Source organism: Onychomys torridus, chromosome 4, assembly GCF_903995425.1.
Source record: "Onychomys torridus chromosome 4, mOncTor1.1, whole genome shotgun sequence".
In the NCBI taxonomy this organism is placed as follows: Eukaryota; Metazoa; Chordata; class Mammalia; order Rodentia; family Cricetidae; genus Onychomys; species Onychomys torridus.
Genome location: NC_050446.1, coordinates 131446579 through 131588870, shown reverse-complemented (window position 1 = coordinate 131588870; position 142292 = coordinate 131446579). Strand labels below are relative to the sequence as shown.

General features: G+C 50.1%; 2 protein-coding genes across 4 annotated transcripts; one reads left to right on the top strand and one right to left on the bottom strand.

Annotated features, from left to right (window-relative positions):
* Window positions 1–269: 269 nt before the first annotated feature.
* Window positions 270–15439, bottom strand: Spo11 (SPO11 initiator of meiotic double stranded breaks). Of its 3 annotated transcripts, XM_036186461.1 has the most exons (13): window positions 15309–15439; window positions 12707–12820; window positions 10840–10928; window positions 10397–10463; window positions 9850–9958; window positions 8917–9003; window positions 8052–8088; window positions 7656–7765; window positions 5331–5430; window positions 4914–4951; window positions 4244–4320; window positions 1278–1389; window positions 270–473 (listed from the first exon to the last, which is right to left on the bottom strand). In XM_036186461.1, the coding sequence occupies exons 1-13, from the start codon at window positions 15437–15439 to the stop codon at window positions 354–356; spliced, it is 1191 nt and encodes a 396-aa protein (XP_036042354.1). In that variant the 3' UTR covers window positions 270–353. The 3 variants fall into 3 exon arrangements, with proteins under 3 accessions (XP_036042354.1, XP_036042355.1, XP_036042356.1); XM_036186462.1 differs by lacking the exon at window positions 12707–12820; XM_036186463.1 differs by lacking the exon at window positions 12707–12820 and having other exon boundaries at window positions 7656–7753.
* Window positions 15440–53334: 37895 nt separating this feature from the next.
* On the top strand, window positions 53335–130197 carry Bmp7 (bone morphogenetic protein 7). Its single transcript, XM_036184670.1, has 7 exons — window positions 53335–54264; window positions 80789–80981; window positions 104175–104323; window positions 119677–119874; window positions 123945–124021; window positions 125580–125690; window positions 128228–130197. Exons 1-7 carry the CDS (start codon window positions 53850–53852, stop codon window positions 128375–128377), a joined length of 1293 nt encoding a protein of 430 aa, XP_036040563.1. The 5' UTR covers window positions 53335–53849; the 3' UTR covers window positions 128378–130197.
* The last annotated feature ends 12095 nt before the right edge of the window (window positions 130198–142292 follow it).

Below are 142292 nucleotides of genomic sequence, written 5' to 3'. Positions count from 1 at the left end.
GGATAGCCTTGAACTCGGAGATCCACCTGCCTTTGCCTCCTGAGTGCTGGGATTAAAGGCGCACACAACCACCACCCAGCAGAAGTAGGTATTTTTATAGACATTCATATGCAACAGTTTTTCTAATAAAATTTAAAAATTAAATAAATTATTTTATAATCGCTCTAGAATAAGAATCTGTCTTTACAGAAGATCAAACAGTCTAAAGGGCATTATGGAGTTTGCTTTGACAAACATATTAACATAAAATTATTTTTACTGTTGCAGAATTAAGACTAGGTACTCCTTCACCCAGTGTTTGCAGTTCAAACAAGCTGATGGAAAGCTGAAGTACACACCACCCGACTCTGATCTTATATCCATCCTCCAAACCTCAGCTTGTTGGGTAGGTACACTCTGGAAAGATAGTCTGATGACAGGGAAGTCAAGGCTTGGATCTCTGCCTTCATCTTAGAGTCTGCCATCATTTCCATCTGCAGGAAGGTTACCAGCATCTGTCAGGAACCGCAGGCTAGACAGTCTTCAGGCCTGCTAGAGCATCTAGAGTGGTTACCGGTCAAGACCGTAAGGTCAGGCCTCACCACTAGAGTGCTTTTGTTTTGGGGCTTTTACAAGTTCTTTCTCCTTTTTACCCCATAAGCTGTGCTGCCATCACTGCTAAAATGACATAACCATGGAGGGAAGGCAGATGTCTTCCCCCTGCTGACCTCCTCTATTGGCACTGTCTGTGATGCAGTTTCAACAGACCATATTGACAAACTACACTGGCATCATCAGTTGTTGGTTACATAGACTTGACTCAGAAGGACAAAGTGCATGCTTTCTTCCATGGACAGAATCTAGACTTAAATATGCACTGGTAGAACATGAGTGTAGGAGCGGGACTGTGGGGGGGAGGGGACCAAGAACAGGCAATGGAGGAGCAAGAGACAAAACGCTGGATGTCTTCTCTTACATGTGGACTCTGGGTAAACATGTAGGGATGTGTGAAAGCAGAAGGAAGACCATGTTGGGTTTGGAATGGGACCTGCATCAGGGATGACCTGTGGGGGTAGGGGAAAATATGAACAAAGTACCATGATATATATGCATGAAATGCCATAATAAAACCCATGATCTTGTACACTAACTGAAAACACTAATTAAAAATCAGTAACAGTGATACAAAAAATTAAACAGATGTTCAAGGATGTGTCGAAAGTACTGTTTAAGCAGCTACCACTACAGTGAGAAGGAAAGCACACAGCATTTGCGTTTTATATGAACACACCATCTACCTCTTTTCTCCAGAAGGGCTGGTAGGTAATATAAGGCCTCCTCAGGAGACTGTCCAGTTTCACCTGGTCATGCTTTGTCAGTGGAATCAAACTATCCTTAGGTATATTTAACCTGGAAAAAATTTGATTGGAGTGATCAGTAAAAACAGAATGTTCCTGTATTTATGCCTGTACTTATGTTGTTATGTCAACAAACTAAGAAACACAAGTGAGAAAATCAGTCCCATGCTCCTCCCCAACCACAGCATCTGGGGCTCTGTGATATAGGCCAGGGAGTTTTCTAAGTTCAAAGCAGAAGTTTGTGTTGTCATAGAAACAGGTTCTGTCCTTCCTCCCCCTCCTCACCTTTTCGAGATGACAACAGATGACAGAAACTTCTGTTAAACAAAGCACTGGCGTCAGGTACACTGAGCAGAGCTAGTATGGACAAGCCACAGCTTTCTGCTCCTGCAGCTGTGAGCCCCAGCAGCTGTGGCCAGTGGCTGACACTGAGAAATCAGGACACAGCTGCCTACTAAGCACTGAGGATGCGGATCTATTGCTTTCTTATGTGACACAAACACTTATCTAGTTTGAAGTCTGAAAACAGTAGAGAGATCTGGTTTAGGTATAATCTGCTCTTGAAGTCACAGGTCCAAGGTTTCCAGGTGAACTCTAATTTCAGCTTTCTACGGTACCACTGTAATTTTGGGCATTTGCCAGGGGCAGTTCCTGGCTGGCTGACTGAAGGGAGTCTAGTGCTGCTTCTTGCAGCCTCTTTCCTTTGATCCTGTGTCTGTCTGTGTCTGTCTGGCTCTGAGGACACTGGAGGGGGTTTATGAGCCACAGCTGGAGTTCCACCAAGACCTCTGCCTGAAAAGCCTTCAGATTCCTTGTCCCAAATCTGTGTTTGTGCAAAGAGGTCACTCAAAGGGATTGTGGCCATGACAAATAACTGCAATGGTATAAACTCTGCTTTCTTCTATGAAAGCATTAAAAACTCCAGGGGTAGGTCTCCTTCCTACTCAGTCCATAGCTTCATGGTCCCCCATATTGAAAAATGAGCATCTATACCCAAGACAGCCCATTGCCTCAGGAAAACACACACACACACACAAGTTCCTCTCACAGGAAAAGGAGAACAGCAAGAGGATATTTGAGGGCTGGAAGTACTGGGGGATGTCCTTCTGTACGCTGTGAATATGTGTTGCTCTGATTGGTTGGTAAATAAAGCTGCATTGGCCTATGGCAGGGCAGGATGGAGCCAGGGGGAAAATCCAAGAGAGAGAGTGGGAGGAGAAAGGAGAGGAAGCAGACACTGCCAGCCGCCTCCAGGAGAAGCAAGATATAAAGATACCAGTAAGCCACAAGCCACGTGGCAAGGTATACATTTATAGAAATGGGTTAGTTTAAGATGTTAAACTAATATTAACTAATATCTGATATTAAAGAGCTAGCTAGCAAGAAGCTTGCCATGGCCATAGTTTGATAAGAATATAAGCTTCTGTATGTTTATTTGGGTTTGACTGGCTGCAGGGCCAGGCAGGACACAGAAAAACTTTCAACTACACTGGAAGGATGGCTCTGTGGTTAAGAGTGTATACTGCTCTTTCATAGGACCCAAGTTTGATTACAGCATCCTTGCTGAACAGCTCACAACTGCCTGTAACTCCAGCTCAGGGGTTCCAAGGTTTCGGTCCTCTGTGAGTACGTGGGCTCATGTTCATACCCTCCAGTATTCGTATAATTAGATATTTTTACAAGTATTTGAAAAGCAGTGGTCCCCCATGCTGAGGGCCAGGTGGCTCACTCTCCACAGAGAACACATCAAGAACCTTATTGAAGGCAGGGAAAGCCTCAAACACATACATGCTTTGACCCACCAAGTCTCTGGGAATGAGACTATGTAAGATTCAGGGAAAGGTTTAATTATCAGAGGACCCTTTGATCTGCTTGTTACCAACAATCTTGGCAGAACAGCTGTGAGGGATTGCCTGAAATTAAAATTCAGGGGAAGGATCTGTTACCATGAGGTCACAGGAGAGAAATGTATTTATTGGTAACAACAACAAGAAAGTGATCACTTTGTGTTGTATGCAAAAACCATTGACAAAGGGACAGTGGAGGACCTTGAGGTTTCTCTGGAAAGGTCACAGCTGTGGGCAGAAAATCACCAGCCACCTAGGACTGCCCTGACTCAAATGACCCTTAACTTTAAGAACTAGCAGTTCCCCAACTCTGATATGAAGACGTGGTCATTCTATGGAGTTAGAATGTTCAAGATCAGGACTGACATTTAATTCCATCCCAGGTCTCACACTTATTGTCTGTGTCTGTGAGGCAGAGCCTCACCCTGGAGCTCAGTCCCCTGAGCATAGGATTACAAGTATGTCGCCATGCCTCTCTATGCATTATTCTTTTAAATACAAAAAACTTATACAAGGGTTTAACCATAATTGTAAAAAAAATAATAAAATAATTGTGGTAGCTGAAAGTGAAATTAACTAAGTTCACTGAGGGCTTTTTTTTTTTTTTTTTTTTTTTTTTTTGGTTTTTTGAGACAGGGTTTCTCTGTGTAGCTTTGCGCCTTTCCTAGAACTCACTTGGTAGCCCAGGCTGGCCTCTAACTCACAGAGATCCGCCTGGCTCTGCCTCCCGAGTGCTGGGATTAAAGGCGTGCGCCACCACCACCAGGCAAGTTCATTGAGTTTTTGTTTTGTTTTTTTGTTTTTTGAGACAGGGTCTCTTTATGTAGTAGTGCCGACTGTCCTGGTACTCACTATATAGACAAGGCTGATCTTGAACCCACAGTCCTGCCTGCCTCTGTCTCCCAAGTGCTGATATTAAAGGTGTGTACCATCATGCTTAGCCTTCATTAACTATATAAATAACAGAAACCCCAAGAAATTTTACTGTCTAAATACAGACAGCAAGTGCTTTTCTAGTGACGTCAGGCATGTCATACACACTGCAGTAAGACTTCTTACCTTTTAATATCAGAAGGGAGGAGACCAAGCCATCTGATAGTTGGGACGGTGAGACTGTGGGCTTCGAAAGACATGGACTGAGATAAAGAGCAGAGCTGTGTCAGATGAGCTGGACCAGGTCCTGGCTTTCTATTCTGGCAGCAGGGTGAGGTGCTCTGGACCACTGCTTTGTTAATCTCTGGCTTGAACTTACTACCTCCCTCCGTGCCCTGCCACCCCTCTGCTATGAACTTGGCTGGGCTTCTGGCTCATCTGGAGATGCAGGCCCAGCAAGTCTGGGGGCAACCAGGACTTGTAGCTCTACAGGTTTTTGGGTACCACAGGCTCTAGTGTGGACCTGATGTTTTCCCTTCTCTCACTGTGGGAGTCACAGTGGCAAAATCAAAACTGGAAGCTGCATGTGACACTTATGGTCTAGCTGATGCTCTTTAGGAGCAGATTAGACAGGATGGCTGTGCCACTTGCACATAGCTCGACCCTCCATTACCCATGGGTAGTTGTTCATGCTGGGGGCTGGGCTCACGACACTGAAGCACACACTGGCTCTCGAAGAGATCACCTTTGCCCCTGGGACATTCTGGAGAGCCTTGCCTTACTAGGGTATAAGTAAACCCCAGTGAATGGAACACAGATGTGGTGGAGAAGGGCAGCTGCACTTTTCTGTACTCACCATGGAACCGTACTTATAGATGCACATTATCTCGATGCCTGTTGAGAGTGAGCTTTAAGATTAGACTCAGGTCACAGCTAGGGAATATGCACTCTCAATTCCACCTAACATCTAAAACCTTTAATTCTGTGGACATTACCAATGAAAAATTACATTCTCAGTTTCATATGTTAAACATTGCCTTAATTGATTACAGTCTTTAACTTGACTATATTAATAGTACCTTCAATTTATTTCTTTATTGATTACCATGCTGGAGATTGAACCTAGGACATCATGCATGCTAGGCAAGTACCATACCGCTGAGCTATCCCCTGACCCATATAATACACTGTACAATGTTCTAAGAGCAGAAAAACATAATCACAAATATGACTTAGTCACGATTGTTGTCCCAAATAGTCCAGGAGAGATTACCATGGGGATCAGCATCTACCAAAGTGAAAACAGGAATGTGAAATGTGTCCCACAGCTTCTTCACCAGGAGCCTTGTGTTCAGATCGGGAACACCCTTTCCCTGAAAGCAGACAGAGTCAGGCATTGAGGTTGTAGAGGATCTGGCTACATTCTGCCTGTATTTCATCAACACTGACAAGTGAGACCACACCCTGACTTCCAGGTGGGGAGGCTAGTGCTGACAGTAAGGGAAATGGACAGTGTGCAACAAGAAGAGCCGGGGTTGGGGATTTAGCTCAGTGGTAGAGTGCTTGCCTAGCAAGCGCCAAGTCCTGGGTTCGGTCCTCAGCCCTGAAAAAAAAAAAAAAAAAAAAAAAAAGAAGAGCCATATATGTTCACACCTCTGCTTCCAGGATGCCTGTTTGAAGACCCCACATCCAGGGAACATTTCATTAGGAACAGAACTAATAAAGGCGCTCACCACAGTGTTATTTTCAAAGGGCATAGGGAGGCACAGTGAGATGGCTTCATATATAAAGCCCGATGACCTGAGCTCAATCACTGGGACCCATATAATGCATGGAAAGATCAACCAGGCATCTACAAATTGTCCTTCATCTTCTATATCACCTCTTGGCTCTTTCATCCAAGCAGATGCCACTAGAATTTCCTGCCATCACCCCAAGAGTCCATGCCAAAAATCACACTTGGAACTTCTCTGATAAAGAGATGAGTGCTTGTGTCTGTCTTATAGCTCTTAGTGGTGATGTTGCACTAAGGTGCCACGGGTCAGAGCTACAATCAGGAGTCACCTAGTCCTTCTGAAGTGTCCTTTTTTCTGTCTCTGCCCTCCACCATCCTCACACTGAGATAAGCCCAAACCTCCCAAGAAGCCATCTGACCCACAGGCTGCCACATAAACCCTAATATGCAAAGCCTCCTGTGAGCCTATCTTTTTGCTCCAAGTCAGGATGCTATGAGACTGATCAGGCCTACAAGGCTCCCCCAGCTGCCTGACACCCCCTCATCAGACTCTCTTCTGGCTATGCTAAGGCTGCACTTCCAGTCATTCTAACAAACCACAGCACTGTAAACAGCTTTCTTCTTCAAGGAGTGGATTTTCTACAGCTATGTAAAGGCAGGCTGTGGAGAGATCCCAGAAGAGGGGCTCCTGATCCATCCTCTTACTCTGCAGCCCCCATCTGTGTGCACCCCAAGCTTTCTTCCCTCCTGCAGCCAGTTCTTGTGATTTCTCAAAACATGACCATACCAGAGGATCCTAACTGCCCACAATGGACCAATACTTCTGTCCCTCATAAATTCATGTGAAGGCTCAGGAGGTAAGGCTTTGGGATCAAGAACAGAAGGACAGACTCCCCTGAATGGAATGAGTATGTAAGGGATCCCAGAAAGGCTTTCTCCTGTCTCTGTCTTGCTCTTTCCTTCCATGTGAACACTCAATGAGAAGACAGCTTCTTAGCAACCAAGAAATGGTCTGCTCTTAGCAGACAGAGAATCAGCTAACACACTAGTCTTGGCCCCAGGCTGCAGAACTTTGAGGAAGACACATGTTGCCTCAGTCACCCTGCCTGTTGCATTTCCGGGCTAGCTGTTGCTGGCTGAGCAAACCATCCTTTTGCGGAGCCATCCTGTAGTTCACTGCTGTCACCACACTGCCTGTGTTCCTCATTGTTCCTGCATATGTGTCTGAAAAGGGCAAGCGCCTTTAGCCTGAACCAGTGAATTACCTGGATACAAACTCTCGGGAAGAACAGCAAGCACCATCAGCTGCCCACAGCCCTGGAGAAACTCGGCAGCAGGAAAGGGTGAGGAAGACACAGAGCAGCAAGAAAACAAAGCCTGTTTAGGGCAACTGCTGTTTAAGAATAGAGACCCCTCAGGGTTGGGGATTTAGCGCAGGGCCCGGGATTCGAACCTCAGCTCAAAAAAAAAAAAAAAAAAAGAAAAAGAAAAAAAGAAAAAAAAGAATAGAGACCCTCATCTGAACCTGGGATGGGTTAAGAATGTTGAAATAGGGCTGGAGAGATGGCTGTTCTTCCAGAGGACCCAGGTTCAATTCCCAGCACCCATATGGCAGCTCACAACTGTCTGTAACTCCAGTTCCAGGGGATCTGACACCCTCACACCCATGCACATAAAGTAAAGTTAAAAAAATTATTTTAAAAAAGACTTATTTAAAAAAAGAATGTTGAAATAAACACCGTGCACACTTCTGCTCTGGGATACTAGATGATGCATTATATTGGACAGGGACATGGTGCACAGATTTTGCTGATGCTCTATTTCCATGCACCACAGTGAAGTGAAGCGAGACAGATATCCTACCGTGACCATGATGCATGGGGACATTCTGCTGCAGAAGTTGTCATCCAGGAGCCGTTGAAATGTTGCATCCTTCTCTACTATTAACAGAAACTTTGCATCTGTGATCAGATCTGTGGCGCTAAGGCTGAGAAACTACAGTCACAGCATCCAAGCTCAGTCACCCACTGCACTGCAGCACCACATACCATGACTCAAAGGCAGCTACAGGGGAACTGTTTTCATTTACCTCCCCATAGCTATATTCACCCAGGTACACAGGTGCCTGTCTCTACTTCACAGGGAGAAGCCTAGCAAGGGGACTGTAGCAACTTGTCTCTATGGCCTCTATCCATGTTTTTTACACAATAGGAAGACAAAGAGCATTCCAGTTTAAACACTTATACTAACGAAGGATACTCCGGATCCCTTGGATGTTAGATGGCACAGCCGTAGCCTAAGTTAGGAAGAAAAAAACAAACCAAGCAGTTTGTAAGTTAACTAAAAAGTATGTGTAACTGCACTTTATAATTCACAATGGTGAGCTTTCAAAGCTTTCTTTGATGGGTAGTCTAGAGACTGCCACTCAGTGAGGAAAGCAGACACAGGACCCACTTGGCTTCCCCAGCAGGGAAGGTTGTGGAAACTCTGCACAGCTGTGGCTTACGCAGACACGAGGAAGGCAAGGGTCCTGATGCAGGGCCTCAGCAGCATTACTGTGCACTGTCCTGATGGGAGCATCAGACCACCTGCCCCGCTGCTCTAGTGCAGCATCAGCAGGGGGTTTGGGGTGAAATGTGTTCATTTCAGAGCCACACAGATTATGTAAATAGCCATGCCAAAAAGGCCATGCCAAAGCCATTTGGAAATATCAGTACATTTTAAAAGAGAATGTGTGTCTGTTTATTTCAATATGGACAATTAGCATATTTGGAAACTGTGTACTAAAGCATACAAGTTTTATTTTAAAATCTCTGGGGCCAGCAAGATGAATCAGTAGGTAAGAGTTCTTGCCACACAGGCTGGATAACTTGTTTGATCCCATGAACCTATAGTGGAAGGAGGGAGCAATTTTTAAAAGTGGTCATCTGACCTCCACACTTGTGCCGTGGCACACATGCACTTGTTAGCGCCCCCCCCCCCACACACACACCATACTCACATTCACACAATTATAAATAACTTTTACCTTGTCTCTGAATTACACACTAAAGCAAGGAATGAAATCCAGTTCCAAATGGGAAGGGTTGTGCCCACTGAGCAGGTGAGATGGAAGGATGCTCACCGTGGCATTGCAGGTGCACTGCACTCGGGTACCATCCTCCTCCACATATCTCAGGTTGCCAGCAATCAATCCCTTGGATGTAGATAACTGGAAAAAATAAGGTATCTGAAACCATCCCCATTAATATACTTGTTGCTACAAGCTTCTCCTCATGCTCGCCTCTATAGTGATATTTTATTTGTACTGAAATGTGATTTTATTTGTATATTAATAAAGTTGCCTTGGGGTCAGAGCAAGCCATAGCAGAAGCTGGGCAGTGGTGGCACACGCCTTTAATCCCAGCACTTGGGAGGCAGAGCTAGGCAGGATCTCTGTGTGTTCAAGGATACAGCCAGCATGGCAACACACGCCTTTAATCTCAATACCAACCATAGAAGTCTGTACAGACAGGCAGTGACAAGGAGGTCATGTGGCTGGGTTTACAACCAATGAGAAAGCAGAACAGAAAGTCTATATAAAAGACAGGACACTGGAAGTAGGTCTCTTACGGAGAGGAAAGAGCAGCAGTGAAGGGTAAGGTTTTCAGCTCTCAGCTATTGCTCTGACCTCTTGGCTTTTAACTGCAATTGTCTCTGTGATTCTTATTTAACAAGGCGGTTACACTACATGCCTCTTAAGACATTTATATTTTATCTTAGATGAGAATCTAGGTAGAGATGGAGGAGAAAGCATGTAAGGGTATTTAGGAATTAAAAATATCTGTAAAGGTCTCTGTTTTGGTCCATTCGACCAAAGGAACACACTGGAAACAGATTAAGGTTATGTTGAGAAAATATCCTATTAAATGACATAAAAGGGGGGCAGAGTACACTTTCCCCAGACAAGGTCTCGCTGTGAGGCTCTGGCTTATCTGCCTGCCTTTGCCTCTGCTCTGGGACCAAGGGCAGCTACCATTTTGTTTTGTGGCAGTATTTTGTTCTTAGAGTGGCTTACCACATGCAGGCTCCTCCTGGGCACTTTCAGCATACAGGAAATGTCATCTATAATGTTGTCCACTACAGCTTGGTTCCCAAAGAGCTGGCTGTCAGTGTAGTAGATGTCTCTATGAAAACGTCAGGTCAACATTTGAATGAGCCACACGTTCTGGGGCTGTGACAAGCATAGAGTACTATGTGGGGGACATTTACTGCAAGAAACACAGCACACAAGGAGAGCCGCTTATTACCTTAAAGCATATTTTAAAAGTTAATGGGGGCTGGAGAGATGGCTCAGCAGTTCAGAGTCATCCCTGGCTGCTCTTCCAGAGGACCTGGGTTCAATTCCCAGTACCCTCGAGGCTGCTCACAAATAAATATCTATAACTTCAGCTTCATGGGAGCTGACACCATCTTCTGGCTTCTTCAGACACCAGGTGTGTGGTGCATAGACACACATGCAGGCAAAACACCCATACACATTACATTTAAAATTAAAACAGTTAATTTAACTCAGTCTCACACAGCACTTTTTGAAGATGAATTTGCCATAACAATATATTTACCTCTTGGTTGCATAAGTGTTGCTCTGTACTAATTTATAAATCATGGACAATATTTTCAGAATTAGAGCTGGAAAATAAGACAAAAACAATTTACTTCTCTCTCTTACCAATTTGAAAAATACTGCTATCATAAATTTTAATTGTACCCATTGTTTGTCTATAATGCTTTAAACTTAATCTTTCCAAAAGAGGAGGTTAGGTAAAGAATGATTGTAAAATCATGTGCTTTCCGGGTGGCAAGTCAGAGTAATTCCTCTGAACATGAACCTCGAACACGCTGACTTTGACTGTCAGTGTGCTTCCAATGTTACTGACCATGAAAAGTCTAGCAATGTATTTTAAGGACAAGATCACATGAAGACACCCAACTACGAACTGCTAAGCTCTAGAAATAACTAACTCATTTACTAGTGACTACTCAATGCCACGGAAGATTAACTTACCAAATTTTTTAACTGATTTTGGTGAATCGCTTTTGATTTTTCTTGTGGTACACTGAGGTATCATCTGAAGGCCGACAGAATCTTCAAACCTGTTGTTTTATTCAAAACACAGGAACAAAATGAGAAAGACTTAATTCCTGAACACACACTTGCTGTGACCTGCTTATCATGTGCACATGTACAGAGGCCAGAGGTCGACCTTGAGAAGTGTTCTGCAGGGACCACCCATCTGGTTTTGTGAGACAATCCTGAAGCTCACCAGTCACCACAGACTGGCTAGTCTGTGAGCCTCAGGGATTCACCTGTCTCTACCTCCCAGCCCTGGGATTACAGGCATATGCCAGAGTTTGCTTTTATGAGGGTTCTGGGTAGCCTCACACAGATGATTCTGCTATACAGCAAGCCTTTCAGCCAACTCAGCCATCTCCCACATTTCTTCTCTGTGTGGGCACTAGAGCTTAGGAACACCCAAAGGTTCAAATTACTGCAGGAAGTTAGCAGGTGACTAGCTCAGGTTTATGCTAAACACCTTTCAGTATGGAGCACATATGTAGTTTTCTTTTGGGAAGACAGTGTATATGGAATACTTACACATATTTTACTATTATGTATTTTACTCATTTTACCATTATTCATTCTCAGTTAATAATTTGGTTCAATTTAATAATAATTTTTGAAATATTTTGTTTTAATTCACCCACAAAGTGAAACTGTACCTCTCAGACTCTAAGGAGAGCCTCCACATGGCAATTGCTTTGAAGCTATGTGAAATCCATCTTTCAAAACACATTGCCCAAGTATACATCTTATGCTAATTTTATTGATTTTAAAATCTCTCCTAGTCCCATTCCTCTGTAACTTTCACAAACTCTGAGAACCATTTGTGGTTTGGTAGAAAAGGCTGTACAGGCAGGCTAGAAAGGTTAAACTTTTTCACGAGGCTGGAGAATTTGGATAAAGACGCCAGACCAAGCAGTGGTCGGCAGGGACCTTATCCCTGCGCTGTGTTCAGGATGTTCGCACCATGGTCTGCACCTCAGCACTGACTGCAGCTGTCTGAGCAATGGCTTGCTTTTGCAGAGTGAAAGACAATCTCTCCAGGGTGTTTCCCCAGTGCTGAGGAGTGTGGCTCTATGCTTGCTGTTTTGAGCAAGGGCAGACAGACTTGGAACCACCCCTCCCTCATGCATTCTGGCTGCTAGTCCTTTCTTGGCCCCATCTTTCACACTGACTTCAGTTCACACAGCCCTTCTGTGGAGCATGCATTTCGTAAACCTGATAATTTTTATGGGACAGGGTAAAAAGAATGACATGACTATAACTCTGAAACAAATTGAAGTAACAACATAGATACTGCATTTTAAAATAAAACTGCAGGGACCAGGCATGGTGGCACATATCTTTAATACCAGCACTAGGGAGGCAGGCAGATCTCTGAATTTGACATTAGCCTGGTCTACATTGTGAGTTCCAGGCCAGCTGGGCATTATAGTAAGATCCTCTCTCAAACAAAAAAACACACGAATGAATGAATGAATAAATAAATAAATAGATAGATAGATAGATAAATGGATAAATGAAACAATAAAACAAAACTTCAGGGGCTGGAGAGATGGCTGGGTGGTTAGGAGTGCTTCCTGCTCTTACAGAGGACTGGAGTTCAGTTCTCAGCACCCATACTAGGTGGCTTACACATGTCTGTAACTCCAGCTCCAGGGGATCTGACACCCTCTTCTGGCTTCCATGGGCACCCACATGCACATGTACATTCAGGTACATACACACACATACACGCATGCACACTCACACACACATGCAAGCACACACATCTTTTTAAAACTTAGAAATAAAATTGCAAAATGCCCACATTATGTTTTCCCAGCTTGATCTGCTGTCTATTGTGAAGGCGGGCACTTCATTTCTTGCCAAGCTTTTGATTATGTCTTGAATAATATTTTCTATAGCTGTAAGAACCTCAGAACTGAAACAATAAACACACCATGATTTAATTTTATATAGCATGTAATATTTCCCAGATCAATACAAAGACAACTTCTTTTCCTTCCCTAGAGACAAGGTTTCTCTGTGCACCCCTGGCTGTCCTAGAACTCACTCTGTAGACCAGGCTGGCCTCGAACTCACAGAGATCCGCCTGCCTCTGCCACCTGAGTGCTGGGATTAAAGGCATGCACTACCAAACCACTGAGCACAACTTCATTTCATTAGATTTCTGTTGTTTTGTCTTGCTTTTGGAGACAAGGTCTCATAATTAGCTGAGGCTAGCCTGGAACTCACCATGAAGTCCAGGATGGCCTCAAACCCATAACCCTGCCTTGGTCTCATGAGTGCTGGGATTACAGGTGTTGGCCACCATACCTCCCTTTTGTTTGTTCTTTTTTTTTTTTTTAAGCCTTGGAAATATATGTCAACAACCATCTCTTACTAAATTCTGACTCAGCAGGCATTCAAACAACTGCTCTTACAGGGGTTACTTACAGAGACATTAGATTTGCCCACAAACTCATCTCTTAAATAACCCTTTTGCATTAACAATGAGCTAATATAACTCACAAATACACTTTTATTTGCTCACAATTAACTTCAATGTCACTGAACTTCAATACAGACTTGGCTTGAAATACTATTGTTAAATGTTTTAACTGAGGATGATGTGAGACGGGCTTTGACATGCACGCATGCATGCATGCACGTACATGAACAGAGCTGCTTGTAGCATACTGCCCTATTGATCTCATGCCTTAAAAATTAACCATTTTTAAATTTTAGTGATTCAAAGGGAAAAAATTAATCACTATCAGGAAAGGGATAAATTTTGAATTCTGTACTAAATGGTTGACTTGGCCACTTAAATCATGCCACTTTACAAAATATCAAGACTGAACTCAGTTTTCTGTCAGCTGGCTGTTAATTTCACAAACTATCAGCTTCAAAAAATGTCGCTCTAAGAAACACTGGCACATGATCTAGGAAGGGAAGCCAAGTTAAACATAGGAGATGGGCAAACTGTTGAGCTTTAATGTCCACACCGTCTTCAATGTTTTCACTGAAAAAAAATCAGAAAATATATGTTAAAACATTTAGTGTGTTCTAATACAGTAAAGACTAATGGTCTGTTATTTTTTCAAAGCTTAGAACAGTTTGAGAATAATACTGAAAACAAATTTAAGATATAATGAGACCAATCTTTGTTCTTAACAGGGACTCCCACCATCTCCTTTCTCTCTTAAATTCTCCCACAAACTAAATCCTTTTGCAAAATTTGTTTGCTTGTGAGGTTTGGGGTAGCTGGTTTGGGCTTAAAAATAAAAGTAATGTGTTTAAGATGCAAACTGGTGATAAACAAGAAAAATAAGAAAGGAAATCCGAATCATTTAAATGCATTTTCTGTAGTTGGTTTTTAAATAAGTCACTTAACATAGGTACATGTGTTCCCTTCAGGTCAAGAAAAATGTCTTATTATAAATCACTTATAATACTGATATCCTTGCTATATCTGAGAAACCCCCTAGTTTAGACTCGTTTAGAGCACAAATGCTTTACACTTTCCTCTTTCCATTTCTTATCAACCTCACCCAAAACCCCAAAACATAATTTCATTTTTTTGTTTGTTTTGTTTCATTGTTTCGAGACAGAGATCCCCCTGGCTCTGCCTCCCGAGTGCTGGGATTAAAGGCGTGCGCCACCATGCCTGGCTTTCATGAAAAATTGTTTTAAAGCTAAAACATAAAGCCAGGTAAAATCGCAGACTCTCTGACTAGAAAGGATATCGAGAAACTAGAGGGATGCTCCTGGAACGTTCTAGAAAACAGCTGGTGTGTCTAGGGAAGTGGTCACCAGTCCAAAAAACTTCAACCTAGGAGTTAGAGGCAGGGAGCACTGTGGGAGGACGAGAGGCAGGGAGCACTGTGGGAGGACGAGAGGCAGGGAGCACTGTGGGAGGACGCGAGGCAGGGAGCACTGTGGGAGGACGAGAGGCAGGGAGCACTGTGGGAGGACGAGAGGCAGGGAGCACTGTGGGAGGACGAGAGGCAGGGAGCACTGTGGGAGGACGAGAGGCAGGGAGCACTCTGGGAGGACGAGAGGCAGGGAGCACTGTGGGAGGACGAGAGGCAGGGAGCACTGTGGGAGGACGAGAGGCAGGGAGCACTGTGGGAGGACGAGAGGCAGGGAGCACTGTGGGAGGACGAGAGGCAGGGAGCACTGTGGGAGGACGCGAGGCAGGGAGCACTGTGGGAGGACGAGAGGCAGGGAGCACTCTGGGAGGACGAGAGGCAGGGAGCACTGTGGGAGGACGAGAGGCAGGGAGCACTCTGGGAGGACGAGAGGCAGGGAGCACTCTGGGAGGACCGCTCTCCGGGCTGAGGCGTGGGCCTGGCGTTCTCCTCACAGGGCCGCCTCGGCGCCGTGAAGAACCTTGGCGGCCCAACATCGCCCTGCGCCTGCTGTACCTAGAGGCCGCGTGGGTGGCCCCGGCAGGGCTCTCCCCCGCACGTCTCTTCACCACGGCCAACAGGGAAGCCCTGTGCCGATCCAGGGCGTCGAAGAACGAGGCCTCAGGCCCCACGGGCGCGAACGCCATGACGGCACACCGCCAGCCTTCCGCGCTCTGGCCGTGCGCATGCGCGCTGCACCACGGCGCCCGCCGAGCAGCCGGCTGAGCGGAGTGCGCAGGCGCATGGGCCTTTGAGGCGGCTGGGACCCGCCTGGAGGAATGCAGCTCCTGGTGCAGCTCTAGCTAGCATCAAGGACCAGGGCAGCCGCGGGGGCCTTGGCCTGATAACTTCCGGGAAGTAACATTTGCGAACCGCTTGGGGGCAGTCATTTGGGGGAAATGATACTTGTTGCAACTTTTCACCAGACGGTCGTGGACCTGGCTGGGGATACGGGTGAGTGCGAGCGCCATTGCCTGCTTTCCCGCCTCGGCACCACGTCCACCTGCCTCCACCTCCTGAGAGCTGGGATTAAAGGTTTTACTGTCGTCCAAACAGTGTTTGGGACTTGCTTTTATTTTAAAAGTTGTTGAGGGACTGGAGAGAAAGCTCAGCACTTAAGAACCTTAATGCAGCTGGAGAGATGGCTCAGAGGTTAAGAGCACGGACTGCTCTTCCAGAGGTCCTGAGTTCAAGTCCCACCACCCACATGGTGGCTCACAACCATCTGTAATAAGGCCTGGTGCCTCTTCTGGTTGGTCATACATGCTGTATACATAATAAAGAACCTCAATGTACCTGCAGAAAGCCTAGCGTCAGTTCTTAGAACCACACCACGTGACTCAACTATAGTTCCAGTTCTGTGGGACTTAATGCCCTCTGGCATCTAGATGTGTGTACCTGCATGCATGTGGTACACACACGTAAAGAAATAAAATCATTCTTAAAAAGAAATGAATCCTTTAAAATATAAAATGTTTATCTGAAAATGGGGTTTCTTTCCTAAGGAATTAGAGTGAATATGGCTTCCTCTCCTTGCAGACCAGGTTAGCCATTTCTTGCTCTGTTCTCCCTGAGCCTTCTAGAGCAGAAGGCAGATTTCTGAGGCCCTGGGAAAGACCCTTGACTCTCAGGACCAAACAGGAGACACGAAACACTGGAACAAGGGGGCTTGAATCATGGTGCATGAACGGGACCCCAGAGCCATCTGACTACAGGCCCCACTGGCCAGGTTTTTTAAATTCAGATTGGTTTCTGAGCAGAAATATAGACTCTTCTGGTCCACACTGACAATTGCCTGTGTGCATGTGTCTCTGGACACAAGTCTGTGTTAAAGGTCTTTCTTCGTTGTGATCGCAACGACTGCTTCCTGTTGCCTCCTCTGTGCTAAGCAGTACTGCTTACTGAGGAATCCCAGAGAAGCTAGGTCTCTGTCCTCAGGAAGCTCACAGTCCATGGAGAGGCAGGGACCGAGTGTAAAAGGCGAACCCTCAGTTAAATTGACTGGGAGAAAGAGAAAGGTACACTTAAGAATCCGTCCAAAAGCCTAGAAGGGGAAAACTCTTCCTCATTTTCAGACTGGAGGGACTGGGGCTCCGGGAGTTTGAGTGGTATGTGCAAGGCTGGGCAGCCAGTAGGTAGGTTCTCAAACCAAGAGGGAGGTCTTGATGCCAGGTTCCTATCAAATCCTTAGGAACTGAGGTGTCTTTAGGGGTCTGGCTCAGAGTGAATCCACATTTTATAGGGTACTTCCCGGCAGAATTAGCCCTTTGACCTGGGTGGTGATTTTTTTGTTTTAGTTTTCCTTCCAGATGAGAGCCCCATAGCAAGCAAGCTTCTATCTATCATCCCCAGAGAGGAGGCAGCCAGCAGAAAGGCCTTGAAGAGGGAAGGCAGGGTGACATCATGCAGACCGGTCTCTCCTTTGCAGACAGGTCTCTCCTGGGCCACACTTAGTCCTGCTCCGGGGTTTTGGCCACTGGAGAGAGGCGAGCATCTCCTGGTTGGCTACAGACTCCGTCAGAGGCAGCAGCCTCTCTCTTTGGGATGTGTAGGGGGAGGTCCTGAGGTGGGTGGAGGTGGGTGGAGGTGTAGGGAGGAGACGACAGCCAGCAGATGAACAAAGCCATCCAGACTTGCCATTCCTTCGGAAGAGACTCAAGGTTCACGCAGCCTGGCAGGTTCCCACCTCCACAGACAGAGGTGAGGGCGGGCTGCTGGCCTCCGCCCTGAAGGCATCCTGCCTCCTTCTGGGGAGAGTAGCCCAGTGCTGTGTGTCTGCAGCAGCTGCTCACAACACCTGCACATCAAAGGCCGTTTCCCGGCCCCATGCCGGGAGACAGAACCAGAAAAACACATTCGGCTCCAAGCAAGCTGCAGCCGGCTTGTCTGGCAAAGGCTAGCGGCAGCTCTTCCTGGGCTGAGCACTTTTCATCCTGTGGTCCTCGGAGCATTTCCCCAGACTCTGCTAGGAAGGTGTCTTGGTTTCTTTTCTGTTGCTATAATAAAATGACCCCACAGAAGCAACTTAAGGGAGAAGAGGCTTATTTCATCAGGTAGTTCAAGTCAGCCACAGAGAACTCCAGACAACAGGAGCTTGAAGAAGCTGGTCACGTGGCACCCACAATCAGGAAACAGTGTGTGCGGACTTGGCTTGGTTAGCTTATTTTATAGAATGCAGGATCCGCTGCCCAGAGAATGGCCTTACCCGGTTGAAATGGGTCTTCCCACACCAATTAACTTAATCAAAACAATTGTCCACTGGGGCTGGAGAGATGGCTCAGCAGTTAAGAGCACTGGCTGCTCTTCCAGAGGACTGGGCTTGATTCCCAGCACCCACATGGCAGCTCACAACTGTAACTCCAGTTCTGGGAGATCCAGTGCCCTCTTCCGGCCCTGTGAGCACAGGCACCGAAGTGGTACACAGACATACATGTAGTCAAAGCACATAAAAATAAATAAATACATATTTTAAAAAGGTAATTAATTCCCCATAGACGTGCTCAGAGGTATGTCTCCCTGATGATACTTGATCTTGTCAAGTTGACACTGTAGCAGGCCCCCAGAACTTAGTAGTGATATGAATTCACAACATGCCCCACGGTTGGGTATGCCTGGCGGACCTAGACACTTCTGCCTAGTTATTTCTGTTCAAAATAGCCATTTCCAGGTCAAAACATCTGGCGTGACTAGGACTCTGTGGCTTTGCGTGGTTGCATAAAGTGTGCACGCAGCCATGTGATCTACGTGCATGCATGGAGTAGGAACATGAGTTCCTGTACGCATGCGCGGCCCACCCTTTATAAGCTGGCACCATTTTGCACCGGTTTCACCCTCTCTGTTGACCATGTGTGTCTCCCACAGGCCTGTTCATGTCTGTCTTTTTCTCTCCTATCTTAATAAAAACTCTTCTGTGGATTTGTCGTGTTTCGGACGTTTCCTCGTAGGGTAAGAGCGCCGCCAAATAACTAACAAGTAGGCCCTGAGATCTTAGCACAACTGACTCCTTGGTGGAAGTACCATTCAGGCTCTTAAAGTCAGCACATAGACAGCACCACCTGTCAAATCTAAAACAAAGGCCCAATCCATCAGAATCCGTAGTTAGGGAAAGTCTCTAAATGGACTCACCTTGCTCTTTGGCTTCTGTAGTTCTGCTTCTGACTAATTGTTCTTGTTAACTGAAGTATGTCAACCCCAGGACATGTTTTTTGTGCTTAAAAGCTGATCCTGAAAAAAGCTGGGGGCTCCACTGGGATCCCTTATACCCAGTGTAGTCGCTAGCTGGCTAATAAAGACTTTCTTTTGCCTCAAACCCATGCCAACCATATTAACTGTCACAGGGTTGCCTTTTACAACTTCATTCTAAACCTCTGAAACCCTAGGTTGTGGGCAGAGCATCATGAATGTGTAGGACCCCAAATTCCAGGGATCCAAAGTGACTAAAGTGACTGTCCACTTCATCAAATCCAGGATCATGAAGGCAGTTGAAGGTCACTTTTGACAAAAAAAAAAAAAAAAAAAAAAAGAAAGATTTTTATGATCGCATTTATGGGAGTGGACCTAGAAAAAATGTGAGCAGTGTCAGGTCCATTTAATGCTCTCCTGGAATGCCATGTCCTGGCCCTGGCTTGACCCATGTTGCCCATTCTTGGGGGCAACCTCCCTTGTGAGGCCTTCTTTGTTCTTCTGCCTTCCCTGGCTTTTCCTGCCTCTCAGACCTGCAGCTCTGCAGTATGGCACTCATGGGGCTTTTCACAATGCCCCAGCTGGGTGATGTTAGGATTCTGCCACTCCTCCAGCTGCATGACTACACATGTGCAGTTCAGTAGCTAAGCAAGGGGTCTTACTTCTTCATCCGTGCGCTGAGTGATTATGTAACGAATGAGGCGTGGTTATGCAATCTGTGTGGCGTAGCTCTGTAAGCCCACATGTGCATGTGCAGGAGGATCCTTAAAAAGCCAGTCACAGACTCCTCCCCTCTCTTCTGCTCTCCCCCGCCCCCAAAGTATCTTCCACTGGCCTGGTCACCTCTTCTGTCCCTTCCCCCAATAAAGCTCTGATACTGGGTTTTGTCGTGCCTTGTGACATGGTAACAGCGCTGCTTATTATTTAAACCAACAGATATTCCTTCCCTTTCCTGCCAGCAGACTCTCAGGCCATTGGGCCTCCAAGGTCTGTCCCCTCCAGTGTGGTCTGGTGAGACATCTAAGAAAATACTGACCAGAACTTCACAGAGAGGCTCTCAAAGCACCATGAAGGCATGCAAGGAGACCAGAGGCCGTGGAGAAAGATGCCACCTGCAGGTCTGTGGAGCCAGCATTACCAATTTGAAAACATGTGCAAGGAACTGGGGTCCGATTACATGGGAGTAATCGGTTTTGGATTTTGCATTTTTATTTATTTATTTATTTATTTATTTTACTTTTTATTTTTATTTTTTGTGGGCTTGGTTTTGTTTCTTTTTGAGACAGTCTTACTATGCAGTCCAGGCTAATCTGGAACTCCCTGCTTTGTAGCTCAGGCTGGCTCAAACTGACAACCATTTGTCAGCCTCCCAAGTCATGGGATTACAGGCGTGTGTTACCACGGCAAATGGAGATTACATTGCAAATGGAAGTTGTCAAATTATTTCTACCAGTCTTTCGCAAGACAAAGTATGAGGAACAGCCTAGATGACATAGAAGAACATGTTGGGAAGGCTTCTCTCTACAGTCAAGAGGCCTTTGCCACACACTAGTTACCATGAGGCTAATAATGACACCACCACAGAGACATGGATAAATAACAGAGAGAGGGAGCTTCCCCCAGGTGACCTTAAGGATGAGAGCAAAGGATGAGAACAAAGCACAGCATGGAACAACTATTCTGATCAAAATAATTCCACTGGGGGCTGGTAGGATGGCTCAGTAGGTGAAAGGACCTGCTGCCAAGCCTCAGGCCCTGAGTTGGGTCTCTAGGACCCACATTGTAGAAGAGAACTGACTCCCCAAAGTTGCCTCTGACTTGCATACGAGCACTGTGGCATGTGTGTGGAGGACTGCACATGTGGTGATATATTGTGTACCCTAATAAACTTTGCCTGAAGATCAGAGGACAGAACAAACCACTAGATTCACAGAGGCTAGACAGTGGTGGCACATACTTTTAATCCTAGCACTCGGGAGGCAGAGATCCATCTGCATCTCTGTGAGTTCAAAGTCACCCTGGACTACATGAGATTGACTCAGTCTAGGAGAGAAACAGCCAGGCAGTGGTAGCACACACCTTTAATCCCAGTACTGGGAAGCACACACGCCTTTAATCCCAGAAAGTGATGTCTGGGCGGAGAAAAGTATATAAGGCCTGAGGAGCCAGAAACTAAGGCTCTTTGGAAGAGGCGCCCCTATCAGCTAGAGGCTTTTTCAGGCTGAGGAGTCCTAGAGGTGAGAGGTGGCTGTGGCTGGCTCCTTTGTCTCTCTGATCTTTCCGCATCTACCCCAATGTCTGGTACCGGGTATTTTATTAAAAGATTGTTAAGAATTCAGATTACACAGCACTGTCTTTTTCTTTCTTCCTCTCCGCTTTCCCCTGTTCTGCTCCTTCACTCCCTTCTCCCTCCCTCTTCCTCCTTCTCCTAATGATTTTTTTGCTTTTAGTTTTTGTTTGAGACAGTGTCTCACTATGCAGCCTTGGTTGGGCTAGAATTCAATGTGTAGACCAGGCTGCCCTCAGCTCACAGAGATCCTCCTGCCTCTGCCTGGGGAGTACTGGGGTCAGAGATGTGAATCACCATGCTTGATCTTTTAACCTGTTTTCATTAGTATATATTATATGATCATTATGATATTTCCACACATACACATAGTATACTTCTATCACAGCCTCATCCATGCCCATTCCCCACTGTGTCTCACTTCCGGCTCCCTCTGATTCCTTCCTGCTCCCAACTAGAGACCCCTCTACCTCTGTGTCTTCTCTTTCTGTGACTCTGAGTTTCCTTTGAGTTGCTTGCAGTAACATGATCACCTCCCCTTCAACCCAACCAACAGTTAGCTGCGCAGAAAGCCTCAGGGAAGCCTGGGCCCCAGGAGCCCCTCTCCTTTCTTTCCTCGGACCTCGTTATATTCTGACCAGCTGTGGGAAGGTGCCGTCCACTATGGAGGCAAGTCTTTCCTCCTCAGACCTTTCTGGAAATGTCCTCACAGACACTCTCAGAGCGTCTCCTAGGTGAATGTAGATCTCGTCAAGTTGACAATCAACATTCCTTTTGGCCAAGGGCAGGTGTATCTCATAAGAGTCAAGGAGGCTGCTGCCGCCTAGAGCAGCCATCCATGCAACCCAGCTGCAGGGGCAACATTTCTCTGTGACGGAGGATAACCAGGCTGCACCATGGGGCAAGAATGTGGGAAGAGCCTGAGGACTACACTGTCTAGCTCCAGTTGGACTGCCCACACCAGTATCCTTTCTGGAAGATACCATGACCTCATCCTTCAATTCACCTGTTCCTGGCTGACCTGTGACCCCACGACCACCCTTCTGCTACCTGGATTCTGACTGATGCAGTGAGGAGACTCCTGGGTTGTAGGTTTGCTATGAGAACCCAAGGTAATGGTGTTTCAGACCCCTTTGCATAATTCTCTCCCCACTGTGTCTGAGGATGTTGACAGATACCAGCCAGGGGGTTGCTAGGACACAGATGCTCTGCAGCATGGTGGCTGCTCCCAAACTGTGGTCACCTGGAGTCCCTCACAGGACACCTGCCCCATGTCAGCTCCACTAGCCCCAGCTCATCAGTGAGTCCTTGGAGGACATCTGAGATCTCTTTCCATCACCTTCATTTCACCCACGAGGAAACTGAGGCTCAGAGAGGTTAAGTAAGAGTCTGTAGCAAGAAAGGAGGGGAGCTGAGACCGGAATAAGCTTCTCCGTCCTCTAGGAAGACAGGCATGCACGCACATGACGTACACACACACACACACACACACACACACAGAGAGAGAGGTGGGAGCTGAGCTGCACAGGCAACATTTTACCTGGGAACAAACTTTTGTGTTGGAACCACAGCACCCCCCTTCCTCCTTTGGACCTTCATTGGCCACATTGTTGTGCTAGTAGCAGCTATGTTGCCAGGGAGACAGGAAGAGCCAGGCCCTGGCTCAGAGGTCTCACTAATAGAATTGAGATGCTCTTTCCGGTTGGGAAGGGTTGCTCTAGGAACCGGCCAAACAAGACTCTCAGCTGCTGGAGGCAAGAGACAGACCTGTTTTTGGCAGCTGAGGTGTCTTGGGTCTCAGGGCATGGTAAATGGAGAGGGGTCTGTGAGTGGGGTGCCAGGTCATTGTAGTTGGAAGAGTTCACATCAACTCCCTGGACTTCTTATGTTTCTGTCCTGTGTCCCCTGCTTCTGAGCCATGCTCCGTGGCACCTCATGAGACCTCAGTCCTGAGGGCCACAAACCGTGGGCCCATCACATCCTTTTGGGGAATCTTTTCGTCTGATCAGCCAATGAAGGGGACCCCAAGGTAATGGACTCTGAGGAGGATTCCCTGGTGGTATCCTTTGACCTGTCACATGACCTGCATAGATGAAACATTGGCTCTGTTTGCTTCTCTATTCCTTCCCAGCTCTCTCTATAGGTGTTCTTGGCTAACTTCAACTGGGACATTGCACAGTGGACTCTCTCTGGAGCAAAGAGCCAGTTGCTAATGAAGTCACCACCAGGCTCCCTGGAGGCTTCTGGAGGCAGTAGTCAAGACTGGCAGTCTGATCCAGCAGCCTGCATCTGCAGTCTCCCGAGGGCTCCTGAGTCTTGTGACTCAGGGCAGGAGATGAGGGCACCCAGATTTGTTTTCTTTCTCTTCTTATCCACAGATCTACAACTCTGCACCCTCCTGCATCATGTGTGGATGGTGCCTGTCAGGGTGAGCCTCCTGCTCTGTGTCCAGCCAAGGGTCCCCAGCATCTGCATCCTGACTCATGGAAGGTCTACCCCAGGGGGAAGGTTCTCACACTCTGCTCACAGGTAAGTGACACCATGTCTGAAGCCATGCTGATCTTTTTGACTGTGGCTTAATGCTATGCAAAACCCAGGATGCTGTGAGGAGCATGTGGCCAGTGTCTGTTGTAGAACATTATTTTAAGGTGTGTTACTTTTTTTTTTTTTATGTTGCATTTGTTTAACTCTGTGAAGCTGTGTTACTTTGCCTGTCTAAAACACTTGATGGTCTAATAAGGCACTGAACGGCCAATGGCAAGGCAGGAGAAAGGATGGGTGGGGCTGGCAGGCAGAGAAAATATATAGAGGGAGAAATCTGGGAGGAGGAAACAAAGAAGTAGCCAGAGAAGGAGGAGGACATCAGAGGTCAACCACCCAGCAACACAACAAGCCACAGATAAGAGTAAGATTTACAGAAGTAAGGGAACAGGAAAAGCCCAGAGGCAAAAGGTAGACAGGATAATTTAAGTTAAGGAAAGCTGGCAAGAAAGAAGTGAAGGCAGGGCATTCATAATTAAGAATAAGCCTCTGAAGATCTCTGAGTTCGAGGCCAGCCTGGACTACAGAGTGAATTCCAGGAAAGGCACCAAAGCTTCACAGAGAAACCCTGACTCGAAAAACCAAAAAAAAAAAAAAAAAAAAAAAAAAAAAAAAAAAAAGCCTCTGTGTGTGAATTATTTGGGAGCTGGGTGACTGACCCCCAAAGAGCAAAAACAAACAGTGTCTGCTGGATGCCGGTCTGAGTTCTCAGCCTGTGCTGCCTTGAGAGGAGGGGACTCCCAGCCCTGGGCCCCCAAGGTGGCTCTCTCTCTTTCCAGTGCTGGTTCCAGATCCCCTACCTTTGCTGCAGTATAGTGGCGCCAGAGTGTGACGAGTCACACATGTACTCCATTTGAGGCTTTGCCCATTGCTCCTCCCTCTCAGGAAAAGAACATGTTTCAAGGAAACTAGAAAGCATACCCTCTCAACTCCTGGCCTGTCTCTCCCTCCCTTTGATTGCTCTATTATCTATCTGTGTATCATCTATCTGTCTGTTTATCTATCTGTCTGTCTGTCATCAATCATCTATTTCTAGTATCTATCTGCCATCTGTCTGTCATATCATCTTTTGATTATTTCTATTATCTATTGATCATCTATTTCTATTATCTATGTATCACCTTTGTCTTCTATCATCTATATCACCAATTCTCAATTTTCTATCTATTCCATCCATCTTATCATCTATTTATTATATCATATCATATCTATCTATCTATCTATCTATCTATCTAATCTATCATTTATCTATTATCTATCTACCTTAATACCTAGATGGCCATCTCTCTATGGTCAGGGTCTTGCCATGCAGCCCAGACTGGCTTCAAACTTAGCCATCCTCCTTCCTAAGTTTCCTTAGTGTCACCACAAAGCCTGGCTTGGTCTATGTTGGTTTTCTTCCCATCCACATCTGGCATGGCTTGTATCAGGCATGGATCTCAGCTTCTTTGGTAGGAACATTGGAAGCACAGAGTTGCGATTCTTTTTGCTGCTTCATGGACAGTGTCTAGAAGCAAGAGTGCCCTATGTGTTGTGGGAGCTCAGTCAGTGATTGGTAGAAACTGTGCACATCTGTCCACTCAATGTTAATGACTGGGCGTGGTGGTGACACCTTGAGTGCTGTGGAGGACACCAACAGTGGTCATGTGACAACAGCTTATGGCAGCTGGTCTGCACATCTGTGGAGTTTGACTGGGGAGCAGCGGGTCCAAGAGGGCTCTCCCTCCCTGCCACCAGAGCCAGTTGGTCCCGAAGTCCTGTGTCAGTTCCCATGACTGTAAAGTAAGGTAAGTGAGAGCATCCCGCTACTGGGGATGTGGCTGAGACCCTGTGAGGTAATGCAGCAGAGCAATAAAGGCACCTGCAAGGGGACAGGGGCTCAGCAGCAGGCTGCAATCCAACCAGGAAGGAGTCACAGGGATCCCCCAGGGGCAGGTTAGCAGACTTAGGAACCTGCAGAGCCAGGAAGCATTCCGGCTTGAGCTGCACCTGCTCTCCCGGCTTTTCAGTTTAGTGTGAGAGAGGAGCCCACCTCATGGGTGACCAAGCTGTGTAGCACAAGTGCCCACTGCCAGTGACACTCCCACATCATAGCTGGGGTTCCGGAGTCTCTCAGGTACATGGGCTGGAGTGGCATCCCGTGTCTTGTGCTGTGGATAATTTTATAGAAATAGTAGGGTGAATGAAGAGTCTAGTAAATAGGAAAATCCCCACAACTCAGACCCCACACAGTGGCGTACTGGTGATGAGCTGCGGTGGACATGCTGGTCTCATTCATAAGTGCAGTTGGGGGCCTAAGTAATGACCTTTAGCCTCAGCCTCTTAGACTCTGGGTCATGACCTCATTTAGGGGATTTCTGTAACCAAACAGTGTGAAAGATTTGGTGCCAGTAAAAGACTTTTGAAATCACAACAAGAAAAAGTGAATTCTGAGGTGTGGTTAATTAACTTCGATGTGTGGTGTTTTTTATTTTAAAGTTAAAGAAAATAAAATTAAATTTTTTTTTAGATTTATTTATTATTTATTTTATTTTATATGTATGAGTGTTTTGCCTGTGTGCCTTGTTCTCTTGGAGGTCAGAAGAGGACATCAGATCTCTTGGAATTGAAGTTACAGATGGCTGTGAGTCACCATGTAGGTTTTAGGATCCTTCCTCTGCACTAGTAACAAGAGCCCTTAGCCATCTCCCCAGCCTGTTTTTGCAAATTTTTATAATAAAGTTTAAAAAAATTAAATTGCTCCTTGAGTTGCTAACTTGAATTTTACTTAACAAACAAAACAAAACAAGCAAAAAAGAAAAAAAAAAGGAAAGAAAGAAAAGAAGGAAGAAAGAGAGAAGAAATGAGTCTTGATTTGGGAACTGCCAATAATTTCTGAATGGTCTGAAAAAGCCTCTGTCATTTTATGCTATGTGTTTATTTATTTTGATTATAAATAAAAACATTGACCAGCTCTGAGAAACATTGAAGATGTTCTGCATCTTCCACTATTAAATATTTGGCCACAGTTTAATTTCTCAGGTAAAAATAAATAAGGCCATCAACATGTAAATTACTTTAGTCTTTAATGAATAGTAAAATTACATATATCTCAAGGATTTTTAAAAATTAAGTGATTTATTTATTTATTTGTTTGTTTCTGTTTTGTTTTTTTCGAGACAGGGTTTCTCTGCGTGGTTTTGGTTCCTGTCCTGGATCTCGCTCTGTAGACCAGGCTGGCCTTGAACTCACAGAGATCCACCTGGCTCTGCCTCCTGATCACTGAGATTAAAGGTGTAAATCATCACCACTGTCCAGCTTAATTATTTTTTTTTAAGATTTATATTCGTTATTTTCAATTGTGTGTGTATCTTCAAGGAAGCCAGAGGCATTGATCCCCCTGGAGATATAGACACAGGAGGCTGAGAGCCACCTGGAAAGGACACTAGGGACTGAACTCAGGTCCTCTGGAAGGGCCATACATCAGGAACTGCTGAGCCATCTCTGAAGTCCCCAAATAAATTTATTTATGATTTATTATCACAAGCATTTGACTTGTGTACATTTTATATACCTGAGGTCACATAGAAAAAATTCTTGGGTAACATGGGGTGACGAGTGGGAGGGTTCAGGTGTAAGAAGCCTGGCACGGGACAAGGCTTCATTTCTGTTTTAAGTCCCCAGTGCTGGGAATTGAACCTAGGACCTCCTGCATGCTAGGCAAGCATACTCTACCCTCGTCCCTTGGTTTTGTTTTAAAAGCATGGAGTCCAGGGCTCCAGAAGCTGATCAGTAAGGACACATACTGCTTATTCCCAAAGCCAAGATGGACTGTACCTTGCAGGCCACGCTGTTTGTGACAGCACCTTCCCACCCCCCACCCCCATTCCAAGCACTTCCTTCTCTGCACAACAAGCTGTAACCTGCTGAACATAGGGCAATCATTACTGGGCTTGCCTTTGAACTTCCCAGATGTGGTGCTCTGGTCTTAGAGGCAGGCTGAGCAGGTGCTGGGGTGGGCCTCCTGGAGTGGCTACATCATCAGTTAAGAGTCTGCATGTAACTTCTCAGAGGAGATGGCCAGGGCTGGTGCCAAGTGGTGTTCTCCAAGTCACCGTGAGAGTGTGGGCAGTGGACTTGGACTAAGTCTTTGAGAGAGAAGGTTCTGTTTAATAGAAGGACTTGGTTCCCATGGGCCAGGTCAGTGTGTGCCGTATTTAGTAGGAATCAGTACCTCTGTGTTGATGAAAAGGAAGCTCAGTCTCAGAGAGGGTCATATAGCTGTGATGTTGACAGTGTGCACATGGGCTGGGAGGCCTGACTCCAAGTTCCACACCCCAAGCCTATGCTAGCTAGTTCATGATTCCCCCTCTCAGGGAAACAGGAGACAAGTTTATACTCAGAGAAAGAGAAGATGAATAGAGAGAGAAGGATCCAGGGGCAAGAGCCAAACATGTGTTGGGAAGTGGGCTGAGGTGGCTTCCATGGCTTGCTAAGGCTTTCCCTGGGACCCTGGGCTATTGGCCAACAGCTCCTCAGAACACTGAGAGATAAGCAGGGAGGCATGAGCAAGGCAAAGCAAACTGAGTCCTGCAGCCTTTCTGCCGGTGGGCTCCTGTGTGATAGAATGGTCTCCTGCAGCTTTGTTGTGTGAGAGGCCACACCAGGTGTGGAAAGTGCCTTGTTTGATACTCACACAGGATGTTGCCTGAGGACGTGTTTCTCAGAGTGTGCCTATCACTAAGTCTGACAGTGACTGTTAAATGTTTTGCCTTTGGGTTCCAGTAAGCTATAAAGGACAGACAACCCATCAGAACAGATCAACAGGAAAAGCAAATATTGGTACATGTGACTTAACTCCCAGGTAGCAGCTGCAGATGTTCAACTGTCTCCAGATGTTCAACTGTCCTCTCCTTTCTCAGGGGCCAAAAGATGGCGGTCAGACAGACACTCATGCTCAACCCTCCAGTGGGGAAAAGAATATCCCAAAGATGACAAAAGAAGCCCCAGGGCTGTGTTATGCCCACTCCCCTCCCCTTCAGCCAGTGCAGGTGTCTGATGCAATTGCCATGGCAGGGGAAGAAGCTTATGGAATGTGACTGACTTCTCCAACTGGGCATCCCTCCTCACTTCCACTGCTACCCAGTAGAGCTATCAAATCCAGAGCTGTCAGTAGTGAATTCATGTAAGAGCCCCGAGCCCTCCTGCCCCAAACACTTTGCAGCAAACAGCTTGTCACCTGGCAACTGGGCCTTGACAGTGAATACCGGCTGTCAACTTGGCAGGATCTTGAATGTCCTAGGAGATGCCTCTGCGCATGCTTGTAAAGGGTAATCTTGGTAACCGAGGTGGGAAACCTATCCTGAGTGTGGGCATCACCACTCCATGCACTGGGGTCCTGATGCATAAAAGGGAGAAAGTGAGCTGAGCCCCAGCGTTCATCACTCTCTGCTTCCCGACTGCACGGAATGTGACCAGCTGCCTCACCTCCTCTTGCCATGATTTCTCCACCATGGGGGACTATACACTTAAACTGTGAGCCAAAATAAACCCAAGGTTTTTGTTTATAGCAACAAGAAAAATAACTAATAAACCTAGCTTTGATACAGGAGTCTCCCACGAATCTACCAAGCACTTAACAGTGTTGGTAGCTGACCACATTCCTATAATCTCATCTACATAGTTGAGCTTGCCGATAGCTTTGCAGAAGACAGCTTTGTAGCAGCCTTCCTTAGGTCATGGCCCCCACTGCCCCATCCCTGCAGTGTCTGAGGCTGGTTCCCTGTAATGCGGGCCAGCTTGTGTCCCTGTGTCTGCTAGCCACAGACAGACGCCTTGACCATGGTCTCTGGGTCTTTGAGGCACATTTCTTGTTTTGCCCCCAAGGCTTCTTCTTATGCTTTGGCCTCTTAGTGAGCATTTATGGAGAGCTTTTATGGTGCTGGGGACATGGAGGCCGGGTCTGCTCTCCTGGAGTCCCCTGTCTTGCTTGGTGGGTAGGTGACGATCAATTACACAGAGCATCCATCATGGCTGAGTTGTATCACTGCAGTTCAGAAGGTGGTCCCTCCAAAGAGTTCCTCTGGGAAATCAGGAAGGACTCTAGAGGGAAGGGACACCAGAGCTGAAGTGTACCTGGAGACACACTAGGCTGGAGAGAGAGACAGGTGCTTCAGGCAAAACCTGCAGTCCAAATTGGGTCAGTGGTCTCCAAGAGGAGACTTCCACCTTTGAGAAATGAGAGGTCTCATATGCAGCAAGGAAGGAGTCCCCAGTAGGTGTTCCAGAACATTCTCAGATGCCCTGCTGCTCCAGGACTCCGGCTCCTCTACCCACTGCTGAGTCCCGGACCCCCCGTTGGAGGCACCGCAGATCTTGCTCACTTTTGAGGGTAGCTAGGCCTCAGGCTGCTGTGTGGTTTTCTTTTTCCATTTCCTATGTCCTTTATAGTCATAGCCAATGAACAGGTAGAAGTTGGCATGTGTCGGGGCACGACCACATCTTGACAAGCATTTTTCTTTTGATCATGAAAAGTTCCAGGATATAAAAACTGTGTGCCTCCATCCCATCCAGTCACGGAGCATCTATGACACTTCACTGCATTCCCTTCCATTGATTGCTCCTGTGTGACATGCCCGTCTCTCCTCACCTATCACCACCTACTTTATTTTCCAGAGCTGCTTCAGTTTGCAAAGTTTGCAAAAGTGTCAGGTGACCCTAAAATTTACCCGATTGAAGTTTTTTCTTCTATATAGACCATGCTGGCCTTGAATTCACAGAGATTCTCCTGCCTCTGCCTCCTGTATGCTGGGATTAAAAGTGTGAGCCACCACCTCCCAGCAACTTTTTTTTCCTCTAAGTGTTTTGCCATTGTCTCTAGGGTAAGCAGGTCCTCTTTCCCACCTCATCAAGAGCACACCCCTAGGTTTCTACCTCAGAAGTGTAGGGTAGATTTTCAGCATTGGGAGTGCGTGAACAGAGCAAGGCAGATGGCTTACTGGGCACAGTGCTTGCCTTTCAAACATGAAGCCCTCAGTTCCAATCTCAGGACTCAGGCAAAAAACAAAAGCATGGTGATATGTGCTAGAAGGGTTACTGGTGAACCCCAGGGGTTCAGTGGCCAGCCAGCCTAGCCTAGTCAGCAAACTCCAGGCTAGTGAGGGGTTTGATCTCAAAGAGAAGATACATGGCCTGAGGAACAGCCTTTAAGGATGTTCTCTGACCTCCACACATGGGTATGCACACCTGTATACATACTCACACATGCATATACACATGTTCTCTCTCTCTCTTTCACACACAGACACACACACACACACACACACACACACACACACACACACACACGCAAAGTACATGTACAAGGTAGGCATAGTGATGCATGCTGGTAATTGCAGCACTTAGGAGCATTGAGGATAGAGAATTGAATTGAAGCTTGAGCTACATAGTGAGTTCCAGGTAGCCTCAGCTACATGGTAAGATGTGGCTTCAAAAAAAATTTAAAAAAGGGGCTGGAGAGATGGCTCAGAGGTTAAGAGCACTGGGTGCTCTTCCAGAGGTCCTGAGTTCAATTCCTAGCACCCACATGGTGGCTCACAACCATCTGTAATGAGATCTGGCACCTTCTTCTGTATGCATAATAAATAAATAAATAAATCTTTAAAAAATACTGGACAGAAATTTAAATAAATAAATAAAATAAAAACAAACGAACAAAAACCCACAACCAAACAACCAAACAACAATAAAAATCAAGAATAAAAAGAAGTATACACCAAGTTCTTATTCCCATTCATCTGTCCATCTATCCATTCATTCTAAAATAAGAGTTCAAATCCGAAGTCCTGGGAGGGGCTAGATGTTGCCCAGTCCTTGAAGCTACTTGGGACCTAAATAGTTGAGCAGGGCACGGTGTTTAGAAGCTACCCAGTAAAAATGTGTTGTGTGTTGCACAATAAAATGAATCTCTGCATTAGTTCTTTTTCTGTTGCTGTGATAAAACACCATTATCAAAAGCAACTTAAAAAAAGGGGAGGTTGGTATATGGTTTATGGGCTAGAGTCCATTAATGAGAGGGAAGACATAGAATGACCGAAGGAGCAGGAAGCTGGCCAGTCACATTTTCATCCAGAGAGAGAGAGAGAACGGGAAGTGAGGTGAAACTATAGATTCTCAAAGCCCACCCCCAGGGATACACTTCCTCCAGCATGGCTCTGCCTCCTAAAGGTTCCATAGCCTCCAACAAGGGACCAGTGTCACCAACTTGGGAGCAAGTGTTCAAACTCAGGAGCCTCTTGGGGACATTTTTTCACCCGAATCATCACAATCTGTGACTAGCTTCTCCAGCAAAGACATTCTCCTGTGATGGTTGATTTACTCATGGCTTGGCTTTGTGATTATTTCCATTTTCTTATGAGTTGAAGTGCAACTTACGGTTTGTGAAAATGGAAAACACTCTAGAAATGTCCAAATGTGTAAAATCTCCCATTTCTGACTTGTGTTATTTGGGTTAAATTGTTTAAATGTTTTCAAGATTTTTATTTAATTTTATTTTTATGTGGCTAGGAATCCAGCTTAGGCAGGGCTTTATTCATATGATTGCCACCCCACAAATTTTGGTTTCTGTGCCCCAAATTTCAGGAAATTCTTTTTGGCTTATTTGTTTAGGTCAGTGAACTTTTTTGAATTAGTAAATATGGTGTGAAAACAGACCCTGGGGGTTGTTGTGGTTGTTGTTGTTAGGGGTGCTGGGGGTGGAACCCAGTGTCTCACACAGATTAGGCAAGGGTTCTACCACTGACCCATACCCCAAGCCCTGGCAGAGTGTGTTTCCTTCTTCCTTCCTCCTTCCCTTCCTCCTTCCCTCCCTCCCTCTCCCTCCCCCCACTTTTCTTTTGAGACAGGGTCTAAACGTGTAGCCCTGACCTGGAAGTTCTGGTTTTCGGGCCTTCCCCTGTAGAATTCCAGATTGCACCACCACCTTCACTAGGATGTTGTTAGCTGCAGGAAGCAAGCAGTAACACCCCCGTCTTGTTGCGGGAGTTGGGGGCAGTGCAGTGCAGGGAGCCTTAGGAGGTGCACAATTCACAGTGCCTGACCCCTGCTGTGGATTATGCCATCTCCAATTATGTGCTCGACCAAGACAGCTCAATCATCTGAAGAAAAATGCTGGAGGGGACTAGGCTGCTCCAGAGGTCTGGGGCCATCTTGGCCTTCCACCCCTCCATCTTTTCATCTCCTACCTTGATGCAGTGCACTCCAGTCCCTGGTCCCAGAAGTGTATGGTCTCTGTGGTAGCTCAGGAGGGCTGGCAGAGCATCAGAGGTCCCTCTCATTTACTGCCTACACCTCTGACTCAGAAGACATTGCTCCAATCCAGCCCTCGGGTCACCCACAGAAAGCCACACAGACCTCCAAGATTCCTTCTGAAAATCGTGGGACAGCTTCTTCCAGGTCACTGCAGTGGAATGTGACCTCCGAGCCCCACAGTCAGGATCCCACCGTTCACCCTGCCCCCTCCTCAGACACAGTGCCGGCTGGTTTCCCACAGGCAGATTCTGCTTATACTATTTCTTGATCGTGAAGGTCATACAGATACTGAAACATAAATAAATAAATAAATGCTGAAACCTGAATGGAAGAAGAAGTGAACTCCTTCCTCAAAAGCATGAGTAGTTTGGGAATATTTCATATACATTCCCTTGTCTTCCCTGATTGATGATGATGATGATGACGACGGTGGTGTGTGTGTGTGTGTGTGTGTGTGTGTGTGTGTGTGTGTGTGTGTGTGTGTGTGTATGCATGTTCCTGTGGAGGCCAGAGTCATTCTCAGGTGCTCTTCCTCAGATGACAAACACAAAAACCATCAGTGGCTCCTGGGGCTCACCAATGAGGCTAGGCTGGCTGTCCAGTGAACCTCAGAGATCTCTTGTCTCTACCTCCTCAGTGCTGGCATTATAGGTATGCACCTCCATGCCCAGTTTGTTGATTTTTTTTTTTAATGTAGGTTCTGGGATTTGAACTTATATCCTCTCCCCTGTGTTACAAGCATTTTACCAGCTGAGCAGTCTCCCCAGACAGGGGCTTTTAAAGGAGAACTGAACAGAACACACACACTGTTTAGTCACCTCCCTTCTGTGGGAAACTCCCAACTTCCCAGACATCATTGCAGCCACCGGACATCACTCGAACTGAGTTCTTCTTCTGTACTAGCTGCAGAGACTCCCATGGTGAGGCCCCCCTCAGTGCGTAGGAGGTCGGCAGGCCTTTACTGAGCGAACATGCTTGACTGGTAACATTAAAAACTAGAATTCCGTTCGGAAAGGCAGACTCACCAATCAAATGATACACTAGGAGCCAAGTCCTCGGCACGTTTAAAGTACTTTCCTAATTACTAATGAGCCTGTCTCTGTCTATGACCCATTTTACAGGTGTGGAATCTGAGGCACAGAGAAGAAACTGAGGCACAGTGAGATCACATCACTCGTTAGAGGCTCATAGGCCAATACAGACTTTTGGGAATATCATTTATTTATCTGTTTTGTGTCTGTGTGTGGTGCTGGGCTTTGAACTCATGGCCTCACACGTGTCAAGCAAATTCAATGAGCAACACCCCAGTTCAACTTCCGAATGTATTCCCGTCAACAGAGCCTGCCTCCCTGGTCCAATGATGGCAGGAGGAAGCTCACTTACCTAGAGCTTCCTAATGTTCTATGGCAGTGACAGCCAGCCATTAGCAAGGGGCCAGCATCACCCCACTTTAAAGGAGATTCACCCAAGCACAGAAGTCAACATTTTAAGATGCTGGAGGTAGTACAAAGAGCTTGGGGCATGTGGCTCCTGTCTGATTTCCAAATTGAATGTAATTTGTGTGCAAGTAATTTTAAAAAGTTCCTGGCCAGCCAGGGGTTTCCTGAGCCACACTGGTGCCCCACCCCACCACTCCTGGGTGTCACTGGTGATTTGATGTCATCACAGGTGGTAGTGGTGACCACACTCATGAGGTTTGTAAAGGCAGCTGGGTGACAGCGTCTGACCTTCTGAGATGAAACGATCCTGTGGAAAGCAAAACTCTCCCTTCCTGCCTTGTCCTGAGGCAGGACAAGAATCCCACAGGTGTAGGAGCAACTGGGTCCCTGAGTGGAGGAGTCTGTCAGGGCATCCCTGTCCACTCCCTGCACATGGTCTGGCTGTGCTCATCTGCCTCCACCTTCAGGCACCGTATCAGTCTCCCCTCTCCCCTCAGTAGCAATTACTTTATTAGCAGAATCAACTCAGTGCTACCCCATCTCACTGCTCCCAACTCAGAGCCTGGAGGTCCAGTTGGGGACCTGAGTCAGGACTTACCAAGAAGGAAAAAGACACATTACACATAGGCCTGTGGGGGTGACCAGCTGATAATGTGGGGACAAAGCTTCCCTAGAAACCTGCTTGAGAACCATAAGACCCCAAGCCAAGAAGGAGAAGGCGATCCAAGTAAGTCAGCCCAGCACAGGACCTGAGAGAACGGAGTCCCTGGGCACAGCTCAGAGGAGAGGTGGGAAGGCCAAAGCCCGTGAAGATGGTGGGGACCACTTTCTTTGTGTAAGAAGCCTGGCCTTTCCTCTGAGAGCCATTGCTGACATGGGAGCCCGTGCAAATGGAAGGAAATTCATGCTGGTTTCACTTCCTTTGACCACAGTGTGGAGGGTGGCCTGGCCTGGCACAGGGGTTGAAGGAGCTCTCACTGCTGTCTGGGGCCAAGGGACTGAGCCTGCAGAGACAGTTGTCTCTCCTGTATCCTATATATACATGGGGACTCCATATGGGGCTCTGTAGAGACCCAGCTGGACGTCGAAAGCCACAGATGTTACCAAAGCATTTCCATGCTATGTCCTTTTCTGTATATCTGTATCTATAATAAACTCTCACCTTTTTAATGTAAGAAGGTGCTTTGTTTTGATTTTTGAGACAAGGTTTCAGTATACAGTCCAAGCTAGCCTTAATCTCAAGGAGTCCCACTGTCTCGTCCTCCCAAGCACTGGGATTGCAAACATGTACCACCCTAGACAGTCTAAAGGAAACACTTCATGGCTGCTCCCAACACAGCAGAGTGTCTGGTGCCACCACTTTTAAACTTGACATCCCTTGGGAAATAAAATACACATCACTTGATCTTCTTGCCTCTGCCTCCCCAGCAGCTGGGGTGATAGGACAGGTACATACCAACAGGCCTGGCCCCACCCCTACCCACGCATGCGCATGCTCGAGTGTGTGTGTGTGTGTGTGTGTGTGTGTGTGTGTGTGTGCGCATGTTCATATGTTCATGGGGGTGAAGTGCACATGTGAGGCCAGAGATTGACATCAAATGCCTTTTTCAATATTCTCCAACTTATTTTTCCTTCTTTCCTTCTTTCCTTCTTTCCTTCCTTCCTTCCTTCCTTCCTTCCTTCCTTCCTTCCTTCCTTCTTCCCTCCCTCCCTCCCTCCCTCCCTCCCTCTCCTTTCTTCTTTCCTTTTTTTCCAAGACAGACAGGATTTCTCTGTGTAGCCCTGGCTGTCCTGGAACTTACTGTCCTCAAACTCACAGAGATCCACCTGCCTCTGCCTCACAGAGTTCTGGGATTACAGTTTCGAGCCACCACACCCAGCCTTCAACTTAACGTTTTGAGGCGGGTTCTCTCGCTGAACCAGAGTAGGATAATTCAACTAGCCTCACTGTTTTCTCTCCAGCAAGCCCCAGGGACCCTCCTGCATCCACCCCCCCCACACACACACACACACTAGCTCTGAGATCACAGTCATGAGCCACTGGCCTTTTCCTTTTCCTTTTCTTCACAGGTGCTGGCAACCAAACTCAGGTCCTCATGCTTGCTTGTAAGCCCTTCACTGAATGAGCCATCTTCCAAGCACCCTTATTTTTTTCTCTGTCTTTAAACATAGATGACATTTGAACACCCTCCTCCTCCATAAATTCCCATGGCAGCCCCTGAGGCTTGCACCGCCATCAGCTGGGATTTCCCAGCCAGGAGGACAGAGTTTCGAAAGAGTTTAGGGACTCATTCAAGGTCACGTGGCCAGCCAGTGGTGCATGTCCAACATGAACCCTAATCTGTCAGAATCTTGGCCTTCAGTGTTTCCAAATGTGTCTTGCCAGCTGGGAGAGGCAGGAAGCCCACAGAAAGTTCTCAGGGAATCACAACCAAAATGTCCCTGTCCTTTATCTGGCTGGTCACCCCAGCAGCGACTCAGAGCTGAGATTTTTGTCTGGCTTCTTAGCAGCTTGCTCCTGGCATGTCAGTCCTTCAGTGCATGGAGTGGCCATGGGGAGTGGGCTTTGGGGGCAAGCCCCTCTTTGAGTTCCACAGTTCTTTGGAGCTGTGTGACCCAGGGGAGTTTGACCTCTCTGTGCTATGGCCTCCTTCTCAGTATCACCTCTTCCAGGGGATCTGAATTCTGTTTCTGTGGTGGACTCTGCTGAGTGCCTGCCCCTGGCCAAGGCTGGGTCTTGTTTCTGGGCTGTAGGCTGGACTCTCTGCCATCACTCAGCGGGTCACAGGGATCTAGAGAGTTCTCAACACCGGAAACGGACAACCAACCACAACTCCTGAACCTATACCTCCATTTCCTTTTCTCTATTTGTTTGTTTGAGACAGGGTTTCTCTGTGTAGCCCTGGCTGTCCTGGAACCCGCTCTGTAGACCAGGCTGGACAGATCTGCCTGACTCTGATCCTGAGTGCTGGGATTAAAGATGTGCACCGCCACCACCCAGCCCTTTTTCTTTATGTGAAAATTCATGTTTATCTTGTCTATGGTAGGTATGACTGTAAGAAAAAGGAGGAGGAGATGGGGAGGAAGTGGAGGGAAGAAGGAAAAGAAAGAAGAAATGAAGAAAAGGGGGTAAGAACACTTGTTCTAGCCGAGGACTCGGGTTCAATTCCCGGCACCCACAAGGCAGCTCAGAACTGTCTGTAACTGCATTTCCAGGGGACCTGACGCCCTCTTCTGGCCTCTGTGGACACATGTCATGTGCATACATACAGGCAAACACTCATACACAAAAACTAAACTAAATAACTATTTTTTAAAGTAAAGAGGGGAATAAATAAATAAGAAAATGAGTCTGTATATAAACTTCAACCTTTGACACTCTGGCTATTAAGAGCTGTGTTGAAAGCCAAGTATGGTGGTGCACACCTTTAATCCCAGGACTCAGGAAATAGATCTCTGTGAGTTCAAGGCCAGACTGATCTACAAAATGAGATCCAGGACAGCCAGGACTGTTACATAGAGAAACCTTGTCTTGAAACCAAAAAGCAACAATCCCAAAAAAATCTCCAAAACAACACCGCCATCCCCACCCCTCAAAAAGAGCTGCATCCCTCAGAGTTGACCGCAAGGAGAAAGGAAAGTGGTTCTGAACAAGAGCCCTTACCAGCCAGAGGGAAAATATGAGAAGCATTTGGTGGACCATTCATTTGCCCCAGACCCACTCCAAGGGCTTAAGTAGAGTACTGCCCTGCATCGCCATGGGGGCTGGCAGGACTCACTAATCCAGGTTGCCAGGGGACTGCACGCATGTGGCTGGCCACCGCAAAGGGATCCCATCCGCAGAGAGGGAGAAAACCGGAAGGGAGGGAGAAAGGGAAATGTGGCCCACTGGGGATGTCTCTTCTTACTCCAGAAGACATCGAGGGCCCACTGGGTTGGGAAGTGGCCCTCCCTGGCTGTGCCTTAGAACAGCGGCCTTTACCACTTCTTGTGACCTGGCATGATGGGCCCCAACTTTATCTAAAGACACCAATGGTCCAGAGAGAGCTCAGAGCAGGAGGTGGCTGAGAGGCAGCTGGCCTCAGCATCTCACTCATGTGGCCTTGGGACTTGTCTTGGGCACTTGACAACGAACTTATTCATCTGCAAGACCAGTGAGTCACGCTTGTGCCCAACACCTGTGTAGAATGAGCCCTGCACAGTCATGCCTGCAGTCAGGGGCTGGGGTGCCAGCAATGCTGACCATGCCTGCAGTCAGGGGCTGGGGTGCCAGCAATGCTATAGGTTATCCCGGAATTACCAGGGTAGGCTGCTTGTGAGCACGTCCCGCACATGGCCACTGAGATCCAGTGCCTAGCTGAGCTGAGCCACACTGGGGACACCACTGAGTCCTAGAGATGCTTCAGACATACAGGGCCAGTTCCTGGACTAGGAAACAGGGACTGTGTGGCCCAAGCTTTCATCTCAGGGTATTTGATTAGGAGCACCCAAGGTTGCATTGTGGGAGTACTTCACAGCCTGTCCCCTTGACTGTGAGTGAACAAATCAGTTCTCAGTTATTAAACCAGTATTTAAATTTATCTATCTGCTTCCTCTCTTCTGGATTCTGCTTGAACCCAAGGGTGCAGTGGCCTCCAGAATAAAGGTAAAGGTTCTGAACTGGGGCCCCATCAGTGTCTTGGCAATGTTGAGTAGGTGCTACACCCTGCCCTGTTAGTGGGTTCACTACTGAGCCTCTGGAAACCGGTGTCCCTCCTGGAAGACATCCCATGTCATGTAGCAGTACACAGGCAGATGATAGTGCCTGTGCCTGTGCCTGTGAGAGAACTCCTGACACTTGGAAGGCACTAATTACGGGAACTGTGGGTCAGTCCTGCCTGCCTGACGCCCTCCTTCCCCGTTTTCATCTCAGACAACAAATAAAAGAACCAGCCTCCCTTGCGGCCAGACCACCAAGGCGGAGCAAAGGCCTAGCCCTCCCCAGTGCCTTGGCTCTGCCTGACTGGGCACTTCCAAGGCCGTTCAATGGCTGCCTTGTTGAGACTTCCACAGGGCTGGCCTGGAAAGAACCATTAAAAAACAGTTTAGTCAGAACAAAAGCTTGTCTGTTGTTATTGTCTCCCTGGCTGCAGTTTGGTCTCTGAAGCTGAAAGTGGATCTGATGGGCCCCAGATTTGGAACCAGCCAGCTGTGAGTTTCCCATCTTTGGCTTCAAAGTCTGATCCTCAGTGGAAAATGCATAGCCTAAACCAAACCCAGGCAGAGACCTTGGGAGGATGCTAATGCTAATGGCCTTAGAATCCCCTGGAGCTCCCTGGAAACTGGGGTGCTTATTGCCCTCATGCTGACTGTCCAGTGTCATTTGGGGCACACAGACCCTGGTGTGTATGCAGCCCCTGGCTCTAGGCTGGCTGTCCAGGAGCCAGGCAGGACACATGGCCCAGAGAGCTCTACTGTAGCTGTTTCCCCATGTTAAAGTGTCCAGTGAGCATGCATCTCAGAACCCCAACGTGGGACTGTCCTGTCCTGTGTTGTTGAGGATGGAAGCCTCTGCTTTATAGCTTAATTTTATTTATTTTTTGTTTTATTTTATGTGTATGAGCAGTTTGCCTACATGTATATACAGCACCACATGTGTGCAGTGTCCTCAGAGACCAGAAGAGGGTGCTGGATCCCCTGGAACTGGAGTTACAGAGAGAATGTGACATCTAAAGGAGGTCAATGTGACTTCCAGCAGCAAGACCCATAGGGCAAGAGTTAGGGTTAGGCTTAGGGAAGAGTTAGACCCTACAAAATGTGACTCCTCAAGAAAGGTCAGTATGACTCCCAGCAGTGAGACCCACAGGGCAACCCTCTTTCTAGTTTGTATTTTGAGACAGTCTTATTAAGTTGCCCAGGCTAGCCTTGAACTCTCTCAGTAACTCAGGATAGCCCCAGTCCTGTGATTGCCCTGCCTCAGCCTCCTGTGTAGCATGCACTAATGAGCCTGGTTTCTCCCCCGGGAGGGTTCAGAAGCTCCTTCCTTAGGGCACCCTGTCTGTGAGGCTATAATGGAGACCCATCCTATATGATACAGCATTCCATGTATCATCATCAGTCTCCATGTGTTACTTCAAAGTGAGCCTGCATATTATACAAAGAATGGGGTAAATTGGGATGGTCTGATAAAGCCACTCAAGTCACATGGCAAGTCTCTGCTGCTGGTCCATCAATACACTCCAGTCAGCAGGAACTTGTCAAGGGTGAGAACTCTCTCTAGAGGGTCAGGCTGTACATATGTTTAGATTCTGTGGACCGTGGGGGTCTCCATCACATCATTTGCTGCCATAGCAAACCAGATCACAGATAATATGTAAGCAGCACTGTATTTCAGTGACATGTCTTACTTAAATTAAAATGGGCACCTTATCTGGCTCTCAGACCACAGCTTATGGGGTCCAGATCTAGTGATATATGCTCCCTCTACCTCCTGAGGATACTGGAGGATGGGCTGGTCTAAGCCTGGAATGGTGGATGCAGCCGCCTGTTTCTTGTTCTCTCTTTCCTTTCCACTAGACTCTCTTGCAGCTATGTGGATCCTGTGCTAGCTGAGGAAGTGTGAGGATGAGATATGATGGCATAAGGAAAGATATTACTTTCCTAAAAATTCAGGACAGACTCAGCTAGCAGAAGCTTCTTGCCTTTCCTTCTTCTATTCATTCTGCCTGGAAGGTCAATGTGGTGCCTGGAACTGGAGCAGCTCTACCACAAAACCACAGGCCAGGAACAGTAGAGCAGGATGCTTGTGAAGAGGGGGCATGTTGTTTGAGAACCTGCATTGGACTTCCTTCCTATAGGATTCCTGTATCGTGAGAAAAAAACACAAACAAAAGCAAACCCCAGCTCAAACTATCATGTACTTGTTTGGTCAGTCACCATGGAGAGGTCTCTGCCACAACCAAATGCAACCTTGGTTCAAATGCTGAACCCAGTGATGGACTAACAGCCAGCCAGAGACCATCTCTCAAGATTGTGAATGCCAGAAGAGACATCTTTTACTCATCCAGACACCGTGAATGATGGGTAGGGAGGTAAGGTGCTGTTTTGGCATGGAATTTATTTTGTTTTATTACTAATTATTACTAATCGTGTGTGTGTGTGTGCGTGTGTGTGTGTGTGTGTGTGTGTGTGTGTGTGTTCATATGTACGAGTGTGGTTACACACGTATGTAGATCAGAAGAAAGCCTTAGATGTCAATTTTTGCCTTCCAGCTCATTTGAAACAGGATTTCCCATTCACTGCTTTACTGTGTGTGCTGGGACAGCTAGCTGCAGAGCCTCTGGGAATTATGCTGTCTCCAGGATACTGTTAGACTACTCCTAGTGTTGCAGAAGTGCTGGGATGCAGACCCTACGCTACTACACACACTACTGCATACGCTTTCATATGGGTTCTGGAGGAATTCAAACTTAGCATTTCATGCTTGCATGGGAAGCACGTTATCCACTGAGCCATCTCTTGAGCCCTGGGATAGATTTTAGCACCTGATTTTCCCCGCTTCTACTTAGTGAGCAGCTGGGAAACCAGACAAGAAGCTGGAAAAGGCCGTCCAGGTCTCCATGTGTACTGGCCTTTTTCTGGTCTTTTTTTTTTTTTTTCTTTTGTCAACTTGACACAATCTGAAGTCATTTGGGAAGAGGGATTCTTAATTGAGAAAATGCCTTTGTAGGACTGGCCTATGAGCAAGTCTGTGTAGTATCATTTTGATTAGAGACTGATGTGGGAGGGCCCAGCTCACTATGGGTGGTGCTGCCCCATAGGCAGATGGTCCTGGATGGTACAAGAAAGCAGGCTGAGTAAGCCATGAAGAGCAAGCCAGTAAGCAGTACCTCTTCATGGTCTCTGCATCAGCTCCTGCCTCCAGGTTCCTGCCCTGTGTGAGTTTCTGCCCAGACTTGCTTCGATGATGAACAGTGATCAGGAAGCATAAGCAAAATAAACCTTTCCTCCACAAGGTGCTTCTGGTCATGGTGTTCTTGCTGTGTTTTTGTCCTTTCTTTTCTGTGTGTTCCCTCCCTCTGTGCACATGTCACCTGCTACAGGCTTGTGTGGGTTTAGGATAGAACTTTCTGTGTTAGTAGAGTGGGCTTCTCAAGACAGCAACTGAACTACCCACGAAGCTTCACTTCCTTGAATCCTTGTGTGACCTGCTTGGACAGATGGAAGGCAAAGGGAAGTCCTTAGCACATCTGAGAGAGAATTCATTCCAAATGAGAGAGAGGGGTAGTCTAGCCCCCCTCCTTACCTCAATGCCTACAGCTCTGGCTTCTTCTTATGACCTCAAGGTGATGGTTAGAGTGTGAACAGGGAAACTGAGGAGGATGCTTTGGGAAGGTGGCTTCAGCAGATTCCTGATGGCTGCCAGGGAACTCCTGAGACCACGCTGGTGCCACAGCCTCCCTCCCCACGGCTCTCTGAGGGCACCCGGGTCTGGTGGTGAAGACACTGCTACCTGGGCGTCCCACAGCCAAATACACCAACCTTTCAGGCCTAAACCTGGTGAATGTGATGTTGTTGGTTTGAGACTGGTTCTCACTCTACATCTCAGGCTACTTTGGAGCTTGCTATGTAGCAAACTTGTGGGCCATCTTGTTGCCTCGACCTCCCAAAGTGCTGAGATTACAGACTTGAGCCATCATGCCTGGCTTTGGTGAGCATGCCTCTTGATGATGTCCCAGCATATTCCTAGGCCATCCCTCTTCTGTATCCCCTACTTTAGTAACATGGTGCTACCCTCCACCCACCCCACTGCTCAAGCTGCAAACCATAACACTTCCCTGCCTTCCTCCCTTCGCATGTGATCCATCTGATAACCATTGAGCTCCACCCTCAGGAATCACAGCTGCCTTTGACATCAAGTCTATGGTAATGCCATCTCCACTCAGATGCTCCTGTGGCGTTCACAGATCCAGGCTTTCCACAGTCCAGTTTCCACAGTTTTCTTGTGGTTCTTGGGTAACCTTGAGCCCCTGCCCTACTATTTTCTCTCCTGGGTCTTCCACATGTTTTTAGAGTCCTCACTTGTATCTATAGCTCTGCAGGAAAAGTGTCACAGACCCAGTGGGGTCTGAGGTGGGCTTTGGTATGGTCCACGGCTCTTCGGCTCTTCTGTAGCATTGTCAGGGCACAGCCAGGGCTAGATCCTTACCAGGGCTTCATTTAGGGAAGATGGCTGCCCAGGCTCACTGTCCCTTGATGACTGTGGGCCAGAGACTATCTTGAGCTCCTGGTCATCTGGGTCACCAGCATGGCCACATAAGGTGGCCGACTTCATCAGAGCAGAAGAAAGCTACAGCATGGTGTAATCACAGAAAGGCCACTAGGCCATTGGCTACAAGTGAGGCACAGGTCCCTCCCATAGTTGAATATGAGGGAGGTCACAGGAATGCCAGGAGGTGGGACTGGTCAGAACCTGCCTAAGAATCTGGGGGCTCCACAGCCTGCAACTCCTCCATGGTGTATCCCTGGAGTCAGGCTCTTAATTCCCCATCTTGGTGTCTATTCACTATAACCCTCTGGTTGCTGTGTAAACACAGGTGTCTGTTCTGTCCCAGGACCTTTGAACATGTCATTTCCTTGATCTAGACCACACTTCTGCCCAATAGTATGATTTTCTCCATTGCTTTCGGGGTCTCTGCTCAGAGTTCTTTCCTCCAGCAGCATCTCCTGACTGCTGTTGCTGAAGTGGCCCTGTCCCTCTGAACCTTCACTCAATGTCACTGGGTAAGAGTTCTCCGTGCTAGGAAATGTGTTCCCCTTCATACCCTCCCAGACTCTTGGAAAGGGCCTGTCACACAGTGGTACTCAATAAATGCTTGTTCTATGAGGATGAATGGAGTCTAAGAAAAGAAATTCAAGCACACAGAGAGGCTGGAGAGATGGCTCAGTGGTTAAGAGCATGTGCTGATCTTTTGGAGGACCAGAGTTTGGTTCCTAGTGTCAGGCAGTACACATCTGCCTGCAACTCCAGCTCCAGGGAATCTGCTGCCCTCTTCTGGCCTGCTTGGGCTCCTGCATTCATGTGCCCATACCCATACCCAGACACACACACAATTAGAGATGAAACTAAGCATGGGGGCATTGGGAGGGGCAGAGGGAGAAACCAGTTCAAGACCCAAGAGAGGTACAAAGACACAGCCAAGTAAGCCCACACAGCTGAACTTCTGGAGAATGCCACTGTCCTCCTCAGTGTTGCAGTGCCCTGGTGTATGCCAGCACGGGTACATGAGACAGTGGGACCTGCCACAGGCATGATCTGGGAGTTCTGATGAGGGAGGTGAGAAGCAAGCAGGTCCTCCTCAGGGATGTGTACTCATTAGGAAGTGTCTGCTGTGGGAATACACAGGAGCTTTGGCTTTAGAGTATTTATTGAGCACTGACTGTGTGCAGAATCAATGCCCGGCACAAACGGTGATACAGCATGGGGGCATGCAGATCATATATGACTCAGGATCCAGAGTTGCCAACTTACTGAAGGTCATGGTCCCCCAGGGACAGAAGTCTGGATCCTGTCACCAGAGCTTCCAGGAAGGCCTCCTTGTTAGGACATCACCCTGGCCTGGGCTTTGTCAGAGGACCTGCCTAGAACACCCTCTCTGAGCCCAGCATGTTTGAAGGCCTGGGTTCTGTTCCTACACCTCTACCCTCAGGCCATTTCAGAAACACAATACCCCTTTTCCCACAATTGAAGACAGAGAGTCTTCAAGCCCGCTGACCTTTCTGGACACCATCACCTCCTAACCTTACTGGATAGACAGCTGTCTCCTCTTGATGGTGGTCATCATGGTGAAGGAATGTATAACACAAAACTCATCGAGATGGCCGAGACAGGAGGATTGTCAGGAGCTGAACACTAGCTAGGCTAGTGAGTGAGACCTTGTCTCAAACAAACAAAGAACCCAAACCCAGAGGCTTCCAGGTGGCAAAAGACACTTCTGAATTCCTGGCCCTCTCTTGCTGTGTGCACCTTGCTCCTGAGCAGGGACTTGGGCGTCCGCACACACAGGGCCTTTTTGCAGCATGTCTTCTGAGTCTTGTCCTGTTGTTTTATCTATAAAAACGCTGCCTGGGAGCCAGGCCCGCTCCTCCACCACAGGCCAGTTTTATCTGCTAGGCTTGTTTACTACTTCATTCCAAGACAAGGGTGTCTGAGGCCCAGATGCCTCCAACATGCACCGTGCCTGGGGCGCAGGACGGCTGCCCTCTGTTGATCTCCTGCCTTCTTCAAAGATGAGAATAAAAGAACCAAATGTCTGGAAATTAAATTTTCTGGTTATAACAAGGCTTTTGAAGCCCCGAAAATCAGTCTTTTGTTTCTCTGCACACACACTCCCCCCGCCCTGCTCTCCCCAGAAAATTCCCACATGGCATTTCGGAATCAAAGGATTTTACCCCATCTAAACAAAATCAAGGCCACAGTGTCAGAGACACTGAGGGCCACAGGGAGCCACCGACTTGCACCACTTCCACGGGGTCAGGTAGTAGGGCTCAAGCCTGAGACAGGCAGCTAATCCCTGTCCTTCCTTGGTGTTTGACAACTCAGCAGTCGTAGCTGGAAAGTGTGGTGTGACAAACGCTTTGGTGTCTGGCACCATGCCAGCTTCTGGCTCTGGGTGCTTGTGGATGGACAAGCAGACAGCCTCCTGGGAGCATGCTGGGGCAGAGCAGCCTGGGGTGGGGTCTAGCTTCCTCTTTGGTGTAGCAGGTGAGAAGTGTACAGTCCCATAGTGTACTGTGTGGACTCTGTCCTGGGGAGGGAGCTGGCAGGGATCTGTGCTGAATTCTGCTGGCAGCAGGAAGTTGCTCCTGACACTGACTCCTGCCACCCCAGTGATCAAGGTAGGAGAATGCAGATAGATGGCAGGGGCTGGCACAGGGCTGGTGATCCACTGGGTTTGAAGGTGAGTCTGGCTCTGTTAGTCCATTAGCTCTTGATGCTCATGTTGCACCTACTGTTCCCTGTACCAACAATACCCTTCCCTGTTCATCTTCTCACGCCTGGCTTCTCAGAAGTCCTTCCTCTAAAAGCGCCCCCCCCCCCCCCCCCGCCTGCTTTGTCCTCAATCCCTTGCTTGCCTCTAACCTGTCAGGTGTTTTTAGAGGGAGTGGGGGCTGAGACCTGGTCTCACTGTATAGCTCTGGCTGTCATGAGACCAGGCTGTGTAGACCAGGCGGGACTTGACCTCACAGAGATCCGCCTGCCTCTGCCTACCGAGTCCTGGGTTTAAAGACGTGTGCCACCCTACTGGGTCTTGTCACTCACTCCTGTTCCTCCTTTCTCTCCCCCAGCTAAAACAGAAAGGCCATTGGATGTCTCTCCACTGCTGCTGCTGAGATTAACAAATACACATAAATGAATCAGTGAATGATTAGGAATGCTGAGACCGTTGTGTACTGTTGCTCTGTGTAAGTCTGGAGGTCATCATTCTCAGAGGTGACTGTGGTGATACTGAAGTGTGTTGTATAGGGTGTGACACCAGCTGGCTCCTCATTAATCACGGCCATGCTAGCTCTGCCTCCTACAGCTTACCTAACCAGGATCCCACAGTCTGAGAAGTATGCATAGTTTTCATGCTTAGAGCGGACTCATTTGCCACTCTGGCCAAGTTGGATGGTACTTGCATGTGACATACTCTGGCCTGGTTGTCTCTGGTTGAAGAGGCCTAGGTGGTGGAGGGGTCCGTTTATAGCCACCCTGCCCCCATAGCATTTCACACATCCATCCCCAGTAGGTGGCGCTATCACAAAACCGGATGCTATGAAACAGCTGGGGCTTCAGTTAGGCCAGCAGGGTTCACAGTGGCTCTCTGCTTTCTCTGTGTGTAGGCCCCGAGGTTAGCTTCTTTGGGCCTCAGTGTCCTCCTCGTGGGTGGAGAATACAGATGGTGTCTGTTTGGAAAAGTGAGGGGGAGCGCAGAGGTGACGAGAGTCCATGCCAGGAGCTCATTGCTGACAGCTGCTGAGTCTGCTGTGTTGCCCGCTTCTGCTTTCGCAGCACCGCAACCTGTCTGCAGAAATGCTGGGGCGAGCAGCCTTACACTCACAGTCAGGACAGCCAGGGCTGTGTCCCTGGGCACAGCTGTGGGACACGAGCTGGGCAGGAAGAATGGAGGGAGGCACTGCTGCTGGGGGGGGAGGGGCTCCATCGAGAATCTCTCACCCGGTAGTTCAATGATGAGGACTTGTCAGCTGAGCCCTGCAGAAGGAGGGGGACCAGAGGCGTGTCTATCATCACTTGGCAGGTGACTGAGTGTTGGCTCCAGATTCTGAGTCAGGTGCCATTCCAGCCACGCCATAGTTATCTCTGAAAGCTTGCTCGTTAATCAATTCATCACTGAGCACCAGCCGCATTTCAGACACCATTCTGGTTCTCAGATATGTGAGTGGGTCAGAACAGAACTGATGCCCACATCTTAACATACTTTATTTTTAAATGTGTGTGTGTATGTGTGTGTGTGTGTGTCTGTCTGTTTGTCTCGTGCATGCACCTATGTGGATGTGTACTTAAGTGCAGTCCCCTTGGTGGCCAGGAGAGGGAGTCAGAGCTCCTGGAGTTGGAGTTAATGGTGGTTCCGATCCACTCCACTCCACGGGGGTGCTCAGAACCAAACATGAGTCCTCTGCAAGGATGGGCTGTAAAGCACTTCCCCACCTTCTCAGCCCCACCCTACAGGCCCACATTTTAACAGTGGGGAGAAAGCAATAGACAAGGAGCTGTCTATTTTTGGGTGGTGGAAAGTGTGAATGAGAAAAAGCCCACCTCCCCAAGCCTGTCTTGATTTTATTTTGCCAAATCTGACGGTTCTAAGCACCGGTTAGAATCATGGGCACGGTGGAATCTACACCTTGTACTGGCTCCATGGTAGGGACAGCCCAGCTGAAACAGGACTTTCGGCAGCAGGTACCCCTGGAGTGGAATGCTGGGCTGGCTGCTCATGACCACATGTGTGCGTTTCTGCCTCATCTGTGGGACAGGGAAGCCAGCAACTCCATGTAGGTTAGAGTTGGAGTCCAGTGCTCTGACATGGGGAGCTGCACCCTTAATCTAGTTCTTAGGAGGCTTTGCATCCCATTTAAGGCCCTCTGGGAACTGCTAATCTCCCCATTTTGGCTTTCTCCCATGAGTCAGGACTGAGGTAGCTAAAGGAGGCTTTCAGGAGGATGACAAAAACCACAGAGTGAGAAAAGATCACTCTGTTTCCGTGTGTGTGTGTGTGTGTGTGTGTGTGTGTGTGTGTGTGTCTGTCTGTCTGTCTGTCTGTCTTAGGTCTATCATTCTCCATCATCTATCCTTGAGGAAGGGTCTCTTACTGAATCTGGAGCTAGGCTGGCAGCCAGCAAGCCCCAGCGATCCTCCGGTCTCTGCTCCTCCACAGTCCTGGCTTTTGTTTATATTTTTTGTTTTTTGAGACAGGATTTCTCTGTGTAGCTTTGCGCCTTTCCTGGAACCCACTTTGGAGACTAGGATGGCCTCAAACTCACAGAGATCTGCCTGCCTCTGCCTCCGAGAGCTGGGATTAAAGGCGTGCACCACCACCGCCCGGCAGTGCTGGCTTTGATGTGGGTGCTGGGACTCCCATGCCTCTCTTGCTTGTGCAGCAGGCAGTTTTAACCCACTGGCCCATATCCCCAAGAGGGTCCTGTGTCAGGTGGTGACTGCACACCTGAGTGCAGATTCTAGCCGCAGCTAGACAATGGTGCCTGAATTAGAGCATCTTTCCTGCCCTAAGAGGGAGACACTGAAGCCCGGATTTCCAGGACCTTTGCTGCTGCTGAAGAACTCTGCATATAATGGCTTAACCTGGGAAATTCTGGCCCAAATCTAACAGTCCCCTCTATGAGACCAGGGCAAGCTGGACCCCCCAGGAATAGGTCCTTGGATCTTTTTTCATCCAAAACTCAAATCTGGATGGGAGGGTTCAGTGAGTGAGGGCACTTGCCGCCAAATCTGATGACCTGACTTTGATCCTTGTAACAAATGTGGTGGAAGAAGAGAATAGACCGACTACTGCAAGTTGCCCTCCTACCTCTTTATTATGCGTGCATGGCACATGTGGTTGCACGCACATGTGCCTGTGCCTGTGTGTGTGCCTGTGCGTGCGTGCGTGTGTGCGTGTGTGTGACAGAGAGGGAGGGAGGCAGGTTTCAGTGGGGGGCATGGTGGGGTTGTGTGGAAGGCTGGAGAGAGCTTGCTTTTCACCTTGAGTCTGAGATCTAGGTTTATTTGGCCTTGACCAGGTTGGGTGGGAGCAGGGAAACTGCCTGTACCCCCTAGCTGTGCAGGGCACCAGCTGGCTCAGCTCCTGCTCCCCAGGCGGATGGAATGAGACTCTGCAGCTGAAGATGAGGTCCCACCTTGCTCTGCAATGTATACATCAGCAGAATTCTTTTCTTTTTTATAGCCTTGGAGACATATGCTGTTGGGATTGACTTCGTCTCTGCAGGGTGTGACTGATGGTACACCGGATGAAAACTCCTTGCCCGGCACTGGGAGGCTAGCTGGGGAGGGCAGTCTCCAGACACAAGGACACCCCTCCATTCCAGGCCCAGGTGGCCCAGGTGTGGAGCAGCCTGGGGGATCACATTACACTCTGAAGCCTGTGCTGGGTGCCCTGCCGGGGTGGGGGTGGGGCTGGTGTGGGTCAGGGCCTGCCTGCTCAGGAAGTCCCTGGGCCCAAGCTGGCCTGGGGTGGGGGCTGGGGACAAAGAGAAGCTGGCAGGGGACCGGGATTCAGGAGCCTTAAAATTGACTGGGCCTCCTTTCCTCTCACACCATTGCTATCTGCTCAGGGCTGTGATCCTCTGTGCAGACCACCATGGAAAGTTCTGTTCATTTTAACTACAGGAAGCTTCCTCCAGGGGTGTTTTCAGTCTTACCAGATGGCAACTAACATTTTCAAGGATGTCCTCTGTACTCGAGGCCGCTGGCAGATCCCTTTCCGTGGGGGGCACTTGTGAACCCTTAAACCACCTTGGGAGTCACAAGCTCCTAGCCCCTCATTTTATAGACTGGGAAACTAAGGCAGGAACTGGCCAGTTTCACTGCCACTGCACCCAGGCTGCCCCTAAGCATCCCCAAAGCCTTTCCTGAGATGGCCTGGGTGCTGCAGAGGTGCTTCTGAACTGCTTGTTTGCCCCACCATCCAGAAAAAGCTGGGATCTGCTGAGGTCTTGGGGACTCCTCTGGGAGGAAGAGGAAGGAAGCACAGAAAGATAATGATGACTGGGGGGTGGTGGGAGTTCAGAGGGAATCTTATCTCCAGAATTGAGGAATGAGAAAAGATGGCCCCAGGGAGGTGGGAACCCGGGTGAGGGGCAGCCTTTCATGGTCTATGCCTGAGTCATTGGCCTTCTGGGTTACATTGGATTGATCCATCCATCCAACAGGTACTTGGTGAGCAGACATCCGCTTTGTTGTGGGTGTGTGGGGTCCTCAGGGAGAGACCAGCAGGAGACACACTAGGATCCTTCGTTTAGGCCTTTTTGGTGGAGGACTTGATTGGAACCCCTGACAGGAGTGTTTTCCACATGCAAATCGGCAGCAGCCAGACCTGGTCCTCCTCTGCAATGACTCCACCTTGCTAGCTAGGGGCTTCCTTGAGCAGTACACCTTAACTTGATGTCATTCTAGACTTTGGAAGGAAGCCACTTCCTGCACTGAAGCTGGCATTGGGATCAGCATAGTTCCTGTGGGGCTTTGGCTAAGGCCGCAGGAAGGTCTGGGGCTAGCCTAGTTCCCGCTTCTGCTCTTGCTGGCTGGGCTCCTCTTCTTGATGTCTTTTCCAGGAATGTGTCTCTTTCAGAAGCTCTCCGTTCCATCTCTCACCTTACTTGGGTGGTTCATTCTCTTTGTGGGGTCTTGTTTGTGTACTGTCCTGTGGACAGCGGCTTTCCTGCCCCCCCCCCCCCCCAGCTCATGGGTCAGATGTCCTCCTCTACCCAAAGGCCAGCCAGATGCTCTGTCTCTATTTTCTTGGGTCCTCCTCCACCTGGCTTTGGTATTTCCCAGGCAGAAGAAGGAAGGGACTGCTCCATTCTGGTTCCCAGACCTTACTGAGGGTCCCTGCTGTTTCCAGGGGCCTGAGAACCAGCTTGTCACAGAGGTCACCGTGCTGTCCTCCTGTCTGGCCCTATGTGTGGCATCTAGGCTGGCCACAGGGTTTGCTAAAGTGAAAGTAGGCCCTTTGGTGTATTCATTTTCAAGAACTGTGACATGGTGACCAGAGGTCATGACAGCCAGCATGGCCTCAGTTCACAAGGCAGGTCCAGGGAGGGCCTCTCGGGGATCTGTACTGGCCAGGGACTGAGTACTGGGGCATCCACAGCCCGGGTTTAAGACCTGCCTCTTTTGTTGTCTAAATTCTGCAGGCCTCAGGCAGCCATGTTATCAAAAATCCCCATGTGCAGGCTCCTAACGTTACGGGAGACTTTCTCACCAGGCTGTCCCTTTTCACCCTAGGACTCCAAGAGGGGCCCCTACTCAATGCCCTTCCCCAAACTCTGCCCCTCACACTTCATCTCGGACTCCCTGGGTTCTCTGGAAGCTAGCCTTTAGGAGAGCACGGAAACCTGGCCTACCATCCTACAGACCCACTGCCACTCTGGGTGAAAGCTACATTGCTCCCATTTTTCAGATAAGGAAACTGAGGCCACAAAGAGCAGCAATCCACTGAAAGCCCCAGAGGCAGAGTGTTTTGAGTCTTTCCTTGTGTGAGGAGAGGGTGGCTGGTCCTTCTGGGACAGGAAAATGCAGTTGGGAGGTCTCCTGAACAGCCCCTGGGCCATGAACTTGGGTACAATGACCATCTGCCTACTCCTTAGCCCTGCCTGGGGCTGGGAGGCGTCTGACTGTGAAGAACTAAGAGACTTGTGTCAGGATAAGGAATGGGTGGGAACACCCCCCCCACACACACACAAGGAAAGGGTGAGAACGTTTTCTAGTCCCAAATTTCACTTATGCACTCAACAAAGTTGCAACATCAGAGGATTCTCCGGTTCTGGGTTCAAAATACTAGGGTAAAAAAGCCTAGAAGCCAAATCTGAACACTCAGGATGCTGGACTTGGGGGCGGGGGCGGGCATGACCATAGACAGCGTAAATCAAGACTGTGTGTGTGTGTGTGTGTGTGTGTGTGTGTGTGTGTGTGTGTGTGTGTGTTTCGGGCAGTGAAGTGCCGAAAATAAAAGTAACGTCCGTAGGAGGAAACAACCTTATCTCCACATTATCTCTGCCCCTCCTTCCCAGAGGAAGTGGCACTCTAGGGGGAGGGGCAGGGAGAGAACGTCCCTTGAGGAGGAATGGCGGGGTAGCAGAGCTGGCAGCTAAGGAGGTGTGCGGAGTGGGTCTGCATGACTACAGCAAATGGAGTATCCGGGAGGGACTGGAGACGAGCCAGGTCCAAGGGTGGCCACCTCCGAGGAGCCTTCTGGATTCCCGCGCTCCCTCCCGGTACTTTCCCACCACAGCCCGAAGGTGACACAGGTCTCACTTTGGCCACCTCCAAGTGCGAGTTCCGAGAGGGCAAGGCCGCCTCGGACTCCTCTCTCCGCACCCCTGCGGCGTCGGTCCAGGTACGGGACACATGGTGGGCACTCGGTAAATATTTGTAAAGTGCCCTGGGAGGAATGAATGAAGCCATTGGGCCAAGCTTGGGGAGGGCGGGGCCGGGCGCAGGTGGGAGGCCGCGGGAGCGAGAGGGGCGGGAAGGTCGGTCCTCCCGCTCCTCCTCCCCCTCCTCCTCCTACCGGGCCCCAGCGCGCACCACTCTGGGGCTCCCGAGGCGGCTACAGGGAGATCCGGGACGCGCAGGGCTGGAGCAGCGACCTGGGGCCCCTGTTCTGGGAGCGGGAAGTCGGAAGAGGGTTTGTAGCCGGTGCCGGCAGGCCTGGGCGCTACCCGAGAGAGAGAAGGGAGCGAGGGCTCGCCGGGCGCTCAGCTGCCTCCCCGGCATTCACTCTCCGGACTCCAAGGTCTGCAAGGCTGCTGCTCCTCCCATCCCGGCCCGCCTCCTCGCTCTTTCCTTAGCTCTCCCAAGCTGCTGTGCTAACCCTGCGGTGCGTACCGGCGAGTGCGGGCCGAGCGGCCCCGCGCCAGGGCTGAGCAGAGGACAGAGGCGTCCCGAGCAGAGCGCAGCCGGCCGGGGAGTGGCCATGTGTGGCAAGGCCGCGGCGAAGCTAGTCTCCAGCAAGTGATCTCGCGTCGTGGACCGCTGCCCTGCCCCCTCCGCTGCCACCTGGGGCGGCTCGGGCCCCGGTGCCCCGGATCGCGCGTAGAGCCGGCGAGATGCACGTGCGCCCGCTGCGCGCTACGGCGCCACACAGCTTCGTGGCTCTCTGGGCGCCTCTGTTCTTGTTGCGCTCCGCGCTAGCCGACTTCAGCCTGGACAACGAGGTGCACTCGAGCTTCATCCACCGGCGCCTCCGCAGCCAGGAGCGGCGGGAGATGCAGAGGGAGATCCTGTCCATCTTGGGCTTGCCCCATCGCCCGCGCCCTCACCTCCAGGGAAAGCATAACTCGGCGCCCATGTTCATGTTGGACCTGTACAACGCCATGGCGGTGGAGGAGAGCGGGCCCGACGGCCAGGGCTTCTCCTACCCCTACAAGGCCGTCTTCAGTACCCAGGGTCCCCCTTTAGCCAGCTTGCAGGACAGCCACTTTCTCACCGACGCCGATATGGTCATGAGCTTCGTCAACCTCGGTGAGTGGCGGTGGGAGGGGTATGTCTCAGACGGGGACCACTTTGGGACAGGGAGAGGGTCTCTGCTTTCAGCCAGCGGATCCACCTTTCCATTTGCAAAGCATCAGTGCCCGCCAGAGACTCTCGCACCCGGGTCTTAATGGACCCTAAGCTCTGTGCGCTCCTGGTAGGGCTTACAGGGGGATACCAGGAGGGAAGGATCGGTCCTGAGTTTCTTTGCCGGCTTCGCCCGGGGTTGGGGAGGGAGGTGCGGGCTGGGCCGCGGCTCAGTTCAAAGCGCCCGGCTGGGTCATGTGAGCTGAACCGGCCACAGCGGCCCGCGCTACCTGGATTTAAAGGGCCCTTGTGGGTTAAGCTGCCTTCCCGCCCTTCCTTCGATCCTCTGAGTCCAGCCTGGCTCTGGCATCGCGAGCATCCCATTCCCTTCCCCGCCCTGGCCAGCCGTACCTGTCCCCTTGCGGTGCGCCTGTCTCGGCGCGCACACGGAGCGCCTCGGGGCTCCTCTCCCAGCCGCTGGGCCCCTACCTTTGAGCTCTCGGCTGGAGCCGGGGAAAGAACGTTGCCATTGCAAGCTTTCTATTTTAAATATTTAATGATAGGTCCCGGGCGGGCAGAATCCATTTTCAGCGTTTATCACGTGTGGCGCGCAAACCACGGGGTTTGGCGATTGGGTAGCTGGGGACCTCGGAACAGAGGCCGCCACCGAGTGGCTAGGGAACCCTCTTCCCTACCGGAGTCCCAGCCAACCAAGTGATGCGAGGCTATGTTGCGGCTGGTCCGGGACAGCTCCCCCTGCATTTGTGCGCTCACATGCTCACTTGTGTCTAACTTGCTCAAACTAACCCCCGGCGGAGCGCTGTGGGTTGATCATCAAATATTTGGCTTTGGTGATAACACACCCTGATAATGCTGCTTCCTGAGCCGCTTTTATTCTGCTTGTGGAAGTTGCTGAGAAAGCCCCAAGTCAAGACACCAAACACACCATGGGCGCTGTGTCAACTTGGAAATAATGCAGCTTGAAGGCCACCTCTCCCCCGCTGGGCACCTGGGGCGCGGAAGGGGTCTCACGTAAATCCTCCCAGCTCCAGATAAAGGCCCTGGAGTCCCCGGGAGGCCATTGTCTGCCTCCGTTATTGATCAAAAATACCAAATAATGAAACAAGGGTCATGGTGGGTGCTAGAGATACCCAAACAATATGAAACAAGTTTAAATTCTCCTTAGACACTTGTTAAGAAGAGACCCTGCTTTGGAACTAACCGTCTTCAAGACGTGAAGGAAGGAAAAAGCCTGTGACCAGACAACTGCAAGAGATTTTCCTGGGGGCAGGACTTTAGGGTGCTGGGAGATGGAGGCTGTGTTTCACTGTGTCAGTTTTTTAAAGTATGTAGATTATTGCTAAAAAACTATAGAACACTCCTAAATAGCATGCTTAGCAGTATGTGGTCAGCATGGATGTGTGAAGCCGTCTCAAAGCCAGGGTTAACAGGGTCCTTTCCTTGGGGTGAGGGTAGGGCTTTCAGATCTTCTGTTCTCTCCTCCTGTGATCTCCAGGAAGGCCCTAACCGATGCTTCTGAGCCTTGCTGGGCTCATCAAGCAGCGATATATAATCCCTGACTTGGTGGCCATTCTCTGTTCTTCAGGTCAGGCAGTGTGGCCCCAGCTGGCCTCCTGCATCCCAGAAGGCCAGGTGGCTCCCAGGGCGGCTCCCCGGGCCCTGCTGGGAACTTGGCGGGGGCGGTCGCTCCCCCTGGCCTTGGGTACAAGCTGGGGCATGCTGGGGAGGCCACAGCTGGGTGGCTTCCTCTGGCTGCACACACACACACACACACACACCTTTCAGTCCATTCTTTCATGTTGTAAGGACAAAGACTGGCTTGTCTGAGCCTCTTACTCAGTGGGGCTGGCCTTGGGCTTTTGTTGGACCATCCTGACTTTCTCAGGCCTGGTTTTCTGGACCATCACTCCCAATTAGATAGCAGAGCAGCTTTTAAGAGAATCCATGGACCTGGATCTTGTTTTCTTTCTCTTTCTGTCCCTAAACTATAGGTAATTAGGGGAAGCCTCAGACTGCAGCTGCCCAGAGCTGGCTGTAGATGCATCTTTAATCTCTGCTGGGCCACAGCGCAGGCCTGCAGCACCTCCTGCCTCTGCTGGTGTGATCTCTCCCTGGGAGCGACTTGGGGGAGCAGTCAGGTGGAAGAGGAGTAACATTCTGATTGTAAACTTGCCCCCACACTGAGTTTGCTGAGAAAGCTTAGTTGGACTGCCAGTCACGTGGATAAGAAATAGACAAAGCTTTAGAAAGCCAAGTTGACTCTTAGCCTCTCACTCCCCCAGTGAGAAAATGTCACTGGTTCCCGTCAAGCCGACCCTTGTCACTGTTGCTGCACTTGGTGTTCATGCAGACTGGCTTCCCCAGCTGCCCCCTCCCGCCCCCGCACACCTCCACGGCTCCCCAGGCCTGCCTGCCTGGGGACCCCTGCCTCAATCCTGAAGGCTTTTGCAGATCCTTTACCCTTCTGTCTGCAGCCAAACTGGTTTTTATTCTTGTAAGTCGTTCTCGCTGGAATCTGAGCAGTTTGCTAGGCTGAGTGGGTCTACACTAGAGGGAAATACACAGCAAAACCAGGTGCTGCTGTGTGCGAAGACTTGACCCTCCCAGACGACAAAGACCAGCCTGCATCATAAAGCCTCTGGAGAAGCCAGTCGGCTACTTGCGTGGGACACCCATCTTCCCAGCTCTGGCCCCTGAGTTCAATGGCAAGGTCTGTAAACTGGTTTGGATTAACAAGCCCCTGAGTCCTCTGGGTAGAGTTCATTTTGGAATTCAAAACAGGCCACACTCTCTTAAACAGTCCCCAGGCAAAGTTGATCCTGCAGAGACTTAGTCTAGCCATTAACCCCAACCATTCTTTCTTTGGAAACCCCAGCAGCTCTCTTCAGAATCTTCTAGAAAGCCAACCGGCTTGGAGAGGGTGTATGACTCCTGTTTATCTCTGGGCCAGGTTAGGAAGGAATGAAATTTGTTTAATCTTCGAAGCTAAGTTAGAAAAAGGAGAAGTTAGAACCCTGTCATTATTGTAGCCAGCACATAAAAGTGGCTTTTGTTAACTCAGGCTGGGAAGCAGAAGGGAGACCGAGCAGTTGGTTTTCACTTTACCCCATCTGGCTGTCCTTTCTGTAGACAAGTGTTTGGTGTTAAGATCTCTCCTTTACCCCTCGGAACAGGCCCTACCACTGGGGAGTAGCAGGGAGAGGTTCTGTTACAATTTAAACACGTCCGTTGGGGAGTGCTCCACGAGCATGGCTGCAGGCGCCTGCAGCTGTAAGCTGGCCCGCCTTAGAATTTGGAAGGGGTTCCTTCACATTCCAGCTCTTTCTGGTTAGCAAAGGAAGGTTAATAGAGATGTCACATGGTTTCCTCCTTCATCTCTCTCTCTCTCTCTCTCTCTCTCTCTCTCTCTCTCTCTCTCTCCCTCCCTCCCTCTCCCCCTCTCTCCCTCTCTCTTTGCAGACCAACTTCACCATAGGGGTGCACCAACAGCTGTGTTTTCAGTAACCCTTTCAAAATCACTTTTAAACCTCATTTTCCTGGGTCTATAAATCAAAGATTCCCCCTCCCCTTTTCCCAAGGATATTATGTGACCCAGATTTGAACTGTTTGGGATCTTTTGTGTATTTCCCGTCTGCAATCAAGGCAAAGGCTGGGCCCTGGATGGCAGCTCGGATGGCTGGCTTGGGTGTTTATCCCAGGGCTGTCATTTGGGTCTGAGGTTCCCGTGGAAGGTGGGAGGTGGTGCCTAGAAGAGCTGGTGATTGTTTCCCTGCGTGGAGAAAAGAATGCCTCTGAGACCCAGCTCCAGAGGACTGGGTTGGGGCCTTAGCCTCAGCAAAGATGGTGGCGGCCACCGAGCCTTTGCCCAGATAAACACTGAGCATGAATGATCCCCTGACCGCTGGCATGCCTGTGATGTGAGCGCATGTCACATGCCTGCTGAACTGGGAGACAAGTGATGATTTCATCCCAGGCAGAGTCCCGTGGACATTGATTGATCGCCCCCATCGCTTTTAAATCTTGCCCACCCCGCTTGCTAAGGTCATATTTGGCCCTCATCGAGCCTCACAGTGTCCTCCGGCTGCCTCCTCCACCCTTCCCACCCTGGCCCTGCCCCTTCGTGTAGCTGTGGAGTGGAGAGCCCTTCCCTCCCAGCAGCTGAGGTGGGGGCCCATCGGCACACGGGGGATGTGGCTGGCCACTGCACAGCTTGCCTTCTCGGGCTCTGCTGTGTCTCTGGGGTCAGGGCACAGGCAGGGATGTATAGGATCTGTCTTGCTATTGTCAGAAGGAATGCACTCCGGGATTAGCGGGAGAGAGCATGGTGGTGGGAGGGAGCCACAGCTGTGTACACTTATTATAAAAGATTTAAGTCCCACTGGTAAAATCAATATATTGAATTGCACAGCCCTCTGCTTTTAATTAGTTTAAATCAAACGCGCTCAGGCTGTTTTGCCTCCCCTTGCCTCCGTGGGGTGAGGAAACACCAATATTTACATAGAAACTGATAACACGTTCAGCATCACGCACTCCAACGGCCTCAGCCTGATGGATCCCAGATCGACGTGGAGTTGGGAGGGATGATGTCAGTGGGATGAGGGACGTCGGTGATGCCTGAGGCTTGGATCCCGATATTGGGACACAGTAGGTGTGTGCTCAGAGGCAGTGTTGGTGAGCCTAGACTTTCAAGAAAGTAGCCTACTTTTTGGATAGGCTCTCAGAAAGCTGAGTGAGATTCACCGATTCGCCCTCTAGAATATTCTTGCAAAACCATTCAGGGTCTCTGGCAGCATGTGGGGTTCTTTGTGCTGGGGCAGCTCGGGGCACATGCTTATTTATTCCAGAACTCACCCTCCTAGTCCCTGCAACTGTTTATAGAGGCAGGAGGGCTTGCATTGCAAGTGACCGCATGCACCACTAAGGCTATTATGTGAACCAGTTGGTATTAGCTGTGTGCTCAGCTGGGATCGAATTCCCCAGGTTTTGCAGCAAATGGCATTTGACAAATACTATTTGACAAAAAATGTGACTTGGTATTTCTTAATGTGGAACAGATATTTCACGGTTAACCTCCCCCGGGTGAAAAAAAATCGCTCGACCCCCAAGTCGAGCAGTGCAGATGAACGCCAGGACAGGCTGGGTACTTCTCCGCTCCAGGATGGGCTGTTTATAATTTGGGGGATGTCAGGAGTGCACGGAGCCCGACACGCCCCGTTGTGAAGCTCAGAGTAGCATGTGCCAGGCTGTCCTTTCAACATTTCTGTGGGAAGGCATCGCGGGGAGCGGCGCAAAGCCTCCACTGATCCTCGAGGAGTGGATCGAATTAATGAGGCCTCTGCGAGCACCAGGGTTTGGGTAACTGCTTTATTGTTTGGGAACCAGAGTGCTTATAATCTGGTTCCTGTACCAACATGTTTAACGTGTGTTAATGCATTTCCAAACCGGAGCCTCTCAGCACAGCCCTGCTTTTCATTAATTGATGTCAGTAGCATGGTACAGTATTTCAAAGGGCCGGCCAAGCATAAACTGTGTTTCCAATTTCCTTCCTTTCCTGTGTTTAGGATGCCATTGTTAATTTGTTCCCATGCAGGAGCCGGGGCTGCCAACAGGCTTTCTATAAAGGGCTTCCCAGTGAAGGCTTCCAGCCCTCGCTCATGCTCAGGGCTGCCTGGCCAAGTTTCCTGACACTTTGCAGTTAATTCTGGATGATCTATGGGGTGGGGGGTTGGGGGCTTCCCTGCCGAGGAACGGAAGTTCTTGGTGACAGCGGTGGGTGTGGCTTGGCAAGGGAGCCCTGAGGAACATCCACAGTAATTCTCTTTAGACACGGCTTAAACCCATGCGTCTGTTTCCACCCTGGTGGAATAAGTAGCCGTGTGACCTTGGACGAGCTACTTTAACCGTCTCTGAGTCTGTCCACTCATGCTGTAAAGGCTGGATAGCAATCCTCTCCTCCATAGATTCTCAAGTCCCATCATCCCAGAAACAGTAGGTGTATAATAAATGTACTTCTTGTGGTTGTGCTGGGTAGAGCTGTATTCGTTTTGGTATGTTAGTCTAAATATAGTTAAAATTTCTTATTACGTTTATTTACTGGGCAGGAGGTGCATGTGTGGCACATGGAGTTTAGAAGACAGCTTGTGGAAGCCAGTTTTCCCCCTCCACCATAATGGGTTTAGAGATCAAACTCAGGTTTTCAGGTTTCTTTACCTGCCGAGCCATCTTGCCCACCTCTACATTTCAGTTTTTTTAAAAGATTATTTCCTTTCCTTTCCTTTCCTTTTCTTTTCTTTTCTTTTCTTTTCTTTTCTTTCTTTCTTTCTTTCTTTCTATCCATCCATCCATCTATCTATCTATCTATCTATCTATCTATCATCTCGTGTGTGTGTGTGTGTGTGTGTGTGTGTGTGTGTGTGTGTGAGAGAGAGAGAGAGAGAGAGAGAGAGAGGGAGAGGGAGAGGGAGAGGGAGAGGGAGAGGGAGAGAGAGAATGAATGTACGCACGCACATGTACTCACAGATGCCCACTGAGGCCAGTGGAGGATGGCTGACCCCTTGGAGTGGAGTCACTGGCGTTTGTGAGCCTCCCTGTTCGCATGCTGGAGTCACAGCTCTGAGCTTCATGACTGAACACCAAGCATTCTTCTCCACTGAGTCATCTCTCCTGCCCAAATTTCAGTGTCTAAGTAGTTAACTATAAATACTGAGATGAGGTGCTGTGAGTGCAGCTTGACTGCTAGAGCTCTTGTCTACACGCAGGATGCCCTGGGTATGATTCTCAGAACCACGGCAAATCAAGCGTTGTAATGCCAACATTTGGAAGGTAGAGGGCAGGAGATCGGCATGCTAAGGCTAGCCTTGGCTATGGAGCACATTCAAGGCCAGCCTGGACTACGCAAGAGTATGTCTTTTAAAAAAAAAGTACACAGATGCTGAGATCAAGTGTTTGAAATGTAGCGGGACATTAATGGTGCACACCTTTAATCCTAGCACTCAGAAGGCAGTGGCAAGCGGATCTCTGCAAGTTTGAGGCCGGTCTGGTCTGCAGAATGAGTTCCAGGATAGTCTTCAAAAGCTACACAGAGAAAACTGTCTTGAAAAAAACAAAAAACAAAAAAAGTATTTGAAATGTAAGAAAATGTCCCGAGTTAAGTTTCCCCGTTTTCCTCTGAGAGTTAGAAACTCTTTTCAATTGCCATTAATTACATCCACCCCACTCAGATCCGAGGCCCCCTCAGTACCACTCCCCATGATGCCCTTCTGACATAGATGGGAACAGAACACCACGCTGACCGATGATGAACAGAGAAAATGCTGACTCCTTCTCTGGATTTTAGTATCTGTGGTTATTTAAAAACATCACAACCTGGGAGATCAAAATGGAGTAAGGTTTCTGTATAGAAACTTCAAGTAAAAACTTGTTTCAACATGAAAAAGTTTAATTAAAAAAATCTCATTACTGAAGTATTTCTTCCCACCCCTTTCCTGGAAACTTTCCCTTTGGGGGAGTGAGGAGCGCAGAGCATTCATTAACTGAGCCTGCAGCAGCGGCTTCCACTTGTGATTGGAGCAGGTGCAAGGTGCCCCTGACTCCTGCAGCTGGGGCTGAGCAGACATCAATAAAGCCTGGTGTGGATTCCACAGAGGCCAGAGGAGAGAGGTCATGTCCAAGGCCTTAGGCAGATGTGGGTGCCCTCCTTCTGGGGCCCCACAAACGTCCTTCAGCTTTCCATGCCTTTTGGAAAGTCTAGCACAGTGCACACATTTCTCAGCATCCCTGAGGCCACGTGTTTTGTCCCATCTGTGTCCCCAGGGTCTTTAGGCTTCCATCTCTGAAATCATGCTTAACTGTGAGTTCGAACTTGTGCTGTTTTCAGAGCCAAGGGTGCATGTTTTAAGCCCTGATCTGAGGTGTGCATTCTTACCTCAGCCTCACTGTTACTTTTATGTGGCACTAAACATTATACCCTGTATCTGATGGGCCAGGTGTTCACCTGCTGGGTGACTTCATACAATCATGCATGTGCAAACATGAATGGATGCATGTGCATACAGATACAGGTACAAACGTGCATACATGCACATGCATGTTCACATACATGTGCATATCCACACATCTGTTTATGTGTACACACACACACACACACACACACACACACACACACACATTGGTGAAATTATTAAGGCCACTCCACGTAGTTAAAAGGGAGGTTTATTTGTGGGGTAACTTACAAATGAAGGGATAGGTTGTAGGGTCTGGCAAAGGTATGGCGCAGTCCAGTGGTGTTCTCTGGAGAACTCTGCTCGGTCTACCTCCAGAGCCAAGAGAGACATCTCCTCTGGATCCTGGGTCTTCAGCTTCCTCCCTCAGGCCCACCTTGTGGGCGTGACCATTACCGAAGCCTCAATGGGGGTTGGAACTTCCAGGCCAAGGCTGGGATGGCTACCCACTACATCTCCCCCATTTGTCTACATAAGAAGGTTCTAACCTAATACAAGACTATATACAAAGAAATGGTCATCAAATATTGTCCAGGAGTAATGAGGGATAATGACTTAGATAAGTTGGAATTACAATAAATGCAAACAATATCAAGCAAAAAATACATACTAAAATCCAGGCAAGTCTAGAGCTTGGGTAGGTGGCATGTTACAAAGATCATTCCAAAAGGTGTCCTATCCTAAAGAACCTGAGTCTAACACTTAATATATTCTATCTAAGATATAATATATGTATATATACTAAGTTGTAACTATAACTGTTAATCTTCAACCTCATCAAAGACCTGAGAAGAAATATAATAATACCTGAGAAATGGGAGAAGGATGCAAGCAACTTTCAGAAGTCTTGCAAGAGTAGACAGAGACAGCTGGCAGCCTGGACAGTCACCTAATGTTTCTCAGCATCGTTGGTACATTCACATTGGCTACAGGCCTAGAGTATCTGACAGACCATTTTCAGAAGCAGGAATTCTGAAAGACCATCTTACCCTGTCTTGGCAGAGTACAGTGGTCGCTTTCCTTGTGTCCCACTTGTCCAGAAAGGACAGCATTCGTACTGTCAGCAGTTGAGACAAGGGCAGTTCTTTGCCCAGTAGGCCATTTTGTGCCAAGAAGACAAACTTCCAAATGGAAATGTCTTAGAAGTCCAACATTCTCTCAAAATCAAATTGGTGCTGCCAGGAGCGATTGTGTCTCACGGCAACAGAATTCTAAGTTATTTAAGTGCCATATTCTCTAGGTCCATGAAGTGTTTGAAGATTACCTGTCCATCTGACCTATGTATTTATAAATCTGGATAACCTAACTAACATAATTATAGAGATGACAAGCATAGGTGACAATAAATCTATGTCTTATCTACCTAAACAACCTAAGGACTAAGGCCTCCTATAAATAAGGCAAACAGTCTGTAAGCAAATGTACAGTAAAAGGACAATGACTTTAAATTGTGACAATACACAAAAATATCTTTAACAGAGGTAGGAATGTATAGTGCAATATGCAATATGATAATAATCCTAAATATATATCAGTATACAGAATATCTTAAACAGAAGTAGAACATACATACAGTATTACAGATATAAATTTATATTTGTATCAATATACAAATATTTCAAATAAGAGTAAAAATATGTGTACATTATAACAAACATAGTTTTGTGTTTGTATCAATATACAAATTATCTTAAATAGGAATATAAAAAGTTTGTATTTGTATCAACATATAAGAATTCATAACAGTGCAAATTACAGTGCGAATAATCTAAGGCTGCTATTTTACTACATTTATGGTGAAATTATTAAGGCCACTCCACGTAGTTAAAAGGGAGGTTTATTTGTGGGGTAACTTACAAATGAAGGGATAGGTTGTAGGGTCTGGCAAAGGTATGGTGCAGTCCAGTGGTGTTCTCTGGAGAACTCTGCTCGGTCTACCTCCAGAGCCAAGAGAGACATCTCCTCTGGATCCTGGGTCTTCAGCTTCCTCCCTCAGCCCCGCCTTGTGGGCGTGACCATTACCGAAGCCTCAATGGGGGTTGGAACTTCCAGGCCAAGGCTGGGATGGCTACCCACTACACACATACACAACCTAGAGCTTCTGGTGTCTTTGGCTTTTGATGAGAGTCTCCTAGATTATTTTCTCAGCCGTCCTTGCCTTCCCAGGGTGCACCAGGTGTTCATATGTTGGCTGTCTGTGTCTGTGTACACGGCGGGCGGGGTGATGACATTCCAGGCAGAGTCCTGTAAATGTGTGTGATTCCACAGTCCCTCTCTGGTATATTTTGAATGAACAGCCTACATAGAAACAAAATACACAGTGAGCAGCATGTTGGGATTTTTGCTTTGTAAAAGCGTAGATGAGAATAGCCATGTAAGCCGAAGGCCTGGAGAGGAAAAACAACACAAAATCTTTGTCAGGAATTGAATGTGAACTGTCCCCCACCAGCTCGTGTGTTTGAACACCTGGTCCCCAGCTGCTGCTGGTGTTTCAGGAGGTCATGGAACTGTTTGGTGATGAACTTAGGGTTTATGGGTAGAGCCTGATGGTGAGGACACTGCCCAAATTTTCCCAGAAGGTACTGGCTGTCCCTTGTCCCTAAGTCTTAGCCTGAGTGGAGAAATCCCTGTTCTCAGGACTTTGAGGTGGCTCCTCATTCCCCACTGGGCCTGTGTGGCTGAACCCAGACACTGGATTCAGGGTCTTATCTCACTCTCTGAAATGGGTCAGAATGATCCTGCAATTCAGAGCTAGCTCTCCATTTACTTAGGCTTCCCCCGCCTCAGCCCTGCCCCCTTTACCTCTCTCTGTGTTCTGCAAAGTAAGAACCATGGGGCAACCCTACCTTACCTGATGAGTGTAGACCGTGCTTGTGATTGAACACAAGTCTCTCCATCCAGGGAGGGTCCTGGAGGAAGAGGACAGACTGCTTGGGAACATCTGCTGGGCCTTGACCTTGACTTTGTGGTCCCTTGTGATGGGTGAGAGAGAGAAGCAGCTGTACCCCTCTAGCTCTCCATCCTGATTGTAACAACTCTCTCTGTCATGGTAGAAAAGCATTGTCAGGGCAAAGGGCCTGTGTATCCATATGCGGGGCCTCCATGCCTCCAGCTCCCTCTGAGGAAACCCTGGGGCAGCTACGTGTGTCTCTTAGCAATCATACCTGGTGATGTGGATGGAAACGTCTGTGGAAGCAGCCTTACCACATGCCCAGTGTTTCCATTTGTAGTTGTGTTGTGATATGGGAGAGTCACCCTTCTCTGACGTCCTCCAATGGGGAGTTGGGTTCCTTTCCTGTGTCTGTGTGTGTGCGTGTGCGTGTGCGTGTGTGTGTGTGTGTGTGTGTGTGTGCGCGCGCGTGCACCTGGGTGGATGTATATGCATGTGGTAGAAGCATTGTGGAGAACACTTTGGGATGGCTCTGGGAACAACAGCAGCTGTGCAGTTCAAATGCACAGACCTCTGTCTGTGTCCAGGGTGACTTAGAACACATAAAGAGAGGAAGCGAGGGGCAGAGGGTGTTTAGAGTGTGAGCATTTACAGGCTTAGCACACAGGCTCACTGGGCACTGGAGTGACTGCCGACTGGGTTTTCTTGTTCTGTAGTGAGGCCATGAGCCTGAGGAAAGACTCATGACCTTCAGGGTGACAGCTGCTGGGGGAGGTCAAGGAAAGGGTTAAGGACCAGGAGCACATGCCTCAGCTGAGGTTCATTCTTGTGTGTGTGCACATGTGGTGCGTGCATTTACACCAGTGGCTCCTCACCTTCCTCACGCTGCAGCCCTTTAATATAGTGCCTCATGTTGAGGTGATTCCTTCACCACCACCATAAAATTATTTCATCGCTGCTTCATAACTGTAATTTAGCTACTCTGAAGAATTTTAATGTAAATGCCTGTGCTTTCTGATGGTCTTAGGGTATCCCTGTGAAAGGGTTGTTCAAAACCTCAGAAGGCTCATGACCCACAGGTTGGGAACTGCTGATTTTTACATGCTTAAGTGTGTGCCACTGCTGGGGTGAGTACACACCTGTCAGCCATGTGTCTGCACTTGTGTGTGGAGGCCGGAGGTCAATATGAGGTGTTGGTCTCGTCTTTCTTTCTTAACTACTCTCCACTTGTTTGGTGTTTGTTTGCTTGTTTGTTTGGAGACAAGGCCTCTACTGAACCTAGACCTCAGCGTTGAAAAGCTGGCAGGCCAGTGAGCTCTAGGTCCTTGGGTCAGATCTTGGCTAGGAGAGGACAAGACAACAGTGAGCAGACATTCCCAAAGCTGCTAGCACCCATGTTCTGCAGCGTGCCAGAACGACTCTCAGTTTTGACAAGTGCCTGTGTTTCTGGTTGACGCTACATATCAGCTTTAAGGTTTCCTTGCTAACCTCATTATTCCAAAATAATTTGTCTCATTTTATTTTTTTAATGGAAGCAACCAGAATGTCACCTCTCGTGGGCATATGGATGCCTGGCATGTTTGTCTCTAAGGTTTGCTATGTGATTAAGCTTTTCTGGATCCCAGACCCACTAGACCGATTCCTACTGGAGATGCCTGCTGGGAATGGTCTGCATCAGGTCTCAAGGTTCTCTGCGGCAAGGCGGCTCCTCCCTGCTGTCCAGAGTACAGCTGTGGATTCATGCCTCATGGGTCAATAACCAATCAATCTTCAGACCCATTAGCACAAAGGGGACTGGCCGAGAGCAACCAGAGACTCAGTGGGGTAGTGCCCGGAGACGTTTAAAGCTCCCTTGCCTGTTCTGAAAGTGCTTGGAATAAAGCAGCCATTTGTTCACAGGGCAGGGGCTGTCTGGGGTCTTTCCATTTACTCCTCGGTCTTGAACTTTGTAAAACACACCCCCACTCTTTTCCCTTCTCAAGTTCCACTTTCTGACTGACTTGACCTTAACATTTGTTGAGAGACAAGCCCTTAAAAATGGCAGTGGGGCCTGGAATCTTCCAGGGCCAGTAAATGTTTATGGGATGGAGGCATTGGTTGGTCCTTCACCACAGAGGAAACAATAAATGAAGTGACTTGCCTCTCACCCGCTCACCCGCTCTGGGTTGTATCCGTGGGGGTTGGGTAGGTGGAGAGGAGGGTGGGGAAGGGGATCCAGGAATATCAGGGCCAGTGTGGCTTGAACATCCCGGGAACATGGAGGTACCCTTTGCAGGGAGTATAGGGCTGCTATGGGTGTGGTCTGCGGGGTCACTCTGCTCTGTGCACTGTGGAATATCCAGCCATCTCCCAGGCCTCCACACACTAGATACTAGGAGTGCCTATGTCTCGAGTTGTGACACCTTAATGTAACCCCAGTCTTGGTTAGGCATCTTTTTGGTGAGGGGAAGCCCTTCCTCCCAGTTGGAAGCCACTGGCTCATGGTGATTTTTCAGAAACTTAGAAGAGCCGCAAGTTTGAAGCAACCAGGCTGAGTGGGGATACCACATTCTTGGGGGTGTGTCATTTTCTGGCTATAAGGAAGGACTTTTGCAATCAGAATGGGGCCACTCCTGGACCCTGCTAACTTCCTGCGAGATGCCCCAGAAACTAAAGTAGAGGGGGACACCCTGAGAACCACTGACCAGCTATTCTCTCTCTGGGCCCTGTTCCCACTCCCTACAGGCTAAAGACACTTAAATGTGCACCTAGATGTGCTGGTCGCCTGAGCCCATTCTGGGTCCATTCATGAACTCTCTTCCAGCTCCCCGGGAGGCTGGATGTCCTAGCCCGATGTTCTTTGCAGATGGACAAGATGGGCAAGCCAGCTCCCTATGGGCTTCAGAAATCCTCAAAGCAGGGAGGCCACCTTAGACCTTGGCTGGACTTGGGCCACAGCCTGAGGGAGACCGCCTGAGACCTCAACTGAAGTCGGACCATGGTCCAAGGCTCAGTCTAGCCACACACCTGTTTCTCTACAACCTGTGATCTCAAGATGGTTTGTTCACCTAAAACACGAGTTAAATGATCAGAAGTGACAGTGATATGCAGTCCAAGTGTCAGGGAATGCTAAATAAATGTTTAGCTGGCACACAGGCTGGGTGTGTTCTCGGTGGTCATTACCAGTCCATAGTGGCTCACCAGTGGCTTCGTCAGATATTGTGGTAGTCAAAGCCTCAGTGTCTTCTGCCTGGCCACCATGGGCCTTTTGTGGACCCCTGCTTATGAACAGACATTGTCTGGGTGCATCATCCTTTTTCAGGGACCTCCTCCCCCTTCTCAGAGCACCTCCTTCCTGGTTTGGTTAGACCTATGTCTCCTTTGATGTTAGCCCCCCCCCCAGCCCCCACCCCAGGGCAGTACTCCACCCCACCAAGTGATCAGGTCTGTGTCCCATCCCTACATGAATTTTTCATAAGCCACCCAGCTCTGAGGCCCACTCCTGTCCCTTGGTAGATCCAAGACCTTTTTCTTTTTATAGCTCAGGGACTTGGTCCCATCCCTAGCATTGTTCTGCTGCCTGTACCTTGGGGGCTGGGTTAATAGAAGAGAGGAGATTGGTGTATGCATGCTGAGGCCAGGGCCTCAGTGTAGCCTGAGTACAGGCATGCGTGCAGCCAGGGTCCCGAGCATGGTGCCTCAGCCCTACATCTAGGGCACTGGATGGAGGTGGCATGCCTGAGCAGAGAGACACACTGACTGGCTCTGTCAGAAGCTTGCCTGTGTTGACAGGTCACGAGGCAAAACAGGAAGGTGGCGTTATCACACTGGGCTGATCCTGTTACACTAGAAAGTTATGTCTTGGTTGATTAAGATCTCTCATTGGTCAGGGCTTTTGAAGAAGCAGAGCTGGGGACCAGATGGAGAGGTGCCCCAAACAGAGTACTGCTAGCTTCACCTGAAGTTCCCTAGATGTCTCCTTCCTTGACTCTCCAGTCACATTGGGTCATAAAGACACATCTTGTTGCAAGTAAGGGTATAAAGGTGTGCTCTGGCCTCTAGCCAGCTGTGCTCGTGGAAGGCAGAGGGAAGTTTAGAGCTGGCTGTTGGGAGCCATGTTGGATGGATTAGAGTATTCTCTTCCTCTTTGTGGTTTCCTAATATTGCATACTTGTAGTTAGGAAGGTATGTAATCTTTTCAGATGGACAAGATGGGCAAGCCAGCTCCCTAAGGGGTTAAAAACTCCTCAAAGCAGGGAGGCCACCTTAGACCTTGGCTGGACTTGGGCCACAGCCTGAGGGAGACCGCCTGAGACCTCAACTGAAGTAGGACCATGGTCCAAGGCTCAGTCTAGCCACACACCTGTTTCTCTACAACCTGTGATCTCAAGATGGTTTGTTCACCTAAAACACGAGTTAAATGATCAGAAGTGACAGTGATGTGTAGTCCAAGTGTCAGGGAATGCTAAATAAATGTTTAGCTGGCACACAGGCTGGGTGTGTTTTTGCCTCTACTGTGTGCGTGGGTAAGTAGAGCCTGTGCTAGCTTCCAAAGCCAGCAAACAGCAGTGTCCCACTGTGAGTGCATGCAGGAGGCTGGCTGCATTTGATGGTTGTTTCATGTTTATTGGTATTGGGGATAGAACCTGGGGCCTTGAGCCTGCTGGCCAATGCGCCATCTCTGAGCTGTCTCTCCCCCACCCCACCCCCATTACTACTAACCAAACTAGACTCTCAGCAGTCCACAGACTGCCCCGAAGGTCTGGCCTTGAAGACCCAGCTGAAGTTAAGCATTTGCTGATAACATGACCAGCAGAATCCTTCCCATGTTCTTTCACAAGGACAAATGTTCTTGACAATGACCCAAGAAGGTCAGAAGGCCCGTCCTGCTCAGGGACAGGTGACAGCTGTCTCCTTGGTTGGAGTGTATACATGGACAAGATGCTTTGAATGTTCTAAGAGTCTGGTCTATACTTGATCTTTGGAGGTGGCTCAAGGCCCTGAGGACCTGAACTCTGGCAGACCCTTTATCAGTGGGTGGGGTCTAGCCTTGACCCTACTGCTGCATGTTCCCCTGGGGCATGCTGGGACAGGGCCTGGATGTTTCTTCTGATGTTTGGGGGAGGTAGGAGACATCCATAGAATGCTTTCCGGCCAGCATGTGTCTGCTCGTTTGTCAAAATTCTCTGATCATGGGCATCACAGCTCAGTAATGAGTAGCTTATATGTGTTGGGGGGAATCAGTGCCTCCCCAAGGGTAAAGAAAGGACACACTATGGCAGCAACTACTGAGTCCTGGAGAAGATGCCAGATTTATTCAAAAGGCTCCCAGCACTGTCAGTAGACGGACCGTAAGCCTTCCTGCCTTCTCTGCTACCTGGTCTATTGGAGCCAACATGGCTGCTCACAGTAACTCGTGATTACAGGATAAGCCCCACCCCACCCCCTTTGCTTGCTCAGCTTCCCTTGCAGCTTGAAACAGCCCTGGGCTGTTATTCTAATTAGCAAACACGACAGGAAACCTGCTGGTTGTACTACAGGCTAGGAGGTGGTTCCAAAAAATATTTTGCTTCCCACTGAGTGTCTGCTGAGCTGACAAAACTTTGTCTTTTTCCTTTCTGTGTGCCTTGAGTGTCGTTCTATGAAGAAGTGATGCTTGGTGTTGTGACAGCTCTTTTGTGACCACGAGACCCGACGACTAAAAGCCGTTGTGCAAGCAGTGGCCAGGTGAAAAAGGTGAAAAGAACAGTCATGGATGAGGTGACTGAACTTGTGAGTTTAACTAAAGTTTTGGAGAGAGACCTGAAGCTTGATCATATGCTGTCCCATGACTCAGTTGGTTTAGAAGGTAGATCTTACCACCTGGCCCCCCGTGGCTGCGCTGGGGACACAGAGGTGTTGTGCCTGTTCTTTGATTGCAGCTGGGTTAGTCATAATAATAATGATCAACTTTACTTGTGCCCGATATCCTCTTGGTTACCATCTTGGTTCATAGTATCTCGTTTTTGTAACATATACCCCCGAACACTTGGAGCAGTGAATGAGATGTCGGGGTCCCCTTCCCTGCTCTGGAGCCTCATGTTCTCACACTTAGTGGTCACCACTATCTGCCTCTAAACATGTAAATTTGTTTGCCAATCCGTTCTTAAATTGAAGATTGCAGGAGGGCCCTGCTTGGAGCACTATGAGCCTGTCTTTGGCTTGGTGTGGGACTGCAGTAGGAGGAGCCTCTTCCTCAGCTCCAGGGTGGGTCCACAGGGTCTCACCATGAAACCTGGACTGGCCTGGACTCAACAGAGATCCCTCTGCCCTGCCTCTGCCCTGCCTCTGCCTGGAGTGCTGGGATTAAAGGCGTGTGTGCACTACCGTGCCAGACTCCACAGGCGGTTTTAAAAGTGTTTTGGTAGTTCAGACCAGAAGTTTGAACGTTTTTTTGTAAAAATGTGAGCTTAAGACAAGTGAGGGCCTTGAAGATTTCCAGTTTCCACCAAACCATCTCCAACTATCTCCATACCAGTCTTTTTCCAGGAGTGAAGTCAAACACTCAGTTGTCCATGGTTGGACTGGAGACTGAGGTCAGCTCTACGGAAGACTCTTATTTTGAAGGGGAGATGGAGCCTGTTCCTTTCTGAGACACCTGCATCTCTGGGGCTAATGAGTTTAGGCTGATAGAACCCAGACCCCAGGAAGGATTATAAATTCTCATGTGATTTGATTTGCTGCTGAATACCTGAAAGCAGCTGTGCCTGCCCACTGACCCTGCAGCCCCAGCTGCCTGGGGGCGGTCTGGGTCTCCCCTTGCCCAATGGGGAAGGAGAAGGCAACAGGTCCACTCCCACCTAACTGTTGGGCCTGGGCCCCTGCCAGGGCTGCCTGTGTATCAGGGACCTGGTCCTGTCACGCTGTATGCTGGCCTCTGTTGTCTTTACCTGCAGTCCCATAAGTAAGGGCCTCTGTGTGGCTTTGTGTCACGGGGGAAGCTGAGCCTGTTAGAGATGGGCTAACTTGTCCTGAGTCCCTGTTGGTGGTTGGCAGAGACTGTGTCGCATTGGACATTCAGGCCGCTAGGATCACACAGCTTTCGTTCTGAGCAGATTGAGGTCAGAAGAGGAGTTACCCTGGGCACTGTGGGATGTGACTCAAGCCCTCTGCCACCTTCCCAGGGAAGCTGTGAGCACTGGGCAGAGGAGCGGTAGGCAGGGCAGAGGTGAACCCAAGAGACATGGCAGCCATCTTTGAGGACCTTTGAATGTACCGGAGGCTCCACAGATGTCATGTATCACAGTGGTTGTCAAAGTGGGGTCCCCTGGCAACATTGCCACTCTTGGGAATAGGCTAGGCCCAACCCCTGAGCCTGTTTGGCTATCAGCATCTAGGGGGAGCAGTCTCGACCCTCCCATGGCCTGGTCCTCGGATCTGGAGCAAGAGCCTTGTGCCAGGACTGTGGAGCCAGGACTCGTCCTAGCTGTGACCCACAGTGGGGACTGGTATTTGGTTTCTGCAGCAGGCAGTACATGGGCGGGCAGCTGTATCCCAGACGGAAAGGCGTAGCGGCCATAAGATGAGCTGTGCCTGCCAGTTGGGAAGGGACCAGCGGCCAAAGGTCAGGTAGGTCTGGAACGGAGCCCTGCATATGTCACCTGGACATGTCTGACCACTGTCCCCACAGGACATTAGTCACGAGTGTTCTGTGAGCATCTGCTTCAAGGGACCTTGTGACCTGAGCAGGGTCTTCCTGCAGGCAGAACCAGGAACATCAGTGTCCAGGGTCCATGAAACCCACACATGAGCCTCAGACCCCAAGCTCTGGAATGGAGGTGTGTGTGTGTGTGTGTGTGTGTGTGTGTGTGTGTGTGTGTACACGTACGTACACGCGCGCGCTCGTGCACATTAATATGCAGGTGCATGTGGAGGTCGGAGGTTAGTGTCAGGCATCAATCTCTTTTCCTCTTATGCTTTGGAGCAGAGTCTCTCAATGAACCCAGAGCTCATCACTTCAGCTAGACTGGTTAGCCAACAAGCCTCAGGGATCCTCCCGTCTCTGTCTTCCCAGCACTGGGCTGCAGATACGTGCTGCCCTGCTCAGCGTTTATGTGGGTGCCGGGGATCCAAGCCCATACCCTCATGCCTCCGTCGCCTGCACTTTACCCACCAAGCCGTCTCCACAGCCCCTTCTGTGGAATTCTGCTGTCCACGGCTCTTCTCACATTAAACCTCCCCTCTTTGAAGACAGCCATCCTGTGTGTCCCACCATGTGCTCTCCTTCCCACTTTGCACCAACTCTACATAAGTTGGATGGTTTGGAGCAGGTGGTGGCACTTGGTTTAGCAGAGTAGTGCTGATCCACAGGACTTTCCACCGTGCCACACATGTTTGTTGGGCAGAGAGTCCACAGGCCTCAAGTGGCTATTTAAGTTTAAGTTAAATACAGCAGCAAAAGCAAAGCACCCAGCCACTGTGGCCACATCTCAAGGGCCTGGTGGCCACATGTGGTCCGTGGCTACTGCCATGGGTAGTGCCCATGGATAGAGGCCCATCCTAAGACATATGTAGGTCCAAGTTGGTGGGATGCTGGCAAGTTTGTATGACATGACCTCCTGGAAGAGAAGGAGGACTTCAGAGTGATGAAAGTCTTTGGGGTCCCACCCAGCTGGCTGACAGCCCAGATACGGACCAAGTCCAGCACCCTTGACCTCTTGAGGTTTGGTTAGCTCAGAGCCTCTCAACACTGCACGGTAACATCTGGGAGGCATTGTGGAACAAGCCTGCAATCCTAGCACTTGACAGATGGAGACAGGAGGGTCAGGAGTTCAAGGTTATCCTCAGCTACACAGCAAGTTCAAAGCTAACAAGAAACTGCATCTCAAAAAATCAGAAAAGAGCTTAGGGATGTAGCGCAGTGGTAGAGGGCTTGTCTAGCATTGTCTAAGGCCTTGGGTTTAATCCCCATCTTTACAATTAATAAATAAAGAAGAAAGAAAAGGAAAAAAATTAGAGTGGGTCTCACTATTTTGCTGGGTTGTGCTTGAACCCGTAGGCTCAAGGGACCCTCTTACCAGAGCCTTCCCAATAGCCAGGATCCCGACGATGAACCATCATTAATTCCCCTACAACATTGCAGTTGGGGGCTCTGCAGTGCATGAGTTGTGGGGTGTGACAACATTAGGGCTTCAACCTACTAGATTCTAGTAATCGTGTCCATCTGTATGACACCCACAGACACATCGGGTGCTGCTCAGAGTGGCCGGGTGCAGAAGGGGTGAGGGTCCAAGCTGCTCTGATTGGTTTCGTGGGGCATTGCCGTGACTTGTGTTGTCTTCCTGTGTTTTCAGTTATTTGAGGATGGCACTGGGACCAGATAGCCCTGGGTCTCATCTTGGGGACATGAGTGACAAGTCAAGGCTGACCACTGGCTTATGGAGAAAGGAAGGCCCTAGACTCATGGACCATCTTTGCTCTTGGCTCTTTTCACTCTGGGTCTTTTTAGGCAAACAACTGGCCCAGCCCTGGAGAGATAATTAGACCCATCTTTCCCCCTTCTCCACCCCAGCCCAAACCCTCAGCTTCACACAGTTTACAATGATGACATTGTTCGAGCTGTGCTGCACACATGTGGACACTGAAGTGTTTAATCTTGCAGCAAAGACCTCATTCCTCAGGGCCGCCTCCAGCCCAACATCTCTGCAGGCTGCAGACTAGGACAGAAAGGCACCCCACCCCCACCAATGCCAAAGCAGCTGCATGCTCAGAAGGAGGCTTCGGCTCCTGAGACCCCATTGGAGAGCTGGTGTGGGAACTCGGAGGCCTGACCATCACTACAAATACTCAGTGATGTTCCAGAGTTAAGTGGCAGCGAGATGAATGTGGGGAATGCCAAGGGCTCTGTGCACATCAAGCTCAGGTGCCCCCCCCCCCCAGTACAAAGTTGGCTGTGGTCTAGAGTGGTGGGGGCTTGGCCCTGGCCTTTGGGCCTCCAGGTCTCTTTGGCTATAGCCGGTGACTTTATACTGAGCCTCAGTCTCCTCAGTTGTAAGACAAACCTGTCTCGGAGCAGGGGTCTTGTAAGGATCAAGGATGTAACCTGTGGGATAGGGAGGGGGCATCTAGGCCATTGAGAGGGTGTGTGGGTATGTGTGTGGTGTGTTTGGGGGTGTATGGGGTGTGTGGTGTGTGATATGGATGTGGGAGTGTATGGTGTGTGTTTGTGTGTGTGTGTGTGTGTGTGTGTGTGTGTGTGTGTGTGTGTGTGGTGTGGTGTGTATGGAGACTGGAGGTCAACCTGAGGTACCATTTCTCAGAAGCTGTCCAATCTTATTTTTTAAGACAAAGTCTCTCACTGAGACTGGAAGCTCAGCAATTAAACAAGACTGGCTGGCCAGTGAGCCCCACAGACCACCTGTCTCCGACTCCCCAGGGCTAGGGTCACAAGTGCATGCCGCCATGTCTGTTTTTTCACATGGGTCCTGGGGACTGAACTAATATCATCATGCTTTTCCGGCAAGTACTTTACCATTTTTACTAGCTGAGAGAGCTCTTAAGACGGTGGCTGCCCACCTCACAATCATCTCTGATGACATGTAGAGAAGTCGGGGCACAGTGTACTGTGGGTAAAATGAGCAGCTGTTGTGGTGGCCGACAGTGATGCTGTTGTGGTTCCCCCTGATAGCAAACAGAACTAGAATAGAATTCAGCCATTCCCGCTTTTGGTCCCTACTCAAAAGAATGCACAGCAGAGTCTCCAGGAACTGCCTGTACATCCATGCTAATAGCGGCGTTTGTCACAACAGCTGGGACAGAAGCAATCCCAATTCCATAGGAGGATGAATAGATAACAGGGTGTGCTCGAGCCATGCGATGGAATATTATTCAGCCTTGAAAAGGGATGTTCTGATGCCTGTTATAACCTTGATGATCCTGAGGACATTGCTGAGTAAAATGACCCAGTCACAGGACAGATTCTGACAGGAGGTCCACGGAGGAACAAAGCTCACAGTGACAGGAAGTTACACAGTGGTCTCTAGTGCCGGGGGAGCAGAGACTAAAATGAGCCTTTAGTAGGGACAGAGTTTCACTTTTTCCAGATGAACATTCTAGAGACAGCGGACTGTGATGCGTCTCACAGAACTGAGTGACGTGTGCACAGGCGGTGAGACAGTATTTATTACCCACATTTCCCCAGGTGACCGTTTAAGTTTGGCAGCTGTTGAGGGCTTGAGAGATGCTCAGCAGTTAGGAGCAGTTGCTGCTCTCCCAAAGGACTCAGGGTTCAATTCCTACACCTCCATCAGTGGGCTCAAAAACCACCTGTACCTCCAGCTCCAGGGGATCCAACACCCTGGTCTTGCCTTCACAGGCATACATTCACACACACACACACACACACACACACACACACACACACACACACACACCCCTAAAAATAATAAAAGTAAATCTTAAAATCACCAAGTATAGGGGCTTTAATGTTGTCTGGCTTAGAGGGCACATTGGAGAAGACACTGCAGGCCTCATGGGCCCCTCCACTTCTCTCTGATACTGTCTAGCCAGGTCTTGGATCTGAGCCTGGGCCTCCATGAGCGCTGTGCTGACTGAGGTGGTGGGTATGGAACACCTGTCTCCTCTCTCCCCCGGAGCAGTGTGGACATCCTGGCCTCTCTGGTGTGGCATTGCCCTGTTAGCGGGGACACACTTTCCTTTAGAGTCCCAGGGTTTCAGGACCACACAGTTCACCATGTCCCTCCAGCCCAGCCCCTTTCAAGGACTTTAGTCTTGTCCTTCCTTGATCTCTCTCTCCCCTCTCTTCTCCTCTCCCTCTCTCTCTGTCTCTCTCTGTCTCTGTCTCTCTCTCCCTCCCCCACCTCCCAGCCACCATGCCTGCCGCCGCCATGCTCCCTCGCCACCCTCTGGAAGTGTAAGTGCCCGTGAGCCCTTCCTTGTAGCGTTGCCTCGGTTCTGAGAACTTCGGCACAGCAGCAGAAAGGCAGCCAATACAGTGTCTGTTTGCTTCTTTCTTTTTGTCTCATGGTTCCTCGTCTGTCTTTGGGAAGGGACCCCGTCCTGGTGCCGTGATGTAAACACCCACAGGTACATCCTGTTGTCTGTCCTGATGGGCGTTCTCCTGCCTCATCATTTAGAGGCCCCGTGACAGTGGCAGACACCCTTTGCTATTACTGCTTAAGGGCCACCCTCGGTGACTGCCAAGGCCATGGCTGTTATCCTCTGAGGACACAGAGACATATGGAGCACAGGTCACATGACCCAGGCCACACAGCTGAGCGACACAGCAAAGACCAAACTTGGACCCCAGGTCTCAGAGAATAGAGGTCAAAAGTGTAAGGTTGAGAGTTCCACAGTCACCCATTTTGCACTGTGCATAAGCTAATTGGCCTACCTGAACCTCAATTTCCTCATCTGCAAAACAGGGATCCCCCCAATCTCACAGGTTCCCCCTAGACAATGGCCAGAGCTCTTCATCGTGAGCATCTCCAAGCATTAGCAAGACCTGTGCCTTCTGCACCTCTGGGTTCTTCAGTCACCCTGGCTAGGAAAGAGGTGTCTCTCTCTGCTGTCTTCTTTTCTGCCTGACCCTTTTGTTTGCTGGTGAAACTGTTCTGAATCCCGGTGGGTGGCGGAGGGGACACAGAACTAAAGCTTGTGGGGACTGACTGCACTTAGGTTGGGAGCCCACAGTGACCCTGGGCAGACACAGTCTGGCTCTCCTTGCTGAGCCTGGGAGCATCACCTGCCCAGGGAAACATGACCCACTGTGGGGTGGGGGAGGGGAAGGGAGGGTATTCCCTGCCTCTTATGTGGGAAGAGCAGGAAAGAGGGTAGGAAGACATGGTGAGGGCCATCCATATCTTAGCGGTGGGGGGTGGGGGTGGGCACCGAGAGCACTCTCTTGACACTCCAGGACTCCACTGGAACCTAAGCAGAAGTTCCCATGATAGGCTGGTCTCATCTTTAGGCAAAGTTGCCCAAACTCAACTGTGTGGCAGGAGAGAAGGGAAAGGATGGAGGGGTGGGCATAGAGAGAATTGCTCAGGAGCCTTAGGATGAGGAGGGAAGGGGTGCGTCTGGGTTGATTGTGGGGGCTCCATAGGAACAGAAAGGAGTGAGCATTGCTTGGCCAAGGTGAGAAAGTGTCAGGAGAGAGCCAGGCTTGACTGGAGTGATTTGTGAATGATTTGGGGACTGACTTCTCATTGGTCTGTGAGTCCTACAACTGGAGACATCAAGACAGGACTAGATGCATGGGCAGGAGGCTTGGAGGGGGCAGCCAGCTATGAGAGAAAGCCCTATGCTGTCCAGGTGTTTATATGCAGAGAGTTGTCTCCATGTTGGAGCCATTAGCAGGTAGGCGGTCTCTGTAGGTGGGGTCATTTGCATGCAGGGAGCCATCTGCCTGTGGGCTGTAACCATGTCCTGGGTGGATGAGCTCTCCCTGGGGAGGTGTGAGTAAGCCAAGGCTGAGTCTAGGGAATGCTTGCAAGATGGACAGAAGTTAGGACCAAGAAGAGTAGCTGGGCAGTCAGGAGGCTCCTAACACTTCCCGGTGAAGAGAAGAGTAATGGTGGTGTCCAGAGGCTGGGGTCACACGCTAGCTACCTCCATTTATGTCCCAGCTGGTTCCAGGGTGGTCTTTAGTGACTTTGCCTGGGTGGGAATGCTATTGGGGCGTTCATTGGAAGCTCCTCTCTGGGGTGGTGTGGGCGTAGGTCCTGGCTGTTCACTGCGGGACTTGTGACTGCCGCCTGAGCTCCAGGCCCCCTGTGGCTTCATCCTTCCCTGTCCCTGTTCATAGGACTGTGCTCCCGTAGCTCACGTCCCATGTGCACCTTCACAAATCTCCCTGGCACCACACTTTGGGAAAAGAGCATTGTCTTAGTTAGGATTGCTATTGCTGTGAAGAGACACCATGACCACAGCAACTCTTTTCAAGGAAAGCATTTAATTGGGTGGCTTACAGTTTCAGAGGTTTAGTCCATTATCACCAGCAGCATGCATGTGGTTCATGCACATGCTCCACATGTGTAACGGTACAGTGTGCAGTCTGTTCAACAAGCAGATAACAGCCCACCGAGCTGTTCTCACTGTTGCTTTACACATATGTGGTGGTAAAGGTCCTGGGTTTGGTAGGTCCTGGTTTGAATCCCACCGTTTTGACTCCAGGCAGGCTGTTAGACACCTTCGGGTCTCAGGTGCATGCTTGGCCACTGCTGTATTATGCTCACTTCCTCAGGTAGCTTGGGCACTGTGCTGGTTAAGTTTACCGGTCAATTGACCACACCTAGAATCACCTGGGACGTTGAGAAATGTCTAGATCAGGTTGGCCTGTGAGCTTGCCTGCGGAGGACTGTCTTGATTGCTAACCGATGTAGAAAGACAGTCCTCCATGGGTATTGGTGTTCCGTAGGCAGTTGGGCCCTGACTATGTAAGAATGAGGGGAGTCAGCAAGCCAGCAGCCCATGTGGGTACCTTCAATCCTCTGCTCTTGCCTGTGACCAAGCCCCTGTTGTGATAGACTGTCACCGGGAACTGTAGGCCAAACGGACCCTTCTCTGCTTTAAGTTGCCTTGTGTCAGGGTGTTTTATCACAGGGTCAGAAATGAATTGAAGCAGTGTGGAAGGAGCTGGCGGATGATGAGAACTATCCAAGACTTCCTGCCTTGACTCCTTATCCTGGGGTTCCCTCCCCAGGCTCTCTTGATATCCAGAAGACTGCCTTTCGCAGCAGCTTCTGCAAAGGGGCCCTTCCCTCCCTCTCCCGTCAGTAAACCCGAGGGACTGACACCTCTTTCTCATGTCAGCTCACCTTTCCCATGTGCTCCTCGCTTCAGAGAGTGGGCAGGAGGAGAGCCAACGCCAGGAGGCATCTGGAGAGTTCCCTCTGGCCAGCTCTTGATCCCTTTTGGTTCGGGGTGGGCTATGAGCAGCATGGTGCGGTGGCGGTTCATGGTGTGCGTCTCTGAAGTCCTTTGGGACTCTGTCATGTGGTAGCATTTACACCTTAGGAATTGGCACACCCTGCTGAGAGCTGTTTACAGCACAAGCCCACCAAGACCAGACATCTTTACTTACTAAAAGCGTTCATTGCCATTCTTCTGTGCAGCCCAGGGCTGAGAACCATTGCCCTATGCTGTCCCAGGACAGGCCAAGCAAAGTTCACCAGTGACAGTTATCTACCATAACAGTATCAGTCACATATGTGAATTCGGTCCCTCACACATCACAGCCCCATTTTTTATACGGTGAAACTGAGTTTCAGATGGGGTATCGGGCATCTTTTACTGCCACAGTGCTACTTAGTGGCCGAGGCTGGATTAGAACCCAGTCCTGAGCTTCTAGATTCTGGTCTGGTGTGGTTGTTGTGGTGGTCAATGATTCACTTTCCCCAGCAGTTGGATACAGAACCATGCTCTTGTTCAAGATTGCCCTAGGGTCCAGACCTGTGACCATCGCGTCCACAGTGTGTCTGTGTGGGATGGAAGGTTTTCACAAAGTGCTGGCCAAGGCAGTGTCCACCCAGCTCAGGTCAGAGGCCTGGACAGAGAGGAACCAGACACTAAATGTTCTCGGTGTTTTCTTCCCCTCCAGTGGAACATGACAAGGAATTCTTCCACCCCCGCTACCACCATCGGGAGTTCCGGTTTGATCTTTCCAAGATCCCCGAGGGGGAAGCAGTGACTGCGGCCGAGTTCCGCATCTATAAGGACTACATCCGGGAGCGTCTGGACAACGAGACCTTCCAGATCAGAGTCTACCAGGTGCTCCAGGAGCACTCAGGCAGGTAGGTTCTGCCTCTGTGTGGGAGTGGGATCCCGAGTTTCCCCTAGCTGCAGAGGAAGGAGTGGGTGACAGGCTGAGGGTGGGGCGGGAACAGTCCTGGCGGCTTACACTATTGGGCCCTAGACCAGGTGATGCCTTAGGGTGTGTGATGTGTGAATGTTCCTTCAAACTATGACCCTATGCAAACTGGGTCAGGGATATCGGGAGGCCAGGAAGCCTGGGAAGCCTGTGACTGTGCCTCCCTAGACAGGTCTATATGAATGGTCTAGGTGTGGTGGTGTGTTGGGGTGGGGGGAAGGGCTGGTGCTAATGGTCCTTCTATTCACTGCTCTGAGCCTTGGGTGATATCAGACCACCAATGGAAATGGCCATTTGTAATCAATGCTAAGAGGAGGAAAACACAAAACAAAACAAAACAAAACAAAACAAAACAAAACAAAACAAAAATGAGCCAAAAGCAAACAGCTGGAGAATCTCGGCTGTCCAAGAAATGCCAGGTCCATAGCAGCAAGGTCGCCTTTCTTGTGGCCGGCCTTTGTATTTACAGAGGCTGTGGGACTTTTATTGTCCCCACAGATATTGTGGCACCGAAATTAGAGGGGGCATCCCCAGCTAGGACGGGAAGAGAGACAAGGGGAGCCTGGTCAGGCACTGCTGCTGGGCAGCCCATCTTGGTGGCTAAGGAAACAGACCTTCTGTGGCGTGTTTCTAGTGTCTTGCACTCAGGTACCACTTCATATATGCACTAGCACTCTCAAGTAAGGAGTCTGTGTAATGGGCAGGATCGGAGTGTCCTCCCACCACAGAAGGCCAGCCAGAGAGAGAGTGCAGCCACATGGGGACTCAGCCCAGGTTTGGGAACTGGAGACCAGGCCTCTGAAAAGCTTTTCTGGTAATAGTTTAGTTTTGAATGGAGTCTGATGGTACTCGGCTCCCCAGGAGGATTAGCATCTCTTAGTGACACCCTGTCTTAAACTGAAGGATGATGAGGTCTGGGAACTTGCTCAGTGATGAGCGCTTGCCTAGAATGCACAAGGCCCTAGGCTCGGTCCTCATTGCAACAAAGAAGGAAAAAATAGTTTTAGATGGACGAGACAGACGCACGGAAGAAAGCTGTAGAGAGAAGCAGAGGTGACTGTGGAGTTTAGGTTTCCTCTCACCACTGAGGCCTCAGTCCCTTCTCCAGGCGGCTTCTTTGGCTCCATTTCTCTTTCCACAAAGGAGCCCACCATTCACTCTCTCCTGCTTCTAGGTGGGGGCATTTTGCTCGACACCGCCCCATCCCGAATCTTTCAGGCCCACACAGTTCTGTGGGATGGGCTGTGTTGTGTTGGACATCTCATATGTTTGCTGTGTGAAGCAACCTTCACCCTGATGTGGTGGACAGTGCTCTGGGGGTGGCCTCAGGGACAACTTGAAGAAGTCGGTTCCCTCTTGCCGTGTGGGTTGCAGGGATCAAACTCAGGTGGTCAGTCTTGGTGGCAAGTACCTTTACCCACTAGGCCATCTTGCCTACCCACCCTCTGGCTTTTTCTTTACATGGTTCTGGGAGATCAGTCAGGTCCTCATGCTTTCGAGGCAAGCCCTTCCCTGACGAGCCACCTCCCCAGGCCTGTGCCTCCTCTCACCCTGATCATGTCTGCCTGAAGTTCTAGAACTGTGGCTGGGTTACATACCTGTGTGCACATGCTCATCCACACACCCACACATGGCCTTTGCAAATGTCACTGGGCTCCTTCCATCAGTGAGGGAGGAGACGCTGGTCCCCACGCACTGGGGAAGGCCTCTTACCAAACTGTTTTTATCTTTGTCACTCTGATGGGTGACAGATGGCATCCTGGTGTGGCTTTAATTTATGTTTACAGCCCCCACGGCTCTGCACCTGTGTGTGTGTGTGTGTGTGTGTGTGTGTGTGTGTGTGTGTACATGTGTGCATATGTGTGTGTGCTTATGTGCAAATGTGCTCTTCTTGAAGTGTCCTCTAGGCTCTGTCTCCTCTCAGTAGGACCCAACTGTTTTCACTTGGGTTCCTCTTATGTCTGCATGTGTCTACAGAAACACTAGTTCTGAATGAGGATGATTCCGTTGACAGATCTGGGGGTTAGGACTGGAACCTCCTTTTTGGGGTAGAGGATGATGAGGAGATGTGAACTCAGGAACAAGTGAAGAGAGACGTGAGTGGCTTGGAGCTGCTGGGGGAGATGTGGCATGGTGACAGGTGTCTGTTAGGTGGTCACCAGTGTCCTGCCGAGCTGAGGATGTCTGAGTATCTGTCAATAGAGGACAGAGGAAGAGTGTGTATGGGGGACCACAAAGGGTCCTGTGGTCACATGAGGCAGGATGGTGAGAACGCCCCACCCCCACCCCAAGCCCTAGCCCCCCGTACCTTCCCCTCCACACCGGGATGGGATGAACCACTTAGGCCTTGCCTAAAAGATAGCCTTAGTGCATCTTATCCCCTCCCATTCCTGGGATTCAGTGATGGATCCTGCCGTGTCGGGGAGGTGAGGAGGTATGGATTGTCACAGTTGACAGAGGGACACATGGTATAGGACTCTTAAGCCCCCTGGCATACTGGTGTCATGGCTGGTTTATTGCTGAAGGCCTGCCTCTGGGGGCTCCTTGCTTAGCAGAGGAGGGACCCAGACAGGTGGAAGTGTATGGCTTACAGGGAGCAAAGTTAATTGACAGCAGGAGGGCGGAATAGTGGGCTACTAAATATTCTTTCTAGCTCCACAGGCAGAAGTGTTCAGGCCCTTCTCCAGGAGCTAAAAAGCTTTAGCTTTTAGTTTGTTTTGTTTTCTGGTTGATCTTGAATCTAGGTGCTTCTCTGGAGGTGTAGGGGTGGGCTAATCCAGCTTTAAGAAGGCAGGTTCAAATCCTGCTAGAGTGGTACTGGGAAGTCATGACCTTGGATCCTCAGTTTCCTCCCCTGGAAAGGAATGAGTTGTGGAGTCTTCCTCCCAGGGTGTGGGGATGGTTTTTAGAGATGGTCTTCCACACAGTAAGTGTTCACCAAGCGCTCAGTGATGGTCTGTTTTTCTCCTCACTCTAGGAGGGAGAGAGTCCATAGCAGAGGGAGAGCTTCAGGCTTTGGCAGCACCACCCTCTCTGGGCTTCATCTTCTCAATGCTTGAATATTTTAAGCCCAAGAAGATGCCTGGGGACACAGGCCTGAGCTAGGTAGAGATGTATGGCTCCTTTGCATGCCTCTTCCATTGCAAGCCTCCTACTTACCCAGTCCTCTAAGGAGCCCAGTCCCCCCCCCCCCAAATCCTGCCACCACCCTGGGCTCTGTGCTTAGAGAATGAGAATGAGCTCTGCTGCCACCAGCCACCCAGCTGTTCAGGGCCTGGGACATCTGGCTCTCTGGCAGGCTCAGCTAAGCTCCAGGGACACTCCGGGGGTGCTGGGATTAGCCAGCTGTGGGCTGGCCTCAGCATCTCTCCCCTGTGGGAGTCACTTTCCACCAAGTCCTCTTGATCTCTTGGAGTTGGAGGCCTTCCATGGCCGGTCCCTGCCTCAAGCCCCAGACAGCTGGAAAGACAGAAGAGGTATGCCACCCTTGTCGGCCAGCTGTGGGAGAGCCAGGGCTCAGAGATGGGCCTGGGGGTGCTGGCTTGGTTCTGAAGGCTTTGCTGGGGTTGATGGGGAGGATTAGGAGTTTAGCCTTATTTCCTGGACCCTAGGCCTGAGGCTGGACCAGCTAGCTTCCAGGACCTGAGCTTGCTTCTGCTCTGTTAGTTCCATCCGCAGGCTAGGGGTCACACTAGGTCCTCCATCCCAACCTGTGCTCTTGCTGGGAGTTTCCAGGCGTGCTCCTCCTGCACTGGATGGCGGGGCTTGCACCAGGAGCCCCAGGAGGCCCTGTCACCACCAAGGTTGAGATGTTGTCTGCAGCTGGATGAAAAAAGCCCCTGCTCCATCACAGGGGCTTTGGCTGCCAGGAGGGTGACCTCAGTCTCTCCAATGCCAGGACTTGGATCAACCTTGGCCCGAGTCACTGTGATGGAGAAGGGGCTGTTTCTGCCTGTCCTTCCAGAGAGAGATTTGGGGCAGAGATGGCCAAAGGGTAGCTTACCAGTTCCCTCTTCAACCCAGTCCAATTCTGCTTGTTCCCAAGTGCCCTGGGATGGGGACAATAGCCTCCCCGGGACATCTGGCTCTTGCTTTCCACTCAGAGGAGTTGTCCCGTCCAGGGTGCCCCTGCTGTATGAACAGGTACACCCCTACCTGCCCACAGCTCTTCCCTGAAGCCCACTGCATCCAACCTCCAAGGCATCTCAGCTGCCTTTTTCCCTCAAGTCCAGGAAGATGGCCTCTCACCCACACCAGGACAGCCTGTGCCACTGTACCTCAGGTTTACTGGAAAAGCTTGTTGGAACTGAGGGCAAGAGAAAGGGCATCTGGTCTCTACACCCCACAGTGGTCTCCAGGTAGCCCTTGGGGTGGCGCCTCGCCTCAGCCTGTCCTCTGTGGGGACTTGCAGGTGGCTGTCACTTTGGTTGTAGGGTCAGGACTTGGTGACCAGACTCTGGAAGGTTTTCCTGTATCCAGGCTTAGACAGAGGTCACGGCACAGTGCAGAGACAGCACCAGCGGAGGTTTGGGCCTTATCCCATTTGGGCATTTTCTGTTTGCGGTGATATGGTGAGTATCCCACCGCCACAGTGGGCCTTTGCAATGTTACCTCTCCTCCACAGACTGGTTCAGAGGCTGGAGTGACTTAGCTGAAAAGTCAGGAAGTGGCAGAGGGGAGGCTCGAACCCAGGTTTCTGAAACACCCTCTCCTGCATTCTGAGCTACAGTGAGATTTTCAACCCTGGCTGTGCATTATTGGTTGGGTTGGTCAGTGTCTGTTAAAGCTGCCAGTGTTGGTGGGTTGAACTGGGTGTCGACATTTCTCGAGATAGCTCATGTGTTCCAGGTGCTAGGCTCCAAGAAGGCGGCTGCCGTCCCTTGTGTCCTGTCTTGACTGACTCCCCGGTCACATAGGTGGACTGTGAGTCACTCCTGCTTCAGCTCCAATGACTTGTTCGCTTGCAGGACGTCCCTCTTCTCACAGGACAGAGCCCCACTCGTGTTCCAGACTCTGTCCATTTCACTGGCATGGGGAGGGATTGGCCGAGAGCAGGGCTCCTTCCAAAAGCTTCTGGCTTTTCCTGCTCCTATAGGCCTGTGTGCAGGCTTTTGTGTCTCCTGGCTTCTATCTCTTGCCACTACACCTCAGCCCCAGGGCATAAGCTCGAGATTTGAGCTGCCTTAGCAGTGGGCACTAGCTGGTTACAGTACCAGTGCCTGGAAGGTCACAGGAGGGGCCATGAAAAGCCTGGGTTAGGACCATCTGGGCGCCTCTCCTTGAGGCCTCTTTCTCAGGGCGCCACTCCAGACCCCAGCCCTGAGCCTTGGACACAGTACAGTCAGTCCTTGGTGTTGCTTGGGCCCCTCAGGGCCCCTCAGTAATTTGCAAGGATCATCCTGGAAAAAGCTTGCATTCAATGCCACCCAGCAGGGCAGGACAGCAAGCCACTGTGTCCAATCTAGTTAGTTCTGGAAAGGCAGTCAGCCGGTCCTGTCCTGTGTCCTGGAGCCAAATGCCCACTGGCTTCCTGTCCTGTGGTCTGAGGTCAGCTGGTGGGCTTTGGTGGCTGTTTTGATCTGTGCTCCTTTTCCTTCCTTCCATCATCTCATCCACAGCCTGGCTTCTTGGGAACTGGGTGGGCACCGGTTGGGTGTCAGTGGTAACAGGGTGTGTCTGTGGGGCACTTGTGATAGGGTCCTGTGGGGGTTCAGCAGGGGGCTTGCGAGGGCTTTCATTTTCTTGCACTCCTCCCGGCACTGAATCACAGGGAGTCGGTTCCCAGTCAGGTCCAACTTCGTTGCAGACCCGTCGCACGGGAAGGGCTGTTTCCTACTGCTGGGTAGATCCGGGCAAGTTTGAGATGCCGTCCTCAGCCTCCTGTGTCTCTGCAGAAGGAGTGGCTGTCCCCCTGAACAGCCGTGACAGATCTGACTGTGCAGCTCCAACAGAGCACCAATAGAGGCCTCCTCTTCACCCATTTTGCTGAAAACCAAGGCACATGACCCAAGATGAAAGAAAGCTGATGAGGGCAGCTTGTCCATTCTCTTCACCCAGTTCACCAGGGAAACTGAGGCACAGAGGACAACCCACCTGCCTAGCTTGTCCTGGCAATGTCGTGAAGATGCCCAGGCTGCCACCTGTAGCCACCTCCAGTTTCGTGACTGTGTGGACTTGGCAGCCTGCTGGCCTGGCAGAACCCCAGTGAGCACTGAGTGAATTCCGAGGGGCAGCCACAGAGGCTGTCGGCAGGAGTGACCTCTAAGGCACACAGTAGGCACTCAGAGAATCCCTGTTGCAGGAAAGGGCAAAGACTTCTTGTACGGAGGTGTCGTCCCTGAGGACATGCCCACAGGGGCCTGCTGCATGTATGAGTGCCGGCAGTGTCTCTGCTCATGGGCTAGGTGGGCTACCTCAGCACATTCTGCCATGATCTCTTGTCACTGCCTTGTTTTCAGTCTTACCTCAGCATCTGAGCTCAATTTCCAAAAAGTGAAAATTGCCCGTAATTTTACTGCTTTCGATTCTCCGCAAGCTTTGCTCTGATGATCGTAATTATATTATACAGAGCCGGGGCGGGGGGGGGGGGCGCCCCGGTGCCCAAGGGTCAGTGGGCTCTCATTGCCAGTGAGGGGGAGATGGCAGCATGTGCCGGGGCCCTGTGTTCCTGATGCTGGAATGCGTCTGGGGACAGTGGGCTTCAGGATCCAGTCTGTCTGGATAACTTGATCAGGCACTTTAATTCCAAAAGCACTCCATTCTTGGATCGAGACCTCTGCTTGCCTATAGGAACCTATTTTTCCAAATGTATTAACATGTGTGTTTCATATCAGGGCCTGTAATTGCTTTAGCCTTCTTGGCAGGAAACAAAGGGAATTAATATTTTTCAATTTGGTTGTAAGCGGTCATCTGTAGCTGGGATAACAAATGCCTTCTCAGATGCTGACTCTGGGAGGATGGGGGAAACAGGTGCCCCACGAAAGTGCTGTTTCCAAGAGGCCGCTCTTTTTCCACGAAGGCCTCTGCTATCTCATCTTCATGTCAGGAGCAGGGACTGGTCAAGGCTTGGTCAGACTCTGGCTTCCTCCTCTGTCTTCCTACCGCACCTGAATTATTGCCCTCATCTTTCCCCGTGGCTTTGCTTCTGCTGCTTCAAGAATGGAAGAAGAAAAGCTGACACTTGGCCTCTGTTCTAGCATGCTCTGCACTGGTCTCCCTCAGGGAACCCAGGCAGGCATGGCTAATGGATCTCAGCATTCCCTCCTGCAGATCCTCAGTGCAGCTGCGGGGAAAGGGAATCAGCCGCTGCTGATCAAATGGAGCTGTCGGCCAGGGAAGCCTGCCTGGCCTCTGGTCTCAGGTCAGAATTTCTCCAGGGCTGTGTGTGTGTGTGTGTGTGTGTGTAAACCAGAGAACAACATCAGGTATCTCCCTCAGTCACTCTCCACTTTTATTTTTGAGATAGGGTCTTTCACCAAATCCGCTGTGTGACTAGCCCAGCTGGCCAGTAAGCCCTTGTCTCTACCTCCTCAGCACTGAAACTGTGGTGCACTGCCTTGCTCACCTTGTTGTGAAAAGGCATGGGTTTGGTCCCCAGCAGCCTCCTGAAATCCATCTTCCCAGACCCTGAAATGAGGCTTTGTGAATAGTTTCTGGGAAAGGAGTGTGTGTGTGTGTGTGTGTGTGTGTGTGTGTGTGTGTGTGTCAGCGGGGGTGGGGGGCAGGAGAAGATGGTGCTGTGCAGGGGCCCAGGGGAGAGCTGTGGTATGCTCCCCTGCAGGGGTTTCAGAGACAAACTTGCATCCTCTAGGCTGCAGTACTTAGCCTTCCATAGGGCATCATTTCGGGCAGAGCTCCTATCTTTGGTGCTATGGGCTTTTGACCTCTTTCTGGGATGGGTTAATGGTGTGATGGCAGATGTTCAGCTCCAGCCTCAGTACACAAGATGCCGGTCACACCTTGCAGTACCCAGGTGCAGAACCAGACTAGCCCGCGGAGGCCTCCAGAGCTGGCCACACTTGGGGTGGAAAGCACCTCAATTCCCTCACTTCGTTCCGGCCTCCCCTTCAGCCTGTTCATGCCTCCCTGTGCTGGCCTGGCCACCCGGCTCCCACTGTCCACAGTGCCTGAATCCACCCAGACCCTCAATTGTAACCCCGCTGTTTAGACAGAGATCTGGAGGCACTCACTCTTGTTAACACATGCTTCCAAGGCTAGTCATAGATCAGAGAAAAGTGATCACCTAAGTGTGTTAAGATGCCATCTATAATCCTAGTCCTCAAGAGGCAGAGGCAGGAGGATGACTACAAGTTCAAGTGTGGCCTTCTCTACATAGAGACTTCCAAGCTAGCCAGGATAACATAGTAAGATCTTTCTTGTCTTTAAACAAAACAGCAAACTAGTGTCAACATGGGACTGGGGATGTGCCTGGGGATGGATGCTTGCCTGCCTCCCATCGGGCACAGGGCTTTATCTCCAGCTCACAAAGCTTAGCTAAAATGTGCTGAGAATTTCAGCATGTTAATAGTGGGCCACTGAGCATGGCTTTATATGATGTGGATGTGTGGGGCCTTACCCTTCTGAGCAGGAAGCCCACCCATCAGGCCAGCCTGGTCTTTGTTGCTGTTGATATTTGTATTCAGTTGATGGACAGGGCCTGCAAGGCACGCCTGTCACTCAGATTTGTGCCCAGGTGCTGTTTCCTTCCCTGCCTCCTTTCTTGTACCTCCGTGTGGGTCCTGGCCTCACATCTCAGACAGTCCCCTTGCATTCAAGCCTTTCCCTGGTTGCTGCATTTCTGAAATGCCGCAAGCTAATAAACTGCATTCCTTGTGGCCTCTGGGAGTAGTTCTCTCCTACTGTATGGGTCCTGGGGATCAAGCTCAGGTCATCATGCTTGGTGGCAAGTACCTTAAACCACTGAGGACCCTGTGGTCTTCATACTTGATCACCAGGCTTGGAGACAAATGCCGTTACCTGCTGAGCCATCTCGCTGGCCCAGGTGCCTCCCACTTTGCATGATCCAGACGAGGCAGGTGCATCATTCACTGGCCTAATATGCCTATAAGTTCACGGGTCTGTTAGCTATGCTATGATTTTGTGTATGCCCACGTGTGTGCCTGTTTGTGTGTAGGTGTGCACGTGTGTGCCTGTTTGTTTGTTGAAGCCAAGACAACCACAGGTACCACCCACCTTGGATTTTTTTTCTTTTTTCTACACAAAGTTTTTCTTTGGCCTGGAGCTCACCAAGTGGGCTAGCCTGGGCAGCCGGCAAGCCCCAGAAATCTGTCTATCCTTGTCTCCTCGCCACTAAGATTACAAGCACACACCTTAGCTTTTACATGGGCCCTGGGGAATTGAGCTCAGGTCCTGGTGCTCGCAAGACAAGCACTTTGCCAACTGACCTGTCTCTATAGCTCTCTGAGGTGGTTTTGATACACCCACATGTCATGTGTTGCTGACTTAATTTGATTACTTGGTAGGTGGTAATATTTTATTTGCATAAGTCACTTGCTTGTCAGTCTATGCCTCGTGATTAGGACTGGACAGACCAAGAGTGTTGACATGCAAAAGTAAGGTTTTGAGAGCGTTCTCAGCAGCCTTGGTTCACACTCTGAACAGTGCGAGCTTCTGTCTTTGAGGGTAAGATGCAGCCTGAGAAGGGCGACTTGTATGGAGGTCCTCAGGGCAGGGACAGCCTGCCTTCCACAGGCACGGTGTTGCTTGCTTCCATCTAGCTCCATGCTACATCACTTTCAAGTTCATTTTCTTACTGTGCCCTGCTCCCCTCCCCTTTTGGTCTCTGGGTTTTGGAATCTTAAAAACGGTGGTCTGTGGTTCTTTTCTACTTAAGGTTGGAAAGATGACGCGGTGGGAAGCTGTCACTGTTGGCTAGTTGATGCCTTGAGTGTTCGTGAGGAGTCTGAGGTTACCTTGCTCTATTTCTGTCTCAAGCTGTAGGCTGGAGGAAATGTAGCAACCAGGGAAAGTCTGGAAAGATCCGCCTTTGCACCACCGGCCTCAGTCAGGGGTCCATCAAGAGGACACTGAGTTGACTCAGAAGCTCCACAGGGCTCCCCACAGTTTCTTGGGGGGGCCTCCTGAGGTCTCGCTGTCTCACTGTGATGATGTTTAATGTGTCACTGGGTGAACAGTGTAGCTCAGTCCTTGCACTATCCAGATGGACCTCACCAAGTGGGGGATGAGTGGACAGCACCCCCTCCCAGTCTCCACGTCTACAGCACCAGCCAGGGTCTCTGTGTGAGGTGGGAGGAGGTATCCAGGGCCTCTCCTTAGTCAGTGTGGGTGATCACCCTGGGATTTGAGAGTGGCCTTCCAAGGGGCTCAGAGTAGGACCTGTGAGCAAAGGCTCCAGGGAATTGGGGACCAATCCATTTCTGGTGATACTTGTAAGTTTGAAAAAAAAACTTTCAGCCTTTATTCTTTAATTCTTTCACATACATACACATACATATTCATTTTTCGTGTGTGTGTGTGTGTGTGTGTGTGTGTGTGTGTGTGTGTGTAGATCAAAGGATAATTTGCAGAAGTCAGTTCTCTCCTGCTGTGTGGGTCCTGGGGATTGTTCTCAGGCCATCATCTTGGTGGCAAGCACCTTAAGCCACTGAGGCATTTCAAGGCCCTTCAGAACCTTTGATGTACTTTTATACATACAGTACAACATGTTGCTTATTTCACTACCGAGCCCATTTGGCCATTAGCCTTCTACGAATGAGGTACGCTTCGGAACCTTGGTAAGTTTCAAGCCCATCTCCTTGCAGACAGGCCTGGAGCCTGATCATGAATGGCTGCTACTTGTTCCCTGGTTATAAGATCACAGTTGTTTGCTGTGCAGGATGTCCCAGGTCCTCCACGGCTGCCTGGTGGGCTTCCTCAGTGGGCAGCCTGCCAGTCCTGGGGTGGATGGGAAGGCCGTGGGTGGCCCCAGCTCATTCTGTGGTAGGAGGTGTTGCGGCTTTTCATCTGTTTTTCCACCTTTCTCCCAAAGGACTTAATTTTGGTCTTCCTGGATGTATAGGGCCTCAGGAAAGTGGTTTATAAAAAGTGTCGTGCCTCTCTGACTTCATTGGCTCGTCTCTGGGACGCCAGGACCATTTGAGTCCTTGTTGAAAGAGCAGCGTATTTCCTAACACTGAGGTGGGCAGCTCCAGGCGCCTGGTGACCCGACCCTGCAGGGTCAGCTTCATCTCAGGACTTTGATCCTTCCTCCTGGGCCTCCCTGCGGCCTGGAGTGTGCATGCTGGGCTGGCTCCAGGTCCATGAGCCAAGTGCCCTCTCTCCTGACTCACGAGGGCTGTACCCACATGACATCATGCTAGTCTGCGAATGCTCTGTTCACTCTCTCTCTCCCCCTCTTTCTCCCTCCCTGCCCACCTCCCCCATCATGTCCAGAAGAGGGAAGGTGTGGAGGGCAGGGAGGAGGAGGGAGTACCTGGCAACCATTTTTGCTATCCAATGTTCTCCCTGTTTTCCAGGTCTTGGCATCTAACTAAGCAGCGAGGAACCTGCAGGCTGAGGCCCCACCCACCTCTGGCCCCACAGCCACCTGTACCCTCTCCTCACTGGTCTATCATACCGTCCACACATCTGTTCCCTCTGTCTGTCAGAAACACTTGGCTGTGCTGGCTCAGTTCACTCTTCTCTTGCCTGGCTGGGATGCCCTGGGAACGCCCTTGCCTCTGAAGTCTTACACTTCTCTTTTGCTTTTTCAGAGATCTTCCTTTCTGGATGATTTCTCAGCATTTTGGTCATCCAATTTGTGTATTGCTGTCCTTGCCTCTGGTCCTCAGACCCCATTCTGCCTGCCATTGTCCCTCCAGCTCTTAGCTCTGGCATAAGGATGAGAGGCGAGGCGTCCTCTGATGGTGACTGGGTTGCTGTGACTAGGGACCACACATTTAATGGCTTAAAGCACAAATTCTAGGGTTGAGGAGATGGCTCAGTGGGTAACGTCCTTGCTGCCTAAGTACAAGGACCTGAGTCTGGATGTTCATCACACATGAAAGCTGGGAACTGCTGGGCACAGCAGACACACCTTTAATCCCAGCATTTGGGGGGTTGAGGCAGGTGCAGCTCTGAATTTGAGGCTAGCCTGGTCTACACAGGGAGACCCTGTTTTTGTTTGTGTTAAGGCAGAGCACAGTGATATGAATCTATAACCCTGGTGTTGGAGGGTAGAGACATGTGGATCCTAGGGCTCTTGCTGGCCAGCTGGTCTGGTCAACCCTGAGCACAAGGGCTCCGGCTTCATAGAGAGACCTTATCTCAGAAACTGAGATGGTGAATTACAGAGGAAGACACCAGATGTCCGCATTGGACTCCTAGGGCCACCTCAATTCCTGGCTTTCCTGGAAGTGTCCTTTCTTGGTTGGATGTGCCCTGCCAACAGTCACGTCATGCTGACATCTGACTCCCCACTTTCTCCTTTTACTCATGGTGACTCTGCGGTGACTCGGACCATCCTGGAGAATTGCCTCGGTTCAGGTGACCCTCATGTTGTCTCTTTGGAATCCTTCTGCCATCTAAGACAGCACACTCAGGACTTCTGAGTGCATACTGTTCTGTTGGCCTCCAGCTCAAGCGCATTTTCTTCTGTTTGGTGGTGGAGCCATTCAGTCCAGGGCCTGCTGCATCCTCACCTGTCACCTCCTGTGACCTACGGTGTGAGTCCCGGCTGGCATTGTCCAAGGGAAGTTGCCCAGAGTGTTTCCCTGTGCCAGCCTGGAGATCTTGCCCAGCGAGCACCCTGATCCCTAGTCCACTGCTAAGTTGGGAGATAGATCTCCTAACTGTATCGCTGGTCTCAGAGGGGCAGAGAGGATAGGTGGCAGGCGCCTGGCCTCAGTCCTGAACCAGGCCTCTTGGAGAGACCTTGGGGAATTCCAAGGGTCATTCTCTCCAATCTGAACAATGTGTGTCTGCTCCCTACACGTGGTGGGCTAGACATGAGGATCCCTGCAGGTGGTGGGCTGAGTCTGAGGGTCTCTGTAGGTGGTGGACTGAGTCTGAGGGTCTCTGCAGGTGGTGGACTGAGTCTGAGGGTCTCTGCAGGTGGTGGGCTGAGTCTGAGGGTCTCTGCAGGTGGTGGGCTGAGTCTGAGGGTCTCTGCAGGTGGTGGGCTGAGTCTGAGGGTCTCTGCAGGTGGTGGGCTGAGTCTGAGGGTCTCTGCAGGTGGTGGGCTGAGTCTGAGGGTCTCTGCAGGTGGTGGGCTGAGTCTGAGGGTCTCTGCAGGTGGTGGGCTGAGTCTGAGGGTCTCTGCAGGTGGTGGGCTGAGTCTGAGGGTCTCTGCAGGTGGTGGGCTGAGTCTGAGGGTCTCTGCAGGTGGTGGACTGAGTCTGAGGGTCTCTGTAGGTGGTGGGCTGAGTCTGAGGGTCCCTGCATGTGGTGGGCTGAGTTTGAGGGTCCCTGTAGGTGGTGGACTGAGTCTGAGGGTCTCTGCAGGTGGTGGGCTGAGTCTGAGGGTCTCTGCAGGTGGTGGACTGAGTCTGAGGGTCTCTGCAGGTGGTGGGCTGAGTCTGAGGGTCCCTGCATGTGGTGGGCTGAGTTTGATTGCTCCTGGGCGAGTTCCAACTGGGTCTTGAACTGTGATATTGGGAACCCTCTCCTCAATTCTGAAGCTTGAATTTAGGACCTGGTGTCTGTTAAGTAAGCATTTTACTACTGAGCTATACCTCTCTCTTTCTGCAACCCCCCCATTTGTCTCTCTCTCTTTGTCTGTCTCATTTTTATTTTGAGGCAGAGTCTAGCCAGGCTAGCCTTGAATCTGTAATTGTCCTGGTAGTTGGACTTCTATGTCTACACCACCATGCCTGACTTTGAGAATATGTTTAAATTAATCACATCACTTAATATTTTGTGTCTGTCGCCCAGATCCTCCCTCCTATCCAGCTACCAGTAGCTGAACGCTGACACAGACACCCTCATCTTCAGCTGAAGCTAAGATGTCGTGCAGGGATTCCAAGGTCCTCCTGGGCCCTCAAGACACTGGTTGCTCTACCCCTTGGCAGGGGTCAAATAAGGCATGTTCCCCAAGACTGGGTTCTGAAACAGGCCCTCACTTGCAGTTGAGTGTCCTCAGATTTTCCAGAGACCCCCTGGGGTCTTTTTTTTTTTTTTTTTTTAAGTTTGGGTGGTCTCCATGTGAGGAAATGTGGCCATCCCCAGAGGAATGGTTGAAGGCCCCTGGGGATTGCAGACTAGAAATATTTTCAGAGTAGTCAGAAGTCCCAGACAGGACTCTCCACCCTCCCACAATGATTTAAAATACCCACTTTCCATGGTGCTAGAACTTTCCAAGGGAGTGTGTGTGTGTGTGTGTGTGTGTGTGTGTGTGTGTGTTACTTCCCCTCCAAGGTCAGGTTTCTGCTGTTCACAGGTTTCCTTGGGAGGAGGTGCCCTGGACCCAGCAGCCTGCAGTCCACAGTCAGGTGGTTAATTATTAACACCCCAATGCCAGCATCAGGGTCAGCCCCGGTTCATGCCTAGCAGGACCCTGTGGAAACCTGGATTTCTGGAGGGGAGAAGGTGACCTTCCGTGTCTTGATGCTATTTGTATGTGTGTGTGTGTGTGTGTGTGTGTGTGTGTGTGTGTGTGTGTATTGTGTGTGAGTGTGATATGTGTGTCAAAGTGTGAGTGTGTGTGTGTGTGTGTGTATGAGAGAGAGAGAGAGAGAGAGAGAGAGAGAGAGAGAGAGAGAGAGAGAGAGAGAGAGATGTGGTATGTGTGTGTCTGTGTCCTGAAGAATATCCTGAAAACTGTTTTGTTTTGTATTGAAACATTTTAAAATTTTATTTTGTGTGCATTATGTTTTGCCTGCATGTTTCTGTGTTCACTACACGCACTATTTTTGTCTGCACTATATGTATGCAATGCCCACAGAGGCAGGAAGAGGGCATTGGAACCCCTGGAACTGGAGTTATAGGTGGTTGTGAGATACCCTGTGGGTGCTGGAATCACAAGCATGAGCCAGCGTGTCTGGCTCTTGTACATGGGATGGGGGAATGGAACTCAGGTCCTCACATTTGTGTAATAAATACTTTACCAACCAAGCCATCTCTCCAGCCCTTGCTAGTCCTTTAAGAGGCATTAGTGGTGGCAAGAGTCAGGGACTTATGCCCTGAAATCTGTCTGCTCCATACCTCTCCTGAGCATGGCAGACAGGGCCACACTATGCTTGTCCGTGTAGGGAAAGTGAGTCCAGTCACTCTCTGGGTTTTCCAAAAAGACCACAAGAACGTGGGAATGTATTGCCCTAGACAGTCAAGTTTGTTTGTTTGTTTGTTTGTTTTAAATATTTATTTATTTATTTATTTATTTATTTATTTATTTATTTATTTATTTATTTATTTAATGTGCACTGATATTTTTCCTGTATATACTCTGTGTGAGGATGTCGGATCCCCTGGGATTGGAGTTACACAGTTGTGAACTTCCATGTGGGTGCAGGGAGTTGAACCCGGGTCCTCTGGAAGAGCAGCCGGTGCCCTTCACCACTGAGCCATCTCTCCAGCCCTGACAGTCAGGGTTTTGAGAGCCATGTATGTTTTCAGAATTGAGATTTGGAATGCTCTCCTTACACCCTCTAGACTAGAGTATTCATAAGCAGACTTCCTGTGTGCGTGAGGGAGGGCTACAGACTGTGTTCCTACAGGGGGCGCTGTCCTGTGTATTGTACACCCTCACCTTTGAGCTTTTTTCATTAAAAAAAAAAAGATAGACTGTAGCTTAGTGCATCTCTCAGCTCTCATCAGAGGGGCATCTTTTTGCAGTAGATGGTGATTTACACAGAGACCCACAACTGGCTATGATTTAGAGATAAAGGACAACGGGATGCTCAGCCTTAAATGGGACATCTCTATCACACACACACACACACACACACACACACACACACACACACACACACACACAACTCAGGGATCATGCATTGCACAGTGTAAGAGCTAGAGGTGGTGGACAACTACAAAGAAACATTGTTTTCTGGGCACAGCAGGTGTGACAGCGTGCACAAGATCTGTTCAACCACAAGCCAGAAAAAAAAAAATACAGTATGGAAAGGAGAGGGAGGCACAAAGTCCCACCCCCAGCTGGATTTGTGTATGGGAGTGACAGTGTGTGTGTGTGTGTGTGTGTGTGTGTGTGTGTGTGTGTGTGCGTGTGCATGTGCACATGTGTTTGGAGGCCAGAGTTTGAAGTCAGATGTCACCTTCAGGAAGGCAGTCTACCTTATTATTTGAGGCAGCATTTCTCACTGAACCTGGGGCTCATCAGTTCAGCTAGGTTGGCTGCTGACTAAATCCCAGGGTCCTCCTGTCTGCCTCCCATGCTCCGCCACACCCAATGTGTTAGATAGGTACTGGGGATTTGAACTTAGGTACTCACGCATTCACTGTGAGCGCTTTGATGACTGTACCTGCCTGTTGTTTATGTCTTTCACATTTGTTCGTTAGTTTGCAGAGGACAGCTTCCCCCCCCCCCCCCCCCCGCCCTGCTCTGCCGTGTGGATTCTGGGGTGGAACTCCAGGCATCAGGCTTGGCAGCACCTTTAACCCCTGCCTTGCCCAGCTAATGCAGCTGGACATCTTTTGTGTGTGTGTCCACTGGCTGTTTGGCCATCCTTGGAGACCAGTCTATCAAAATTGGCTACGTTTGTCCTCTGAGGCAGTGGCATGCTAGCTTTGCTGTGTAAGTGTGGATCCTGCCTTCCACCTTTTTGACCAGCTTGAGTAAGAAGGAATTGCTCTTGATTTTGGTCTAGCCTTTGATGTCTGAGCCATCTGCAGCCTTACTGTTGATTTCATAAAAACCACTAACTCTTACAAAGGTGCTTTATTCTTTAATTTCTCCGGTGCATACTTGAGGTTTGGTCTTATTCCTTCCCCATCAGGTTGTGTCCCCAGACGTTTACAGGCCACACATTCTGCTGTGCACTCCATTGGTCAGTGTCTGTTTCCCCATTGGGGGCCACCAGGTAGGTTTGTGTGGTTCTTTCAGCAGCCATGGAGCACTGCCTTGCCTTGAACATCCTGTGGTGTTTTAATCAGTCCCCTTGGGAGACAATTTTCAGGTTTTCTGTAATGGGAATTATGAGTGTTGTCTGGGTTATCTTTCTCTGGAACCGACCATCCTCAGTAAGTGGCTTAAAAGGGGAACCGTTCCACTGCTTGGGACCTGGGACATGCTCAGCCAGGTGGTTCCTCTGCTCTGGGGCCCTCTGAGGTTATCTCACCTAGGGCTGGCTCGGTCTCTTCCTTCCTCGCTGTGGTGGTTTGAACATGGGTTGTCTGTTGTAGGCTCTCAGATTTGAAGATGTGGTCCCCAGCTCGTGATGCTTTCTGGGGAGGGAATGGAATTTTAGGAGGTGCAGCCATGCTGAGGAAGTACATCACTGGGGGTGGCCTTGGATGGTTTCTAGCCTCTCCCCACTTCCTGTTCTCTAGCTCTACTTCTTGAGTGTGGTTGAACTGTGATCTGCCAGCTTCTTGGTCTTATTGCTGTTTTTTGATCGAAACTATGTCTTCTCTAACATGGTGGATTGATTGAGTCTACCCTCGGAACCATAGCTAAGGCTGTTTTTGGGTGTGGTGTTCATCATAGCAACAGAAAAGTACTTAATCCACTTTCTTTGCAGACCCTTCAGCTGAACAGTCTCTTTCTCCCTCCTCAAGGAGTGTTTTAGTTGGGGTTGCCATTGCTGTGATGAAACACCATGACCAAAAGCAAGTTGAAGAGGAATAGGTTTATTTGACTTACACTTCCGTATCACTGTTTGTTGTGGAATAGAATAATTGCTTAACAATGTAGAGATGTATTGCTGTTTCACTTTGCCTGCCTAAGGCACCTGATTGGTCTAATAAAAAGCTGAATGGCCAGTAGCTAGGAGAGAAGGGATAGGCAAGGCTGGAGGGCAGAGAGAAAAGTGGGGGCCGGCCAGTCAGGGACCAGCAGCCAGACACAAAGGGAGCAGGAAATCAGGATGGACAGTGCCGTATGTAGATGAGGTAAACAAACCTTGGGGCAGCACATAGATGAATAGAAATGGGTTAGTTGAAGTTTCAAAAATCCAGCTAGAAACAAGCCTAAGCAAAGGCCTATAATTCATAATTAATAATAAGTCTCTGTCATGATTTGGGGGCTGGCAGTCCAAGAAAGCCTGCTACAGCTTCATCACTGAAAGAAGTCAGGAAAGGAACTCAAACAGGGCAGCATCCTGGAGGTAGGAGCTGATGCAGAGGCATGGAGGGGCGCTGCTTACTGGCTTGCTCCTCATGGCTTGCTCAGCCTGCTTTCTTGTAGAACTCAGGATCATCAGCCCTACAGGCTTGCCTACAGCCTGATCTTATGGAGGCATTTTCTTAAATGAAGTTTCCTCCACAGATGACTTTAGCTTGTGTCAAGGTGTCATAAAACTATCCAGCACAGGACAACACCCCTCTCACCCCACTACACACACACACACACACACACACACACACACACACACACACACACACACAGTGCAATCAAGCTTGCTGACTCAGTGGCTTGATTCCCAGGAGGCAAATCAAGAGGCCTCTCAGATTCTCAAGGCCTGGCCCAGACTGGACCTTGCTCCCACAGGGACATGTTGGTACAGCAGGTCACACAATTGGTCTAGACATCAAAGACAGAGACCGGCCTCTTTTGCTGTATGAGGGAAAGGGTCCTGTGAGACAAGAGGAGTTGGTGGTGGTCATATTTAGAGAGTCTTGCACAACTGTGAGTGACTTCACACATGTGTAAAGTCCACAGTTGAAAGTCTTTGCATGGGTGGAGGCCTTTCTGTTGGAGATTCTTCTGGGGCCTCCAAGTAGTCTCACCCTAGGACTTCCCAGAGAATTTACCAATCCTGCCATAACGGGTACAGTGTACCTCAGGAACACTGAGATTGTGAACCCTATCTTCAGTTGGCTCTTCCCAATTGCCAACCAAGACGACAGTGTCCTCATTTTCCCTAGAGGACGCCAAGGCTCAGGATGAACTGGTGCTATCCCTGTCCCACACAGTGCAGGTACCACACAGGACCTAACAGATCATCTACCTCCCTCCCTGCTGAAATGTGACCTGGGGGTCAGGAGAAGGGGACCAGGCGTAGAGATAGAGGTTCCTGAATTAGATTTCCTGTGCCACAGCCCTAGTGCCACCATGTATAAGGTGTAGTTGGAGTTTCCTGCCTGGCCCAGTCAGGACAAATCTCTCTCACCCGCCAGGCCCACAGTCGCTCAGACCCAACCAAGAAAGCACACAGAAACTTACATTGTTTAGAAACTGTATGGCCGTGGCAGGCTGCTTGCTATCTGCTTCTTCTATCTTAAATTAACCCATTTCTGTTAGTCTATACTTTGCCACATGGCTTGTGGCTTACCAGTGTCTTTACATGTTGCTTCTCATGGCGGCGGCTGGCAGTGTCTCTCTCCAGCCTTTCACCTCCCAGAATTCTCTTCTCTCTTGTCCTGCCTATACTTCCTGCCTGGCCACTGGCCAATCAGAACTTTATTTACACAGAGTGATATCCACAGCAATAAGGCTTGCCCCTGAGACAACAACATGTCCCCATGCCCACATGTGTGACATCTACTGCCTGGAACTCATTACATAGATCAGGCTCACAGCAGTCCTGTGTCTCTCCCTAGTGCTGAGATTATGGGTGTGTGACCCTATGCCCAATTTGGGAGTGACATCTTAACATGACTGGGGGCTGGGGGAAGTTCAGAGTGCTGGCTTGGAAAGCACCGAGGCTCCAGGAGTGGAGAAGGTAAATGAATGTGCATTTGTTCCTTGGGGCCCCAGCTCCTGCACCTTCCCCACCTCTGTGCTCACCCGGGCTGGGCAGCAACCGATGTCTTCTGGTTAAATAAGAATGTCCCAGGGGCCCATTCACAGCTCTTTCTATTGTGTGACCAGTGTTCCTTTGCAATGCTACAAGAGGGACCATGAATCCAGTGTCCCACTCAGTTGGGAGCATGCTGTTGAGTGTGTCCCTGCTGTCCCATGGTCCCGACTCTGTTCTGGTGAGGTGTCTCTACATCTTCATCCCTCTCCTGTCCCCTCAGATAAGGTGTGGCCTTTCCTTGCATGCCTGAGATCAACTGTAAACTCTGATGGGTGTGGGGAGTGGCTGCCTTCATGGTGATCTGGGGATGAGTCACTTCTGGCCTGACACATCTGACCTCAGTGTCCTGGCCTTTAATGAAAGCATCTGTGGGCAGGGTAGCCCTTGTGAAGGCCTGCTGTGTCCCCTGGTCACAGACATTGCTTCCTGTGCCAGCATCTGCTCCCATCTTCCCGCACATCTGATCTCCTAGCGGCGTCACCACCCAAGTTTCTCATCTCGTGCTTGGAGCAGATGTCCTGAGTTGTCTTGGACTGACATCTTTTTGCTTCCATCTGCTGACTGTCAGGCTAGCGAGCTGCTTCTTTGACAGTCCCGAGAGTTCTCCAGAGTTAGGGATGCCTTCAGGCAAATCGGAGATGAAGCCAGCTAGATTTCCCTATGTGTGGCTTTGAAAGCCATGGAAGATATTCTCCTAACAAGTTTTGGAGTCACCAATAAAGGGACATCAGGGTAGAAGAAAGTGGGTCCTGAAGACTAGGTCATTATTATTGCCAACTTGGACATCCATGTCAAACTTAGGGTCTTTCAAACCTGTGTAGCCCTAATAAGCTTCCTTGCCTCTGTAATGTGTAACCAAGAGGACAGACTTCTGCAGGTCTGGAGGGACTTTGGGCTGGCCCACAAGGGGCAGCATAGGTTCTTACCCAGTGGCTAATTTACTGGTTTTAGATCAGAACTCGCAGCATCTTAGTCTGTTTCTGCTGCTATAACAAACTGCCCGAGACTAGGAAACGTACAAGAACAGAAATTCATGTCATAGTTCTGGAGGCTGGAGGTCAAGGCATAGGTGGGATCTGTGTCCCACAAATGTGCCTATTTCAAGATGGCACCATGTCACTCTGTCCTCACACAGGGAAAGGGAGAAAGTCCAAAGGGCTCAAACACTCTTCCTCGATACTTCTCACAAGAGCTAGTCCATTCACGAGGACAGCGCCTTCATTGCCTGGCAGCCTCAGAAAGCTCCCACCTCTTAATACTGTCAGACTGTGGATTAGCTTTCAACATGAGCTTGGGAAGGGGTGTGGTGTCCTGGCTGAAGCAATGATGTAATTCAATATTTTCTAAATCAGGGAAGCCACCCCCACCCCCACCTATGGTCCCCGTGATGTTGTCCATGTCTGGAGTGCCCACCATTCCCAAGCCTGTGCATATTACTTGCCTAAGCCACCTAGGTTCTCTGTGCCTGGACTTGTGGCTGGAGGGATGAAAAGAGAGAGATGGCTCAGAGCATTCCTTTCGTGATTTTGATCCTTGCAACTACTGGTCTCCTCATACCTGCCCTGGCATTAGCTCTCTGGGTCTGTTTGCGTCCATGTTTGGTTTCTGGGTGACTGTTGAACTCCCAGTTCTGAGGGAAGGGTTCTGAGGGAAGAGACATTGAAAACAGTGGTTATGGATCTAGGTGCTAAGGTCTGTTTACAGCTTTGCTCCCTGACTCTTGTGTGTTGATGGGCCTGGTGTGTATGATGCATTATGGCTGTCAGCAGGGAGAGAAAACTTGGAGACCTCTGAGATATACTGACTGGGGGTTGCCAGCGGTGGTTTAGTAGGAGGAGAGGTCTGGGACCAACCGGAGACTCTTTCTAGACTGGCATTTGGTGTTGGCTCTGGCTGCTGGCTTAGTGAAACATACAGCAACAGGTCTGATTTGTCAGTGACTTGGAGCGTTGAGTGAAACACATCCAGACCTGCCTTCTGCATCATAATACCTGCTCAGCAGTGTGGACAGGATTCTCCAAATCACACGCTTGTTTCAGAGACCCAGTGACAATACTGGTTGAGCTTTCTACCCTAGAGCCTGGAGAGCGATTTGTTCTCAACCAGCAGTTGCCATACTGATGTCTGTGTGAGCCACACAAACATACCCTGTTTGCAGGGTTGATGGCAGCTCTCAGGGGGTCCAGGTTGGAGAGGAGTACTACTGTACCCCCAGTGCCCAGCATAGCATAGGAGCACTAGTGTTTTAGTTGACCACTGAAGGGCTCAGAATGTTGAAACTGGGTCTTGATAACTAAAAATCCACAAGAGCTGTTATGAATGAAAAGGTGGGATGGTATTCATCTACCCACCCATCATCTTCCACACACCTACACATCCATCCATCCCTATCCATCAATCCATCCGTTGATCTCATCCATCCTCTCTCTGTTCACTGATCCTTCCATCTATCTCCATCCTTCATCCATCTGTCACCCACCCATCCATATGTTATCTATCCATCATCTTATCTATATCAATTCGTCTGTCATCCATTCATCCAACTATTCATCTACACATCCACTTACCTATGCATACATTCATCTATCCACCCACTCACCCACCCATCTGCTCACCCAATCACCCACTCACCCGTCATCTATCTATCACCCTATCCATCTTTCATCTATTCACCTACTTACCTCCCTCCCTCCCAACCAGCCCATCTTTCCTCTATCTATTAATCTACTCACTTAACCTATCCATCTATATATCTACCCACTCATTTTCTATCCATAAATCCATCCACTGCTCCAACTCTCAGCCAGCTAGCCAGCCATCTTCCACCTCTCATAGGGTGAATTATGGCTTTACCCTGCATGGAGCTCTTGGTGTGGTGCCAGACACTTGGTGAATGACCTCCTTGGCGTCGCCTTCTGCCCCAGCAACTTGCAGGCTGTATAGTTCCTGCCTCTTCTGTGTCTTGCTAGGGTCCCTGACATCTGGTAGAGTGAGATGGCCTATGCCAGCTCCCTGTTCCTGTGTGTGCCTGTGTTTCTTCTATACTTTCTTTCCCCATCAGAGCTGCTAAGTGGCTGTTGTGCCCAGGTCCTCCTTTGCTGACAAGGCTGTGTGTAGGGGACTGGGGCCTTGTCCCCTCTGGCCCTGTTACACAGGGCTCCCCTAGCTGGTAAGCTGCTGGCTGTCAGGGTGGCTGAACTGTGACCTGCCTAACCTCAAGCTGTGTGTCTCTCTCCTCTTTCCAGGGAGTCGGACCTCTTCTTGCTGGACAGCCGTACACTCTGGGCTTCTGAGGAGGGCTGGCTGGTGTTTGACATCACAGCCACCAGCAACCACTGGGTGGTCAACCCACGGCACAACCTGGGCCTGCAGCTCTCTGTGGAGACCCTGGATGGTGAGTCCCAGACACCAACACCTCTAGTCCCGGGGGAACCTCATGAAGGCTCAGCAGCAACCCACAAGCTGTTTTCAATGTCCTCTGATGCTCCGCCCCATCTCAACCAGGCTTTCAAGACTAGCTTCTTTTCTGAACCCAGTGTATCTTCTTGTTTCACACAAGAAGATCGGGAGCTGGGCAAGCTGGGCCAGAGACGGCCTCACAGTTATCCTGCATCAGCTGGGTTTCAGTCATGTTACACATGTAGACTCTTGGGTCAACACAGACTGCTCCGTGAGAACTGCACAAGGCTAGAGCCCTGAGGTGGGCAGCACAGCAGAGCATACCAGACAGGTTTTTCAGCTTGCTGCCCTTGGCACTCCTGGCATCCCGGGCAGTGGAGCATGGTTGCTGGCACCCCCGATCTTCTAAGCATTGGATTCTGGCAGTACCATCCCCAAATGTCTTCGAACATGGCCAATGTTCTCTGTGGGATGATATGGAAACACTGAAGTCCCACTGTGGTCTGAGCTGCAGATCCCTGGAAAAGCCATTGTTAGCTGGTCCTTCATGTCTCACTACCTGTCATGTGTGTGTCTGTGTGTGGGGATGAGCACATGCATGAAGGTGACCTCCAAGGCCAGAGAGGGCATCAGATCCCCTGGGATTGGAGTTACAGGTGGTTTCGAGGTGAATGACATGGGTGCTGAGAACTGAACTTGGGTCTTCTGCAAGAGCAGGAAGTGCTCTTAATCATGAGCCCCTTTCCAGCTTCCTTTCCACCAGTTCTTACTAGTATTATTGTTTTTGTTTATTTGTTTGTTTTTTGAGACAGGGTTTCTTTGTGTAGCCTTGGCTGTCCTGGATTAAAAGCATGCACCATCACTGCCCTGACACCTTTTAACCAATTTTAAGGGAGAAAGGAAAACACATTGTTTTTCATTCATTTTGGAATAGGAAGTTATCATTCCTCCATAGTCAGCATGATGGAAATGTGTCACAGTAAATAGTTTCCCCCCAGTTTCCTTCCCCCAGATTCTGAGTTCCACATTCTAGAAATAACTCCTGCTTAGCACTCATGGGTACCTTTACAGGGATGATGTCTGGGTGCTTAAGAGCTTACGTATAGATTCTGATTTCTGTTTTGCTTCTTATACAAATGATGGTGTAGCCAGACTTTCTTGTCTCATTTTCTTTGGGACCGCCAGCTCCCAATAATGACATGGAGAATTATTTATTAATTATGAAAGCTTGGCCTTTAGCTTAGGCTTGTTCCCAATTAGGTTTTTATAACTTAAATTAGCTTGTTTTTATCAATCTATGTTCTTCCATGTGACATTTTACCTCTCTTCCATTCTGTATGTCTGACTCCTTCCTTGTCTCCTTGGCATCTCGCTCATGCCTAGATTCCCACCCCTGAGTTTCTCTCTCTCCCAAAAGTCCTGCCTAACCTCTTTCCTGCCTAGCTATTGGCTGTTCAGCTTTTTATTAAACCAATCAGAAGGCACCTTAGCCAAGATACATCTTCACAGTGTACAAAAAGATTACCCCACAACATGATGGTGTGTGCCTTAGTTACTTTCCTGTTCCTGTGATGAGACACCATGACCAAAGTGACTTATAGACAAAAGGGTTTCTTTTGGCTTAGAATTCCTGAGGGTTAGAGTCCATGATGGTGAGGACAGCATGACGGCAGGTAGTAGACAGGAACAGAGTAGAGAGCGTACATCTTCAAACAGAAAACGTGAAGCAGCAAGCCAGAAGTGGGAGGATTTTACTCTCAATGCCTGCCTCCAGTGACGCACTTCCTCCAGCAAGGCTGCAGCCACTAAACCTCCCCAAACAGCGCCACCTACTGGGCACCAAGTGTTGAAATACCAAAGACTATGGGGACATTTCTAGTTCAAACCATCGCAGTGTTCAGGTGACAACGTGTCTTGGAGATTGGTCTTACCTTCTATTGAAGAGCTTTCTAACTCACTTTAAGGTGGGTTTTATGACCACACATCATTAGTGTTGAGAGCTGTGCTCTCCCGTAACTTTGGACCTGTCAGAATCTTGGCAGTCTCGTCTCCAACGGGCAGGTGGTAAGGGGGTGCTGGCCATGTGGTTGTTAGAAGATTTCATGAGTTGGTGTGGGGGGAGATTTAAAATTATATCTCAGTGGGACCATCTCAGCAGTAAGATTGAGTTGAGTCCTCAAGCCCCATGTGGTAGAAGGAGAGAATCCATGTAAGTTGTCCTCTGACCTCCACACATGTGTGGTGGCATCTGTGTGCTTCCTGGAGGGTTTCCCAGGACACCTCTCAAAGTGGAGATTCAAATGAATAGGTGTGGGGTACAGGGAAGCCTGTTTTTCCAGACAACCTCCCCTGCTCCCCAGACTGCTGGTCCCTGGACCACACTGTGGATGAGCAGGACTTAGAGGTGACCTGGATAAACTGTGACTGTCACCACCACTGTGGGGGCTGATCCTTTCTACTCTGTGGCTCTCACAAATAGGACAGCCGTGAGGAGCCTGGCTGCGGTCCTTTCTGCTGAGTGGGTTAAGCTCATGTCTGAACTTGACCCTGCATGTGGTCTGTGTCTTCAGACTGTCCCGTTTAGAGACCTCCCAGCTGCCCCCTGTGATGGGTGCCTCTGCCCCTCCCTCAACAGTGCGAGCTCTCACACCTGCCCTTCCTTACTAATGGCCTACACGATGGTGGCGGCGCTCTGTGTTTAGAAGCTTCTCTTCTTCGGGAGAGGCGAGGCGTTTCCCACAAATGCTGTCTGCAGTCTTTGCTTTCTCCTTTGTGTGTGTGCGCGCGTGCGTGTGCCTGTGTGTGTCTTGTGTATGTGTGTGTCTGTGTGTGCGCATATATGTGTGTGTGTGCATGTATGTGTGTGTATGTATGTGTGCCTGTGTGTGTGTATGTCTTGTGTATGTGTGTGTGTCTGTGTGTGCGCGCGTGTGTATGTGTGTGTGTGTGTGTGTGTGTGTGTATGTGTGTGTAGGTCAGAGGACAACTTGAAGAAGCCATGTGGGTTGCAGGGATCAACCTCAGGTGGTCAGTCTTGGTGGCAAGCAACTTTACCCACTGAGCCATCTTGCCTACCCACCCTCTGGCTTTTTCTTTACGCGGTTCTGGGAGATCAGTCAGGTCCTCATGCTTTCGAGGCAAGCCCTTCCCTGACGAGCCACCTCCCCAGGCCTGTGCCTCTGCCTGTGGCTCTGATGATTGTGTTCTGTTTGGTTCTGACTCTTTGCAGCTTAGTTTTTTTTTTTTTTTTTTGCCCTTGTGGCCCCAGACAGGAGTGGACACGATCACTCTCTCCTCTGTGGTTCTGGGCTTTGCTTCTTCCTCTCTCGTCGGAGGCCATGGCTTTAGTCTGGGACTGGAGGCCTTAGCTAGAGTTTTGAGGATGACTGAAGGACAGTCTGGCGTAGGACCGATGCAGAGAACTGGGACAATCCTGATCTTCCCACACCTTCTAGAACATTCGTCTGAGCTCCAGAAAGCTTGCCTAAGTTCAAGGCTCTGCGGAGACCACAGTGTTTGGGCCCACTCTCTGCTTTCTGGACTGTTCCCCGACCCCTTCTCTCCCACTCTCTATCAGCTTTCCCTGCCCCTGAGACTTACAAGGGCCTCTAGAAAGTTCTGGAGTCTCACCGTCAATTTCAGGGGCTGGTAAATGACACCTGACGACCGCTTTCAGCTCGAAGCCTGTTTTTGCCACTTTTGAGCCTTTTTCTTCTTGTGTGTATGTGAGTGTATGTATGTGCATAGGTGTGGGTGTGCATGGGTGGGTGTGCATGGGTGTGTATGTGAATGAGTGTATGTGCATAGGTGTGGGTGTGCATGGGTGTGTATGTGAATGAGTGTATGTGCATAGGTGTGGGTGTGCATGGGTGTTATGCACATGTGTGTGTGTGTGGAGGTCAGGGGTCAAGATCAGCTCTCTTCCTCCATCACCCTCCACTGATTGGCTAGACAGGCTGCCCAGTGAGCTCTAGGGATCCACCTGTCTCCATTCTCCGGAGCCCCATACAGCCATGACAGTCTTTTTACATGGATGCTGGGGATCCAGTCCCATCCTGTGCTTGCCTGGTGAGCACTTTACCCATGGAGCCATCTTCCCAGCCTGAATTTACATATTTTTAAATAGTTTCCAACAAACCAGAAGAAAACTCTGGTTGGCACAAGAAACGCTATGGCATTCACTTCATGGTCCACAGGTGTGTCTGCTGGCACCAGTCACGCCTGTCTCTTCCCGTGGTCCACAGCAGCTTTTGAGTTTCAGTCACAGTTGAATAGCTGTGGCAGACACCTGCCAAGCTGGGTGTGTTGGCTCTTTTGAGGACAGTCACTTGTGGGGAAGTTTATGACATTGGTCCTGCACCAGCCTTTCTCAGCCTGTGCTCCCTGAAGAGCCGCAGGTGCCCCTCAAAGGGAAGGGTTCACGGTCTGTTAAGTATGGGGAATGCCAGCTGAATAAACCAAGCAGGCTTCTCTTGAGGACTTACCAGAGACCATTTTGCCAAGTGTCCCTGGTTAATCTCAGGGTGAGGGTTTTGCACAGAAGAATCCAGAGTGTTTCTTTTGCAACAGAAATTCTGCTCTTAAAAGGCCTGGTAGGACATATGGGAGACAAGAGAAAAATGAAGTATAGAGGTCAAGGCGAACTTGATTTCCCTCTTCAGAATGGCTGTTTCTTTGGATGTGGGGACACCTGTCGGGACTTCCAGCTTGACTCAGTGGGTCCTGAGTGTCTGTGTCCTGCCAGTCCTACTGAATCACGTGGCTGCAGTTTGATTTTCCCCTTAGGTGGCTTGTGCTCAGTGGCCAGGCCTCCTCTCTCTGCTCCTTTCCCAGAACTGTGGCAGGTCTCAGCAGGCTCTGAGGTAGGGCAGTCTGGTGCATAGAACTCGGTCTCAAGAACCAGGTGGCTCCGGCTGGAATGCCAGCCCTGCTGTTCCCTAGTTTGGTGACTAGGGTAAATTATCAAAGAACAACCCTCTTCTGGAAGATGGCCGGTAGCTGGTCCCGCTCCCAGGGTATCTGGAGCAGCTCAGTGTGTTTACGTAGTGGGTGAAATGGCAGTGGCCAGGCAGGAGGGTCTCATGGCTCAGGCTGGATCTGCCTCCTGGGTAAGGCACAGAAGGGAAGGTGTGCCGGCCCACTGTCCAGGAAGGCCTTTCATTGGGCCCCTGGGCAGGAAGGACTGCCCACAGACCATCCAACAGATATGCAAGAGGCCACTGGCTGTGTGGGTGAGGACCTCTGAGGATGTGCTCCAGGGCAGGGTGACTGGCACTTCCTAGCCCAAGGCTAAGTCTTCCCCATCTGGTGGTCTCCAGTCAGGTCCTTTAGAGTCACCTGAGCACACAGGCCCCATCCACACTCACCTTGGCAAGTCCCTGAGGGTGTCTTATAGCTGTATTCTTGGGCATCTTGGTGCCTGGGTAGGTAACAACAGCCCCATGAGCCTCTCACACCCCATCTGGGGACACTTGGCTTATTTAGAGAGCTGGATAACTGACAGACTCCACTCTTACAACCACGTGGGTACAAGGCTCATGGGGCCCACTGGGGAGTCAGTGTAACTAGCAACTACTGTGTGCTGGGCCTTTAACTGGCAGCAGAGTCCCCCATGCCCACCCTGGGGACCTGAACTAATTCAGGTTGCCTCGATGTATTGGACAGCTTCTGCTGAGGCCAGGCTCAGGGCAGCCCCAGGGCAGAAGGAGCAGGGTAGCAATCTTCACCCTCACTCTCAACAGTTCATCAAGACCACCAAGCCTCGAGGCCACGCCACCTGGCTGGAAGAGATGTGCCTGGTGGCGGCCAGAATTTGGAGCTGGTTGCCCGTCAGGCCTCAGTTTCCCAGCTCAGCGACATCTGCTTCCATCCTAATGTGACGTTCTTTCTGGAAGCCTGATGTTGTTTCTTGTGACGTCAGATCCTACTGGATGGCAAATTGCAGAGTCCTCAGGCATGCTCACTGCTCACTTCCTCCATCTGGCCCTGAGGGAGGTCCCAGGTCAGAGGTGCCCTTCCCAGACCACCCAGACAGTGTTCAAAGTCTGTCTCTGTCCCCCGGTCTTCCAGCTGCAGGCCCCTGCTAGTCGCCAGAGCAGCAGAGCTAGGTTCTGGGGGTGAGTGTGTGGTGTGGGACGGAAGTCAACACCCTCTGGATACCTAGGCTCCCAGAAAGACAGGCAGACAGCATTGGGGAGGCAGCGGGGGAGGGATGCTGTGGGAGTGAGGGCTGGTGATTCTGCTTTTCATACAGAAGAGACCACAGGAGAGGTGTGGGGTCCCCAGTCCAACCCCGATAGCCTACTTTCCCCATCCCTGGGACAGCCACTAGGCTGGTGCTGGGCGTGGGGGTGGGAGGGGCTGGAATAGGAGGAAGGGGGGGAGGGCTACCCAAGCTGGCTCCTGTGGCTTTGATTGAGTTGGTGGCATTCCAGGCTCTGGTTCTCCTGTAGCTACTGGAAGGGCAGTCCAGTGGTCCCTGGGGTACCATTGCTGCTCCTTAGGTCGCTGTTGCGTGTTGCCGCAGCCCATCCAACCTCTTGGAATCTCCACTCCTTCATGTTCTCCATGGACATGCTAGCATTACCTTCTCTGTAGGCAGCTGGGAGGAGGAGGAGGTGAGTTCTTGGGAAATGGCCAGTGCTGGGGCAGCCCTGCCTCCATGCTCCCGAATGGTAGAAGTCTGCATTACTGTTGATTCACTTAATTCTCAAGGCCACCATTTCCAGAGAGCACAGCTGAGGCAGAGAAAGGGTTAAGTCACCTGGCTCTCAGTGCTGAACTTGGCACTCAGACTTGTGTCCCCCAATTCTTCACTGGAAATACTGTACTATGAATCTTAAAGGTACTTGTTAATAAAATCAAACCTGAGGCCAGTTATTGGGGTGAATGCTGGAAGATCAGAGAAGCAGAACAAGCCACAACCACCTCACCTCGCCAGTTCCTCAGCTGGTCTTGTTTCCTCAGACTGGAAGCCTCTGTGTCCTCATCCAAATGTATCTCAGCTGAACTGTGCTGCTCCAAAGCCTGAATGCTGAACCAGCCAAATGCTTAACCAGCCAAATGCTCCTAGTTTCTGGTCTTCATGCCTTATATATCTTTCTACTTTCTGCCCTCACTCCCTGGGATTAAAGGCTGGATTTCTGGGATTAAAGGCGTGTGTCACCATGCCTGGCTGTTTCTAAAGTGGCCTTGAACTCAGAGATTGGGCTAGCTCTGCCTCCCAAGTGCTGGGATTAAAGGTGTGCAACCACCACCGCCCAACTTCTGCTATGGCTTGCTCTGACCCATTTTCTAGCCACCATTTTTCCACTTTGTTCTAGTGGCTGTCTGTTCTCTGACCCCAGATAAATTTATTAGGGTGCACAATATTGTGGGGAACACAACACCACCACAAAATACCTCGTAGGAATGTGGGTACCAATGACCGGCAGAGGAGGGGGATGGGGTGAGAGGTGCTGTGCTGAGGTCCAGCTGGGCCAATCAGACAGAAGCCTGGACCTCTGTACACCCAACCACCCTCCTCACCCTTCTTCCCTGGGGTAAAGGGAGAAGGGGTCCCCTGTGGGGCCTACAGGAAGAGCATGTCTGCACATGGCCTGCATTCCACTTTTTATGTCTGTGTTGGCATAAATAATCGTGACTGGAGTGAAAAATAGACATTTTCTCTGCAGGGGGTAGTGGTTGACATCTGTAGTAGCAGCAGGTGGGAGGCTGAAGCAGGTGGATAGCCACAAGTCTGACGTTAGACTGAGTTACATAGTTCCAGGCCACCTTGAGCTATAGATTGAGACTCTGACTCAAATAGAAAACCAAACAAAAATGTTTCTTTTCATGACCTCACACTCGGGCTTAAGTTTGAGAGACAGCAGAATGGTTCACAGACCCCTCAGGGTCCTGCTTGATGTGCTGGCCCCTGGCACAGTGGAGCCACACTGCCCCCTCCCCTAGTCCCATGCCCACGTGCGAGAAGCCCCTCTGCTCCAATAGCCTGTCGGTCCACACTGGCTGGAAGCTTATGTGCCCCCAACAGACAGCCTGAGAAAGTAGATTTGCTCTCATGCAACCCACAGCCTCTCCCAAGGGTGGACAGAGACAGGGTCCTCACACTGAAGGAGAGAGACGGAGGCTGAGTGGACAGGTTCTTGTGTAGTGGGGAGAACTCAGAGGGGCTTCCCGTGGTCCTCCAATGGACACGCCTACTGCCCCAAGTTTCGGAAGAGGGGCTGCTCAGGCTAGACACGCTGACTCTGCCCACACAGAGGCACTTGTTTCTTCCATGAGGACCCCAGTCATCCTGTCTTAGTCTCTGGGGTCCCCCACTCCCACTCTCTGCTCACTTGCCTGCTTCAGAAGGCAACACCTATAGATCCTGCCAATCCCAGAAGACAGTCTGGTGATCTCATCCGGCCCCTCACTATCATCACAACTGATTCTTTGGTGCCTTCCAGGACTTACTTCCCGACTCCTGAGCTTCAAGGCCACATTGTTAGTATTTAAGTGGCGGTAGGAACACGTCTCGAACACAACAAGAACACAGAAGAATTTTATTAAAGAGGATAGAGGTGACAGGCCTGTGTGAAACACACGTGGGTGAGGAGATAAGGGGGAGAGAGAGAGACTCATGCAAGATGGCACCGGCTTTTTAAAGGTTGGGCCGCGCATGCGCACAGGAACTCCTGTGGGCACTCCACGCATGTGCGTAGATTACACGGCTGCGCCCGTGCTCTACGCAACCACGTAAAGCCACAGAGTCCTGGTCCCGCGAGATGTCTGACCCGGAGATGGCTATTCTGAACCGGAAATAGTTAGGCAGTCCGCCGGGCAAGCCCAACCGTGTGGACATGTAATTCTCTATCACACATGGCATCTTCCGTCCACTCCACTCTCTCTCTCTCCTGCCCCTCCCCACCCCGTGTGTGTGTGTGTGTGTGTGTGTGTGTGTGTTATGTGTATATGTATGTGTGTGTGTGTGTGTGTATGTGGTGTATGTGTGTGTATGTGCATGTGTGTGTGATGTATACATGTGGTGTGTGTGTATTTTGTGTGATGGTGTGTGTGTGTGTGTGTGTGTGTGTGTGGTGGTAGCACTGACTCAACCAGCTGTTGCAGTTGACATCAATATACATGCCAACATGCAGATGTGCAAACAAAACAGCTAAACACACACACACACACACACACACACACACACACACACACACACCACCCCCTAAAAAGTCATTTTTACTATTTCTTACCTTTTTTGAAGTCCTGGGTTTGATCTCTAGCACCTCATAAAGGGGTTGTGTGGTGCACGCCTGGAATTCCAGCACTCTGGAGGTACAGTGGCAGGACAGGAAGTTCAAGGCCAGCCCCAGCTCTAATGAATTTAACACTAGCTCGGGCTGCAGGAGACCTTGTCTCAAGATGAGAAACAAGGAAGCAGCCACAAAGGGGAGCCTGTCCCAGGGAGGAAGCGCCCACTCTGGCCCCGCCCCTAGCCGCCTGGCTGGTGGGTGGGTGCCCCACACCCTTCCTGCTTCTTGTAGCCCCAGGGAGGTGCTCCGCACAGCAAGGAAACTGTCCTGTCTCAGCCTTAGGGAGGCACAAGGTGGCGGTAAAGTTGGAGTGACCAGTGATTGCGACGCTTTCAGTGTGGTCCTGCACGCAGCAAACAGTCTCTGTTTTTCGGAAATTCAGATGGGGCAGCCTGCTTCCTTACTTCCCAAACCTGCCTTTTCATAGGCAGGTCTGTGGGCTTTTGGGTGGAGAAGAACACCAGTCGGCTAACCCTCAGCTAAAATAGAAATAGTTTCTAATTTTGCCAAAGACACAGATTTTGTGGTTCAAAGTATATGTGTATTGTCTTTCTGCCTTCATTAATTAATTCATCCACTTCCACCCCATGCCTTCCTTACTCAGTAGCCATGCTGGCTGTTTGAACACAAATAGTCAAAACAAATGATTACAAACACTAATTGAAACTGTCACGCAGAAACATCTCAAAGGAAAGGGGATTCTTACCATCACCCCTTCTGTTTTGTTTCGATTTTCAGGAGAGGGTTTCTTTGTGTAGCCCTGGCTGTCCTGGAACTTGCTCTGTAGACCAGGCTGATCTCCAAACTCACAGAGATCCACCTACCTCTGCCTCCTGAGTGCTGGGATTAAAGGTGTGCACCACCACTGTCTGTCTACACACTGTTTTTTGACTGCTCCCTTGTTCAATTTCAAAGTGAAGAGCACAGAGTGGCGGCCTATGCCTGTAATCTCAGCACTTAGGAGGAGAAGCAGAAGGATGGCTGTAGGTTCAAGGCCAGCCTGGGCTATGTGGTGAGACCCTGTATCAAATATGTACTTGTGTGTGTGTGTATGAATATATATAGGCACACCACTGTGTATAACAGGCCATAGCACCATGACGGAACATCAGCAGTACTAGGGATAGATTTAGGGTCTCCTGCGTGCTGGGTAAGCACTCTACCCGGGAGCCACATCTCAATGTATTTTGATTACTTTGTATGTGAACACCTAAGACAAGGCAGACAAAGTGGCAGCCAGCCGTGACTTTCTAACCAGGACCCCTTCCTCCTTAGGGGTCACGTGACATTGTCTGGGGTCCTGGGTGGAGGCTGCTTGAACACTCTCCAGTGCATAGAACACCCTCCAAGGGTGCATACCTGTGGCGCACCCTCTGCCTTCTTGTCCTCCTCTTTCCCCTGTGCCATAGCTGTGGGTCCTGCTTTGGGACTATAGGAATAATGCCGCCGTGGACGCCCATGCGCGGAGTGTGGGGTGGACTGTGTTAGCTGCCTCGCTGTGACAAAGTGCCCGGCAAGTGACTAAAGGGAGGAAGAGTTTATGTTGGCTCCCAGTGTGAGGGGACCATTCTGTCACCGTAGAGAGTCCTGGCAGCTGGACACAGTTCCTCAGCAGTCAGGAAGGAGAGAGAGATGCATGCTGGGGCTCAGCTCACTCTCTCCCCCTGGGACCCCAGCCACCACATTCATGGTGGTCTTCCCTCTCCAGTGAAGCTTCTTGGGAAGGTTCTTTACAGACGCTCCCTGAGGTGTGTCTCTGATTCTAAATTTAGCCACAGTGGCAAGATGGCAAGGAAGGTGAGCTGTCACACTTGACAGGGTGTGTTTAAATTCTTCTAAAGACGCAGAAGCAGCCATTTTCCTGACCCTGCCTTTTGCTGAAGGTAAACAAATGCAGAGGGGTTGTCTTCCAGCCTTTACACAGAAAGCCCTAATCTTTCCCCAGATTAGGTAATAAGGACAGAATCAGCACTTGCTCCTGAGGGCCAGCTCCATGCCAGGCCCCAAGATGGCTTGTGCCCATGTTCCCTGTCGCCAGCCTCTGAGGAGTGAGGATAATTCCAGGCTCTAGACTTAGTCATCGAGGTGGGGCATTCACGGTGGTGGTCGAGGTGAGGGTGAAGGTTGCAGGCTGGCTTGACCCAGTGGCGCTGTGTCACAAGAGACCCTGTTTGTGCTGTTCCTTCCACAGGGTAGCCCTTGTTTGAAAATATGGTTTCCCTGGGCTCAGTTCATGAAGGTAGTTTCTGGAATGCCATCTGTCTCCCTCCACTCTGCTGAGAGGATAAGTTTCTTCCGAACGTTAGAGCAGCAAGCGTGTTTTCTAGAAATTTCCAGAACACCTCTCTTCTCTCTTCCGTGTTCTGGCTGAACTGGGTCACGTCTCACCCCTGAGCAGTGACAATGATTGTACAGGATTAGGTGCCTCTTGTCAGACCACATCCCACCCAGCCCTGAGGCCGGGGGCCGGTTAGCTTGAGCGAAGCTGCCAAGGTGAAAAGTGTGCCATTCACCAAGGAAACAGGGACACGAGACCAGTGGCCTCATCCTATTTTACACAGGAGGAAGTCAAGGCTGCGCAGGCAGCTGGTGGCAGGTGTGGTTTCCGTTCCTTCTTAGCAGAGGTTATGACCAATGGAGGTGGCTTTGCTGACATCTGCCAGCACTGGCCAGCAGGTCGAAAGGGCCGCAGGACTGGGACCACTCTTGGCGCCTGGATTTAAGGGGTCCAGAGAGGCATCAGGATTTCAGGCGAGGCATTTTTATTCCACCCTAAAAGCCTTCCAGGGGGGAAGCCCAAGTCCTCGGGGCCCGGCTTTAATGGTTTCTTTTATAGACTCACTTGTGTTATAGATGGATGAACTGGGGGGGACCCCGCTCAAGAATGCAGGAGAGCTGGACGATGAAAGGGGGGCGTAAATTGTGGGGGTTGGGGAAATGTGTTTTCTTAAACATGAACTCTTAAAACCACACTAGCTCCCAGGACTGAGCCAGGCACTGAAGGCTGGCCTTCCCCAGGTCTGACCTGCCTGGGGACACCAGCTGATGTGACTTCCAGATGCAGGGGAGGTTGCGGGGGTGGGGTGGGGGTGTGTGGATTGGGGGGGTGGGCAAGGCCCTCCAGAGCCTTTACTTCTTCTGCTGGCCTTGGCTCTGTCACTGGACTTGGGGTCTCAGTAGCTACAGTGGTGAAGTGTTGTGACGTCGCCTCCCCACCCACGCCAGCCTCACCCCAGGTCAGATCCTGAGTTGTTGTTTTCTGAGCTGCTTTCAGGCAGATCGCACAGCCTCTCGTCTTGTTCTGCTCTGCACCATCGGCACTGTCTTCATCTGATGTCTCCCAGCTCTGAAGTATTCGTCACCACGTGTGACCTTAAATTCTGTTTCTTAGGAGCTCATCATGGTTGGTCCATGGGAAGAAGGACAGCCCAGGACCTGCATGTGAGTCACTTTACTCAGTGATGTGACAAAATGCCCAGCAGAAGCCACATAGGGAAGCTTAGTTTTGGGGCATGGCTGGACCGTACAGTCAGTCCATCCTGGTACCGGGGGTGTGTACCGGGGGTGTGAGGCAGCTGGTGACAGGTACCCACAACCAGGAAGCAGACAGAATACTGATGCTCAGTGTCCTTTCTATGTTCTACTCATTCCAGGACCAGCCCACCCTGGAGATAGGGATAATACTGCCCACCTTGAGGGTAGGTCCTCCCAGGTCAGTTAACCCAGTCTAGAAACTGCCCTGTAGAAATAACCAGAGCTTTGTGTCCATTGGCAGTCAAGATTGTTCAGTAAACCCTGGATGTCCATGACTACTTTCTCACTCTTGTTTCTGGGTCTCCAGGCTCTCATCGAGCACTTCTCTCCTCTCTGGGCCTTTCATGATCCTTCCTAATCAGGGGAGCCTGCAAACTCTGCTGAATGCCCTCGAGTCTCTGTGAAAGAAAGAGGGTACTTGGAGTCAACCACCTTGTTTTGTCTAGCCTCCTGGATTCAAGTCCCCAGCACAGAGAGCTGAGCTCAGCACAACACCATGGTGGGAGGAGGGGGCTCTTAAAGTGAGAAGAAGTAACCCAGGAAGCCAGGACTGAGTCTGGATGTCCTCACCCCACAGGCCTGGTGAGGACCCCAGGTAGCAGAAATCATGCTAATCTTAACCCTAACTCAACCCTAGCACTAACTTAAAACTAGCCCTAACTTAACCCTAACCAACCCCCACAACCTGACCCTTGGTTCCAAGAAGGAATTTCTCACAGCACCTGTTAAACTTTGTCTCCCATCTTTCACTCCCCAGCCCCGTGCCTCAGTTTTCCATCTTTGTAAAGCTTTCACGGCTTTAGCCAAGGATGTGCCAGTCTCACAGAACTGTCTTTTTCCTCAGCCCTTTTACAGTCTCTCAGCAAATTCCTTCAGTTTTCTTCAAAACACATCAGAACCTGTCATTTTCTAGGTCTGAAACTCATTCCTGCCACTGTGGCATCCCCACGGCAGAAACTGACTGATGGATAAATGGGACATGTTCTATCTGTCTGTCTGTCTGTGTCTGTGTCTGTGTCTGTCTGTCTGTCTGTCTGTCTGTCTGTCTCTCTCTCTCTCTCTCTCTCTCTCTCTCTCTCTCTCTCTGTGTGTGTGTGTGTGTGTGTGTGTGTGTGTGTGTGTGTGTGTGTGTGTGTGAGAGATGCTAGGCTGGAGCTCACAGTTTTGCACATTTGTGCATTTGAGATAAATCCCACTCTAAATCCTCTTTATATTTTTATTTTGAGGCAAGTCTTTCAGTCTCCCACACGAACTGAACTCTCTATCCTCCTGCCTCAACCTCCAGAGTAGCAGAGATGACAGCACCAAGGTCAGCTTCCCCACCCCAATTTCATATGGATCTTTTTCCAAACGGAGAGCTGAAATCAACATTGTTCCAAAGGTTAAGCGGGCAGCAGGTAGGCAGCTGGAGGGTGTCTGGGGAAGGCATCCAAGAATCACTTCTCACCATGCTCACTTCCCCTGCCCCAGGCTGGTCCTTTAGAACCCTTCTGGCTGTTGAGCTGTGTCAGCTTGGACTTTGACTTCTGTCTTTCACCTTGTTGGGTCTCAGGGCCAGCCCAAGGTCATCTTAGGAACACTCTAAGTCCTCAGCCAGTAGCTCTGCTTTCTGTAGTCCCCTCCTGTCCCACTTTGGGTATCTGTGACTATGTCCCTCAAGCTGATGGCTCCCAAGTACCATCCCCATGTAAAGGCAGAAGTCCTGTATCTGGCTGTCACTGGCTGTGGACCTTTCCTAGGCACAGGAAGGTCCTGCCTGGTCCCTCCACTGCAGGCAGCTGCTGGCATCTGTGGTGATGTGTAGCCTCTTTCATACTTTTCATGAAGCCACTGGCCCCTGGCATGAAGCCCTGTCCTGCATGGCCTAGCTGTTTCTCAGGGGTTTATTATACCTGCCAAGACCTTGTTCAGGCAAAATGCTTGCCACAGACCTGGAGTGACCTGTGCCTCTAGCCTGTTATCAGCTGTCACCCTACCTGCCTGCTTCTCTTTCTCATCCTCCTGGGATCCAGCTTTTCTCTCCATGCCTTTACTTCCGTAGGACCCTTCTCCCTTAATGCTCTCTCCCACATACATAGGGATCACGCCTCACTGCCTCCTGGTCTCTCCTCTGGTGGCCTCTCCATTGCCATCAGGCATTGGCAGTCATGCTCACCTCCTTGGCACACAACAGTTATATTCCCTACCCCTTGAAGCTTGGCCAACCAAGTGACCCCCTCTGGCAAGTGCAGTGTGAGCTGCACATCGCCTGCACTAGCTGAGACCCCCTGCAGGTCTTGGCCAGAATTCTCATCCTTCTTAGTGTCGGGGTCACCACTGGGTGATTGTATGCTGCCTTCCATGCTCCCAGATGTCACCAGAGATCAGGGCACCCCTAAAACAGCTCCAGAAATTGCCCAAATAGTCCTTGCTGGATGAATGAGTAGCAGTGAATGGATTGTAAGGTGAAGATAGAATCATGTCCCTACCCCTTCTCTGTCCCTGCACACCTCTGTAATGAGTACCTCCTCCGCAGGGCAGAGCATCAACCCCAAGTTGGCGGGCCTGATTGGGCGGCATGGACCCCAGAACAAGCAGCCCTTCATGGTGGCCTTCTTCAAGGCCACAGAGGTCCATCTACGTAGCATCCGGTCCACTGGGGGCAAGCAGCGCAGCCAGAACCGCTCCAAGACACCCAAGAACCAAGAGGCACTGAGGATGGCCAGTGTGGCAGGTAGGCCAATGCAGGCTGAGCAGCCAGAGGGGACCATATGCGCAAATGCATTGTGAATGGCTCCAGAACAGATCAGCCTGTGAGTTGGGATGTGCTGTCCAGCATGTAGCTGCTCTGGGATTCTGGTAACATTGAAGCAAGGCAAGGGCCAGACACAAATCAGCCTGCTTGGGAGGGCTCCAGGCTGACTCAGTCCTCCAGCTCCTGGCCTTAGGATTCTGAGGAAACACCCAAGCGAGTTTGGGCTATTTAGAACTAAAAAGTGAGTCCACCAGGCCATTGCCCTATCCCCCCATCCCACTCTCTCACCCCTCCACTTCAGGTCACCTTGCATTGCACTTAGAAATTGATAGTCATTTAATTTGTGAAGGGAGAAGGTAACCCACTGTGGCGGTTGGACTTATTGTTTCTAGGGTGTCCCCCAGTGCCCTGGGGAGACTTTGGTGGATAGAGAGAGTTGTATCTAAAAGTATAGACGGACACAGTCTGCTTTCCACAGCATCAGAATTTATCATTAATTCAGAGACTATGCCAATTTAATTGGCTTTAATTCACCAAATACCCCATTTCCCTTTGTAGACATGGCCACTTCCAATCATAGGTTTTTATTCCAATCTTAAGTAGCAGGGAGCCAGTCTTAGCTACGTAACAGTTAATGACACAGCACACATTGCACGTGTGTAGCATGACGTGACTTATTAGCACACACTTTGCAGAGTGGGTAAGGAGTAGTGCAGGAAGAGACAGTGCTACTCAGAATACTGTCCTGAAGCTAGAGAGACAGAGCCGACCAGGGCTCAAGGAAAGTCTCTTCGGGGATAAAGGAGGCTCAGGCTGAGCTCAGGGCTATTCAGAGCAGAGTTGGCAAATGCAGATCTTGGTGAGTTTGGGTGTTGATTTGCAGAGGGCTGAGGGTGACGGGCAGGGCTGGGGCTCGAGTCCTTCCCTGTGGCAATTTTCCTGGGCAAGGTTCATGACCAGTGACCAGGGCCTGGGTCACTGTGCCAGCATGTCCTAGCCCAGTGCGAGAGTTCCATCTGGTATGATGGATGGCTTGTGAGTCTGCTGTTTCTGACATAAGCTATATTCTTAGATGGCATTGTTTACGGACACAAATAAATTACCCGGAAGTCTCCCCTCTGGAGCGGCTGATGGCACTGCTTTACTTATATGAATAAGATGCAAAGTCCGTCTGCCTCAGCATTCAGACTCATCATAGAACTACTCAGGGCAGCACAGCTGATCTGTTAAACAGGTTAGCTGTGGGTGAGGCACCCTGAAAGCTGCTGTTCTCAACAGTCGTACAGAGTCACTTGCCTGCTCTGCCAGCGGCCTGAGTGTGGATAGAGACCTCCTAAGTATTCTCTTCTGCCAGCTAGGGCCTTTTATAGACAGACATCTCAAAGGGGTCTGTGAGTCCCCAAATTAAAAAAACAACAACAACTGAGTTTTCTTCATATTTGGAGGCCTTGTTTATGCTGGGACTGGAATTCTGTAGTGGAAACCTGGATGTAGAAACTATTTGGGACAGGTAGATGTGATTGTCACCTTCACCTGTATGTGGTGATAGGCCCAGGATTGGGGATGGTGGCTAGGTAACGCAGCTCATTCCAGGGGTGCAGAAAGAGTTCCCAAGGGAACTGAGCTGAGGCCTGTGAGCAAGGTCAGACTGGCCCCATTGCTAAGGCCTGTGCATCCTGAGAGTACCAAGCCTCATGTTTTAGCTTTTCTGACACCTTAGAGACTGGTGGCTGTGGCAGAGGAGACAGCTGGTGCCACAAGTAGGTGGAGCATTCTCTTGGGAGTCTCATCTTGGAGTTTGAGACCCATCCCAAGCAGGAGTGGGAGTTTTATGGGTTCAGGCTGTGTGCAGTGCAGGTGTGAGGTCATGCTGGGTGTTCTAGGAAGGGTGGGTATAACACAGAGTGAAGGAGGGCCCCAGAATTTGAAACTTCCCAGAAACCTCTGCAAACTCAGCTGCCAAAGAGCTCTGGCATGTCCCATGCCAGCAAAGGCAACCTCGTCTTGTAGATCTACAACGTTCGCCTCTGGACTAAGAGGAATGCTGAGGGCCCTACCCTACGGTGTCCCACAGAGGGCCCACCTTCATAGTAGCTCCAGGACAGGTCCTCACTCCCTCAAATGACAGCTAGTCCGTCTGGCTCAGACTCTGCCTACTCCTGTAGATTTCAACTCCCTACTCTTGTTTTAAGTTCTTCCAAACCCTGCCTGGAAGTTTAACATAAAAAAAATTCCAGGACTGGGGCCCCACCCTGCCTTAGTGAGCAGCCTGTGTGTGTGCGGAGGCGTGTGCCCAGTGCCTTTGAAGTGCTCACACCTCACATGATGGGCCACACAAGTTGAATCCTCTCTTGCACGCACATCATCTTTATGTGTCTGGCTGGAGACACATGTCCCAGCCTGCCTTTGCATGGAAGTCTCTTTCCTGTGGGCCACCCCTGCCCCAGGGCTCCAACTGCTATTGAGATGCAGGTGGAGAACCTGGGTCCCTTCTCCCCTTTAGTCCAGCACCCTGCTAATTGGCCATATTCTCCAGCTGACCCTGGGGTGTGGCAGCAAGTCTGAGCACCTGTCCTAATTTGCCTACTGCCCAGGCAGGGCCTTTCAGAGGTGCAGCAGCTGGTGGCTGGCACTGCCTGCTGTTCACTGGCTCTCTGCTGTACTGGGTGGGGTGGGTGGAACCAGATTGGGGGCAGGGGAAGTAGGTGTCTCTTTTATTCCTTTCCCTTGCTTTTCTGTTAAGAAGGACCCAAGAATGCTGGGGAATTCCAGCCACCTTCTCCTGGGGCGGTCACAACCCCAGATAGGAAGAGCAAGGCCCATCCCCACAGCACACCCACAGCTAGCTTCCAACATTAAACCAAAGCTCTTCACTGGGATCTGCTCCTTCTCTGCATGTTACAGACATAGCTATTTTCACAGCATTTTTTCACAGCTCAGGATCCACCCTGACTCAGGAGTGGGAGCTGTGGGCAATCTGGTCCAGCGATCCTACTCAGAATTGTACCTTGCTCAGACTGCTTCACTCTGGGCTGAGGAGGCGGTCCACTTCCTTCTTTCCTTCCTGCCTCCCCACAGGAAAGAGGGGAATAGGGCTTGATGGGTGGATAGTGCTAGCTGCAGCCCCCGGCTTTGCCACAGTGGAGAATGGCACCTTAGATAGCCACTCCATAGCTGTTCCAGGAGGTAGACAAGTTGTCCAACTCTGTGGACTGTGCTCTGATAGTGCCCTGGCCCTTGACCTTTGTGTTGAGACAGCCTTGACCTGTGCTATTTCTTCCTGACCTCAGAGCTGTGCAGGTGGAAGTCCCATGCATCCAGAGAAGCCAACTCTGAGGGATGTGTCACTTGTCACTAGACACCCTGTGAAGCAGTCATCACATTTGGGTGGTTGTAGGAGGGTATGTGGGGATGAGGAGTCGCCTGAGTGCTCAGGCACCTGGCCTGTAGGACTCTATCGTGTAGACCAGGGGCCTGGGCTTTATGTGCAAGGACAGATGATGGAAAGCCCTAGAACAGTCAGGTGGGGACAGGCATTAAGTAAGTACCAATTCATGCAGCTGTAGAGTAGAGGAAGATCCCACAGCTCTGCACGAAGGACAGACAGACGGATTCTCACAGTGTTTACAAAGTGTAGCCCAAATGCTACAAACTTACATCCTTCTAGAAAACCCAAGCACACTGTTCTTGGCCTTTAAAGAAACTCAGCTGCTGCTGCTGGGGACCATGAACTTTCCGTGACTTCTTCCTGGTGGTGTGCCACCCTCGGTTATATGTCCTGTCTCTGCAGGTGCATGAGCATCTTGGGTCCTCCTCAGTGGGCCTCCTTGGGCAGAGTGGTCTGGAAGCAGGATAGTCTGAGTGGGACTGGGGGACCTCTACTAAGGGTCAGGGTGACCATGAAGGCTGCAGGTCCTCAAACTGGCTTCTCAGCCATTGCTGTCCTTCAGCCTCTGAGTCCAGTGCCTGCTCCCTGACAGCAGAACCAAAGGCCTTGAACATGTGTGTGTTTCTCTCTCCTCCCTGGGTTTTTCTTCTTGTCCATGCAGAAAACAGCAGCAGTGACCAGAGGCAAGCCTGCAAGAAACATGAGCTGTATGTCAGCTTCCGAGACCTCGGCTGGCAGGTAAGGATGGCTGCATCACCACACACTTGGGCTTTCTCTGTCCCTGCCAGCCACAAGGCTGTCTCCATGGGTGCAGTGTGTCACAGTTTATGTCTTTTTCCCCCTCAGGGACAGTGTCCCATATGTCCCAGACTGGCATCACACTCACTGTGTAGCCTAGGATGACCTTGTACTTGGGCTCCCCTACATCTACCTCCCAAGTGCTGGGATCACAGGAGTGTGCCATGATGCCTAGTTTGTGCCATGCTGGGAACGGACCCCAGAATGCCCTGCATGCTAGGCAAGCATTCTACCAGCTCAGTCCCAGGCTAGTCCACAGTTCTTGTCTTTACTGGTGAAATGTCCAATGCCAGGAGTCCTGACCTGAGAGAATGCCTTGAACTGGATACTTACGGACATCCAGGACGTCCCATGACACCCGAGGTGTGGTTGACTCTTAGGCCTGAACTTGAAACATCACCTTCTACCTTCTGAAGTGTGAACTTTATTCTTCATGCACACCCTATTCCCACCCAGTGGCTGGCCGCTTTTCCCACATCTCCCACATATGACCGTGCGTTTGAAGCCAGCCCTGGAGGGCCAGCTCCCTCCACATCGCTCTGTGACTCAGATTGTGTTTGTTTCTGAGCCAAGCAGACTGTTGTGTTGGAAGTGAAGGCTCTGCACATGCTGTTTCTCCCGGTGTGCTTTGTCGAACACTCCTGCAGCGGGAGCCCTCCTCTTACCATCCCTAGACCATACGGCATTATGGAGCAGCGTAACATTTCCAGGGCTCTGAGAATACCCTGTCTGGATTACCCAAGCCACAGAGGGTCACTAGCCTCTTGCTCCAGAAGGTGCACCAGGCAGGGAGACCCACAGGAATGTCCTGTTTAGACAATGGAACAAAATGTTGTCGTCTACTGTGTTCACTCTAAAACCATACGTCCAAAGACGGTGCAAACAGACAGACAGACAGATGGACAGAATTCAGATGTCTGAACTCTTTACCGTACTGTGCTGGGTTTCATTTGTAGCTATCCTTACCCAGTGGGTGCAAGGCCTAGTCTGTGAGACGGACACACCTGGAGCAAGCTGAGGCATGCCACCCCTAGCAGAGACGGGGTGGCTCTAGGTGTGGTCTCTGACCTGTGGCTCACTCTCTGCTGCTACTGCACCTCTGGTCCAGGAGATGCAACACAACACAAGGGTGTCCTCTCTGCTGGGCTCACAGAGTACCATGCTCACTTCCCTGCCCCTGAAGGGACCCCACAACTCAGAAGAGCATAGCCTGAGCCTGTGTCCTCCACACAGGACACACAGGACAGGACACACAGGGGTGGGACACACAGGGCGGGACACACAGGGCGGGACACACAGAGGGGACACACAGGGTGGGACACACAGGATGGGACACACAGAGGGGGACACATGGTGGGACACACAGGGTGGGACACACAGAGGGGGACACACAGGGCGGGACACACAGAGGGGGACACACAGGGTGGGACACACAGAGGGGGACACCCTGGGCTCTGCAGGGTTTGGGTAAGACTTGGCCTCATTCTCCTCTTTGCAGGACTGGATCATCGCACCTGAAGGCTATGCTGCCTACTACTGTGAGGGGGAGTGTGCCTTCCCTCTGAACTCCTACATGAATGCTACCAACCACGCCATTGTCCAGACACTGGTGGGTGCCTCCTGAGGGTCTGGCCTATGGGGGTGTGAGTGTCTTCTACTGCCTTTATCCAGGACCTGAGCAGCTGTCTGCCCAAGTGTGTCGTGACTCTTGTGGGTACCTGCTGTACAAAAGGCTGAAAAAATATGTTTTAGTCATACAATGGTATAAAGATGAGTGTGTGTGTGTGTGTGTGTGTGTGAGTCTGTGTGTGTGTCTGTGTGTGTGTGTGTGTGTGTGTGTGTGTGTGTGTGTGTGTGTGTGTCTTGGACCCTATCACTGTGCCTCACTGAGGACTGGATCCCCTCCTGGAAGGACCCATCCTCCTGAGTGTCAGCATGCCATGCTGTGTTATGGAAAAACATGACTTAGCTCCTGGCTCTCCTCCAGCCGCTGGCCCTCTCCTGCAATAGGGAGACTTCAGTTTGCCAGGGCCACAGCCCCCGTTCCCAACTCCTGACTTTCTTTCTCAGGTTTGAAGTTGAACATGAAGGTTCAGTAATTTGAGAGGCTTTATTCTGTTGGTTGTCTGCTATGTGCCAGGGCCTGGGGACACAGGCAGGGAGCAGCTCCGTGTTCTTGACCTTGGGCTTTCCTGTCCAGGGGAGGAAATGGTCAACTGAGCAGATGAGAGTTTCAGAGGGAGAGAGTGGACGAGGGGAGGAGGGCAGGAGGCAGCTGCAGATTCAGGTCAGCCCTCTGTGGGTCGCTGGGAAGAGCCAAGTGATGAGAAGGTGTTCTGAGCCCACGCTGGTGCACGAAGCCTCCGGTTGATGCTGCTCTACCCAGGCCCAAGTGGCCTTGCTGTCTGCACTGGATGTTGTCTGAGCTTCTCTCAACAACCAATCGTCCATGCTGGTTTGAATTCTGGTGCTGAAGAGCTCGCCACATGATCCTCTTCCTCACAGTTCTGTTTGTTATTCAGATTTATGTTTAACCCATGCCAACGTTGTAAGTCCTGAACAGAAAGCTCACTCACGCCCTTCATTTAGTCCAAGCTTTACCCTGTGGCAGAGGAAGGGTCTCCACCACTCCCTCCCTCCTCTCTCTTCCTTTCTCTCTCTTTTCCTCCTGCACTTGCTTTTATGGTTAAAAGGCTGGACCCCAGAGCCTCATACATGTTCGGTAAACTCTCTAACATCAAGGTGTATCCCTAGCCCTTAGGTTTCACTAAACTGTCTTGCCTGGTCTTGATCTCACTGTGACCTTGTGGTCCTTCTGCCTTAGACTCTGAGTAGCTGGAATTACAGGCCTGCACCCCAAGACCAGCAGCAAGGGATATCTTTTTTTTTTTTTTTTTTGACACAGGGTTTCCCTGGCTGTCCTGGAACTTGCTCTGTAGACCAGGCTGGCCTGGAACTCAGACATCTGCCTGCCTCTACCTCCCGAGTGCTGGGATTAAAGGCATGCACCATTAGCACCTGGCTAGCAAGGGATGTCTTTAAGTACTGATTTTCCAATATTTTCCTTCCCCCCTGGACTATAAACTCCAAAACTGCATTTGGGATGGAGTCTGAAGCCAGGGACAGAATGGTCCGTCTGGACCTCGTGCTCTGCTAGTGCGGGCTGCTCTGAACACCCATAAGGTTCTGTGTCCTGTCCTGTGGCTTCAAGACCCTTCTCCAGCATCCTTCACCACTGGCCTTCCTGGCTCAGGGGTACAGCCTCCTTCGTTAGCATTTCACCATGGAAGTATCCAGTGCTGGAGGGAGGAGGCCTCTGTGGTCACATGGACCAGGGGTAAATCCTTCTCTGGGGCATCCTACGTGCTGAATAAACTGGGTGTTGTGGTTTAGGTCTCTTTTCAACTCAGCACTCAGGAGGCAGAAGCTAGATGATATGAAATTCAGGCTCATCTTTGGCTCCACAGCAAGTTCAAGGCCAGCCCTGGGATATAAGAGCCCCTGTCTTAAACAAACCAGTAACACCTGAGAACTGAGTCTCTGGCCTATCTTCAGCACTGAGTTCACCTAAAGACAGGGATTAGTCAGCTGGGCTGGGGTCAGCCTGGATGAGTAGTGGCCTCTCCCTTCAATTTGCTCCACTCCCCCTGCCAATCCCTGCTGCCTACTCCAGGTTGACTTTGCTTGTCAATGGTGCTTACATGGTAACGCAAGGCATCTGAGTTTTCTCTTGTCTGAACCCCTGTGGGGTGCACGAGTACCCGTGAGCAAAACAGCCCTCTCTTTATAATTGTCATGATGCTGGGGATGGCACATAGGACCTTTTGTGTGCTCAGCAAGTACTCTACCTCTGAGCTACAACCCATCCCTTCAGACAGAGTGCTTTTTGAATGGGCAGCAGTCAGGGAGGTCTTCAGCTTGGAGCTTAAGCTGTCTCTCCCACATTAGATGTGTGAAGGAAGACTGTGGGTCCTGGTTCCTTCATGTGCATAGTGGAGGTGAGTCCTGAGCTGAGCTGGGTCATGAGACATGTTCACCTGTCATTTATGGTCATCTTAGCCAGACAGTAGATGTTCTTTGGAGAACTCTAGAAGCCCGCAGAAGGCCTCCCCACCTCTCACCATGATTTATGTTGGTGGATTGCAGGTTCACTTTATCAACCCGGACACGGTACCCAAGCCTTGCTGTGCACCCACCCAGCTCAACGCTATATCTGTCCTCTACTTTGACGACAGCTCCAATGTCATCCTGAAGAAGTACAGAAACATGGTGGTCCGGGCCTGTGGCTGCCACTAGCCTCTGCTGAGAGCCTGACCCTTTGGAGCCACATTGTTCCAGATCTGTGGTGTCTCACCTTCTAGTCTCTCACTGCCCACCTTGGCGAGAATCGAACAGATCAGCCACCTCTCCTGAGCCTTCCCCTCACCTCCCCAACTGGAGATACATAAGGCATGAGAAACCTGAGCGCCCAGTGGCTGGCAAGCAGGCTTTAATTCTGGCACATTATGGACAAGATCCTCCAAGCTGCCACAGGCAACACCCAGCAGGAAAAATACCTTCCAGGAATGAGTCTGTTGGCCATGTGGTCTCTGTGGCGCTCTGAGTCCTGGAGGGGTAATTGCGTGTGTCCTTCAGCCAGGCCATCCGCTCCCGCAGGAAGGAAGACATAGCCAGGGTGGATGCTTACATCTGTGCTGAAGAAAAACCAAGCAGAAGTCCGTGTAATAAAATGTCACAATAAAACCCATGAATGAAAATGGTTAGGATGTTACACATATATTTTCCTAAACAATTTATCCCCATTCCTTGGTTTATTCTGACTTCATAAACAGAAGCTGGGGCCTGTGGAGGCTGGGGAGGCCCCCTCCTTTTTATTTGGTTTCCTTCTGAGGCTGCAGGGCCCAGTGTTTACCCAGAACTGCCCAAATCCACCCTGTAGGGAGGGGAAGGAGAGATGTCTGCTCAGAAGAGGCCAGGGATTGCTGGCCTCAAAGGAGATATGTTGGGGTGGAGAAGGAGGGAGGCGCACACACACACACACACACACACACACACACACATATGAAACACACACAGACTTTGGAATGGCTCTGCCAGCCTGTGCTAGGAAATAATGAGGACATTCAAAGTGAACAAGACAGGGTAGGACAGAGCTTGTACTCCACCCCATGTGAGGAAGCACAGGGATGCCCAAAGCCCACAGGTGCAGGTGTTCAAGGCAGTGTCCTATAAATAAGGCCTCTCTGGCCACACACCACATGGCTGCCATTCCTCCCTCTCAACCCCTGTCAGAAGGCCCTGCATGAAATTGGTTCCTCAGTTTGAGGGAGACTGGGTGCAGGGTTGTACTGGACTTAGAGGCACCCTCCTAACCATGCTTCCTGCCTCAGATGGCATTTCTGTCATGGCTCAAGCAAGCCCACTCTACCTGGGTCTGTGGTGCCCTAACCATCACGCACCAGCTCCCAGCTTCAAATGCAAGGCTGTGGCGAGGGCTGGACTGTCTGCCAATGTTTCCTGCATCCGTACAAAGAATGGGGTTAGCCAGGTGGGACCCGTGGCCCTGTAGCGTCTGGTCATGTGGGGAACCAGTTCTCTATATCTGTGATCCTGGAAACACTGGGTTCTCTTCTGTTATTATTATTATTATTATTATTATTATTATTATTATTATTATTTTTAATTTTCTTCTTCAGTAGCTTGGGCTGCAGCCTCCACTCTGCCTGGTCAATGGAGGGAAGAACATTTCTTCTTGTAATTTGTTTTGTGTTGGCAGATCTGGGGCTTTTTGTGTGACTCCCTCTTGGTACACATTTTGCTACTCATGGCCCTAGTCCACCCCGCAGCCAGTGTCTTTTGTACATTTAAATGTGTAAATAATTGTGACAAGACAAAGAAGTTATTTATTTCCATCTGAAGTTCTTTTCAAAGGCTCCTCGTGGAGGACAATGGGGTCGCTTTCCTTCAATCTGTTTGTTTTCTTATTTAAGACTATTTATTAACAGTTGGACCGATGGACCCATAGCTGTCCAATAAAGTGGTCCTTAGTGGAAAATCTGTAAAATAGAGTAAGAAGGGGTTTGACTTTGCAATAAAAGGAGACGTTTGGTTCTGGTTGTCAGACCCATGTGTGTATTTCTGTCTTTCCCCTCACCCCTGGACTCCTGGACATTGGAGTTTCATCTGCTGAGAACCTGCGACCTTGATCTCTACTGTTAATGGGATGTTTATCATCCAGGCCCAGGGGGAAGCGGGTGCTCGTCAGTATTTGGTGCAGCTGCGTGGGGCTCCAAGCAGGAGAGCAGAACCAAACAACAAATGCGCGTTTGGTAGGCTGGATGGCAAGGATCCTTGATTGAATCACAGCCCAGCTGTCAGCAGCTGCTTTAAAGAGGTAGGGGGTAAATTAGCTGTGTTTACTGCTAACATAGTCAAGGATTTAGTCATCCCAATAAAATAGAGGCACAAGAGAGGAAAGGGGGTGTATACCCCAAACTTGAAAGCAACACTGGCCTCACAGCTGGCGTCATTCAGTGCCCGTCACCCCGGCAGTTGGGGGCTGCCCTTGCAGGCCAGCTGTGGAGGTAGGTGGCCCACCACAGGCCTGGACAGGGTGTGGGCCCATCAAACTTGGCGCAGCGCTCATCTGGCTCCATCTGTCTTTGAAGTGCGCGCTAAGGTCACCTGGTGGATGTTTCTGGAATCCCAGCCGGCACTTGGACAGGCTGCTCTGTCTTCCCCTGCTGACTCAGACCCAGCAACCGCTCCTAACACATTCCAGCCCCTGCAGTTTCTAAACCCCTGCTGTCACTGTCCTGACAATTTAGCTTTTGTTCTGTTTTCCAGGCTGAAGACCAGAGCCACAAACCGGAGGTCCAGATGTGGCCTCCCAGATGTGCTTTATCCTCTCAACCCCACCCCCAGGGGTGTTTACACATTTTTAAAAACACAAATTCATTGCCAATATGTTTTTGCAAATCTGAAGTCCGGGTTTCTCTTGAGCAGTCGGCAGAGCGGGCCACCTGGTTCCTCCCTGAGTGCCGTTCCTAGCTGACCAGAGATGCCAGCGCCCCAGTCACCACTACACTCTGCTGCCTCTTCCACAAAGGGGCGAGGTCAGCTGACATTTTAAAAATGGCAGATGAACATCTATGTGTGCCCAAGTCCCAGAAGGAATAAGAAAATGAAAGCTACTCTGAGCTTCAGGACGGGCAACTAGCTTTTATGTTTGTCTTAAGCTGGCCTGTTCCCACAGCCCTCGGCAGACCCTGTGGCCATGTGTGGTAGACCAGATGTACTTACTCCTCTCCCCTTTCCACTCTCTTGGCTTCCACCTCTGCCAAATGCTGTTTAATACTGGCCACCAACAGGTGACAGACCTTGCTTACAGCCCTCCAGTTAGCCATTTCTGAAACCCAGGCTCCCCGGAGCTGGAATTTCCTGGGGCTGTTTAGGAAGTAGGGGTTGCTGACTCCCAGCTTTGAATCCAGGCTGTTTCTGAACTGCATGCTCAGCATGGAGGCTCCCTCCTGCTTCCAGACTGTTTGAGGCTCTGAACCTCTGGACATGACCTTGACCTGGATTCCCCATGACTGCTGTCCTGAGCAAGCAACTTACCCATTATGGTCCCTCCCTTCTCCCCCGGCCTGGTGGACACTGTGGGAACAGGGAGGGGTGTCGGTGCCACAGGTCCCTCTGTGGGAACTCTCACCGGAACACTGGGGTACCCTCTGGAGGAGTCTCTCATGGGCACATTGCCCTTGCCTCTGCATTTTTTTTTCTGGAAGATTAGTGTCAGTTTCCTGAGGCCAACACAGCTCACTTTCCTACTCACTACTTAGCATCCTTGATCCTACCTTCGGGAGGCCCTCTCTTTAGGAACAATGCCCGCCATATTCAAGGAAGGCCCCGTGCAACAGATGGCAGAGTCCTTGCAAGCCTCTTGGAATTCTGTGGCATTGCACATGTCAGGAACCCACCGATACTGCACGGACATTGAAGTGTCAATCAACAAGCATGATGCACAATCACAGGGTTGTGCTGAACACAGGGTTCCCACCCAGACCCAGTTAGAATGGGTATTTGTCACCGCAAATTCTTTAAAACGTCATTCATCGCCCAGCTCCTCGATGTGCCTAGGAGGGGCACTGGTGGCCTGCTCCTAACTGCTCTGTTTGGAGGATGGCTGCTCAGGACCTAAAGAGCAGTACTTGGCACTTGAACATGCTAAAGACAAGCCTAAGGGCCGCACTGGATCCAGGCTTCAGTAATGGAAGCAGCAGCACAGGTCCTGGTTGTCACGGGGCTGGTAGCCTTCCCTGGATGGGGCCCCGCACAACTGTTCACACGCAGCATCAATAAAATAATGCCCCTAGTGGGGTACTGTTCATGATGCCACTGGAAAACACCTCCAGGGAGTTCGTGCTGACAGCCTTGGTCAGCCTTGTCTCTTCTAGGACTCAGTGTTGTCAGGTTGGCTGGTCCCAACCCATACTTGGGGTGCTGAGTGTCTGCCCCTGCCAAAAACATGCGTAATGACCTGCTCAGACATTTCCGATTGGCCTGCGAGTCCCATTCTCCTGGCTTAGACCCTTCAGCACTCTGGCGCTGGCCTCTCTTGGTCCCAGATTTGAGGAAATAAAAATAGAAGAGGAAAACACTCAGCTCTCCAAGGCTGTTTCAACAGCTGCTTGGATGGAGGCAGAGTGCACCTGGCCAGGAGGACCATGCTGCCCCCACGGCATCAACTCTGGTGCTCCCTGACTCCTGCAGTTCTCTCAATTACCAGGACAAGGCCCTGACTCCGTGATCAGCTCAGATGAAACATGGTGGCTGAGTCACACCCAGAAATTACTCTCCCAGTTCTACTGGCCCACCTCAAGTCTGGCCCTACCCACCATTCAGCCAGGACACAGTCTCCGCCTTCCCAAGGGCCCTGAGTGTAATTACGTGTTTTTGCTGTGGCCGGCTTGAATTGATTAATGTTTGTGGACAAGTGCCCCATGTTTTTATTTTGTCTGGGGCTCCACAGACCCTGTGCCCAAGGGATAGAGTAGGGCATCTGTCATACATCACTCACCAAGGACATTCTTAGAGTGCTGTCCTGGGTAAGCTCTTTGCAGGTGAACAATAAGTCTTCAAGGAAAAGGTCAGACACCAGCAAAGTCTCACAGGAGTTACCCAGGGGTCCCAGAATGAGGAAAGATCTACTCAAGCTAGGGCCTTCAGAGGTGAGTAGAGGGAGTGGGCAGGGTCAGTGTGAAAAGCAGGGTCAGGGCAGAGGTAGGGGTAGGCTTCTGATGAACTGGGTACAGTCGTTTAAACTGCCCCCACCCACCCACCCACACGGCTAAAGTCTCCTTAAAATGATGGGCAGAAGGCTGGAGAGATGGATCAGCAGTTAAAATCACCCGGCTGCTCTTGCAAAAGACAGGGTCCAAATCCCAGCACCTGCACGGTCACTCAAAACTGTGTGTTACTCAAGTTCCATGGGATCTGATGCCCTCTTCTGGCCTTCTCAGGCACTGCATGCATTTAAACAGACATGCATGCAAAATGCCCAACACAAAACAATAGTTAGTAACCTAAAAACACTAATAATAAGAAGAATAAAGATTAGGTGCATGACCCAGCACACTTTCTGATACCCTTGGAATTCCTTGATAGGGATGACCAGAACATCTCTGTCATTCACAGCAAGCCCTGTCCACCCTACCCAAGTTTATGGTGAGCCAACCTTGGGTCAAGAGAACAGAACTTCCAGCTCCGTGGACTGAAGGAGCAGGAGCGCTGGCCCAGAGGCCACTGATGGCCAGTGATGTTATCCATTGTGTCACCACTTGGAAGCTCTCAGCACGTAGCACAGCTGACTGGATGTGTTTTGATAATTAGATGTTAATAAGAGACTAGGAGTCAGGAGATGTGGGTGCTGCTCCAACTAGTCACGTGACCTTGGAGGGAACACTGGTCTCTGGGCCTTCTCCTCCCATGTCAAGGCTAGATAACTCTGTGGGATTTTGTTTGCAGTTCTGGTGGTGCTGGGCAGTGTTTGGGGGTCACCAGTGATGTTTCTCAGGTGTGCCCAGTATGAGTTCTGAGGGAGCCATGACCTTCATTCCACACTGTAGCTGTTTCCTTGGCTTCTCGTAGGAAAGGAAGTGGCTGGAATGCTAGAGCAACACATCTGACCTTAGCCGCCTGTTTGCCCAAACCCACGTCATTGCTTAATGGCGTCAGCAAGCCATGGATAACAGACTAAATAATCCCCAAAGACAATTTACGTGACTGTGGTGGAGGCTGTGGGATGATGGTGGAGGTTGAGGGCAAGGAGCCTGGCCACCATGAGCTCAGAGGTCTGTACCTTCATACCTGACCTGTGGTGGTGGATGTTCAGTTTAACTAATAGTTGTGTTGCATAAAAATGGTTTCAATCACCAAAGGAAGCAGAGAATTACACATTTGAGCTCTGGCCCTTCCTAACAGAATCCAGAGATGGTCAGAAGTCTGTCTGAGCAGGCTTTAACATGTCCCCTCAACCCAGAGTTGTGTGCTAGGGGCTTTGTGTCTCCACCCTGTAAGGTTACCGTGACTGTGGCTTGGGAGTTGTTCACCACAGAGTGTTGTGAGCAGCGGAGACATTCTGAACACATTCTTTTCCCAGCTGCCTTTTGGGAGGGGCTGTTTTCAGCTTGGGAATTCTCTCCAGTGGCCCCCACCCCCACCCTGCTCACACAAGTGCTGGGCTTTGTTTGACCTATTCAGAGTGTTGGTGATGGAGAGAATGACAGGTGACCTGGGCCTCCATTCCAGCCTGTCCTTTGAGTGGTCCCTAAAATAATACCATTAGTGGGGCTGAGTTAAGGCTGCTTATCTCTGGAGTGGCCTGCTGATAATGCTGAGCAGGTCCTCATGGAATTCTGGGGCCCAGATGGAGAAGTGGCTGTGGGCCCCGGATGAATGGGGTAGATCTTAGTATCTGCCGTCTTGATGACATTCCAAAGGGTATAAATAGTCCATCAGGATTGGCACCTGCCTGTTCAGTATGATGTCGGCAACCTAGAGAAGGCACACCTGGAATGTCACAGGCACCTTGAGCCATTTTGCAGCTCTGCCCACCCAGCTGGGGCTGGGAGGTCAAGGGCCATCCGGGGACTGACTCACAGGGCAGCCTTCATCCAGCTGTGTTGGTTAGGGATGCTTGCCGTCAACACCACACCCACAGCATCTCCTGGTGGTAGCTGGCTCACCTGTAGCATTTCCTCTTGACCTCATTTGGTTTTCCCTAGCCATGATTTGGAAATAAAGAAGGGCACACCGGAAGAGGAGACTATCCAAAGAGCCGCTCTCCCTCCTGGACATTGTGGACATTTGCTAGACTTGCCTATGGGTATTTTCCCCACCCCCTTTTCCATGTTGTTTTATAATTCAACAAGTTTCAGCCTCCACCTCTAACTTACTCCTTTGACTTACTATGTCACAGAGTCCAACGATGTAGCCCAGGCTAGCTTCAAACTTACCAGTCTCCTGCCTCAGCCTCCCTGCTGCTGCGGTCAGCTTCATATTTGATGGCATCTGACAGAGCACGCACAAGCCGCCCAGCTTTCTATCCCTACTACACTTACTGTCTACAGGACCTTGGGCGAGCTCCTTAATCTGCTTTGGTTCTCATGGGTGGAAACCGTTTTGAACCTCACAGTAAGGGTGGGAGGTCTAAATAAGTTAATATGTTCAGTGCTCAGAGATGTGGCTGGTTCAGAGTGAGCACAGAACAAGTGTGGAGTTGACAATACCATCAGCAGCATTACATTTGCTGCCATCATCAAAATGCCTAGCACTGCCAGCACTGGCATCATCAGCACCACCATCATCACCACCATCCCCATCAGCACCACCACTGCCATCAGCACCAGCAGCACCACCATCAGCACCATCTGCATCTCCATCACCTTCCTTTTGCTCATTGCTCTCCACACATGCAATACTATTCAGTGAGTTTGGGGCAGGGAAGTGACGACATACTGGGTTGACACAATATGGTCATACTTTAGATATAGGTGGCCTGGCCACACTGCGTACTGTCCCAGTGACTAGAGAGAGGCAGGGAACCCAGGCATCCTGCTAAGTCTCTCGTAGTCCTGGGGGAGCTTACAGGTGAGACCACCCCTCTCTCCTGAGCACATTTGTTCATTGCTTCCAATAGGTGGAGAACAGGTTGAGTGAGGGACCAGAAGTGTCGTTGGTCAAGCAGCAAGCAGGAGGCAGCTGGGTGAGGGTGGGGGCTCTTGTTTGTGGACACTGGGCTGACAGTGCTCCCTCTGAGCCTGTGTTCACACCTGTAAGGTGGGCAGGGAAGCTGATGTCATGAGCTCGCCTCTGCGCTTCACTCATGAGCACTCTTGACTGATCTGAACAAGCAGGAACCTGTCTCTTTGCCGTGGGGGCTGTGGCCCCGTGGAAGTTTGTGTATTTCCTATTTCCTGCCCGCACAGACACTGACCGTGTGTTTCTTCTCTCCACTGCTCACACCCATGGAGATGACCCTTCCTGACTCTCTGAACCTCTGTGACAGTCCCCCAGGCCCTGTGGTCACAGAATCCCCTTTCCTTGGGTACACTGTGTACATCTACTGGGAGTCCGAAGCAGTTACGAATTAACCTCTCTGCATTGCTTTCTGTTCCTCCAGAGACCTGGATCTGGGTCCCTCCAACTGCCCTGGACCCTGCACAAGTCTCTCTGACCCAGACTCTGGCATCTTTGGGCCAGTTTGCCAGCCTTGGCCAATCCAGGGCTCACCTGCACCCACTTGGCAGGGGCACTTCATAGATGTGTCCAGAGGCCTTCACGAGGGCTTATGACTCCTTTCAAGGGCTCTCTGCTCGCTCTGGTCTGTGGAGCTGTCCTCTGGCCATATAGGCATCTCCTTGTAAGGTCCCACTTGCCCATTGAATTCCATAAGACAAAGCTGCCCCCCACTTCTGAGGTACCTCCATCTCTAATCTCTTAAGATCAGCCTCAAACACTCTTCACTCCAACTCCAAACCTTTCCAGTGAGCTTCACCTTACTCTCACCCAGATTCCATGCAGAAAAAGATGCTAGAATTGGGTGCGTGGCTGTAATCCCAGTCCTCAGAAGTTAAAAGCAGGAGGGTCAGGAGTTCAAGGTCATTCTTGGCTACATAGTGAGTTCCAGAGCAGTCTGAGCCACATGAGACCCAGTCTCAAACCCCACTCCCCAAACAAAGCGAAACAAGTTGACACTAAACCGAGACAAGTGGAGAAGATGCTGAAAGACAATGGACCAATATCAATTATCTCGGGCAGGTGGGATATTGGGCACATTTGTTACCTGTAACATTAAGACTATTTCCAGTGAGCACCTATCTGTACAATGAGAAAACGAGCTAAATATATAGGTGAAATGTATGCACAAAACAAAACCATGTTTATCAAATAGTATAAATGTATATATCTTAAGCAAGAAGACACTAGTGGCTTCCTCAGCCTTCAAGTTAAGTCCCGGGGCTCCTTGGATCCTGTGAGTCTTCCTTCCTGGCTTAACCTCAGCCACCATCCATCCACACACCTTGGGTCCAGCCTCCAGGCCTCTGAGGCTCCTGCTTGCTTAGCTCTAAACCTGATCTTCATAAGAACATTGCCACCCCTCTGGGAAGCTGTACTGGTTTAAAAGAGGAACGTTCCCATAGTCTCTGGCACGTGCACACTTGGTCCCCAGTCGGTGGTGCTTCTTGGGGAAGTTGAGATGGTGTGGCCTTGCTGGAAGAAGTGTGTCACTGGAGGTGGACTGTGAGAGTAAAAAAACCTTACCTACTTTCAGTTAAAACCCTCTGTTTGTGCTCACTGTTCAAGGTACGGGCCTTCAACATGAAGTTCCTGCTGATTGCCACCATGCTGTCCCCACCATGATGGGCCTTCTGGAACCATAAGAAACCCTTTCTTACATAAGTTGTCTTGGGCATGGCGTTTTGCCACAGCAACCAAGACACAATACAGTGACATTCCTTGAGCATTCAAATCCACCCCAACCTGAAAGTGAGTCTGGGCTGCTGGACTTGTGTGCCAAGTGGGACCATCTGTTGCTTCCTTACCACAGAAAACAGTCCTCACATTGTTAACTTTTATTTCAATGCTAAATAAAAACTTCAGCTCTATCGTGAAGTTTAGAATAAAAAGGAGCTGTGATGTTTCCCACCACTGGCCCCGACTCTCAGTGGGGCGCAAACTCATTGTTCCATCTTGAAAGGTCACACTGGAAAGCTGCTAGGCCGTAAAGTCTGGGCCCCGAGGCCCCGAGGAGTCATTTCTCTCTCTGCTCTTTGCCTCTCCTTATGTCTGTCTCTGTTTAGATGACACTGACTGCACATTCGGTGCTTTTTCTTCATTTCCTACTTTAGATATGACCCCACTGCTCTGGTCTGAGTGTCTGTGGTCCTCCAAATTCTTGGACTAAATCTGTACCCTAAGGTGACATGCCTTGGCTTGGTTTCTGTTGCGGTTACTGATAAAACACTGACCAAAAGCAACCTGAGTAGGAAAAGTTTTGTTTGGGTATACTTTCAAATCACAGTTCATTATCAAAGGAAGCCAGGTGTGGGGGTTTGAATGAGAAGGCTTTCATAGGGTCCTGTATTTGAAAGCTTTGTCTGAAGTGGGTGGAACTGTTTGGGAAGGATTAGGGGTGTGGCCTTGTTGGAGGAGGTGTGGCACTGGGGGTGGGCCTGGAGGTTTCAATAGTCCATGCCATTCCTGGCTAGTATACCCCTCCACACCTCATGCTTGTGGGTCAGATGTAAGGTCTCAGCTACTTCTCCAGCACCAAGCCTGCCTGCCTGAGGCTATGCTCGCCACTGTGATGTAATAGACTCACCTTCTGAAACTGAATACAAGCCCCCAATCAAATGCTTTCTTTTGTAAGTTTCCTTGGTCATGGTGTCTCCTCACAGCAATAGAAAAGTAACTAAGGCACAAGAGCTCAAGGCAGGAACCTGGAGGCAGAAACAAGTAGAAACCATGGAGCAGCAATGCTTGCTGGCTTGCTTCCTCTGGCTTGCTCAGCTACTTTTCTTATACAGCACAGACCCATATGCCTAGGGATGGTGTTGACCACAGGGGGTTGAGCCCTCCTACATCAATCAGTAATCAAGAAATGCCCCTCAAAGACATGCCCACAGGTCAGTGTGATGGTTAAGGTTCCCCCTTCCTCAGTGTCAAGGTTTGTGTCAAGTTGACAGTTGATGTTGACTGTGACGTGATGGTACAAGAGATGGTCTTTGGAATTAGTGTCCTTACTCAGCAAGCAAGCATAGAGGACAGTTTGGAACCCGTGGACCTCCACTTAGTTTGGGTTATACAAACACATATCTCTTGTACTAGTACACTTGATAGCCTAGCTTCTTCCCCTGCATGTGCTGTGCACACACACCCCTCTCTAAATAATACGCCTAATAATCTCAGAGCTCCTAAATGCCTCACCTGCACCAGGCTATATGTAATCCTGTCTCTGAACAACAGTATGGATTTCTCCTCCCCTAGCAATAATCACATTTAGACAGTTTCCATTCAAGCATAGATGTGTTAGGATATGAAGAACAGAATGGCTGATCTAGCCAGAATTGGTTTGAGCACATGATCAGTAAAGCAAAAATCTGTGTCCTCTAGTAACTGTTTAGGGAGAATCCTCTATTTATCATCTATGCCTGTGCATAATTGTGTATGCATATGAGTAAGATCAGATGCATTATGGGAAAGAACATTTGCAATAGGAATAATGACTATATGGCCTAACCCATCAACCAAAGTAGAAAACTACACAAATGGTGTCCCTCTGTGGTGATTTGAATGAAGATGACTCACATAGGCTTGGATGTTTGGTATTTGGTCTCCGATTGGTGGTAAGTTTAGGAGGTGTGGCCTTGTTGGAGGAAGTGCGTCACTGGGGGTGGACTTTGAGGTTTCAAAAGCCATGCATCATTCCCAGTTTGCTCTTTTGGCTTGCTGCTTGTAGTTTAAGATGTGAGCTCTTGGGGACTGCTCTCGGGTTGCCTCACCTTCACCCCGGCATCCTAGACTCTTGTCCCTCTGGAACCATAAGCCCAAATAAACCTTTTTCTGTGAGTTGCCTTGGTTATGGTGTTCTGTTGCAGTGATAGAGAAATGACTACTATAGCCTCCTTCTCTTGCACCCTGTAAAAGGATGCCCAGAATGATAATGGGTGCTTGACGACTCTCACTCACGTGGCTGCTGTCAGTCTCGACAGTTCATCCTTGTACTGTCCGCACTATCACTTGGCTCTAAAGGAACTTAACCTTGTTTATTTTGAAAATCTGTATGAGCTCTCATTTCCAGTTCTTTGAATAAGAGGCCAAGAACCTGGAAACAAGGCTGGAGGTTGTTTCAGTGGCTAAGAACACTTATTGCTCTCTCAAAGGACCTGGGTTCTGTTCTCAGCACCCACATAGTGGTTCACAACCACCTAGAATTCCAGTCCCAGGGGATCCAACACCAAGCAAACATATGGTGCCCATACACACATACAGGCAGAAAACTCATACATTTAAAGTAAAATAAATAAATCTAACTATAGAAAACAAATCCTGGAAACTCTTGGCTCAAGCCCTGGCCATTGGTAACATTTGCCCCATACGTCAGTGAGGACACAGCAGAGGCTCTGTGTCTAAACCAGGAAACAGCTTCCAGCAGACCCCAGATCCACCATCCTCTTGGCCTTGAACCTAAAGAGTGACAACTTTCTGTTGTTTGTATGCTTCCCAGCATTTTATCCCAGCTGCCTGAATGCACCCACACATCTGTTGAGCTCACAGCTGGGAAACGTGACGGAGACTTTACAATTCTTCCCTGTATGGACTTGGTCCCTCCCGCACCAACTAGCAATCCAGACAATCCCTCACAGATGTGACCACAGGCCAACCTGGTCTGGGACTTCTCAGCTGACTCTGAGCTGTCCTCTGAGAGCAGGAAGTGCTGGCAAAGTCCACCATGGGAGGAGTCACACAGCACAGCAGACCTGGAAGCTACTGAGCAGAAACTAGGTTGGGAGGATTTAGAGGCCAAAAGCCAAAGAAATTGCTGATAGATGACCTGAGGTGTTCATCTAGGAAGAGGCTTGGGTCCTTGAGGAGAGTTGAGGTCACAGGACAGTGGACATAAGAGCCTGCTTCCTCCCTCTGCATTGGCCATACCTGCCGCTTTCTGCCTGCTGTTTGGTCTCTGGTCCCCTGGGGCCTGGGGCTTCACCTTTGTCCCCAGTGACCTGACTTCAGCTGCCTGCTCTCACAGAAGGCCAGCTTGTCACTGCTGTCACCCTGGCCTAGAGACACTGGGCTTCATCTCTGCAGTTTGGTACTCACTGCATTTCCAAAGGGGTGGGACTGAGGAGTCCCTGTCCCCTGGGCCTCCTGTCCCCTGGGCCTCAGCCATCCACATTCCACATTCTGTGGTCTCATTCTTTTCTCTTCATTCTTTGTGTTTTTACCTTTCTTTAATAATTCACATAATTTCCTTTGAAGAAAGGCAAAGAAAATTCATGCATATGTTGACCCTGGGTTCTACTTTACCTAGGATTTGTGGGTTTTCAAACAGGAGTCTTGCATCCCAGGAAACTCCATTGCACAAAGCCTCCCTCCAGGTGAAGCATGAGGTAACCCCATAATGGACTGTCTGCCTTTGCCTGCAGACCCACCCTGAGAATAGCATGCTCACCCTGGACCCGTGTCTCCACAGCATCCCTGGACCACAGGGACTGGGCCGCTCATTGCAGGCACTCACAAGTGTCTGGAAAAGTCCCTGTATTTCTGGAAACCCCAAAGATAAACAGCACACATGACTATCATTACCCAAATTGCTGGGGGCAGCAGAGTGGGCAGGGCCTGGTGCGCTCCGCCTGCACACGCTCTATAATTATAAGGCAGCATTTTAAAAGCTTCCAGTCCAAACCAGAGCTGTATGCAGAGATCAAGATGGGTGCTGGGGCTGGAGAGGGGCAACCTGGAGGAGGCTGGGGACGCGGTCAATGGCAGGGCACTGGGCTGGCCCACTGTCACGATGGGAGTGGGACCAGCAGGCCTCTCTTGGCACCCAAGTCCCCATTTGGGTGGATATGCCATTTACCACATGGAAGATCATGATGGGGGACTGTCTTTCCTGAATGGACCTGCCCAAGGGAGACAGCCTCTA

Bases quoted from the DNA above. Each gene is read 5' to 3' on its own strand.
- Spo11 (XM_036186461.1), bottom strand. From the start codon at position 15,439: ATGGCGTTCGCGCCCGTGGGGCCTGAGGCCTCGTTCTTCGACGCCCTG. The intron at 8,089-8,916 runs GTGAGCATCCTT...TTCCTAACTTAG, and splicing joins AGTGCACCTGCAATGCCACG to GCTACGGCTGTGCCATCTAA. The intron at 7,766-8,051 runs GTATCCTTCGTT...TTAGCGCCACAG, and splicing joins TAACATCCAAGGGATCCGGA to ATCTGATCACAGATGCAAAG.
- Bmp7 (XM_036184670.1), top strand. From the start codon at position 53,850: ATGCACGTGCGCCCGCTGCGCGCTACGGCGCCACACAGCTTCGTGGCT. The intron at 80,982-104,174 runs GTAGGTTCTGCC...TCCTCTTTCCAG, and splicing joins CTCCAGGAGCACTCAGGCAG to GGAGTCGGACCTCTTCTTGC. The intron at 124,022-125,579 runs GTAAGGATGGCT...TCCTCTTTGCAG, and splicing joins TCCGAGACCTCGGCTGGCAG to GACTGGATCATCGCACCTGA.